Source organism: Sorex fumeus, unplaced genomic scaffold, assembly GCF_029834395.1.
Source record: "Sorex fumeus unplaced genomic scaffold, SorFum_2.1 ptg000018l, whole genome shotgun sequence".
Lineage (NCBI taxonomy): Eukaryota > Metazoa > Chordata > Mammalia > Eulipotyphla > Soricidae > Sorex > Sorex fumeus.
In genome coordinates, this window is record NW_026606075.1 from 177,639 (window position 1) to 321,817 (window position 144,179).

At 39.0% G+C, this 144,179-nt stretch overlaps 1 pseudogene; it reads right to left on the reverse strand.

Moving 5' to 3' along the window:
• Window positions 1-9,759: 9,759 nt before the first annotated feature.
• On the reverse strand, window positions 9,760-9,960 carry LOC130021901 (uncharacterized; annotated as a pseudogene).
• Window positions 9,961-144,179: the final 134,219 nt, after the last annotated feature.

Consider the following 144,179-nt stretch of genomic DNA (forward strand, 5'->3'; position numbering starts at 1 on the left):
TGACCTATGTTTCTACTGTGCTTATGGTACTTAGAATCTGATAGTCAAATCTTAAATCTAGGTTTGATCATTTTTGTGTTTTTATATGAAGGTAGTTTCTTAAAATACCACTTAATTAAGTGTTTTGTCTCTATTGTGTGGCTGAAGTTAATATTATACTGTTTGTTGTGCTATTTATCAAGATATGAATGAATAGTAATATATTTGGTACAATTTACAAAAAAAATTGAAGAAAGAAAACTGTAGAAGTTATAATAGACAAGTTCCAATAATAAGTTTAAATGCCCTTTCCAGTAAATTTATTGAAAAGGATTTTTAATTAGCACACTACAGCTTTCTATTATAAATTAATTTGTTTTAGAACTTAATTTATTATTTTCTGTATATTTAATTATTTACAATTTACATTTAGGGGCTGGAGCAATAGCACAGCGGTAGGGCGTTTGCCTTGCACGCAGCCAACATGGCCGACCCGAGTTCGATTCCTCCGCCCCTCTCGGAGAGCCCGGCAAGCTACCAAGAGTATCTCGCCCGCACGGCAGAGCCTGGCAAGCTCCCCGTGACGTATTTGATATGCCAAACACAGTAACAACAAAGTCTCCAATGGAGACGTTACTGGGCCCGCTCGAGCAAATCGACGAACAACGGGAGGGCCTTTACCTTTTTTACCTTACAATTTACATTCAACCTTTAATTTTAGAATTCTCATAAAAGTCCTATTTTATTTTGTTCTTAATCTTCACCATTCATACCTATCTAGTGGTATTCATTCATTGAATAAAGAGAAAAACAAATAGGTGGCTTAATTTGTCTATAAGTAAACCATTTAATTTTATTAGAAACACAGTAAAGGCTAAAATGTATTTTCTATCTAGATCTCATAAAAAATATCATTACCACAATCCCAATACATGTTTGTTTTTTTCAAAACTTTCCTGCTTACAACTTTTAGCATCATAATGTACTTTAAAAAATAACTAATGGATAGTATATATATGCATATGTCTGTATATATGCTTTCTCTATATTTATATAAATATACATAACCACACCCAGCAGTGCTAAGGGGTAAGTCCTGACTGTGCTCTGGGAATCAATTGTTACTGGAGATTGAACTGAGGTCTCCCTTGGGAAAAGTGTGTGGTCATTTTATTTATATCTCTATTTATATATTAGGTATCTCTTCTCTGGCCCCACTTATATATGTATTAAAGACATTTTAAAAATTGAATCTTGGATTCATTGTAATCTTTATATTATGAAATGAAAATATGGGAACACATTAAATGTTCATCTGAAACATTTTATTTCTTTTTTATTTTTTTAAATAAGTTTAAAAAAATGCGCCATAACTTGTGATTCTCAGGACTTTCTCCTGGCTCTGCACTCAGATTAGGGGACCATATGGGATACTGGTGATCAAACCTGAGTTGGCAGTGTACAAGGCAAATTACTTACCTACTATAATATCTCTCCAGCCACAAACATTTTATTTTTTATAAATAACATACAAGTCAAATTCCTTTTAAGCCATTATATAACATTTTGGGACTGAGAGCTGTTCATTGTGACCAAGTGAAACATCAAATTTCTTTTGTTAATCATCAAATTTCTTTAAAAAGCAGGACACTTTAATGTAGTTTTTAGCAGCAGCTTCTTAAAAGCCTGTTAAGCATTGAAAAGCAAATTCGTTATTTTAAAATGGTATTTATTCAGAATAACTGAATTTAAAGCCATTTACCTACAATTTTACATATAATTATTCATAAAAAATGGCTGTTTAATGCAAGATAGAATTCTTAGTTAGATACAGCTATAGAACATTCTATTTTAAGATTAAACTAGAATTTTAAAAAAACAAACATTGGTCCTTGACTATTGTTATTGACAATAGGACCATCACTCTTGCTAACTTCACAACTATCAGTTAATAGATATTTACTAAGTTCTGACTATGTATACTAGAAAATAAGGATATGGTTTCTATATTTCTATAAAGCACAATATTTTGAAAATACTCATACTTAAGGAAATTCAGTAATGCATATCTAAGTGCTAAATTAAGTTCAAACTGAATTCAGAGAATGGAAAACAGAGGCTTTCATATTTAGAATTGTCAAAAAGTTGGATTGGATTGGATTATGGAGGGAGAACCTGTGCTGAATCTGACAGAGAGAGAGTGAGCGAGCGAGAGAAAACAAGAGAGAGAGAAAGAGAGAGAGAAAGAGAGAGAAAGAGGGAGGGAGGGAGGGAGGGAGGGAGGGACAGAGAGCATATAGTATTACTAAAGTAAGGAAAAGTGTAGAATTTAGATGAGATCAATCAGTGTTTATATTGGGCTAATATAAATGATTTTTGAGACGATTAGTCCAGTACTAAATTAGACTAAATGGTATGTGAGGTGAATCAAATATTCTGTTAAAGACTTTTGATTTATTTTTCTTCCCAGAATAGAGATTATTCATTGGAAACATGGTGAATTCATTGATCATTTTTGACATGTATCATCACTCTAGTTCAGAATATGACTGAAACTATGATGTGACTAGTATATGGCATTTATTTGGGTGATTTAGTCTCATATATTCAAGTAAAACACAAAATTTCAATGAGCAAAGTTGAATAATTACAAAAGCATGAGATTTGTATTTCATGCTTAATCATACAAAATATTATTATTATCATTCACTTTTCATTTATAGTCTTAAAATGCATCATCAAAAGAAATCATTCACTAGAACTATGCATTTCAGTTTACGAATTATAAAATCATGGGCACCTATTTTTATAACCCTTGTAGGAAAGTAATTGATAAACTATTAAAATTTTAAAAATTCATTTTTCATTTTTTATACAAAGTCTCCTGGTAAAGAATAAAGGAAAAGTCAACAAGAGAGGGAGAAGAATATCACTCGGTGAAGAGAAAATGAAGCTTGGTGCTTTCATAGAAGAAAGGAGATTCAAACTATAGCTTTCTCTTGGCAATAAGAAGCTGCTGATCACCACTCACTGCTCAGTGTTGTTTGAAGTCGATAACGAGGCAGAATAAAGCTGATGTGGAGCCTTTCCTTTGAGCTGCTAATGGAAATGAGCATGACTTCATGGCACAGTGAACTGGCAACTGAGCTGTACCACTGAGAACTTGTTGGTTTTCTACAAATCTGTTTTCAGCTCAGCAAAACCTTTGACTGTGTGAAGCAATCCATTGAAGATGAGAGAATCAGGATGGTCATGAGGGCCTGTGCTGCTTAATCTTGGAGAAACTTGTATATTCTTCCAAAGGGAGATGTAAAAAATACCCCCAGAAACTCTTTGAAAGTCCTCATACTTATTAGCATAATTAAAATATAAATTGATCTCCAGGCCTTTGGCCACTTACACTTGGTTCTCTGTGAAATAAAGTCTGGTATTCTATTTTCAATGTTAGGTTCATTTGGAGAAGCTTTAAGCTTGGCAAGCATATCAATATTTACAAATAACATATACTCAAGACAACTGATACGTGATATCACATTATATATTATGTATAATATATATGAACATATCAAGTAACTGTAGGCAAAGAATACAACTTTTTGTTAGGAATATTTATATACCAAAGCATTATATTATGTATCCACTAAGGATAGTTTTAGTCCACAATGTGACCAAATAGGCAAACAGGAACTGAAATATAAGTCTTCCATTTGGGATAGCCCAATGGTTAGCGGCATGTGCCTGTTATGTGCAGGGACCCACATTCAATCCTTGGATCCATGTGGCCACTCTACCTGCAAGTGGCACTGCTGGACATAAGCATTGGGCTAGCCGCCACTCAGGCTGGTTCCTGCCAGGAGGGACACCTAGTTCCCTGAGCACTGTCTGAGAAGCCTCCTGCTACCTCCAAAAACAAAGAAACCTCCAATTTAATCTTCTAAATGTAAGCTTCCCTGGAGCAATGGCTTATAAAACATCATTTATTAAATCATTTTCAGATGTATGCACATAAGTGTTCAAAGAAAACAAAGGGAGTACATTGCACATATCAGTACTGAGCTAGTGTTTTTGTAGAAATTATTATTTTTTAAATGAGGATTGATTGTTTTTAAAAAAAATCCCTGTTTGTCTCTTGTCATGCTATATGCCTTAGGTAGGTGTACTATTTATGAAATTACAAGACAATAAAACCTTGTATTCCATGTTATTCCCTAAAATTCCACATGCTCACATCAATTTTTAGGCATTTAGCACCATTGCATCATATGCATAGAAAAAATAATAATGATTTAAAGAATGAAGACAACAATAATGATTAAAGAAAGTTACTGGACATTTCTTCTCACTTTTTTAACAAAATATTCAAAGAATCAAAATATAATCCCTGAACAGTTCTGAATGGCTGGAGCAACAGTGATCTCAGAGAGAAGTTGCTGGAATCTTCTGGGAAAGGCAGGAAAGCATATAAATAGCACCCGGTGTGCCTAAAAGAACTGTTATTTTTCAAAGGGGTGGAAGCTCTGATCTCAAACTTGGACAGCACAGCACAGCCAGGCTCTTCCCCCAGAGAGCTGCAGATCAAAATATTGCCAGGGCTTGAGGATGCTGGGGAGGAGATAAACCCTGGCCAGAGCAGGTGCCAAGGCAGGCACAGGTAGCCAAGGAATTAAGACTGTGGAGGGAAATGCCCCATTCCCTGTCATTGGAGATATCTAAGGCCATTGGATATTTTTATGGATGCTAGCAAAGCCATTGTCCAAGGTGGGGACAGAAAATGAGCTGGTAATCCCTAAAACTAGACTATTGTTATTCAGATCTTGGGGTGTGTTACTTTGCAGCTTCTGGGAACTGGCGGAGCTCTGCTTCCAGCATTTCCCTCAGAGAGGCTCTTCTGCATCTGGCCTCAGGTTTTATTTTTTGATTTTTTAAATTTATTTTTATTGAATCACTGTGAGATAGACCCCGACAAAGCTGTTCATGACTGGACTTCAGTCATACAGTGTGCCAACACCCATCCCTCCACTAGTGTACATTTTCCAAAACCAGTGTCCCCAGGTTCCCTTCGATCATCCCCACCAACATTCACTGCCTGCCTCTATGGCAGGTGCTTCCCTCTCTTACACTCTCTGTCTCTGTCTCTGTCTCTGTCTCTGTCTCTGTCTCTCTCTCTCTCTCTCTCTCTCTCTCTCTCTCTCTCTCTCTCTCATTTTGGCCTCAGGTTTTAAAGAGCACCTGTACTAATTTACCTGAGACTAGGGCTGGGATTATGTTTTCCAACTCTAGTCAGAGACTCCAGGCTTGGGTGCAGCTTATATGGAAGGCATTTTTAAAATATCAATTGATTTCCATTTTAGTTTAAGTAGGATGGTTGTGATAGTATTCAAGTCTATGGTTTGTTTTATATGGTTGTTTGTGGAGCACAACTGGCTTACTCCTGACTCTGCTAAGGCATCCTCCTAGTGGGACCAAGGGACTCTCTAAAGAGGCAGGGATCAAACCCAGGTCAGCTACAAGCAAGGAAGCTCCTTCCCTGCTGTACTCTCTCTCTAGCCCATGTTTATAGTTTGATATACAAAGCTACTGCACCTTATCACCATCAAAGTGCTCACAACTCTCCACGACTGTCACCAAGTTACTCAATTGTGGCATTTAGGGGAAAACAGCACGGACCTTTTTTTTTCAAATGCTCCATAACATGCCACTGAGTGGTCCATACTATTGGATGTGGAAATTGTTATCACTGTTTGCACCACTATTAAGAGCATCTCCTGACCACAGTCCAAAATTAAAGGTCCTAAAGTGCTCTCCTCTGGTTGGCTCCCTGCTTTGAAAGTTGGATAGCAAAACCTACAGATCAGGATATAACTGATAATTAGAAGTAGCCAGTAAAGCCCAGAATGCAGACAGCTCAGTCCTAGGTCACATTCAGGATCTTTGCAGTAACCTCTCCACGCTCTGCTACCTTTGCCTAGAACTACAATCCACCAAACAGGGACAGAAATGTTGGCATAGAGAATAATAAGCACTATAAATATCCTTGGCTCTATCTTACAGCCTACAATTCTATACTAGTCTACACAGCAAGTCAGGGAAAGAGAGTCACTCAACTCAACACAAATAATGTCTGCAGAATTAAACAAAATGAACAAGTAAGTCACAAGTGATGGAATACAACAGAAACTTGGGAGGAAGCTAATTTGTACTCAAACTGGGTATGCATTTGAAGAAAAATTTAAAATAATAGATAAATAATAGAAAGAACAACTTTAAATAAAATAGAAAAGCTATGGACAAACAAGGGGTAAGGGAGCTACTACAGGGTAAGGTGAGCTGCTTGTCTTGAAAATGGTTGATCCTGGTTGAATCCCCATCACTGCTTATGGTCCCCAGAGCCCCCCCAGAAGTCAGCAGAAGTCCCTGAGCTCACCAAGTGTAGCCCCAAATGTAGCCCCTCCCCACCAAAAGCAAAATACGGATTTATATAAGGGTAGAAAAGTTATTGAAAATCTTCAAGTAGAAGAAAAAGCACTAGACTATGTTAGTTGGAAAATTTGGAAATGGTATATGAAATCCAGAGGAGCAGCACATAGAAGAAGTGTAAAATGAAAAATGTGTAAGAGCCCCATGACACATTGAGACAAACAGTATATCCGTTACCTCAGTCTGGAAAAAGAAGCATAAAAGGGGTGGAAATCCTGCTTGAATAAATGATAGTTGAGGAAATCCCTGATTTTGGAAACGAACTAAACATGCAAATGTGAAAGAGCCAGAGTCTCAGACAAACAAAAATCAAACAAACAGGCGTGAGACATATTACAAATAAAAATTTGAAGAGCAAAGATAAGAGCAAAATATTACAAGCTCATAGATAAACAAATGTCATACAGAGGAACCCATTATACAGTCTATAGACTTGCCCACAGAGACCATACATGGCACAAAAGAATGGTTTGGATAGTTCAGCATCCAAAAGAAAGAGGATTTATGCTTTTAACTTAATTTTAATTGATCAATTAATTTGGTTTGGGGGCACACCCAGTGATGATCAGGGATTACTGCTGGCTCTTGACACAGGGATCACTCCCCATAGACTTGGGCGACCATATGTGGTGCCAGGATGTAATATGGGTTGGCCGCATACAAGGCAAACACCTTACCCATTGTACTATTTCCCCAGCTCTAAGGAGAGGGCTTGCAGGCAAGACTACTCTGTCTTAACAGGTTATCATTAGTGGTAAGGAATAATGAAATATTTTTAGATAAACAAAAATTAAGTAATTGATTACCATCACATGAGCCTTGAAGAAATACCAAAGGGGCTCATAAATTGAAAAGCAATTTCTCCTAAAGCATCAAAACTATAAACCATGGGGGCAGATGGGAAGAAAGAATAAAATTGTGGCTAATTAAAATAAATATATGATCCAATCACCGATGGAAGAAATAAAATTTAAACGCTAATTAGAAGGTGATTGATTACATTCATCACAGTATTGCCATACATCACACTATTGCTTCAATACAGAAAACCCAATATGTGATGTATGGATGATTACATGCATCACACTATAGCCCCAATATGAAAATCTTTATGTATTGTAAACTCTACAACTATTTAAAATACAAAGTTAAATATAAAAATAAAAGTGTTAGCCTAATTAATGTTTTTTATAAGATTCCAAGACAAGCTATTGAGGAATAAAAGTAGCAAAATCTTATGTGAGATGCGATCTATTTTTATAAAATAGAACACAAACATATCTCTGAAATTTTATTCATATTTTAAAGGGTCAAATGTCTTGAAAGCATGCTTATAAGTATTCACCCCTCTATCTTTTAAATCTCCTGCCCCCATGCCAGGTTGTCTTTGCCGGGGCCCATCGAAGAGGCCAGCAGTATTATATTATTATTATAGCCAGCAGTAATCCCTGATAATCACTGGGTGTGCACCCAAACCAAATTGCTTTCCATTTTTATAGTTTTGAGCCACACCCTGTGGTGTTCAGGAATTACTCCTTATTTTACACTCCCTCCCTGCCCCAAGCAGAACCCCAGCATCCAAAAACCTCCACAAGCCAGCCACAGTCATGCTCAAGGCCACTCTCCACACGCTCAGATGAGCTTCATGTATGAAGGAACTGATAGAGGAACCCAGGTATGCGGGACCTGTCACTGAGATCTCCAAGCCTGCTAGGATAGGAGCTGGGCCTCCTTCACCCAGATCCCCAATAGCTTGGCAGTCACACCCACAAACTTCCCCTGGCGCCATGTAATCTCATCAATGGCCAAGATCCAGAGACTATAAAACAACAAAAGCCTCTGTCCCCCTTGGAGAGCCCAGCAAGCTACTGAGAGTATCTCGCCCACAAGGCAGAGCCTGGCAAGCTCCCTGTGTCCTATTCAATATGCCAAAAATAGTAACAATAACGGGTCTCATGCTCCCGACCCTGAAAGAGTTCACAATATGCCCTTGGGCTACACTATCACATGTATCACATGACAGGGATGAATGGAGACATTACTGGCACCCGCTCGAGCAAATCGATGAACAATGGGAGGACAAGTGATATAAGTGACAAGTGATATTATAAATGAATATGTGGATACAAATAGAAATAAGGCATTTATTTTATTTCTATGACATGCAATTTCTCTTTACACTCAATACCACTTTCAACACTCCCTCCTTTACTTCCCCCAAACACAGAATAATTTTGTTTTTTTGTTTAGTTTTGGGCCACACTCTGTAGTGTTCAGGAATTACTCCTGATTTTGCACTCAAAATACACCAGGTAATGGTTAGGAGACAGTGTGTAGTACATGTGTGAACTTCTTGGCCATATGTAAGGACCATGTGTGGACCTCCTGGGCCATAATTAAAGCAAGAGTCTTGCCAGCTGTTACCTCCCCCAACCCCCCCCCCCCCCAGCACAGAAGATTTGAATGTGTTAATATTTAATGATTTATATTTCTGTGTTTACTGATGTGATGAATAGGAAAGGAATATTCAATAAAAGTTTAAATATTTCATGACCACTATCTCCTAGTTCATGCAGGCAAAGGGCTCTAGGCATAAATGTTGTTAGAAATATTGCTTTAGGGCACTTAGGTTTTTGTCTTTTAAGAAAGCCCTCTCTTGCCCCCATGCCTGGCTGTCCTCACTGGGGTCCCTTGGAGGGGGGCGGGTTGAGTTTCCCTCCCCACCCCGAGTAGAGCCCCCGCAGCCGAAGACCTCCAGAACCATCCATAGCCATGCTGAGACCACTCTCCACACATCCGGACAAGCCTCATGCATGAAGGAACTGGCAGAGGAACCCAGGCATGCGGTCCTGGGGCTGAGATCTCCAAGCCTACTTGGATTGGGACTGGGCCTTCTCCAAGCAGATCCCCCATCTTCCAGTAGGTAGGCGTTACACCCACCAGCTGCCACTGGCGCCAGGTGGTTCCATCAATGGCCAAGACCCAGAGACTATAAAACCCAGCTCCCAGCTCCGGGAAGCCCATGGCATCATTCGCAGCCACGCAACATCTTGTTATCTAGTTTTTACTTTGGAGAACCTGGCAGGCTTACGAAACTATCCTGCCCACACAGCAGAGTCTGGCAAACTTCCCGTGTTGCACTCAATATGCCAAATACCAGTAACAATGACAGGTCTCATTCTCCTAGCCTTGAAAGAGCATTGAATATGGCGCTTTTAAAATCTCAGGGCTAGGAAGAAGGAGACGTTACTGGTGCCCTGCTTGAGGCAATCGACGATTCATGATTGTGATCATGAAGAAAGTCCTGAGACTGCATCTTCTCGCTGTTCCAAGGGAAGAGAAGAGTGGTCAACAGTGGTAAAAAGCAGATGCAAAAGCAACACCTACAAGCAGCTTCACCCTTGGGAGAGCATATTCTGGCTGCTCATGGTGTCAGGTGTTCAAACGACGCAGAGAAACTTTCTACTAGCAAGCTATAGAAATGACTCCTGAAAGTATAGTCTTTGGCACATGGTTTTTAATAAGAATTTTGTTTCTGTAAAGATTGAAAATAAAAACTTTTATCATAACAGTTTTCATACTAGTAATAACATTTCATTTTATTTTTATTCATCACCAAGACACACAATTTACCAAATACAATGTAGACCAAAGAATAATAAAAACTTAGAAGACATCCTGAGCAAAAAAACAGGACAAATTAGTACATGTTTACTTAAAACACAGATCTCTTAAGGAAGTTAATGTTCTAGATAAAGTTGTAGTTACAAAATAATTATCTCCTAGCAAAATGTATACTCAAAATCATCCTCTGAATGCTTACAAAACAATTTATGTTCTGAATTTTTTTTGTAGTTTCTTAAAAAATATTAAGCAATGTCTTTATTTCAGTTAGTTGACAATTATTATTACTGTACAGGCGTCAGAATTTAAAACACTGAGTTATGAAAACTGCACATTAAAATACAAACCTAATAAAGATTTCAATGTGTTCCATTTTTAATCTGGTTTGAGGTATAGAACAATAAGATTATAGTTATTTTATATAATCTACCTCAGATTTTGACTAAAGTAAAATTAATGCAAGTTTTAGAGTAATTTAATCAAATCACCCAAAGAAAATTGCAGAGAACATTTTAAAAATCCCTGATTTTATGGAAGGTAAATTATCATATTTAAAATAAAAGTAAAATGCTTCTAGCAGTGACATAAATAGTAGAAATAAAATAGGGCTCTATGATTATGGAATAATTATATAATATTAATAATAAGATTAGTGAAGGAACTAGTTGATTTAGCATTGCATTTTAAGACTTTAATATGACTGCTTTAGTGAGAATATTTCAAAGTTTAGAATAGTAGAGGTAAATACGTGTTTTTTATAGCACAGTGGAAGGGCATTTGCCTTGCACACAGCCAGCCCAGCAGAGCCAGTTTCGGTTCCTCTGGCCCTCTTGGAGAGCCCTGCAAGCTACCGAGAATATCTCGCCTCCGTGGCAAAAGCCTGTCAAGCTACCGATGACATATTTAATATGCCAAACACAGTAACAACAAGTCTCACAATGGAGACGTTACTGGGCCTGCTGGAGCAAATCGATGAACAATGGGAGGACCATGCTACCATGCATTATTACGTTTAGAAAATTGTTGCTGTTTTCCTTCTTCAGTGAATCAAATTCAATTTGAATATTTGTTGAATTTTCTGTCTCATATTACTTTTTTTTTATCACTATGAGAGAAGTATAATTTCTCAGTTCTTTGAGTGGGGTATCAGGTACTGGGTCACTTGACTTAGCTACTCTAAGTCATTATTCGATATGTATATTCGATATGCCAAAACAGTAACTACAACTAGTCTCATTCACCTGACCCTGAAGGCTTCACCAACATGGCAGCACTGAGAAGGATGAGAAAGGAGAGGCCGACAAAATCTCAAGGCCGACCTAGGCTGCCACAGCGAAGGAAGACAAAAATGATCGTCTGTACTTTCAATGCACGTACGCTAGCATCAGATGCATCCATCGAGGACCTGATGGTACAAGCGGGAATGATCAAGTACGACATCATTGGTCTGACCGAGACAAAAAGGCACGAATCTCACCATGCCGTTTTCGACACTGGAGAAGAATTGTTCCTCGGAACATGCGATAAAAGAGGTGTTGGAGGCATCGGTGTCCTTGTCAACACAAACTTGGCCAAGAGCATTGATTCATTCGAATGCCTAACAACCCGAATCGGACGTTTGCATTTGAATAGATGTGGCTCACTGCCTGCAGTTTCTATCTTCGTTGTCTACGCACCAACATCTCATTATGATGAAAGAGAAATTGAGAAATTCTACATGGAGCTAGAGAAGTTCTATAAAGAAGACCACACCTTCTACAAGATCATTGTGGGTGATTTTAATGCCAAGATAGGACCGAGAAGATCAGCTGAAGAACTTCACATCGGGACCCATGGCCTAGAATGGAACGAACAGGGTGAGAGACTGTCTGAGTTCATCATATCGACCAAGACCATTCATGGTAACTCACAGTTCCAGAAGGCAGAATCTAAATGATGGACATGGGAGTCTCCCGGTGGACGATTCCACAACGAAAAAGACCACATCATATTCAATCGATGGTTTTGCCTGACTGATGTCGCTGTTGTCCCAAAATTTCGAACGGGATCGGATCACCGTCTCCTTCGTGCAAAATTCTACTTCACAGAGTGAGGAGAAAGGGCTGCAAAGTTCAAAAAGAGAACTCCCAGAATGACCACCAACTGGGAACTCTTTGGTACTATGGCGGCAACATGGGAAGATGCCATTGTTGACAACATTGACGAGGAATACGATTGACTGGTTCAGCACCTCCATGAATGTGCGAGGAATGTCAAGAGAGAGATAGCCACAAAAAATCGCCTATCTTTGAAAACTCTTTTGCTAATTCGCCAGCGTGGTTTGGCGCATGCCTCAGGCAACCGCAAGCTAACGTCCGAGCTCGCAAAGCAGTGCAGAGATGCGATCAAGGAAGACCTCAAAGGGAGAAGAGCAGAAGTACTGGTAGATGCGGCAGAAGCCGGGAAAAGTATTCGTAACACCCGCCTGTCCTTCGCCAACTATAAGACCAAGATGACTGCCCTCCGACGTCCTGATGGATCCATCACATCCTCCAGAACGGCAATGGAGAAGATTATCCATGACTTCTACTCAAATCTCTTCGATAGCCATGTCCACTTGCCGACATACCAAATTCCACAGGATGGATGTGTTGTTCCCAAAGTTCTCCCTTCTGAAATCCGACACGCCATTTCATCGGTAAAGAAACAAACAGCACCTGGCCCAGACAAGGTCACACCTGAACACCTGAAGAACCTGCCATCAGTACTCATCAATACGCTGGCTCGGCTCTTCACTCGCTACCTGTCTGAATGCAAGGTTCCGTCCCAATGGAAAACCAGCAGGACTGTACTACTGTTCAAGAAGGGAGACATCCATGACATTGGCAACTATCGCCTGATCTGCCTATTGTCTGTCACCTACAAGCTGTTCACTCGAGTCATCCTAAATAGGATTGGCAGAACACTAGATGAAGGACAACCATGCGAGCAAGCCGGGTTCCGCAAAGGATTCAGCACCATCGACCATATCCACACGATAACCAAGCTCATTGAGGTTTCTCGGGAGTTCAAGATGCCGCTCTGTTTAACGTTCATTGATTTAAAGAAGACCTTTGATTCTGTTGAGACGGAAGCAGTCATTGAAGCCCTAGCCAATCAGGGCATTCAAGCCCAATACTTCAGGATCCTCCGTGAGCTGTATTGCAGATTTACTACCAGGATCTCACCATTCTACAAAGAAGTGATCGTTGATGTCAAGAGAGGGGTGCGGCAGGGTGAAACCATTTCACCAAAACTCTTCAGTGCCACCCTTGAGAACATCATGCGATGACTGGAATGGGAAGGAATGGGAGTGAAGATAGATGGTCGGCAACTACGCCACCTCCGCTTTGCTGATTACTTTGTTTTAATAACACCAAACATCAGCCAAGCGGCACAAATGCTGGCCGACTTTGACAGTGAGTGTGGAAAGGTAGGACTACAGCTGAATCTTACGAAGACAATGTTTATGAGAAACAGCCTTTTTCCTGACGCCCCATTCGCTCTCAATGGAACGACCATCTCCGAATGCAACAGCTATGTGTACCTAGGTCGAGAGTTCAACATGACAAATGACCTGGCACCCGAGCTGCGCTGGAGGAAGAGAGCGGCTTGGAACGTCTTCAGGAACGTCGAAGAAATAGCTAAGAGGACGAAGAACCTCCGGCTCCGGGCACATCTCTTTGATTCCACTGTTCTTCCTGCATTAACATATGCCTCAGAGACCTGGGCCCTACGCAATCAAGATGAGAACGCTATTCAGGTCTCCCAAAGAAGAATAGAAAGAGCTATGCTTGGAATATCACGTTTCACTCAAATGAGAGAACGAATCCGGAGTTCTGACATCCGTCGACGATCAAGGATCAGGGACGCTGTATCATTTGCCAAGGTGTCAAAAATCAGATGGGCTAGTCACATAATGGGATTTAAAGGCGACCGTTGGACTAGAGCTGTTACTGACTGGATTCCACGGGATGTCAAAAGACTGCGCGTGGCCGCCCACCTACCAGATGGTCAGACTTCTTCGTGAAGATCATGAACGATCGGTTTGAGGCCCTTCATATTCCCGGAGCGAAGAGATGCCATTGGGCTACACTAGCACGCGACAGGGACAAATGGAGACGTTACTGGCGCCCGCTCGAGCAAATCGATGACTAACGGGAAGTTAAGTGTGATTAAGTGATTAAGTCATCCTCGGTCCTGCCATCTTTTGAATGAAAGGTTTTTTTGTGTGTGGCCTCCAGTTTTCTTAATGGACACTTGAGCTTGCATTTGCTCTGCTAGCCTGTGAAAACTGGGTTTCAGGAAACTAGTAGCAGAAACAGAAGATTTTCTATTACTGAATGTTAGAGAAGAAGGGAGCCCCCTTTATTCCCCTAGGTTCTTCTCAGCTGGTCTGAATTAACATTAGAACAGCATCAAATAGATTAGCAGGAGAAGAGATCAATTTAATTGTGTATGCATTGGGAATCTACAAGGAATTAAGAGGCTTCTTTTGAGTGTGGAGAATAGACAGGCATCCTGAAATAAGAAATTGAGTAGCCTTGGGTTTCAAGGACAGAGGGAGCAGACTTATAATGAGAAAATGGTGAGCCATACTAAGAAAACCAAGACTACAGATTGTATTAATCTACCCCGTGCATTGAGACAAGCTCCATGAAAATCCCTTAATAAGGGGTTTAGCTAACATCTGTGAGAGTGACACATGTACAAGGTGTGGGGAACACCTGCAGATGGCATGAGGGTCTGCACAACTTCCCCAGAGCTGATATGCACTGCTCTCCATCTGGTGGCCCCTGTGTTTTACACTGAATAATAAACCAGCAAGGAGAAACGTGAGGACAGACATCCTGTAATTCAATACTTTCCCTGCTATTAAACTGGGTTCTCAGATAGAAAGTGTTTCAGATAAGATAAAACTCTAATTCTGCCTACTAAACACAGGGGTGCACATGTCTTTTTGAAATAGTGTTTTGGGGCTCCTGGGATAGATGCTGGAAGTGGAATTGCTAGGATCAAAAATTCAATTCTTGAATGTTTGAGAAGTGTTTTTCAAAATGATTGGACTATTCAGCATTCCAATTCATGGTGGGTAAAGTTTCTTTTTTTATACCAATAACATCCTTAAACTGTGTTGGCCGTCTCTACCAATAGCTCCTAGAGTATAATACAAATCCTTTGCACCTCTAATTATCTTCTGTTTATTATTTTTGATGTTCCCCCTAACAACAATTTCCTACAATTTTTATGAATAATCTCAGTGGACAATTTTTGTTGAGATTCTTACTTAGAATCTATTCTTACTTAGAATCTATTCTTAGATTTGGTCTTAGAATTGATGTTCTAAGTAAGCAATTAAATGAGTCTTCATGTAGTCTGATTAAATATATTAGAGAATTAAGGAATGTAAAGTTTATAGTTTTTTATAGTAAAAATGGAAATTGCTCAAGTTTTCTAGTAAAATCAATATGGTAAAATATCTTGGTTCCTAAGAAAATTTATAAATATTACTTCATCAATGTACCTAAACTTTACAGTCCAGATCTGATTTATATTTTCTAATTTATCTTATTAATAGTCACACTGATGCTTTATCAATGTTATTAGTGTGTTGCTGTTGGCCAGTCAGAAATAGTATATATTTATTAACGTTCTATAAATTCTACATGTCAAAGTTACAATTTTGTCAAAGATTCTCAATGTCTACTATTATTTTTCTCAAAGAGCTTCGTGTATGAAATAATTTATCTACAGTATTCCTCTATGCCATACATATAGTACTCACTAACTTGAAAATGAATCATGCATGAAAAACTGGGTCCTCAAAACTTAATTTTCTTTTGTTTTTTTCCAAACAAAAACAGAAGACTCAGATAGCATCAACCACTTCAGTAAATCCTCAGGCAATAAATTCTATAGTATCATTGTGAGATATGACAATTATCACAAATTCTCTTTTATTGATTTTTTTACCATTCCCTTTGTTGTTTTGTTATAACAAGCAGTAGGATGTAAATATCTTTGTGTCTGCTGAGAGGGCAAGCTCCAGGAATTGTGGGGGTGGTGGGACATTGGTGGAAGGGAAGATATCACTGGAGGTAGAACTGGTGTTGGAATATTGAGTGATTGAAACAGCTGTATTATTAGCAACCTCATAAGCCATGGTGTTTAAATAAAAATATCAAAACAAAAAGTAATTTTTGCTAATTTGTATATCCAACTTAAATATATTTTTGGGTTTGCTGTTTAAATATGCTCAGGAGCTATAGTCATAAGATTATTAGCTGAAAAAATTATTCTGTAATGTAAGATTTATCTTTTGCTTCTTTACAAATAATGGAGTAAAAGGACAGTTTAATTAACTTCAAATTTATTGACCTACTTATATTCTTTACCCTTTGTCTCACTTAAAAATAATGACTTTTAAAAGAGAACGATGTTCTGAGTTTGTGTTTTTGTTTCTATTTTTACTTCTGTTCTCATAGGTTAATCAGCATATGCGGAACATTATAAAGGATATCTATTAGCTTTAATGAGCCTTAAAATACTATTATATATACTAAAATAAGAAATAGAATGTATGATTATGCATGAAATTCATTTAAGAATATTTATGGTTTTGACTATTTCAGCCTAGATTAATACATTAGTGAATTCCTGATTGAGCAGTTTTATCTTTTTTCCATGTGATATTAAAGTCTCTATATGAGGGTTTAGTATATGGAAGACCAATTAAAATGAACAAAAGGGGCACCAGCTGACATTATGACCATAGACTACATTGTAGAAAATAGAAACTATTATTTTAGTTCATCTAATTAGATTCAAACAGAGAAAACTATAGTTTTGCAAAGTCATTGAAGGGCCTGCAGTTATGTCTCTGAATGACCAAAAAAAAACTTTCTTGAACAAGGTCACAAAACTAGTGCTTATGGTGACATTTTGTCTTTTATAAGTAACAATAAACAGGATGGAAGGTGGAACCATAGTAGATCAGGCAGGCCATTTGCCTCTCTTGAGACAGACATGGGGTTCGATCTTGGAAACCCCCTGTGGTGGTCCCCAGAGCCAGCCAGGTATGATCCCTGAGCTCAAAGCTGGAAGTAAACACAACAAACAAAAAAAAATTAAAACTCAAGATACGGCCATGGAAACTATTACATCTAAGAACACATTGTTCCAGTTTCCATCTGCTGCTAGAAATCACAACTTCCAACTAGACCCATTGGAACTAGACCCAGTGAATTCAGAACTGAATTAAAAAGTGCGTAAAACAGTAAGTTGTTCTCCTAAGGACAGTTTTCCCTATCGTGTGTTTTCCCCCAGAGCCTAAGAACACGTTGAACTCAGAAATCACTTACTTAAATTTTGCAGAGATGGAATGCTCCTCATGGGATCAGCCTACCAGAAATTTAACTGGTCACTGGTCTGGTGTATAACTGAAATTACCTAACAAATATGTTTCCATGTTCTTTCACTTATGACCATGGAGAGAAGAGGTTTGTCTGCCATTTCAGAATACTAGTGCATAAATAAATCTGTCTTGCCCAACCTTTTGTTTCATGTCTTTCCCCCAAAAGCCTGGAAAAGAAAAGGCTCGTGTAGCCTGCACATTTAGTCTGAAGCCTCTCTTAAATTTCCTGACAGAGGTAACTAGTTGACAGTGATCATTTTACCATCTACTAGTCTGCTACCTGCTCTTTTCAGAAAAAGTTTACTGCTGTTAAAAAGGAATCAAGTATAAAACAGAGACTAGGATACGCAAGTCCCTGTGATTGTTTAGCATAAGTGAACTGTTTTTTGTTGTTATGGACTGAAATAAACTGTCTATTTTTAAGAAATGCTTATATTGTAAATATGTCATTCATGCTTCTTCAAACATCAGCCTTGCAAATGAGCTTGGAAATGTTCTATATTTAAACCTAAAAAAAAATCTCATGACAAAGTGATACTAACTATAGAGCTTACAATGTTTTATGTCATTTAGAGAGAAAAATATAAAGCTGTCCCCGAGTTCCTGTGGTAATTAGTGCCTCTTTTATGATAGCATAAAATGCTCTAATGGTAATGTTGTGGGAAGTCATTTGGTTTTTTTATAACTGCTGAAATTACTTCGCATGTTGCCACCAAAAATAGAGAGATATATAGGTGTGTCAAGCATGTAGGGCACAGCAGTTCATGACTGCCTGAACTCAGTTTTCTTCCGAGGCTTCTGTTAAAGGTCTGATTTTGTTTCATCCTTCATGCTAAGAGAAGATCATGATGTTATTTCAACACATTTTACAAAGGTGAAAAGAAAGTGTCTGAAGCAAAGAAAGTCCATGTGGAGAAACGAGGAAGAAAACTTATATAAGTTTTATTATTTTATTTTACTTCACTTTTATTTACCTCTGAGGAAACATGAAACAATGGTTCTAAATTCAATGATTGAAATCATGCTTTTAAGTTTCATAGAAGTAAGATCACTTTTAGTGATATTTCTATATAATTGCAAATAAGACAAATGCCAGGTTAAAGGATGAAAAAAAAGAGAAAAAATAGAAGAAATGGGAATGAATATCATCTGCCATAAGCTTTGTCAGAGACATTGTTTTGTTAGATATATTGATGGTATTTCTCCTCTGTTTCAATTCACTATTAATTTATGAATCACTGCTCATTTTCTTTCTTTGCTTTTTTTCAGTGTTCTAATTTTGCTTTCAAAGTTTCCATCCTTACAAAACACTTCATAAAACTCTTTATAATAATTATTATGAAATGACTACTAGATACTATTTATTTATTCCTATTGACATTGAATAGTTAATGTATCTGTGATCATACTTTTTAATAGTATGTGCTTGCAGAACTACACCAAAAATTGGATTTTTCAATGACATTTCTAATAGAAAATATACAAGTGGGGTTAAACCCAGTTGCATCACATAATGATGTCAAGTTCCCAGTCTGTTTCTGGGAGTACAATGCATTCTGGAAGTTTATTAATAGAGACTAAAGCAATAATACAATGGCTAGGATGTGTGCCTTTACTGTGGCCAATCTTGTTTCAATCCCCAGTACCACAGTGATCCACAATTGTTCTAGGACTAATCTCAAATGCAGAGTTAGGAGTAAAACCTAGGTATCAACGGTGTAGTCCCTCCTCCCACCAAAAGAGAGGCTTATAAAAAAAATCCCATGTTTATTCAATTTGTATTAAGTAGAGAAGGTAATTCTGTTTCAGAATAAAAGTCTAAAATTTACTGCAGTCTGAATTTATGTTCATGACAGTAAGTTCATAGAAATATGAATGGATTTTAAAAGGTGAAATATTTTTCTAGCTTATGGAAGACAATTTCGATTGTTCATCTCATCATTTTCATTTCATGCTGGCAGGAGAGCAACAGTAGCAAGCTTAATTCAGAATTACTGGAGAACCATGTCACTATGTTCTGGAGAAGAAACAATGATCCACCTCTAGTCACAGACATTTCACAGTCAGTATATTACTTCCTATTTTCCTCATCTCTCTTCTGCCCTGGTGTTCCCAGAAACTAGAAAAGTCATCATGAAACAGAGGAAAATTTCTAACTTCTTGTATATTTTTTTCATAAATGAGAAATTGTTATGTTTTGTTGTTTTGGTTTGGGGCCACACCTTGGGTTGTTCAGGGCTTGCTCCTGGCTCTGTGCTCAGGGATCACTTGGCAGGCTTCAGAGTCCATTGAGGGTGCCAAAGATCCAATCTGGGCTCCAATGTGCCAGGCAAACTACCCACTGTATGATCACCCCGGTTCTGTGAAGTAGACTTTTAGACTACTAAACACAACAATATCCTCCTGCTGTTCATTTATTTGCTCGAGCGAGCCCAGTAATGTCTTCATTGTGAGACTTCTTGTTACTGTGATTGGCATATTAAATATGTTCTGGGTAGATTGCCAGGCTTTGCCGTGAGGGCAAGATACTCTCGGTAGCTTGCTGGACTCTCCAAGAGGGGTGGAGAAAACAAACCCAGCTCGGCCAGGTTGGCTGCGTGCAAGGTAAATGCCCTACTGCTGTGCTATTGCTCCAGCACTAGAGTACTAAATTTCTAATATTACAGTGCCTACTTATTATTGCAAAAACTGCCTTATCCTGATATCATTGTCATGTATTATGGGCATATAGTACCTATTAAATGATAATAAATCATTATGATAGTTTGTGAGCTTATGGAAAATAAAGTAAAATTATTATTTTATTGATAATAACCCTTATTAAGATAAAATTGGGCTGGAGCGATAGCACAGTGGGAGGGCGTTTGCCTTGCATGTAGCCAATATGACCGACCTGAGTTCAATTCCTCTGCCCCTCTTGGAGATCCCGGCAAGCTACCGAGATTATCTGGCTCCACGACAAAGCCTGGCAAGCTCCCCGTGATGTATTCGATATGCCAAACAACAGTAAAAAGTGTCACAATGGAGACATTACTGAGCCCGCTTGAGCAAATCAATGAACAAAGGGAGGATTGTAACCCAGTCTTAAGATAAAATTATGGTGTTATAGGAGAATACGTCTCACGGTACCACGGTATCATGGTATCATGGTCCATCATATAGGAGAATATGATGAACTTTAATTATTTATTAGGTTATTTTGCTTCATTGTGTGGTGCCTTGTGATGACAATAGTGAAAAATTTAATTATTGTGCATCTACACAATAACATATGCAGTGATATAATTGTAATGTTCTGATAAAAGACTTAAATAGATAATAAAATATAATTTATATAAATAAAGGGGAACAAGTGGAAAAATATATAGAACAATGAAACAATTGTGAAATTTTATATATCTTCTTTTGATAGAATTCTATAGTACCAGTGAATGTAGTATATATATATTAGTTTATTACTAGCAAAATCAAATAGATTAATACTAATAATATCTTCTAAATAGGTGAATCAAAGTCACTGATATGTTAAATCACTCAAATAATGAAGAAGCTGAGCAATGAATAGAATATTTTCAAGGTTAAAATTACCAATCAAGGTATGACTATTCAATTCGCTGTAAATTTGAGGGAGGATTCAGAAAATGACTGCACAGACTCCTATAATTGGATCATCACTTATTGATGAGTAAACTTAAAGTAGTCAGTTGGCAAGTATAACCTCAACTCTTTCAGATGAACTTCCAAAGTACGCACAACACAGTAGTGATTTAAATACTTTCTAGTTGAGAGTGTTAAGAAATATGCCTGTATTTCACATTTCAAAATGTATTGTTGTTAGGGCAATGTGATGTACTTTGGCAGTGAAAATAAACTAGTTTTACTAAAAATGCTCACAATTATCTTGAGATTGCTCTTTAGCACAGAGCCAGTAGCTTTGTATCATTTTATAGAGGATACCTGTTTTTAGATCTTTCTGAAAATTCTAAATGTATAATGCTTCTAGTCATTCTGACTGAAATGTTTTTATGAGAATCACTTAATCACTTAAGTGATTCTCATCACTTAACTTCCTGTTAGTTGTCGATTTGCACAAGCGGGCGCCAGTAACGTATCCATATGTCCCTGTCGCGTGTTAGTGTAGCCCAATGGCATCTGTTCGCTCCAAGAACATGAAGAGCCTCAAACCGATCGTTCATGATCTTGATGAAGAAGTCTGACCATCTGGTAGGTGGGTGGCCACGCGGTCTTTTGACATCCCGAGGAATCCAGTCGGTAAGAGCTCAAGTCCAGTGGTCGTCTTTAAATCTCATTACGTGACCAGCCCATCTGATTTTTGACACCTTGGCAAACGAGAGAGCGTGCCTGATTCTTGATCATCGACGGATATCGGAACTCTGGATTCTTTCTCTCATTTGAGTGAAACGTGATATTCCGAGCATAGCACTTTCAATACTTCTTTGAGAGACCTGAATAGCATTCTCATCCTGTTTGCATAGGGCCCAGGTCTCTGAGGCATATGTTAATGCAGGAAGAACAATGGAATCAAAGAGATGTGCCCGGAGCCGGAGGTTCTTCGTCCTCTTAGCTATTTCTTCGACGTTCCTGAAGACGTTCCAAGCCGCTCTCTTCCTCCAGCGCAGCTCGGGTGCCAGGTCATTTGTCATGTTGAACTCTCGACCTAGGTACACATAGCTATTGCATTCAGAGGTGGTGGTTCTGTTGAGAGTGAATGGGGCGTCAGGAACGAGGCTGTTTCTCATAAAAATTGTCTTCGTAAGATTCAGCTGTAGTCCTACCTTTCCACACTCACGGTCAAAGTCGGCCAGCATTTGTGCCGCTTGGCTGATGTTTGGTGTTATTAAAACAATGTCATCAGCAAAACGGAGGTGGTATAGTTGCCGACCATCTATCTTCACTCCCATTCCTTCCCATTCCAGTCGTCGCATGAAGTTCTCGAGGGTGGCACTGAAGAGTTTCGGTGAAATGGTATCACCCTGCCGCACCCCTCTCTTGACATCCATGATCACTTCTTTGTAGAACGGTGAGATCCTGGTAGAGAATCCGCAAGACAGCTCACAGAGGATCCTGATATATTGGGCTTGAATGCCCTGATTGGCTAGGGCTTCAATGACCGCTTCCGTCTCAACAGAATCAAAGGCCTTCTTGAAATCAATGAACGTTAAACAGAGCGGCATCTTGAACTCCCGAGAAACCTCAATGAGCTTGGTTATCGTGTGGATATGGTCGCTGGTGCTGAATCCTTTGTGGAACCTGGCTTGCTCGCATGGTTGTCCTTCATCTAGTGTTCTGCCAATCCTATTTAGGATGATTTGAGTGAACAACTTGTAGATGACTGACAATAGGCAGATCGGGCGATAGTTGCCAATGTCATGGATGTCTCCCTTCTTGAACAGTAGTACGGTCCTGCTGGTTTTCCACTGGGACGGAACCTTGCATTCAGACAGGTAGCAAGTGAAGAGCCAAGCCAGCGTATTGATGAATACTGACGGCAGGTTCTTCAGGTGTTCAGGTCTGACCTTGTCTGGGCCGGGTGCTGTTTGTTTCTTTACCGATGAAATGGCGTGTCGGATTTCAGAAGGGAGAACTTTGGGAACGACATATCCATCCTGTGGAATTTGGTATGTCGGCAAGTGGACATGGCTATCGAAAAGATTTGAGTAGAAGTCATGGATAATCTTCTCCATTGCCGTTCTGGAGGATGTGATGGATCCATCAGGACGTCGGAGGGCAGTCATCTTGGTCTTATAGTTGGCGAAGGACAGGCGGGCGTTACGAATACTTTTCCCGGCTTCTGCCGCATCTACCAGTACTTCTGCCCTTCTCTCTTTGAGGTCTTCCTTGATCGCATCTCTGCACTGCTTTGCGAGCTCGGACGTTAGCTTGCGGTTGCCTGAGGCATGCGCCAAACCACGCTGGCGAATTAGCTCAAGAGTTTTCAAAGATAGGTGATTTTTTGTGGCTATCTCTCTCTTGGCATTCCTCGCACATTCATGGAGGTGTTGAACCAGTCAATCGTATTCCTCGTCAATGTTGTCAACAATGGCATCTTCCCATGTTGCCGCAATAGTACCAAAGAGTTCCCAGTTGGTGGTCATTCTGGGAGTTCTCTTTTTGAACTTTGCAGCCCTTTCTCCCCACTCTGTGAAATAGAATTTTGCACGAAGGAGACAGTGCTCTGATCCCGTTCGAAATTTTGGGACAACAGTGACATCGGTCAGGGAAAACCATTGATTGAATATGATGTGGTTCTTTCATTGTGGAATCGTTCACCAGGAGACTCCCATGTCCAATGTTTAGATTCTGCCTTCTGGAACTGTGAGTTACCATGGATGGTCTTGGTCGACATGATGAACTCAGACAGTCTCTCACCCTGTTCATTCCATTCTAGGCCATGGGTCCCGATGTGAAGTTCTTCAGCTGATCTTCTCAGTCCTATCTTGGCATTAAAATCACCCACGATGATCTTGTAGAAGGTGTGGTCTTCTTTATAGAACTTCTCTAGCTCCATGTAGAACTTCTCGATTTCTCTTTCATCATAGTGAGATGTTGGTGCATAGACAATGAAGATAGAAACTGAAGGCAGTGAGCCACATCTATTGAAATGTAAACGTCCGATTCGGGTTGTTAGGCATTCAAATGAATCAATGCTCTTGGCCAATTTTGTATTGACAAGGACACCTACGCCTCTGACACCTCTTTTATCGCATGTTCGAAGGAATAATTCTTCTCCAGTGTCGAAAACGGCGTGGAGAGATTTGTGCCTTCTTGTCTCAGTCAGACCAATGATGTCGTACTTGATCTTTCGTGCTTGTACCATCAGGTCCTCGATGGATGCATCTGATGCTAGCGTACGTGCATTGAAAGTACAGACGATCATTTTTGTCTTCCTTCGTTGTGGCAGCCTAGGTCGGCCTTGAGATTTTGTCGGCCTCTCCTTTCTCATCCTTCTCAGTGCTGCCATGTCGGTGAAGCCTTCAGGGTCAGGTGAATGAGACCAGTTGTAGTTACTGGTTTTGGCATATCGAATACAGAATGGATAGGTTGCCAGGCTCTTCCGTGCGGGCGGAATACTCTCGGTAGCTTGCCAGTCTTTCCGAGAGGGATAGAGGCTTTTTGGGCAACCTCTAATCACCCTTGTAGGTGTTACCATATTTGAATCCTATCAAATAGGGTACGACAATTCCGGAAGATGGGTATTTAGTGTCTTATGACGTGTCGCGCGGCCGCAAAGCCACCGCACGGGTCCAGCAAGCGTCTTGGAGTGTGGCGATGGCTGGGTAGTGGAAGTATTGTCGATAGTGGAAGTCTCCCAGTGGGGAATTTATCTGGGTAGGGTGGGTCTCCTGTGCGCAATTCGATTCCTGGGTGGTTGATGGAAGCAGACAGGGCAGGGTAGGGTGAGGCTCCTGATTAGAATCCCTTTGTCACCTGTGGTTGGTGGGAGCAAGCAGAGAAGCTCTGTCCCTGGGTCCGCCGAGCCTGGAGTCCAAGGTCTCAGAGAGTTCCACTTATCTTGTTCTGTGGGTCTTCAGTCGTGCGTGAGTCTCGGCCGGAGCTGCCACGCGGGTCCGGAAAGCGTCCTGGAGTGTGGTGATGGCTGGGTAGTGGAAGTAGTGTCGATTTATTCGAATAAAATAATTTATGAGAATAAAATACTAAAATTGAAAATGTATATATTGATTAGTTTACTATTGCAAATATTATTTTTTTCTTGATTGTGGATTGGATGATCAATTTAAACTTTGTCTTGGCTGAGACTGGCCACTTTGGAATATGGGTTGGTCTGATATTTTTGTTTTTTATTTTTTAATTCTAAAATGGAGGTAAAATGAATAGCAATAATTGGGAATATATTATTTTCATGGAGGAAAGCATAATAAAGACAGAGAACATTTGAAATTGTGTGTTGTTTTTTAAATCTTTTGCTTGACACAGCACCAATCTGTGTATTTTCCATATTACTAGGTGAAAGCAAGTCATATATTAAAATCAATGTCAAAACAATAGAGATATTGTTCTGTATTACAGAATGTCCCATAGAATTTTGATATCAAATTTTAGTATCAGAATGAAATGAAATGACCGTGAAAAGAATATATTTCATTTTAAATGCTAATATCACACAAAATGGAAGACTTTAGGTGGATTAAGAATAAACACCTGAAAGTTGGTTTTTTATTTTGTTTTAATTTTTATTTATTTATTTACTTATTTATTTATTTATTTGCGTTGGGCCATTCTCAGTGGTGTTCAGGCCTTATTCCTGGCTTTATACTTAGATTTCACTCCTGGCAGGGTTCAGGGGACCTTATGAGGCACTTGGGATAGAAAGTGGGATGGCCACATGCAAGGCAAGCACCTTACCCACTGTTCTACCGGTCTGGCCCTGAAGACCTGAAGTAAAGGTAAAAATGCAAAGGATAGTACATACACGGGACAGATAGATTGCTCCATAGCTGGAAGCCTGCCTCATGTGCAAAGGAGAGAAGGCGGCTGGGATAGAGAAGGAAATGCTAAGAAAGAGATGGCTGGAGGAATCGGTCGGGATGGGAGATGTGTGCAGAAAGTGGATAAAGGACCAAACATGATAACCTCGCAGTCTGTATTACAAACCATAATGCCCAAAAGTAGAGAGAGATTATGGCAAATCATGTCTGCCATGGAGGCTGGGGGAGTGTGGGAAAGGGATGGTACACCGGGGAAATTGGTGGTGGGGAATGTGCACTGGTGGAGCGATGGGTGTTTGATCATTGTGTGATTGTAACCCAAACATGAAAGGTTATAATTATCTCATGGTGATTCAAAATAAATGCAAAGTTAATAGAAGAAAATCTAGTACACTTCCAGGACTCTGAAAGAGTTGAAAACTGCAAAAGCACAAGTCAAAATAAGAAAAAAAAATCCTATTATATGTATGTCAAAATGGATTTATTTTTTAATGTAAACAATCAAAAAGGAAAAAATATGCAACATATATAACATAAAATATACTGAAAAATGAATACATGGAACATGAGAAATTTCTTAAAAGTGCTTCTAATACAGATACATTTATGAGGAATTAAAAGAATTTTCAGGAGAATGAAGCAAATTTTTTCAAGCACAAAAATGGGAAATTGTAGAATTATTAATAATTATAAATATGAAAATTTAAACAAGAGTAAGACTTCACTTCAGAACCATTAAATTTGTGGCATGCCAGAAAAAGGAATGGAAATGTGTCTAAGTAACTGACATATCTAATTCTAGAGTAATTTAAAATTAAGGTTTGATCAGTGAGGGCTTAGAGTGAACTTTTGTTATATATTTTCAGTTAAGCTAGATATAAAGAGTTTAAATATTGATATATTATTAAAATTTTTAAAAATTTGTATGGTTTAGTGAATTTTTAGCAGCTTTAAGTTTCAAAATTCAGGGTCATTGTCACTTTTAAATCAGATTTTAAAATAGCTTTTTCAAACTCTATCATATTCTACATGAGAACAGAAAGTAAAGATAGGAACTCCCAGTATTGCAGCCTCCTTTCAGATATCTACAAGGAATAATGGGTATTCATTAGTCCAATGGGAATCTCTGGAGGTTCCCAAACAGAAAATTTAGTTCATCTTCTATTAAAATCTGATTATGCAATGTCTTTTACTCTGCTCAATATTTTCACATACTTCAATGTCTACATTTAGAAAACATAATTGCTAACTCTGTTCTATATCTCTGAGGAAGTTGTTGGCAGAAAATAAATTGGTTTGAAATTGCTTTTGAAAGAGTGTTTATATTCTTACATTCATTGATATGAGCTTTGGAATATTATTTTTGGAATTTGTTGTAAAATAGAAGAGCAAGATAATGTCATAATCTGTATGCCCTTTCATAAAAGGTAAGAATTTTCTGTATCAAATAGAATAATTTGGTTTAAGCCCTTAATTTAGAAACAGGTTTCTTTTGAATACCCATAGCAGAAACTCTATCATCAGTGAAGAAGACTTTGTCTTTGATAGCAAGGAAAATTAAAAGGGGATTTAATTATAAAAGAGGTTGGTTGATGACATAGACATAACTATTTAGTATGTTGCCAATAAACATTGATTATAGGTAACATATATGAAGTAATAACAAAGTGAGTGGCATACTTAGCTGTTTTGTATTGTGTATGAATTTCATATTCATTAGATTACTATCCTGATGTGTGTAGTCTAGTATGGGATAAAAAAATAGATTTTATGTCAGTCTAATTTTCAGGAAACCACAGAACTTGTGCTATGCTGTGGCTGATGATTTAATCAGTCTGGACTGAAGCTGATGAATTTCTTACTCTGCAATTGTCACCTGTAAAGGTACAAATGTAAGTTTGTGAATTATCAAATTATCAAAGATCACATTGGCAAGGGTAGCCTTAGCCTTAATGTGAATCTATAATTATGACTACTACAACTTCTTTCCCTTTACCTCCTTTTTTCATTGAATACCATGAATTGCAAAGTTATTCCTGTTTGAGTTTCAGGCATACAGTGTTTAAGCACCAGTCCCTCACCAGTGCCTACTTCCTATCCCCACTGTTGCCACTTTCCTCCCCACCCACCCGCTACCTGGCTCTGGGCAGGCGTCTTTTTCTTCCCCTTGCGAAGGTCCTGTGGTATACCTATAGGGTATCATTCACATCACTTTATTTTTTTTTCTTTTTTTTATTAGTGAAAAACCATGAGGTACAGTTATAGGCTTACAAATTTTGTGCTTCAGTTTCAGTTATACAATGATCAAGTCCCCATCCCTCCACCAGTGCCCGTCATCCATCCCCATGGGTCCCAGCATCCCCCCCACCCTCATCCCCCCCCCCCCCCCCGTCCCATCCTGCCTCTGTGGCAGGGTATTCCCCCTTGTTCTCTCTCTCTTCTTTTGGGTACTGTGTTTTGCAAGAGAGGCTTTGAGTGGCAATCATGTTTGGTCTATCGACTACTTTTAGCATGCTTCTCCCACCCTGGGAGGGCCCTCACAACACCCTTCATTTGGTACTCTCTTCTCTATCTGAGCTTCCTTTTCACCTAGAGCCTGTGGCTGGCCTTCCATTCATGGAGCAAAATTCCTGGTACTAATCTCAGCCATTCCTGTGTGTCACTCTCCCTTTTTGTTGCTTTATGTTCCCCAGATGAATGCAATCTTTCTGTGTCTATCCCGCTCTTTCTGACTCATTTCGCTTAACATGATACTTTCCATGTAGTACCACTTGTATGTAAATTTCATAACTTCATCTTTTCTAACAGCTACATAGTACTCCATTGTGTAAATGTACCAAAGTTTCTTTAACCAGTCATCTGTTCTCGGGCACTCAGGTTTTTTCCAGATTCTGGCTATTGTAAAGAGTGCTGCAATGAACAAACAATTGCAGATGTCACTTCGACTATACCTTTTTGCCTCTCTGGGATATATTCCCAGGAGTGCTATAGCTGGGTCAAATGGCAGATCAAATTCTAATTTTTTGAGAGTTGTCCATACTGTTTTCCAAAAGGGTTGGACCAGCCGGCATTCCCACCAGCAGTGAAGGAGGGTCCCTTTCTCGCCACATCCTCTCCTATCTCCTCCCTCCTACTTTAGGGGCAAGCTTCCTACTGTAGATGAGTTCTCTTGCTTTCCATTTCTATTGTCTTGGACATTAGTTATTCCCCTTCTATGTTTCTTTATATCTCACATATGAGTGAGATCATTCTGTCTGTCCCTCACCCTCTGGCTCATATCACTCAGAATAATACTCTCCAGATCGATCCATGTGTCAGCAAATTGCATGACTTCACTTTCCTTACTGAAAAGTTGTACTGTGTTTTATATGGCATAGTTTCTTTACCCAGTCATCTGTTCTTGGGCACTTGATTTGCACTACTCACAATAGCCCAAATCTAAAAATACTCCTACTTTTTGTTAAATACTTTCTGGAGGTCTTCCTTCAAGAGGTAGCCAGAAGGCCCTGGGTTGCCAATTCTTGACTGACCCTGTGAGTATCTGTATTCAGCTAGAGGATATGGTGATGTGAGGGTCTCTGCAGTTTGGGGCCATCTTTCTTGACTATTTAGGTGACCTCGGACAGAACCAGCAGTGCTTGTGGGTCTTCAGTGCTATATCCAGTGATGCTTAGAGAACAATGTGGTGCTAGGGATGAACCCAGAGTTTGTCCTTATTATCTCTTTGGCTCCTTTAGTGCTTTTTTTTTTAAAGATATGGGGTTGGAAAGGTCATACAGTGCGTAGGCACTAGGGTACTTGCCTTGCATGTAGCAGACCCCTATTCGATCCTGGGTACCCCATATGAATCCTGAGAACAGAGCCAGCAGTGACCTCTGAGGATCACCAGGTATCACTGTATCACTGTCATCCTGTTGTTCATCGATTTCCTGTAACAGGCAACAGTAATGTCTCCTTCGTCCTAGCCCTGAGATTTTAGAAAGTACCACATTTGAGGCTCTTTCAGGGTCAGGGGAATGAGACCCATCATTGTTACTGGGTTTTGGCATATTGAATACGCCATGGGGAGTTCGCCAGACTCTGCTGTATGGGCAGGATACTCTCAGTAGCCTGCCAGGTTCTCCAAGAGTAAGAACTAGATAATAAGAGGTCGTGTGGCTGCAAATGCAGCCGTGCACTTCTGGGAGCTGGGTTTTATAGTGTCTGGGTCTTGGCCATTGGTAGGATGACACGGTGCCAGAGGCAGTTGGTAGGTGTAACGCCTACCTACTGGAAGATGGGTTGTCTGTGTGGAGGAGCCCCAGTCCTGATCTGAGCAGGCTTGGAGATCTCAGCCCCTGGTCCCTCATATCCACATGAGGATCACCAGATATGGTCCAAAAATAATGTATGTGAGTAGTATTATAATATAAAATTATGAAAATCATAACACTTGCTATTTTATTGCTAAGAAGAATTTTAGATGTTAAGATTTAGTCATATTTTCATGCTTAAAAGAGAATCATTATAGTCTAAAATTCTAAGGGTCTAGCGTGATCTATAGAATTTAAGTACACAGGCCTGACTGACTTGTAACCTACGTTCGATTCTCGATACAGCATGTTTCCTTAAGCCACAATGCTAGGTGTTCCCTAAAGAAGGTCACCCAGATATGGCCCTGGGGATCCTCACACTGCCCAGGAGCTTCCCCCCAAAGAAAAAAAACTACACTGTTAGAGGCCACTGGCAGTTTAATATAAGTTTAATTATTAGCAGTTTAGTAAGGTGGTTATATTTAGCTGTTTATTTTGTTTTTAAAATTTTAGGGTCTTTGTATTCCCCCAAATATATAGTTGCTTCATATTACTGTCCTTGATATGCATCTGATGTTAGATACTACAATGTATTATTTCTTTATACTTGCTTATACTTGCTGCACCCATTTTTCATTAAATGAAAGTTGCAGTATATCTCATGATTTATATTTCAATTGGTAATGCATTTTGTGGATGAAAAATTGTGCAATTGAAGGTTACAGTTTCACCATTTTAAGAAATTCAGTCATATGATAAATTAATCTGATGTCACTGCTATTATTTATGTCACACTAGATAATCATGTGTTTTATTGTTTTATATTTAAACATAAAAGCTGCTAAATTAACCCTATAATAAATGCAGTTTTTATTTAAATTTGTTGCAGAGTGTGTTGCTCTTATCTATTAGGTGAAAATTCAAAATCATTATTTAAATGCAGTAATTTGCAAATTTAAGTTAATTGACTGCATCGCTTTTATTAAAGCTACATTCATTTGCAATGATTCTGACTTGATTATAGATATTACAATTGAGTTACAGTTGTGTAAATGTAACTTTATTTTTATGTATTATCTAAATCTTGAATTCATGCATTCCAAGTAAAGATGTTCAAAAACCTTAATCTAGTAAAATTCTAATCATGTCCTATATAGGGCTTCTTAAACATTTTTCACAAACACCCCTTTTGACCAGAGAAATTCTTATACGACCCCAGGTATAGAGATATAAAAAGATAGATATATAAATCAAAGAGTGATAATGAATCATGAGGAAGTATGTTTTAGAATTAAATTGTAAAGGTTGGAGTTGTGACACAGTTTCAGAAGTGAGGACGTACTCAGAGTCAGGATGGATGGCCACCCCCCATGTCCCCATGCTACAGAAGCCCTGACAGCCATACCCATGTTCCATGGACATCACCCTGTAAGCTCATCTATAGCTTTGCTTCAGAGATTCATAAATAAATCTTGTAAGAGATCAACTAGCCACAAAAACTTTTTGGACACTCTTTCCAGGCTGAGAACTTCAGGGAGTTTCTCAGGAGGGAGTTAGCCCCACAGCCTCAGGAGCATCAGCCATGCCCAAAAGCTGCTGCTCTACCTCTGGCCAGACTGCCCAGATATGTTGGACTTCCTAGAGAGACATCTCCAAACTCTACAACACTGACACTCCAGTAACAGCACAGCAGATTGGATAGGATGGAATGTAGAAGCAAACCAATCTTGACTAACAGAAACATTAACTCCCTGAAGACTTGATTTGCAATAACAGCTTTGTTAAACCCTCAGACAGGAACTTAATCTCCTCATGGTAAGATGCAACAATTTTCACAAATTTTGTTCTACAATTTCTTTTAATCATTCAGTTAGCCATTTTGCAGTAATAAGCAGTATAAAATAAATGATTGTGGCACTGCTACAGTGATACGCCTAAGTGGTGCTGGGAAAAGAGGTAATGGTGGATAAAAGATGATAGTGGTGGTGGGAGTGGTGTTGGAATATTGAATGCCTGTAACAAATCATCATGCGGAGCTTTGTAAAATACAGTGTTTAAATAAAATGAGAATAACAAAAAGAAGGTAAGGCATAGAGTTTATGTGGATTTTTTTTGTATTTCAATATTGTGCAATACTCAATTTCATTAATAACAACTAAATAGCAGGAATATCTTCCAAGACTTCTAAGTACTTAAAATTAATTATCTAAATACTGCATGTGTATTGTGATAAGAAATACTACAATTATGCGTATGCCATTTATTTAGGCTGTTATCTGTTCCACAGTTAGTTGAAAGAACTTTGTTTGTATTGACTTTATATCTTCTCAAGAGCTCCATGAATCTGAGAAAAAAAAATGGAGATTTCTATGAACATGATAAGTCTAGACATGTAAATGCTGTATTGGACCAACAAAAAAAAATTCTGGCCCTAGTGGAAGTTATGTGTTGATTGAGGGAAAGGTAACTAAATAGATAAAATGCCTTACCTGCTCTGCTATTGCTCCAACCCTTTGGTTCACCATAAACCATATACCATTATGGGAGTATAGTTTCACACTTCTGAATTTATATAAGCTAAGTATTACTACTGGGCAGGAGAGATAGCACAGCGGGTAGGGCGTTTGCCTTGCACGCAGCCAACATGGCCGACCCGAGTTCGATTCCTCTGCCCCTCTCAGAGAGCCCGGCAAGCTACCAAGAGTATCTCGCCCACACGGCATAGCCTGGCAAGCTCCCCATGACGTATTCGATATGCCAAATACAGTAACAACATGTCTCACGATGGAGACGTTACTGGGCCCGCTTGAGCAAATCAATGAACAACGGGAGGACCATGACGTGATGTGTGTAAACTCACACAACTTGGGGGGCACGGCACCCACACGGCGGCGGCTCTATCTCTCCCACCACCCGCGTTCGGTAGTCTCACCCTTCTACCACCCCGGAGAGGTCGATGGCGATGGTCAGGCGGAGGAAGGAACGAGGGCCAGGCTGGTAGGTATTAGTCGTAGTTTATTCTGATTCTCTCCTCATCTCTCCTTCTGTCTCTCCTTCTCTCTCTCTGCTCCCATCTCTCTCTGTTTCTCCTCATCTCTCCTGTCTCTGCTCCCATGCTACTTCATTCTCCTTCCCCAACCCCCTTCATCCTCCTCTTCCTTCTGATCCTCTCTGAACTTCTGCTTCTTCCTTCTGCCCCTCTCTGAACTCTCTTCTTCCTTCTCCTGCCCCTCTCTGAACTCTCTTCTTCCTTCTCCTGCCCCTGTCTCACTCCTACAGTACAGTTAAATCCTCTCTCCTGAGGAATTGGGGGAACAATTACACATAGGTGTGGTCACAATCAATAGGGGTGGAGATGAACAGGGGTAGAAATCTTAGCCTCAGGGAAGACCGCTCCTAGGACAGATCCTTCCTTAGCAGGAGGACCCACCCTAGAGCAGAATTCCATGGGCGTGCCTCTCCTCTCCTTGTCCAACAAGCATATAAAATATTATATAAATCATTTTGTATGGATACAGATATATGTATCCATACAAAATGATTTTTTTGTATGGATACAGATATATGGGGCTGGAGCGATAGCACAGCGGGTAGGGCGTTCGCCTTACAAGCGGCCAACATGGCCGACCCGAGTTCGATTCCTCCGCCCCTCTCGGAGAGCCCGGCAAGCTACCGAGAGTATTCGATATGCCAGACACAGTAACAACAAAGTCTCCAATGGAGACGTTACTGGGCCTGCTCGAGCAAATCGACGATCAACGGGAGGGCCTTTACCTTTTACCTTTATAGATACAGTAAGAAATATCTTAAACTTATAGAATTGCTCTCCTAGGGCCATCTTGATCTCAGACTACGGTGCTCAGGCCAGATAGTCTTTCCCACCCCTAGCAGGATCCTAGTCTTGTCGTTACCTTTGGATCATGACAGCATTTGTCTATGATCAAACTCTTAACTTATAGTTAAGAATCGTGGCACTTTGGCCTGGCCCATTTCGCTGCCAGGGTAGCTCACTGCTTGCCCTGGGTCCATTCAGTCCCTCGTCGGGACCCTGCTTTTGGGGTGTTAGGAACTATGGGCAACTGAGGCTTAAGTCGAGAAAGATGATGCCCGGGAGTGAATAATATTCAAGGCCAATCAAATCCTAAATTACAAAGCATAATGTTAACGGTCTTCCTGTATCTATACAAAAAGGATATTACTTTAAAGTAAACTGTTCATAAGGCATAAGGAGAGGAGAAAGGCAATATTTCACTCATACATATAAAATCATAGATTTCTGGGAAACTGATCTTACAAATTAACAAAGTCTGATTAAGGGGAAAGCTGATTAACTGGGTAGGAAGGAGAGCATAGGAAAGACTGTTTACATGTTTACATGTAAACACAATGGAAGTGGAAGTGCCTCTGGAGCACTGTGGTGGGTGTAACCAGATAAAACCTAAGCTTCTTGAAGGACAAAGCAATGTTACCCAACAGTGATGTGTGATCACAACATCAAAACGAACCCTTTGATCCATTCTACCCATCTCTTGCTTTTCCCTTCAATAACCAACATATTTTACAGAGCCTAATATTTGTATTCATTTATTTTTTAACTGAATAACCGCGAGAACATCACGGTCCTCCCGTGAGAACAGTTACAAAGCTTTCAGGTTTAAGTATAGGTCATACAATGATCAAACACCTATCCCTTCAACAGTGCACATGTTCCACCACCAAGAACCCAAGTATACTCCCAATCCCACCCCTCCCCATGGCTGTGTGGCAGATTATTTCCACTTTACTCTCTCTGCTTTGATTACATTCAATGTTTTGACAGAAGACCCACCATTATTATTCGGAATTTCCCCCCAACAATCAGACCTGCCTAAAAGGCATCATTAGATAATTTGTTTTCTAATGCTGATAATGAAGAACATATGATGTCTTTGTCATTCTTTGTCATCAAATACCAAGATGTCACTTATGATACATTCTATTAGGCAGAAGGGGTTATATCAATATCTTGAAAGAACTTCTGGCCTAACTGGACTTTTTTTCTAAACTTGTAATTTAGAGATGTTAGCTTCTAAAACATATATATCCTCTATTTCTATGTTTCACTTCTTTTATTTCTACTGATAACTTCCAACCAAAGACATGCAAACATGTAGAAGTAAAGACATTGGGTTTAGGCTACAATGGAATCAAAGCACCCTGGAGAACCAATGTGTCATATGTTACAGAGCAATGTTTGGGATTTGAGTTTTCATTTGGTGATTTGGTGGAAGGGTGATAGAAGTAATATATGCTTCTCAGAAAATGGTCACTGCCAGGAAACATTGCAATCCTATTGTTTGATGAAGATGCACTAGAAATTTATTTAGTCACAAGAGTCAATAGCTAGGTTATTTTTTTAAGGGGTGGTGCAGTGATTTTGATTTTGTTTGTATGTAGTAAAACTATGCAGTAGATTTGTTTTTTGTTTATTTTGTAATTTGATCATATCTTATTAAATTTGTTGAAAGTGTTATATTTGAAACAGTTTAACTCAGAAAATAAATGACCTAAGATCAGATTCTGAATGCCCAGGACTATTCTCTCTCTTTCTCTCTTCTCTCTCTCTCTCTCTCTCTCTTACACTCTCTCTCATCTCTCACATTTCTTAGAGATTTCTAAACAAGAAAAATGAGTCTGCTTATTACTGACATATAAAATTTTGATAAAATACGTAAATTATATGCAGAATCTAAATATATGGCACTCCATGAATATACAGAAGAAAGGCTATTCAGCATAAATATTACATTTTAATATAATCACTTAATCACTTAATCCCCGTTATTCATCGATTTATTCGAGCGGGTGCCAGTAACGTCTCCATTCATCCCGGTTGCGTGCTAGCGTAGCCCAATGGTATCTGTTCGTTTTAGGAACATGTAGAGCCTCAAACCGATCATTTAGGGTCTTGACAAAGAAGTCTGACCATCTTATAGGTGGGCGTCCACGTGATCTTTTGATGTCTCGTGGAATCCAATCAGTAATGGCTCTAGTCCAGCGGTTGTCTGTAAACCTCATTACGTGTCCAGCCCATCTGATTTTTGATGTCTTGGCAAATGAGACAGCGTCCCTGATTCTTGAGCGTTGACCAAGATCAGAACTCCGGATTCTATCTCTCATTTGAGTGAATCGTGATATTCCAAGCATAGTTCTTTCGATTCCTCTTTGAGAGACCCGAATAGCGTTCTCATCCTGTTTTCGTAGGGTCCAGGTCTCTGAGGCATATGTTAATGCAGGAAGAATAGTGGAATCAAAGAGATGTGCTCGTAGCTGGAGGTTCTTTGTCCTTTTAGTTATTTCTTCAATGCTCTTGAAGGCATTCCAAGCCGCTCTCTTCCTCCTGCGCAACTCAGGTGCCAGGTCATTCATCATGTTGATTTCTCGACCTAGGTATATATAACTGTTGCATTCAGAGATGGTGGTTCCGTTGAGAGCGAATGGAGCGTCAGGAACAAGGCTGTTTCTCATAAACATTGTCTTCGTAAGATTCAGCTGTAGTCCTACCTTTCCACACTCACGGTCAAAGTCCGCCAGCATTTGTGCCGCTTGGTTGATGTTTGGTGTTATTAGAACAATGTCATCAGCAAAGCGGAGGTGGTGTAGTTGCCGACCATCTATCTTCACTCCCATGTTTTCCCATTCTAGTCGTCGCATGATGTTCTCGAGGGTGGCACTGAAGAGTTTTGGTGAAATGGTATCATCCTGCCGAACCCCTCTCTTGATATGGATGATTACTTCTTTGTAGAATGGTGAGATCTTGGTAGTGAATCCGCAATAGAGCTCATGAAGGATCCTGATGTATTGAGTTTGTATGCCCTGATTGGCTAGGGCTTCCATGACTGCTTCCGTCTCAACAGAATCAAAGGCCTTCTTTAAATCAATGAACGTTAGACAGAGCGGCATCTTGAACTCCCGAGATACCTCAATGAGCTTGGTTATTGTGTGGATATGGTCAATGGTACTGAATCCTTTTCGGAATCCAGCTTGTTCACATGGTTGTCCTTCATGTAGTGTTCTGCTAATCCTATTCAGGATGACTCGAGTGAATAGTTTGTAGATGACAGACAATAGGCAGATTGGGCGATAGTTGCCAATGTCGTGGATGTCTCCTTTCTTGTATAGTAGTACAGTCTTGCTGGTTTTCCATTGGGATGGAACCTTGCATTCAGACAGGTAGCGTGTGAAGAGTCGAGCCAATGTATTGATGAGTACTGATGGTAAGTTCTTCAGGTGTTCAGGTCTGATCTTGTCTGGGCCAGGTGCTTTTTGTTTCTTTACCGACGAGATGGCATGTTGGATTTCGGAAGGGAGAACATTGGGAACGACATATCCATCATGTGGTATGTGGTATGTGGGCAAGTGGATGTGGCTATTAATGAGATCTGAGTAGAAGTCATGAATAATCTTCTCCATTGCCCTTCTGGAAGATGTGATAGATCCATCATGATGTCGGAGGGCAGTCATCTTGGTTTTGTAGTTGGTGAAGGACAGGCGGGCATTACGAATGTTTTTTCCAGCTTCTGCTGCATCTACTAGTACTGCTGCTCTCCTGTTTTTGAGGTCATCCTTGATGGCTTTTCTGCACTGTTTTGCCAGTTCGGACGTTTGCTTGTGGTTGCCTGAGGCACGTGCCAAGCCACGTTGGCGAATAAGTTCAAGAGTGTTCGAAGAAAGACGGTTTTTTGTGGTTATCTCTCTCTTGGCATTCCTTGCACAATCATGGAGGTGCTGAATCATTCGATCATATTCCTCATCAATGTTGTCAATGACGGCATCTTCCCATGTTGTCGCAACAGAGCCAAAGAGTTCCCAGTTGGTGGTTGTTCTGGGAGTCCTCTTCTTAAACCTTGCATTCTTTTCTCCTCGTTCTGTGAGGTAGAATTTTGCACGAAGAAGACGGTGGTCTGATCCCGTTTGGAATTTTGGGACAACAGCAACATCGGTTAGGCAAAACCGCCGATTGAATATGATGTGGTCTATTTCATTGTGGAACCGTCCATCGGGAGACTCCCATGTCCAACGTTTAGATTCAGCCTTTTGGAATTGTGAGTTACCATGGAAGGTTTTGGTTGACATGATGAACTCAGACAGTCTGTCACCCTGTTCGTTCCATTCCAGGCCATGGGTTCCGATGTGGAGTTCATCGACTGATCTTCTTGGTCCTATCTTGGCATTAAAATCACCAACAATGATCTTGTAGAAGGTGTGATCTTCTTTATAGAATTTCTCCAGCTCCATGTAGAATTTCTCAGTTTCTTTTTCACCATAACTGGATGTTGGTGCATAGACAACAAAGATAGAAACTGCCGGTAGTGAGCCACATTTATTCAAGTGTAATCGTCCAATTCGGGTTGTTAGGCATTCAAATGAATCAATGCTTGTGACTAAGTTTGTGTTGACAAGGATACCGACACCACCAACGCATCTTTTATCACATGTTCCAAGGAACAGTTCTTCTCCAGTGTCGAAAACAGCATGATGGGATTGATGTCTTCTTGTTTCGGTCAGACCAATGATGTCGTACTTGATCTTTCGTGCTTGTACCATAAGGTCTTCAATGGATGCAGCAGATGCCAGCGTACGAGCATTAAAAGTACAGACAATCATTTTTGTTTTTCTGCGTTTTGGCAGCCTATGTCTGCCTTGGTGTTTTATCAGCTTCTCCTTCCATATCCTTCTCGACTCTGCATATTCAGGGTTAGGGAAATGAGATCCATTTATTACTGGATTTGGCATATCAATTTGGTCTATTTGGCATAGACCACGGATAGCTTGCCAGGCTCTGCCGTGTGGGTTGGATATTAATTTAGAGAAAATTAAATAAATAGTCGCGCGGCGAGCTTGTTGTTATAATCTCTGGATCCTGGCCTTTGTTGGGGTTACACGGCAGTTGGAGGGTGTAACTGTCTAGCTACTGACAGGTCCAGTCCCAAACCGTGCAGGCTTAGAGATCTCAGCCCCGGGTCCCACACACCTGGGTTCCTCTGCTAGTTCTGTTATGTCTGAGGCTTATCCAAGTGTGTGGAGAGTGGCTGAGATTTATTATATATTATATTTTAATATAATCCTAAATAAAATTTAACTTTGCAGACATTTTAATAAAATGCTATTTTTATTGGTCAAGAAATAATATCTAGTAATAAAATTCCTTATATCTTAGAAATATATGTCATAGTACGCTATTTAGGAGCCAACAAAAGTTAGTTACCCTTTTTTAAAATTTTTATTAGTGAAACACCATGAGGTACAGTTGTAGACTTACAAATTTTTGTGCTTAGGTTTCAGTTATACAATGATTGCATACTCATTCCTCCACCAGTGACCATTCTCCACCACCACTGATTCCAGTATCTCTCCCATCCCCCATGCCCCCCATCCCATATTGCCTCTGTGGCAGGGCATTTCCTTTTGTTCTCTCTCTCTTTTTGGGTGATATGGTTTGCAAAAGAGGCATTGAGTGGCAATCATATTCGGTCTATAAACTACTTTCTGCGTGCAACTCCCATCCTGGTAGGATCCTCCCAACACCCTTTATTTGGTGCCCCTTCTCTATCTGAGCTGCATTTTCCCCTAGCGTGTGCGGGCTGGCCTCCAAGCCATGGAGTAAACCTCCTGGTACCTATCTCGCTATTCTTGGATGTTAGTCTCCTATTTTGTTACATTATGTTACCCAGATGCTAAGTGAAATGAGTCAGAAAGAAAGGGACAGACATAGAAAGATTACTTACATCTGGGTAATTATCTTTTAATAAGGAAATTGCAATGTCATTTTAATCTTACATACTACTTAATTGCAAAAAATATTTAATGTAAAATACATTTTGTATTATTGACATTTGATGAGTGATGTCTTTTAGTTCAGAGTTTTTGTAAATAATTAGTTACAGAGATTCAAATGATCAAGAAATATTGATCACTTGATCACTTGACTTCCTGTTAATCGTCGATTAGCTCGAGCAGGCACCAGTAACGTCTCCATTTGTCCCTGTCACGTGCTAGTGTAGCCCAATGGCATCTCTTCGCTCCGGGAATATGAAGGGCCTCAAACCGATCGTTCATGATCTTCACGAAGAAGTCTGACCATCTGGTAGGTGGGCGGCCACGCGGTCTTTTGACATCCCGTGGAATCCAGTCAGTAACAGCTCTAGTCCAGCAGTCATCTCTAAATCTCATTACGTGACCAGCCCATCTGATTTTTGACACCTTGGCAAATGAGACAGCTTCCCTTATTCTTGATCGTTGACAGAGGTCAGAACTCCGGATTCTTTCTCTCATTTGAGTGAAATGTGATACTCTAAGCATAGCTCTTTCAATTCTTGTTTGAGAGACCCGAATAGCGAATAGTGTTCTCATCCTGTTTGCATAGGGCCCAGGTCTCTGAGGCATATGTTAATGCAGGAACAACAGTGGAGTCAAAGAGATGTGCCCAGAACCAGAGGTTCTTTGTCCTCTTAGCTATATGTTCAATGCTCTTGAAGGCGTTCCAAGCCGCTCTCTTCCTCCTGCGTAGCTCAGGTGCCAGATCATTCGTCATGTTGACCTCTTGACCTAGGTACACTTAACTGTTGCATTCTGAGATAGTCGTTCCATTGAGAGTGAATGGAGCATCAGGAACGAAGCTGTTTCTCATAAACATTGTCTTCGTAAGATTCAGCTGAGGTCCGACCTTTCCACACTCATGGTCGAAGTCAGTTAGCATTTGTGCTGCTTGGCAAATGTTTGGTGTTATTCGAACAATGTCATCAGCAAAGCAAAGGTGGTGTAGTTGCTGACCATCTATCTTCACTCCCATTCCTTCCCATTTCAGTCATCACATTATGTTCTCGAGGGTGGCACTGAAGAGTTTCGGTGAAATGGTATCACCCTGCCGAACCCCTCTCTTGACATCCATGATTACTTCTTTGTAGAATGGTGAGATCCTGGTAGTGAATCCGTAATACAGCTCACAGAGGATCCTGATGTATTGAGTTTGAATGTTCTGATTGACTAGGGCTTCAATGACCACTTCCGTCTCAACAGAATCTAATATTAATATATTTTTATCAAAAGCAGTATTTTTTCCTGTTTTATTTAGGTCTTTCTCTAAATCTATTCTTTTCTACCTCAGCTTCCTTAAAATGAAGTTTATTTTTTAAGCAATTTGGGTTTGAAAACATTGAGAAAATACTAGAAATTTTTGCATAATTCACATTTTTCTTTTACTAATATCTTAATTAGAACATTTTACATTTATAATGATCAAATCTAGTATTCTAGGGTTGATTATTTATTCATACTTACTGAAAACATTTAGTGTATTTTATCTCTTCCAGGGTGCCATACAGGATACATATTATCTATTTTTCAGTTTAGTTCTTTAAGCTTTTATTGACTCTGACATTTTCTGAGTGTCTTGCAAAACATTTTTGAATGATCTTGGTAGTTTTGAATAGTGTATTTATTGGTTGTAACATTTGTTTGCTTTTTTTCTGATGAATTGAGGTTGGATTTTGGTATGGGGAAACCATGGATGTAAACGGATATTTCTATTATGCCATATTATTTATGCATTGCTAATATAATTTGCCATGACTGATGTTAGCCTTAATTACCTATCTAAGGTAATTACCTATCTTTAGGTTTGTTCACAATAAATTAACTCCCATCCCTTCCTTTGTATGCATCAAAATGAGCTATTTGGAATAAAAGTAGTATGCTTATGCTCATCCCAGTTTGAATAATAAAAGGAAATTATATTCCCTCTTTGTGCTTCCCTCCTCGGCCTTGGTTGCCGGGGATGCAGCGGCCGCCCGCTCCACCGCTGCAGCCGCCTCTTAAGCACTGGACCAGTCGGAGGGGAGGGGGGTGAGACCCCCGCCCCAGCCCTGGCAAGCAGGAAGCAGCGACACCTGGATCGCCACCAACGCGACTTCTCGCTCTCCCAAATCTAACTGCGAGCCCCTTCCTTCCCCTCTCGCCCCTGGCCCCGGTGACCATTAAGGGCAGGCGGCTCGCACTCTAAAAGAGGTGTCGGAGGCGTCAGTGTCCTTGTCAACACAAACTTGTCCATGAGCATTGATTCATTCGAATGCCTAACAACCCGAATCGGACTTTTACATTTGAATAGATGTGGCTCACTGCCGGCAGTTTCTATCTTCGTTGTCTACGCACCAACATCTGATTATAATGAAAGAGAAATTGAGAAGTTCTACATGGAGCTGGAGAAGTTCTATAAAGAAGACCACACCTTCTACAAGATCATTGTGGGTGATTTTAATGCCAAGATAGGACCGAGAAGATCAGCTGAAGAACTTCACATTGGGACCCATGGCCTAGAATGGAACGAACAGGTGAGAGACTGTTTGAGTTCATCATGTCGACCAAGACCATCCATGGTAACTCACAGTTCCAGAAGGCAGAATCTAAACGTTGGACATGGGAGTCTCCTGGTGAACGATTCCACAACGAAATAACCACATTATATTCAATCAACGGTTTTGCCTGACCGATGTCGCTGTTGTCCCAAAATTCCAAACGGGATCGGACCACAGTCTTCTTGGTGCAAAATTCTACTTCACAGAGTGGGGAGAAAGGGCTGCAAAGTTCAAAAAGAGAACTCCCAGAATGACCACCAACTGGGAGCTCTTTGGCACTATTGTGGCAACATGGGAAGATAACATTGTTGACAACATTGACGACGAATACAATCGACTGGTACAGCACCTCCACGAATGTGCGAGGAACGCCAAGAGAGAGATGGCCACAAAAAAAACGCCTGTCTTTGAAAACTCTTGAGCTTATTCACCAGCGTGGTTTGGCGCATGCCTCAGGCAACCACAAGCTAACGTCCAAGCTTGCAAAGCAGTGCAGAGATGCGATCAAGGAAGACCTCAAAGAGAGAAGAGCAGAAGTGCTGGTAGATGCAGCAGAAGCTGGGAAAAGTATTCGTAAAGCCCACCTGTCCTTCGCCTACTACAAGACCAAGATGACTGCTCCCGGATGTCCTGATGGATCCATCACATCCTCCAGAACTGAGAGGTACTTAGCAAAGAATTATAAGTGATCTCAGATGTCATCTTGATAGAGTTAAGCCATAGCATTGTGCCTTGGAAAAATTTGAGAAAAGAGTGGAGATGTGGGAACTTTTACTGATTATTAATTAGCCAGTCCAATATGTGAAAATGCATGCTATTATTTTGATAACTTTATTTCAAGCATAGCTTTGTCTTCAGGTATCAACCTAGTCCTTCAAAGAACTTTACACAAGTGTGAAATCCTTTCTGTTCCATGATACTCTGTGAGTGTTTTAATCTTTTTGTATTTGTGTTTTCCTAGAAATCAGAACTGTAAGATGTCTCTTGGTTAATTTCTAATACGAAGTGAACTTTTGCCCTGTGAATTATGTTGTAAGAACTTTAGTTGGGAGTATCTCTAAAGCCTTTCAAATTCCTATAGAACTGATATAATGCTTTTGAAATGGTACTGTCGAGTATTTTTGTCATGTTAAATGAGATGATTGGTAATGAGTGTCAAAACCTGGAAGATCATGTTGTACTAAGTTCAGTAAAATAAGAGTTTAAACTTGTGGGATGACTATTGGAAATATAGATGTGAGTCTTAAATCAGAAAGTAATAGATGGAGATATCAGAGGGAAAAAGGAAAGGAATCCTGTTAAGTTGATTTTTTAAATGAATGAAAGTTACAGAATGTATGTAAAAGGAATGTGCAGAAGGTTTGAGGTTTGCTTAAGAAAAGGAACTGACCAAATTGTTTTGTTGTAATAGACTCTTTAAATCATATGCAGAATTGTTTTAGTACCTTTTTGGTGGGCTGAAGCAATAGCACTGGGCTGGAGCAATAGCGCAGTGGTAGGGCGTTTGCCTTGCATGTAGCCAACGTGGCCGACCTGAGTTCGATTCCTCCGCCCCTCTTGGAGAGCCCAGCAAGCTACCGAGAGTATCTCGCCCCTACAGCAAAGCCTGGCAAGCTCCCTGTGATGTATTCGATATGCCAAACACAGTAACAAGAAGTCTCACAATGGAGATGTTACTGGGCCCACTTGAGCAAATCAATGAATAACGGGAGGACCATGGACTGTGGACCTTTTTGGTAAGATCTATGGAAAGATGATGGGTGGATTTTCCGGACTCCTGTTACAGTGCTCTTAGATAATTGAAATTTTCCAAAGTTGCAGGAAATCAAGGGTTTTGACATGGGATTGAAAACATGTTAAACGGTATGCTTTAACTCTACAGATTTTTGCTTCTCTGACTAGGACCCACAGGAAACAGGTGTATTGCATCTCATTGTGAGTAAAGTGAGAGGCTTGCTTTTCTCTTCCTTTGTACCTTCAGTATGTTTTTGATGCTTCATGGCACTATGTTGGTTTGCATAAATCCAGATAAGTCTTTCCTCTCTGCAATAGGGTCTACCCCTCATGCAGACAGTAAAAACCAGCTATGGGACCCGAAACCCCTCTTCCAGAGAAACAGTCAGGGGATCTGTCTAAATGACAGGAGCAGGTATTTAACAGGTACTGTCAGATTCTAATTCTATTTAACAGGTACTGTCAGATTCTAATTCTACAGAGGTGATTGAATAAATGTATCCCAGTCTTGATCTAAAAGGTACCCCCTTTTGGAAAAATTTAGATAAAACTTGGTTTACTGTCTGTAGGTAAATAGCCTAATCTATAAAGGAACTCAATGTTGTACATGCTGTCACTAGTCTGATCCGAGCATTGGAAGCCAGAATTTTACTAGGGTGAGGCTCATCTCAAAAGTACAGAATTAATTGCTTTCCCCCAGCCTGTGAATTGGCCAAAGTGTCAAGAAAGGACATTTAAACTGGTTAAATTAGAATGGATTAATATTTAGTTCTAAAGTACTGTACTTTCTTTACTGCATCTCATTTTTTGTGAACAGTCATTTGGAGAGAACAAGGATATTAACAGCTCTTAATTTTGGTTGCATCATGGGATTAACACCAGAGAATATTTCCTCTAAGCCAGAATGTTCTGCAGAAGAGGAACAATGGACATTGGAGGTTTCCAAAAGGAAGTTGATGGATTTACCCAACAAGGAAAGTTGCTAACTCCTGGACCAATGCAATGGAATATTATTAAAGGGTTATGTTTTAACGCTAGTGAGAACCATCTTCCGTGGGAAGGGATTGAAAAGGAAGTAAGGCAGATGTAACTCAGAGCTGTGCTTTCTGTGCCATTAATGAACCTAGTGGAAATCTTGAGCCTACTTTCCTAACGCCTGTTCAGCATCAAGGAACTTAGAGAAGAATCGGCAGCTTGACCTTATGCAAATGATCAAATGTTCATATGTTCAAGGTATAAATATCTGTTGGTTCTTATTGATAGCTTCAGTGTATGGGTAGAAGCTTTTCCAATCTGTACTGAGAAAGCCAGAGAATGGCTTGGTGTTTCTGTGACCAGTAGAAAAATCTGGACACAGCAAGTCAGTTTTCTATCAACCAAAACTGTGAATAGAGTTATTCCTTTCCATTATTTTAATGATAGATATGGGTATGGCATTATGTTGCTTTGATTTCTGTTGCTTTAATTCTTGTTTTATTAAGACAGCAAACAACTCTGTCCTTACTGGGTCAGGAAGGACCTTCTACTCCTCCAGGGTCTAACCATTTCAAAGTGATATCCCTCAGTCTAATGATCTGATCTTTTCTTTCAGATAACTTCAGGGACCCAACCAATTCATTGCCTGGGACCCATTATAAACTAAGGTAGCATGAGATTTCCCCCCTTGCACAGGCAGGGTCTGCACCCCTCTGTCAGCATGAAGCAGCTTCAGAAGATCGACCACTGACCATTTTTCCTTTAAAGATTTAAGGTGGTGAAATCTCTAGGGGGGGATATGATGTAGGCAGGTAGATAGGGAGAGGCCCTTTGCAATGAAACAAAGTTTCATGGAAGAAGAATTCTAGGAATGACCCACCTTGTGCATACAGAAAACAAAGACCTGATAAGACCATCTGCAGACCCTGAGGATATAGGCCTTCTCTCCACGAAGTTCCTCTTTTTGGGCCTCCCAGGTAACCTACTTAGCAACGGACTTTTACCTGGGAAGAGGCCCCATGTGGGGGCAGGCTGGAGAAACCCTATAAAGGCCACCTTGAACAAAGGAAGGGTGCACATATGCTGCCTGAGCCCATGTGCTGCTTGCACCCACGTGGCCGAGCACATGTGGGCTGAGCACATGTGTCACCCGCATCTCTCCTCTAGAGATGTGTACTTTCATGCTTTTGTGTCTAATGCTAGGATGTGTGTAGGGGCTCTCTCTTTCCGTCCTTGGAGAAGCCTGTGTTCTCTCTTGAATACTTTCTCTCTCTCTCTCTCTCTCTCTCTCTCTCTCTGCCCCCTTCCACACCTTAAAAATCCTCCAAATAAAATCTATTTGTTTCACTGCTTGTCTACTCCTGAAATTCCTTTCTGCGAGGCGAGACAAGAACCCAATAACCCTGAGTCCTGGGTGGCAGAGGTGGTTGGGGAGAAAGTGACTGTCTTTCTCCTCCCCACTTCACATAAGTCACCTGTGGGGCCCACCTACATCACCTTCTCTATCTGAGCTCCCTTTTCCCCTAGTATGTGTGACTGGCCTCCAAGCCATGGAGCAAAACTCCTGGTACTAATCTAGGCCATTCTTGGGTGTTAGTCTCCTATTTTGTTATTTTATGGTCTCCAGATGAATGCACTCTTTCTATGTGTATCCCTTTCTTTCTGAGACATTTGGCTTAGCATGATACTTTCCATGTAGTAGCAATCATATGTAAATTTTATGACTTCATCTTTTCTAACAGTTACATAGTACTCCATTGTGTAGATGTACCAAAGTTTCTTTAACTAGTCATCTGTTCTTGGCACTCAGGTTTTTTTCCAGATTCTGGCTATTGTAAATAGTGCTGCAATGAACAAACAAGCGCAGAAGATGTTACTTCCACTATACTTTTTGCCTCTCTGGTGTAGGATAACACTGTTCTGTCCTTTCTGCATAGCCTCAGGAATAGTTTATAGTTGATAGTGTATTGATAGTTTATTGGACTTAGGAAAAGAGAAATACACCTTAGGAGGTATTTTTTTTACCCTTGCATAGTCAGGAAAGGCTTTAGAATACCCCCAGGAAGTGCTTTCTTATGTTGATTTGGCAACCTGACTGGGTGGCATGTCAGCCCAGACTGAGAGGGAGTTGGAGAGAGCTGAAGTGAGAGAGAGAGAGCAGGCTGCAAGATGGAGCTCAGAGGGACTAGCAAGGAGAACACATGCTTAAGAGAACCTAGGCCTTCCATAACATAAATTTCTCTCTGGGATAAACTTCCTTGTAATAAACTGCTATTAAGACCAACCAGCCGGGCTCTTGTCTCTTCCTTTGTCTGTCTTTGGCCAACAGCTGTCCAGATCCAGGCTACACACAGTGGCTCTAGGGCACCGAACTCAGGCAGTGAGATAGAGCCGTCCAGAGAGCCCATGAACACACAACCTTCTGCGTGCATAGTGTTTTACACTCTGGGATAACATGGAAACCAAAGAAACAATCTGAAAGATCAATGAAACCAAGAGCTGGTTCTTCGAGAAAATAAATAAAATAGATAAACACCTAGGAACATGGACAAAGACACAAAGAGAGAGAAATCTAATAAATCGAATGAGAAATAAAAATGGGGATATCACAACAGAAACCAAAGAAATTCAAAAGATCATTGTTGGGGTGGATGTAGAGTCCCCTGGCCCTGGGAGGTGTGGAGAGACCAGACAGACACAATTCCTGCAGGAGTACAAACGGGGTTTATTTAGACCAGCTTACTGGGGCTCCACAGCATACCCCAGAGAGGACAGTGGCTGAGAGCCCCGAGCTTCTTCAAAGTGGTCTTATATAGGCCTTCATTGACCATCATAACAAAGCCCGCACATTCCATAGCTTATAGATTTGAAAGTCAGCAGTTACATACATCAATTGTCAGCACAAGCAAGGTTATAGCCGGAATCATTAAGCCTTAGGTAATCTCCCCGGACCATCCACATTTTGAGTTATCCATTACCCAAGACATCTGCAGGGGTCTTTGCTGAGACAATACATTCCAGGAATGGGCAATTTCCCCCAACTACCCACATCCTGAGTTATCCTTTACCCAAGTCTGCAGGGGTTTTTGCTGAGACAATACATTGCAGGAACGGTAAATACACCTGAATCCTGCCATACTTGGTTTAGAAAGAAGTTATGCCCTGTTCACATTCCAAGTCCCCCCCACCCAGTTGAAGAGCAGCCAAGCAGTTTTACAGAAAGCAATGTTGCAAGTTAGCTGAAGCACGCAAAAATTTGATGCCCTAATATGGATTCTTTCATTACCCACTCTTTTAATGAGCATCTCTAATCCTAGAGATCGTGGGGAGATCAGGGCCTTATTCAAGGACCCGTGGTTAAGAGTGGCTTTCCTCAGTGGGTGACAGAGCTTGATACTGCTGCTTTAGAACCAGGAGTTGAACAGAATTGACGCGTTCTCTAACAAAATTCACCAACTGATTCACGATGTAGGGTCCCAGGGTCATCATGATTAGAAGGATCAAGAGGGGGCCAGTCAAGGTCGAGAAGAGAGCAGCTAGCCTTGGGGACTGATAGAACCATGACTTAAACCAGCCTTCCCTAGCTTCCCTTTCTTTTCGGCGCTGCTCAAGGCCCTCCCGGAGCTTGGCTGTGGAGTCTCAGACCACCCCTATGCGATCGGCATAGAGAAGCAGCATTTTTCTCGCAACACCACACAAAATTCCCCATTCTTCATTGCCTTAGGAGGGGGCTTTCCCTGTCTACCTTCCCACATCCTATTCCCCCCTAGAGATTTTACCATCTTAAATCTTTAAGGAGAAAATGGTCAGTGGTCCATCTTCTGAAGCTGCTTCATGCTGACAGAGGGGCGCAGATCCTACCTGTGCAAGGGGGGAAATCTCATGCTACTTTAGTTTATAATGGGCCCCAAGCAATGAAGTGGTTGGGTTCCTGAAGTTATCTGGAAGGAAAGATCACTTCACTTATACTGAGGGATATTACTTTGAAATGGTTAGACCCTGGAGGAGTAGAAATTCCTTTTTGACCCAGTGGAAACAGAGTTGTTAGCTGTCTTACAGATAAAAGTTAAAGCAACCGAAACCAAAGCAACATCGGCCAATTCACACATTTACCCAATTACCTCTGTAGAATTAAAATCTGATTCTTACAAGAAACAAGTTACAGAAACACGGTTTTCTCTCCACCTTCATTTTAAAACTTTGCCAGCTAGCTTAACAAACCTGGCTTGTTCTTTTGCTTAAACACAGCAAGATTAGAGAACTCTCCATTTGGAATACCCCATTATTTACTGCAAAGTCCTGGGGATTGGCTAAAGACAGGAGACACACCAATTGTGGCATTAATCTTATCGGGCACATCAGAGCTACCCAGGCCTGGCCAGAAGATGTCCCATGATGAACTGGATGGATGGCCTCGAGCCTTTAGGTTGAGCTGGATGTAGCTTTGGGCCTCATTTTCCACAGAGATGTCCTGGCAGAAAGGAGTCCATCCCATCCCTTCTTCAGGGGTGGGAGAAATCCTGGTTTTCAGGTTTTTCCTTGACACTGAGAGTAGGCCCAGACTGAGTTAGTCATTGCAGAGTCCTAGATTCCTCATTCTCTACAGCAGTGATGATTTCCAGTCTTTTCTTGAGCTGGCCTGCCTTTAGGGTTGCCTTGAGGTTTGTAGGGTACTTGAAACAGTACCTGTTAAGTCCCTGCTCCTGTCATTTAGACAGATCCCCTGACTGTTTCCCTGGAAGAGGGCTTTGGGGTCCTATGGCTGGATTTTCCTGTCTGCATGAGGGGTAGACCCTATTACAGAGAGGAAAGACTTTTCTGGATTTATGCAAACCAACTTAGTGACATGAAGCATCAAAAACATCTGAAGGTACAAAAGAAGAGAAAAGTAAGCTTTTCACCTTACTCACAGTGAAGTGTAATATACCCATTTGCTGTGGGTCCTAGTCAAAAGAAACTTAAATCTGTAGCGATAAAGGATATAATTTAGCAGCACTTTTAAACCTTGACTTCCCATTTGACATCATGTTTAAACCTTGACTTCCCACTTAACATCATGTTTAAACCTTGACTTCCCATTTTCTAAGAGCACTGTACCAGGAGTCTGGACAATCTGTCCAATATCTTTTCCATAAGAGCTTACCAAAAAGGCAATAGAACAATTCTGCAGGTGTAATTTAAAGAGTTTCTTATAACAATACAGTTTAATCAGTTCCTTTTCTTAAAACAACCTCAAACCTTCTACACATTCCTTTACATTCATTCTGTAACTTTCATTCATTTAAAAATCAACTTCACTGTAACAGAATTCCTTTCCTTTTCCCCTCTGATATATCCATCCATTATCTTTCTGACTTAAGACACACATCTATATTCCCAATAGTCATCCCACAAGTTTAAACTCTTACTTTACTGAACTTAGCACAACATGATCTTGCAAGTTTAGACACTAGTTACCAATCATCTCATTTAACATGACAAAACTACTCTGCAGTGCTATTTCGAAGGCATTAGATCAGTTCTATAGATATTCAATAAGCCTTTAAAATGCTCACAATTAAAGCTCTTACAAGGTATATTCACTGGGCAAAAGGTAACTTTACATTAGAAATTAACCAGGAGATATCTTAAAATTCTGATTTCCAGGAAAACACATATACAAAAAGATTAAAACACTCATAGATTATCATGAAACAGAAAGCATTTCACACTTAGGTACAAAGTTCTCAGGTCAGGACTAGGTTGATACCTGGAGACAAATCTTGGCATGAAATAAAATTATCAAAATAATAGCATGTACTTTCAAGCACTAGACAGGCTGATTAACAACATAGTAAAATTTCCCACATTTTCTATGCAATTCTCCATTCTTATTTCACACTAACACCAAGGTGCAACGCTATGGCTTCAAATTTTCAGGCTGATATCTGAGACTAATTCAATACAACTTATTGCTAAGTAGCCCTAGAAATTTTAGTTACCAAGAGTCTCAGAGATCAGATAGAGCACTGGTAGAACAAATTTTTCAACCAATTTTATAACTCGAGAAGCTCATGTTTAAACCAAACCATTACTTTTTGAATCTGTTTTCATGTGTCATAGTTATTTTAACTCCTTCTAGGTCAAATATTCTAATCCAATGCAGATACAAATATGTACATTAACATAACAGCATAAGACCTATAAACAATCAATTTTTATAAAACATGATAAAACCTTCTTTGGCTTAAGTTCAATAGTTCTTGTACCTTAGTTATTTAAAATCATGAGCTTTCTACACCAGATACTTTTAACAATTCCACGAAAATACAAACATGCTTTCAGAAACGAAAAAAGCCCCTAGGATTTTTTACCAAACTTTGATATTAGCAGAAGAAAATATTTGAATTGCTGTGTGAACCCAAAAAGGATGGCAGCAATCTATCTTTCCCACCGCCCATGTTCAGTAGTTTCCCCCACTCCAGGGAGGTGGATGGCGATGGGCAGGAAAAGGAAGGAAACCTTATGGCCAGGCTGCTTGATCTTAGTTGCAGTTTATTCTAATCCTCTCTCCATTCACTCTCGTATCTCTTCTGCCTCTCCTAGCCCATTCTTATAGTCTCATTATATCCCATAAAATAAACTCAGTTCTCTCAAGCATGTTTTCCCCTGATCTCTCAGACCTCCTAGTAGAGAGCAGTCTCCTCATGGTACCTCTAATGGGGCAATACAGTGATGTCATCAAAAGGAGAAAGAACATTGAGGCAGCAAAACATACATTGCTTCTTTATGTCTGCAGGCCAATAATTTTGGCCTCACCTTTTACAAGCTGCAGGCACTTGGATTAGCACATCAAAGACCAGTCTGCTAGAGCTTGGAATCTACATCTCAAAGATCAGGCCTGGCTAGCATCTGAGATCTGCTCTGTGAGATAAGGGAAGCTGCCTCTAACAGCAAGGTTTCTGTGAGATAAGGGGAGCTGCCTCTTGCAGTATACTGAAATTATTTATTGAAGGCAGTTTGAAAGGGAAAAATGTTTAGCCTCATCCAAACTAGTCAGGACATTCTTCTAGGACAGATTCTCACTTAGCAGATCGACTCACAATTTAATCATTACTCGAGCAATGTTCTTCTATCAAGAAATTTAGATTGAGAATTCTGCTTTCTCTGTAGGCTCAACCTTCTGATAAGGCTTAACCCTTGTCTACCAGGTTCCAAAAACAACTGCATTTTTTAAATCACTGGGTTGCATATCACTAACTTCTCTAGAATTTCTACTCCTGGTTTCAGCCTGGTCCCAACACTCGAGTGTTCCACATAGACAGACAGACACAGACAGACAGACAGACAGACAAACAAGACAATAAACTGACTAAAACACCACACGTACATGTGCACACATCTGTAGTTGATCAATCAATCTGACCCTTCAAAAAATGTCAGGGAGAAACTGATGGACTGAGAAAGGAAGGGACAGTCCCCAGGGCGAAGAAACCTTATCGGCTGATTGGGAACTCTGCTCCCCGTTTCCCAGCCTGACCAGCCAGTCTCCCGCTTGTTAAAAATGGGTCAAGAAAGCGCTTTTGTTGATATAAGCCGGCAAAATAAACTATGACAAAGATGCAAAGATGTTACCATATTTTGGCCAAGAGTAATTCTGAAGGCAGGGAGCTAGTATCTTCTTATGAGACATGAGGATAGGCTTCTTTATTTCTGATGTCCAACAGTTAATCATAAGATCTTGCATTTTCCTGCCTCCTCTGCTTTGATACTCTCCTATTTCTTTTATTACCTGCAAAGATCTGACTGCAAAATGATCTGGTAATGCAAACTGCCATTCACTGGCTATCTTTCCCCACTATACTCAGGCACATGGTGTTACAGAGGTCAACAAGATCTCCTTATCTAAAACTACCTAGTTGGAAGCTCTTCTGATATTTTCCTAATTGCAAGCAATAAACTATGAAAAAGGAGGGATCCTTGTCAAAACTTCTCCCCAGGTCTATCACTTTGGCCTTTCCTAAGGGGACTCTAAGCCCCCCTCCCCTCCCCCCTCCCATGAATTGACCTTTATTCAGAGGCTCATCTCCACCTGGGTGGGCCTGGCATTGGACAGACTCACAGCTGTGTGCCCGAGCCAAACCTGGTGCTGTGGTCTTAAAACTCTGCTCCTTAAAAAAAGTTCTGCCTTTCTTAGCTTTCTACTTTTCCCACTTTTTGCTGGCTTGCAGCTTCTCTCAGTTTACCCCCCCCCCCCTTTTTTGTGCCATATGTCTGAACTGCCTTCATTAGCATTTCAATTGACCTCTAGCTGATCTTCTGGTTACACTGGGTGGGGAAAAGGATTTTCTGCCTGGAAATTGATCTGCCTTAGTTTCCCAGAGTCTTCTCACTAGTGGGCTTTCCTCCTGTCCCTCCCATAGTGGGCGGTGACGCAAAACAGACAAAGGAGGGGTGCCTCTTTGCAGAGACCATTCAGATGCTTGCCTGGCTGGTGGAGAACTTAGCCTTAGTGGTTCAGCATTGTGACTTGCCACCGGCAGCTATGCCAGTGCCACCATTGACCATATGTTCTCCATGGAGCTGCAGGCAGCCCACTCGAGCTCCGTGACTTTAGAGGGACTTTAAGAGTGCCAGGTTGTGGAGCTACAAAATCACGCCCCATAGGAGGACCTATCAGGGTGCTCATACACACATGCATTCACACAGAAGTTATCACATTCCTCCCCCAGTCCCCCTAGAGATTTTCAAGGCAGCATACCTTCACAGCAGATCTTCCACAGATTACCTCCTTTATCCAAGCCACAAGGTTTGGAGAGAAGGAACCTCATGGGGGCCAATCCACACCAAAGGAAGGCCATTCTGATGAACAATAAGTGTACGACTTACCTTTCTTGATCATCAAGCCCAGATCCTGAGCTTTCCTGTGGATCTCAGAGAAGTGATCAATTCTGACCCATATGAAACAATCTTAATAAACAGAATTAGGAGAAAGATAATAAATACACACACTATGGACACACTCACAGATCGCACTCCTGCACTTGCTCGGACTGGTCTACACTCACATGGGTGCACAAGCACAAGGCCCTTTGGAGAGGAAAGGAGAATAAAGAAGTAATAGGCTGATGATTCCTTCTTTGGCACACCAGATGTAGCCTCTCCGAGGCTACCACAAAAGAGGCCTCCAGGCGTCCCTGGTCCTCACCCACCACCGGGGCTTCCCCCAGGGCTGCAGCCAGTGTCTATTCCGGACATGTCTGTCAGACACAAGGCTCACACACAGTGCCACTGATCGGGTAGTAAAGAGAAACCGGAGAAACAAAGAAGGAGAAAGAGGCGCCTTAACTTACCCCACGGCTCAATCCTGTGTCCCTGGGGCAGGGTCCTTGGAAATCTCGGTGGAACCTCCAAATGTTGGGGTGCAGAGTCCCCTGGCCCTGGGAGGCATGGAGAGACCAGACAGACACAATTCCTGCAGGAGTACAAACGGGGTTTACTTAGACCAGCTTACTGGGGCTCCACAGCATACCCCAGAGAGGACAGTGGCTGAGAGCCCCGAGCGTCTTCAAAGTGGTCTTATATAGGCCTTCATTGACCATCATAACAAAGCCCACACATTCCATAGCTTATCGATTCGAAAGTCAGCAGCTACATACATCGATTGTCAGCACAAGCAAGGTTATAGCCGGAATCATTAAGCCTTAGGTAATCTCCCCGGACCATCCACATTTTGAGTTATCCATTACCCAAGACATCTGCAGGGGTCTTTGCTGAGACAATACAATCCAGGAATGGGCAATTTCCCCCAACTACCCGCATCCTGAGTTATCCTATACCCAAGTCTGCAGGGGTTTTTGCTGAGACAATACATTGCAGGAACGGTAAATACACCTGAATCCTGCCATACTTGGTTTAGAAAGAAGTTATGCCCTGTTCACATTCCAAGTCCCCCCACACCCCAGGTGAAGAGCAGCCAAGTAGTTTTACAGAAAGCAATGTTGCAAGTTAGCTGAAGCACGCAAAAATTTGATGCCCTAATATGGATTCTTTCAATCATCAGAGACTACTTTGAAAGACTGTATGCCACGAAATAAGAGAACCTAGAAGAAATGGATACATTCCTGGATTCTTATAATCTCCCAAACTGAATTAAGGAGATATAGAGTACCTAAATAGACATATTGACATCAAGGAAATTGAAACTGCAATCAAAAATCTTCCCAAAATATATCATTTTTAAAGTTCCATTAAGCTATAAAAGTTTATTTATATCATTTTCAAGAACAATCTAGAGTACACATGTAATGCAAAGTCGTTTTAGTTGGTTGCTTACCTCTTCAAATATACTAAAAGTTATAATTCTGGCTTTTTCCCTCTGGAAAGAAAGTTGGCAACTGCTTCGGAGCTTTATGGAAAGCCAGGTATGAGCCCGTCATGATGGGGCAACTGAAACCACATGGGAATGGGGGCATTACCGGCTCATCCTTCATGCCCTACCAAGGTCACGAGTTGCCCCCCACAAGCGGCTCTCTGGCACGGCCATGGCTCCAGAGCACAGAAACCAATCTCATAATTATCTGACTCTAAGCAGAAATACTTCCAGGCTTCAAAAGTAAAATATCAGAAATCCAAAATTGTGCAGCCGCAATTGCGGCCGTGCAACATCTTTTGATTCTTGTGACCAGCTGTAGAAAACAAATTATTTCACAATGCCTTTTCAGCATGTCTGCTTTGGCGGTGTAAACTCTAAATAATAATGGTGCATCTTTTGTCGAAACAATGAATTTAATCAAAGTAGATAGAGTGTTAACTAGAATTCATTTGCCTCACAGGCATTGGGAGGGCTGGGAGGGGGGTTTGTTGGGGTTCATCATGGTGAAAAATAAGTATTGGTAAAGGGAAATGTGTTTGATATTTGCATGACCAAGACTTAAACCTGAAAGATTTGTAACTTTTCACACAGTGATTCAATAAATAAATAAATTAATTAAAAAAAATAAAAGTTATAATTCTGCTGTTGGAAGCCTAGTATGACAATCCCCTATTCTCTTTATGTCACTATGCCACGTTTGGAATATCACTAATCATCTGTACTTTTCTGTTTTACAATATATTTCTTCATTTAATTTACCTGACATGGAATAACACATTTAAAATTATTTTATAAGAATTTAATGAGAGCATGTATGTATTTTAAGCATTTAATACTAGAATAAAACAAGAAGAAAATATGAGTAAGTTCAAAACCTTATCTCACACTATAAATACTAACTTTCTTCTTTTTGAGTTAAGGGTTTATGTATGAATTAGAGACTCAACACTGGGTGACTTTCTAAATAGAAAGATCAATTAACAGAATACTGATAGTTTCAGGAGATCTTGACTTTATTCTGCACTTCACAATTGAAATATCCATGACTGTTTGCCTTCATTTTTCAAGTGTTATTTGAGGCTAGAATTAATAGACTATCATTGATTTCTTTTTTCTGAACTGTGAAGTTTAAACTACTTTAAAAAAGAAATACAATTTTTGGTACAATATAAAGCAGTTATAAATTGCAAGCTAAATTTCCATTACCATTATTATTTAACGTTTGTATTTGTGGGTGTGAAAAAGATCCTACCTTCAAATAAGAAATAATTTAATAACAAAGCATGTCTGACTGGTGAAAAATGTTTTGGATATACAATGTGCTTCTACCTTGTTGCAGAATTCACATGCATGTAATCAATGTGATTTAAAAAATTCTCATAAAAATTCTTTGTATCATGGTTTCCCTGCATATTTTACTGACTTTCTAAAGATAAAACTTTTGCTCGAAATGATGAATTAAATAGCAATGGAAATGGTAGTCTAATTAAATTAATCACTTAATTACTTTATTTGTTGCAACTGGATTTTTATTCATTCCTTTTGCATGCCCAACTGGTTTAGTAGCTTTTTATGGAATAGGTTGTTTGAACTAATTAACTGGGGAGTCAAATCATTAAACCAATGCTGGATGGAGATGTGAAGTAAATATCACTTCTTAAAGAATTTAATTGTCAATTAGTCCATTTTATGAAAGTCTTAACTAATTCCCACTGACTTCTTCACCTGTTTTGCATCTTTGGGGCCATTCTACATGAGATGATTGAATAACTTAGGAATGACTTATTCTCCAAGAGTTGCTCTCTTCATTTCTTATGTCTTTTGTTACATATTTTATTTTTAAATTTTATTAAATTTTATTATTAATCTGACCCCTGGCATCACTTGTGCCTCAGCACCACTGAAAGTGACTTTTGAGAAAGAACAGGAGTGAGACTAGTGCATTGCTACTGGGATGACCCATACCTACCCCCCCGAAAATAAAAACACGATAGCACAGTGGGTAGGGCGTTCGCCTTACAAGCGGCCAACATGGCCGACCCGAGTTCGATTCCTCCGCCCCTCTCGGAGAGCCCGGCAAGCTACCGAGAGTATTCGATATGCCAGACACAGTAACAACAAAGTCTCCAATGGAGACGTTACTGGGCCTGCTCGAGCAAATCGACGATCAACGGGAGGGCCTTTACCTTTACCTTACCTTTACTTTTTTAAATTGAATCACCGTGAGATACAATTACAAAGCTTATATGTTTGAGTTTCAATCATACATTGATCAAACTCCCATCTGACCACCAGTGCATATTTTCCACCACCAATGTCCCCAGTATGCACCCCCTTTCCAACCATTCTCCCGCCTCCATGGCAAACAATTTCCCCCAGATTCTCTCTCTAATTTGGGGTGGCACTATGGTTTGCAATACAGATACTGAGGGATTATGACGTTTGATCCTTTATCTTTCAGTACACGTCTTCCATCCTGAGCGATTCCTTCAACCATCATTGTCTTAGTGATACCTTCTCTATTCCAAATACCTTCTCTCCCATCTCATAAGATAGGCTTCCAGCTATGGGGCAATATTCCTGGTCCTTTTGTCTACTGTCCTTGGGTGTTAGTCTCATATTTTATTTTATATCCCACAAATGAGTAGAGTCCTTCTGTGTCTGTAACTCTCTTTCTGTCTCATATCACTTAGCATGATACTCTCCAAATCCATCCACTTATAAGCCAATTTCACAATTTTATCTTTTCTAATAGCTGCATAGAATTCCATTGTGTAGATGTACCAAAGTTTCTTTAACCAGTTGTCTGTTCTTGGGCACACGGGTTGTTTCCAGATTCTGGCTATTGTGAACAGTTTTGCAATGAACATACTGATATCATTTCTACTGTGCTTTTTTTTTCTACTGTGCTTTTTTGCAACCTTGGGGTATATTCCCAGAAATTGTACTGAGGAATCATATTGAAGACCAGGCTCGGGAAAAGCCAGTTTTTAAGCCCAGAGCTCCTGGGGACAGGAACCCAGATGGACTGCACCAGTAGCAGCCAATTTCCAAATAGTACTTTTCAAACTTCTATTTCCTGATAATGTGAGTTTTCATGAAGTTGCAATAAATAATAAAGATTCCATACTCCATTTGCCCAAATTCCCTCACAAAAGCATATTCTGTAAATGGAATCTTTATTATTTTTCACAACATTCAAGGTAGTAGGGTGTTTGCCTTGCACGCGGCCTACCTGGGTGACCTGGGTTTGATTCCTCTGCCCCTCTCGGAGAGCCCAGCAAGCCACAGAGAGTATCTCGCCTGCATGACAAAGCCTGGCAAGCTACGTGTGACGTATTCAACATGCCAAACACAGTAACAACAAGTCTCACAATGGAGACATTCCTGGGCCCACTTGAACAAATTGAGGAACAACGGGAGGACAGTGCTGCAGTGCAGTGCTAGGTCAAAATAAACTAAGTCAATTTTGTCAAAATCAATATTTAGTTTTCAGTAGATCTTGAATGTAATTATACACAGTGTTAATTAATTTATTAATTGTACACCCTCCATTTACTGTAGTTGATCAGGGGCCATATTGCTCACACATTTTCAACTGTAGTGCATAGTTCCGAGGTCACATATTAGGTTCTAGTGTTTGCACACCGAGTGGACATGCGCTCTGAGGCTTGCATTCCTTTATCTGTGGCTTTTAAACATGTGGTTAATAGGGATGTTACTCTTAGTTGAGACACAGGATATAGCTATTGTGTGCAACTAAAGTTTCTGTAGTACTCTCACACATGTTTGCAGGAAGTTACACTTATTGGTCGTGGGATTCAAACATGTTTTTTTTGCATTCAAACATGTTTCTTGCTGGAGGTTAGATCTCGAAGGGAAGCTTAAATGAACTTGGCTATTGTGCAGCTTCCAATCACATCAGCACCAGAGTTTATAGATAGCATCACGTTTGAACTCCAACAGCAGATATGCATGACTGTTGCATGTGGGACACCAGGAATTTTACCTCATGTATACCAGGAATTTAAACTCCTGCATGCAAGGTAGTCTGCATGGCAGAGCCTGGCAAGCTACCCTTGGAGTATTTGATATCCCAAAAACAGTAACACATGACGGTCCTCAGTCCCCTGACCCTGAAAGAGCCCCCAGTAGACCATCGAGACAGGGATGAATAAGACATTACTGGCATTTTACTAGACGTTAGCGGGTAGGGTGTTCGCCTTCCAAGCGGCCAACATGGCCGACCCGAGTTCGATTCCTCCGCCCCTCTCGGAGAGCCCGGCAAGCTACCGAGAGTATTCGATATGCCAGACACAGTAACAACAAAGTCTCCAATGGAGACGTTACTGGGCCCGCTCGAGCAAATCGACGATCAACGGGAGGGCCTTTACTAGCACACAACAGGGATCAATGAGATGTTACTGGCACCCACTCTAGCAAATTGATGAACAATGGCATGACAGTGATACAGTGATGCAAGGTAGTACTTGACTCTCATGTCCAATTTCTCTGGCCTGCTTTGTAGTTTCTCTTTCACATGTGTAATCTTGATGAAAACTAGTGACTAGGTCCATATCTCTGACCATTAACATTCTCTCAGGCACTTTGCTCTCCTCTTATTATTTCCTGTTCTTTTCCTTTCCTGATATACTTCCCAGAGTTGAAAAGAAAATGTAAATTAGTGGATCTAGAACATGGATTCCATAAAAATAAAACAAAATGTTTAACCTTTGTCTCATACCAAATATAAATGAACTTTATTCCACATGGATAATAGATCACAATTATATTTATTTTAATTGTTTGAGATACAGTCAGAGGTCCTTGGTTTTAATTTTGGCTCTGTGCTCAGGGGTCAATCATGGTGGTGCTTGGGGCACTATAAGTGGTGCCAGTGATCAAACCTGGATTAGTCACATGCAGGCAAGCAAGCACTCTACTCTCTGTACTATCACTCAACCCCCACAATTTGATTTAGACTATTAGTTTGTAGAAGAGAAAACGGTGTAATTTTATCTTTCATTTCCTAATTTAAATCTGGAATACTAGATATAGAAGGTAAAAAAATTTAGAATACAAAAATTTTAAAATACTGTAAGAAATTAAGCAAGAGATGTTCATAAATAGCGAATATAGAAACTACAAACCAAAAGAGATAAGATTAAGAAGCCATAAAGGAACTGACTATTATGAATGACTACATAATCCCAAATATTTTATTCAAATTTTGTAGTAAATTAGCACTGAGAATGAAGGGGCCCAAGTTTGATCTCTGCTATCAAATATTCACCAAAGCACCACTGGGAGAAATCCCCTGAGCACAGAGTTGGGAGTAGCCCCTGAATACTGCCTGTGTGGACAAGAAACAAGAAGGAAACAAAACAAAAAATAACAATCTATAGATGCCAAGTATGCATTACTACAGATCAAATCTTTCTCAATTACAGAGCATGTATTTCTCAGGGTTTGAGAGATAGTACAGGGTTAAGGTTTTTGCCTTGCATGTTACCTACCTAGCCTAGCATATAGTCCTCTGAACAATGCCAGAAGTTATCCCTGAGCATAGAACAGTAGTAAACTCTTCACTTTTCCTGTTTTGGCCCCAATCTCTCTCTCTCTTCTCTCTCTCTCTCTCTCTCTCTCTCTCTCTATATATATATATATATATATATTTTTTTTTTTTTTTCCTCCTATGGCAACCACAAATTTGGATTTCTAATCTAAAAGCATTTGTTTTAATTAGTTTAGTTGTATTTTTTTGTGTGTCTAAATACAAAATATAAAATACTAACATGAGTGAGATCCTATGATATTTATTTCATGCAACTTGGTCTGCTCAGATCCAACCAAGTATTTGCAATGATCATGATCACGATCATCATGTTGTTCGTCGATTGCCTCGAGCAGGCCCCAGTAGCGTCTCCTTCATCCTAGCCCTGAGATTCTAAAAAGTGCCACATTCGAGGCTCTTTCAGGGTTAGGAGAATGAGACCCATCATTGTTACTGATATTTGGCATATTGGGTATGCCATGGGCAGTTTGCCAGACTCTGCCGTGTGGACAGGTTACATTCGGTAGCCTGCCAGGTTGTCCAAAGCAAGAATGAGATAATAAGATGTCTTGTGGCTGCAAATGCGGCTGCGCGCTTCCGGGAGCTGAGTTTTATAGTCTCTGGGTCTTGGCCCTTGATGGGATTACATGGCGCTGGGCGGCGGGAGGGGGGCAGAGGGGGAGATTAGTGGGTGTGACCCCTGCCCACTGGAAGATGGAGGATCTGGGTGGAGGAATTTGCAAATGACAGAATTTTATCTTTTAAGTGCTGAGTAGTTGGGAGTAGGCAGTTTTGGTAGTAGGCATTTTTTTCTCTTGGAGAGCGTGGCAAGCTACTGAGAGTAGTATCATACCTACATGGCAGAGCCTGGCAAGCTACCCGTGATGTATTCGATATGCCAAAAACAGTACAGTAATGGGAGGGTCCTCCCAGGATGGGAGATGCGTGCTGAAAGCAGACTATAGACCGAACATGATTGCCACTCAATGCAAACCACAGCACCCAAAAGGAGAGAGAGAAAACAAAGGGAAATGCCCTGCCACAGAGGCAGGGTGGGGTGGGTCGAATGGGGGGTGGGAGAGATACTGGGATCAGTGGTGGTGGAAAATGGGTACTGGTGGAGGGATGGGTACTAGATCATTGTATAATTGAAACCTAAGCACAATAATTTGTAAGTCTACAACTGTACCTCATGGTTTTTCACTAATAAAAATTAATAATAATAATAATAATAATAATAATAATAATAATAATGGGCCTCATTCCCATGATCCTGAATGAGCCCCTAGTGCGGCAGTATTGGGAAGGATAAGTAAGGAGAGGCTGGTAAAATCTCATGCTCTTTGTGCTCCTGGAGCGAGCAGACGTCATTGGGCTACACTCGACAGGGATGAATGTAGATGTTACTGGCATCTGTTCAAGGAAATCAATGAACAATAGGATGACAGTGATACAGTGAAATGCTGAGTAGTAAGAATGTTGCTATATTTTGATTGTTGGTCATCTGTATGTTTTCTTTGAGAGAGCATCTGTTCATCTCCTCTCCCTATTTTTAATGGGTTTTCCAATCTCTAGGATGTCTTTTTATCTTCATTTCTTTCACAGTACATAATATTTTTAGTTTTACTTCACTTTTGCATTTATTTTCTTTGCCAATGGGTTTATAGCATTGATGACTCCTCTGTGGTCATTACTGTAGAGAGCCCTGCTTATGTTTTCCTCAATGTATTCTATAGATAATTGTGATATTGAGTTCCTTGATGTACTTTAAATTAACATTTGTGGAGACTATGAGAGTAGCATCTAATTTTATATTTTTCCCTGTGGTTATCCAGTTTTTCCAACACAATTTGAGAAAGGGATCCTCCATCTCCTATTTCTCCATCTAACCTTTTATCTTACATTTTCAACCACACTATATTAGGTTTACTATTTTTTGATAGCTTGGTAGTATAATTTATGGTCTGGAATTGCAATGAATTGCATCTCTTCTCTCAATGTTGCTTTGACCAGTCTAGGAGTTTTATGGGTCTATACAAATTTTAGAAATATTTATTCTATGCCCTTGAAGAACGCCATGAAATCTTAAATGGGATTGTATTGTTTTTATAAATTACTACGGGTAATTTATTTTAACAATGTTGATTTCATCAATTTCTTGAACAAGGAATATGTCTCTATTCTCTTGCATTCTCTTTTATTTCATAAGTTATTTGTAGTCTTTACTAAATACGTATTATACTTTAGTTGTTAAATTGATTCTGATATATTTGAGTTTTTTGACATGATCTTAAAAGTATTTTTAAATCATTTTTATTGAATTACTATAAGATATAGTTACAAGGCTTTCATGATTGAGTTTCAGTGATACAATGAAAGAACACTAACCCTTCACCAGTATGCATTTTATACCACCAATGTTCCCAGTATGCCTCCCACCATCCCCTTCCCATACCCTGCCTCTGTGGCAGGCACTTTCTTTCTTACTCTCTATCTACTATTGGGCATAGGGGTTTGCAGTACAGATATTGGGAGGCCATCATATTTAGTCCTTTATCTATTTTTAGCACACATCTCTCATCCTGAGCAATCTCTCCAACCATCATTGACTTAGCGGTCCCTTCTCCATCACAGCTGTCTTTTGCCTCAGCACAAGAGGCAAGCTTCAAAACCAAAGAGCAATCCTCCTACTCCTTGTGTCTACTTTCCTCGGGTATTAGTCTAATATTATATTATTTTATATTCCACAAATGAGTGCAGTCATTAAATGTCTGTCCCTCTTTTTCTGTCTCATTTCACTTAGCATGATACTCTCCATGTCAATCCACATATAAGGAAATTTCATGACTTTTATCTTTTCTAACAGATGCATAGTATTTCATTGTGTATATGTACCGAAGTTTCTTTTTCAAGTTGTCTGTTCTTGGGCAGTCAGGTTGTTTCCAGATTCTGGCTATTCTTTATTTTGACCAATAAACACACAAGTGAAGATGTTATGTTATTGTTTGGTCAGTGATGTGCCATCCTTAAAGATGCCTTTAGCTTCAATATCATGGAGGGTTCTGCCTAGAGTTTCCCCCATGTACCTTATGGATTCAGGTATGATATTAAGGTCTCTAATCCATTTTGATCTAATTTTTGTGCTTGGTTTTATACAGAGGTCTGAGTTCATTCTTTTGCAAGTAGCTGTCCAGCTTTCCAAGCACCACTTGTTGAAGAGAGTTTCCTTGCTCCACTTCACATTTATTGCTCCTTTATAAAAGATTAAGTGATCAAATTCTTGAGAAACTGTGTCAGAATATTCAACTCTATTCCATTGATCTGAGGGTCTGTCTCTATTCCAATACCATGTTGTTTTAATTACTTCTACTTTATATTACAATTTGAAGTTGGGGGAAGTTGGTGCCACCCATCTCCTTTTTCCCAGGATTGCTTTACCTAATTCATGGGGTTTGTTCTTTCATATGAATTTTAGAAGTGTTATGACTATTTCTTGAAAAATGTTATGGATATCCATGTAGGAACTACATTAAATCTGTATTAGGCCTTGGGGAGTATTGCTATTTTGACAATGTTAATCCTCCCAATACACGATCAGGAAAATATCTCCATTTCCTAATGTCTTCTTTCATTTCTTAAAGTAGTGTTTTGTAGTTTTCCTTGTATAGGTCCTTCACCTCTTTAGTTAAGCTGATTCCAGGGTACTTAATTTTCCGAGTCACTATTTTGAACGGTATTTTTAAAAAATATCTCTTTCTTCTTGAGAGAACAAAATGGAAAGCCCTGCCACAGAGGCGGGGTGGGGTGTGGGGTAATTAGGTGGGGGTGGTGGGAGGGATACAGGGATCATTGGTGGTGGAGAATGGGCACTGGTTGAGGGATGGGTACTCGATCATTATATGACTGAAATGCAAGCACGAAAGTTTGTATGTAACTACATCATGGTGATTCAATAATAAAAATAAATAAATAAATAAATAAAATGGCCTTTTGTTCTCTTATCATTACTTGTATATAGGGAAATTATGAACCTTTGGATACTGATTTTTTAACCTGCGACTTTCTTCACAAATCTATTGTTTCTAGGAGTTTTTCTGTAGAGCCTTAGGATTTTTTAAGTACAGTATAGCACAGTCGGTAGGGCATTTGCCTTGCATGCAGCCAACCTGGGTTCGATTCCTCCATCCCTCTCAAAGAGCCCAGCAAGCTACAGGGAGTATTCTGCCCTCACGGTAGAGCCTGGCAAGCTACCCTGGGCGTATTCGATATGCCAAAAACAGTAACAACAAGTTTTACTGTGGGAATGTTACTGGTGCCAGCTCGGCCAAATAGATGAACAATGGGAGGAGAGTGCTACAGTACTATAGTGTCTTGTCATCTACAAATAGTGATAGCTTAACTTCTTCCATTTCTATCTGGATTCCCTTGATATCTTTTACTTGCCTAACTGTTATGGCAAGTACAACCAGTACTATTGTGAATAGAAGTGGTGAGAGTGGGCAACCGTGTGTTTTATCTGATCTTAGTGGGAAGGCTTAGTTTTTCCTCATTGAGAATGATACTTGCTATTGGTTTGTCATAGATGGCTTTGACTATATTGAGAAAAGTTCCTTAAGCTCCCATTTGTTGGGAGTTTTTTTCATAAATGGATGCTGGATATTGTCAAATGCCTTCTCTGCATCTATTCATATGATATAATCTTTCCTTTTATTGATATGGTGTATTTAGTTGATTGTCTTGTGAGTATTGAACTATCCTTTCATTCCCTAGTAGATGAATCCTATTTAGTTGTGTTGTATGATCTTTTTGATGAGTCATTGGATTCTATTTGCTGCTATTTTGTTGAAGATCTTCGCATCTGTATTCATCAGGGATATTGGCCTGTAATTTTCTTTCTTTGTGGTGTCTCTGTTGGCTTTTGCTATTACGGTGATATTTGCCTCACTGAAGCTGTTTGGAAGTGTTTCTGAGTCTTCAATTTCCTGGAAAAGCTTAAACAGAATTGGGAATAGGTCCCTTTTACAGGTTAGGAAGAAATCACTACTGAATCCATCTGGGCTAGGGCTTTTGCTTTTCAGGAGGCTTTTGATTAATATTTTAATTTTGTTGATAGTGATAGGTCTGTTTAGGTATTCCAAGACTTCTTGCGTCAGTTTTGGGAGATTATAGGTGTCCAGGATTTTATCCATTTCTTTGAGGTTCTCTTGTTTCATGTCATAAATATTCTCAGAGTAATCTCTGATAATTCTTTGAATTTCAGTTGTTTCGGTTGTGATGTTCCCTTCATTTCTGATTCTGTTTATTTGTGGTCTCTCTGTCTCTCTGTCTCTCTATCTCTCCCTCTCTCTTTTTGTGTGTCTTACTAGTCATTTATCAATATTGTTTATTTTCTCAAAGAATCATCTTTTGGTTTCATTGATCTTTTGGATTGTTTATATGGTTTCTGTGTCATTAATTTCTGCTAGTTTTATTATTTCCTTCCTCCTGTGTGGTTTGGACTTCTTTTGTTGGTCATTTTCCAAGATCTTAAACTGTTAGGTTAAGTTACTTATGTGGGCTTGCTTTTCCTTTCTTAGAAATGCTTGCCTATCTATAAGCTTTCCTTTAACACTGCTTTTGCCATGCCCCATAAGTTCTGGTAACTCTTGTCTACATTCCCATTTGTTTCCAGGAGTCTTTTTAGTCCCTCTTTGATTTTCCCTCTAATCCATTGGCTGTTCAGCAGTAAGCTATTCAATTTACATGTGGTTGGTTTGAATTTCTGTTTCTGTGTATGATTCACTTCTCTTTTCAGTATGTCATGGTCTGAAGAGATCATTGATATAATTTCTGGAGGTATATTTTGTGGACCATCATGTGATCTATCTTGGAGAATGTCCCATGCACATTTGAGAAGAATATGTATTCAATTTTTTGAAGATATTTCATGTCCTATATTATGGGGTTTAGAATATATATATATTTCCTAACCCCCTTTCTTTTATTTATTCCCTCAGATAAAGTATGTCCTTACTGACCTTGAGTTTGGCTAATCTGTCAAGAGGTGATAAAGTGGTGTTGAAATCTCCAACTACTATTATTATATTGCTACCAGTGCTTTCCTTCAGGTCTATGAGTAGTTGTTTTAAGTAATTTTCTGGTCCCTCATTAGGTGTGTACAAATTTTGGAGTGTGAATCATTCCTGATTTACAGATCCTTTGAACAATAAGAGATGAACTCCACTGTCTCTTGTAAACTTCTTCTGTCTGAAGTTTCTATGTTACTTGATGGTAGAATGACCACCTCAGCTTTTTTGAGAGAGTTGTTTTCTTGCAGAATTGTTTTTGTCCTTTGGCTTTGAGTCCATATTTTCTCTGACTGTTCAGATGTGATTCTTGCAGGCAGTAGAATGTTGTGTTCAATTTTTGGACCCATTTTCTCACTCTGTGTCTTTTAATTGGTGTGATTAGCCCATTGACACTGAGAGAGATTATTGTTATGGGGTTTGTCCCAAGTTTCTGTAGGAGTTTTGTGTGTTTGGAGGGCTTGCCTAATCTTAAAGAAGCCCATAAATGGATAGATTTTTTTAAAAAAAGAAAACATGTTTTTTATTTATCCTTAAGATGCATGACACATATTTGTATATTAACTTAATTTTTCAGTGACATCTCAGACAGGCTTTGCTATCAAGATGATGTTGATTTCACAGGAACTGTCCAGTAGGATTTCAGATTCCTCCACTTTCTGGAAGAGCTCAATAATGGATACAGGTCCTCTATGAAGGTTTAGAAGAAATCACGAGTGATCTCTCTGATTCTAGGCTTTTGTTTTTGGGAAGATATTGATTACTGTTTTCACTTCTCCAATAGTAGAAGGCTTCTTCAAATATTGTATGTCTTAACACAGTCTTGTGGTTTTCAGATACTAGAAATTTATCCATTTACTCCAAATTCTCCAATTTAGTGGAATTAAGTTTTCTATATAAGTCTAGCATGATCTTGTATATTTCTGAGGCTTCTAATATAGTTCTCCCTTTCTTTTCTATCTGATTTATTAGTTTTTTTACTATCTGAGTTTGGGTTACCTTCTAAACCCATTCAAAAACTAGATTTTTGGTTCATTGATCCTTTGTACTTTTAAAATTTCTTTATAATTGATTTCTATTCTTATTATTTCCCTCTATGTTAGATTCCCTTTGTTGTTCTTTAAAAATTTTTTGAAATATGAGGTTAAGTTTGTTTAAAATATTTGTTATTTATTTAAAATTATTTTTCTGTTCTCATTTCCTAATTAACACCTGTATTTTACTTCTTAGTACATTTTTTTGTGTGTTCCAATAGTGCTGGTAACCTGTGCTTTTGTTCATACTTGTATCCAGGCATCTTTTTGTATCTTTGATCCACTGGTTTGATTTAGCGGTCACAAAAGTCATTTATAAGATTTTTCTTTGTTGATTGCATGTTTTTGCCAATTTTAGTTGTACATATTTGCATATATATAATTTTTTATTTCTGAACTCTATTATTTTAATTAAATTATGTGTCTCTTTTTATAACAATATCATCTTGCTTTCAATTATTATGCATGTAGTCTTTGAAATTGGAGAATGTGGTAATGCTTACATCTTTACTAATTCTTTGGATCGAATATTTTTTTAAAAGTTAAAAATGTACCAGAATCTTTTTTTTTTCCCTTTATTTTATTTTATTTTTTTTAAAGTTGTAGATTTACAATTTTTTGTGCTTTGGTTTCAATTATACAATGATCAGATACCCATCCCTCCACCAGTGCCCATTTTCCACCACCATGGATAATATCCCTCCCACCCCCATCCCCCCATCCCCCCTGTCTCTGTGGCAGGGCAATCCCCTGTGTTCCCTCTCTCCTTTTGGGTGTTGTGGTCTGCAAAAGAGGCATTGAGTGGCAAACATGTTCAGTCCATAGTCTACTTTCGACATGCATCTCCCCTCCTGGGAGGATCCTCCAAACATCCTTTATTTGGTGCTCCCTTCTCTATCTGAACAGCCCTTTCCTCTAGGATACCCGGCTGGCCTCTAAGTTATGGAGTAATCCTCCTGGTGCTGATCTCAGCTATTCTTGGGTATTAATCTCATACTTTGTTACTTTATATCCCCCAGATGAATGCAATCTTTCTATGTCTATCCCTCTCTTTCTGACTCATTTCGCTTAGCATGATACTTTCCATATTGTACCACTTGTATGTAAATTTCATGACTTCATCTTTTCTAAGAGCTACATAGTACTCCATTGTGTAGATGTACCAAAGTTTCTTTAACCAGTCATCTGTTCTTGGGCATTCAGGTTTCTTCCAGTTTCTGGCTATTGTAAAGAGTGCTGCAATGAACAAACAAGTGCAGATGTCACTTCGACTATACATTTTTGCCTCTCTGGGATATATTCCCAGGAGTGGTATTGCTGGGTCAAATGGGAGCTCAATTTCTAATTTTTTTGAGAATCGTCCATACTGTTTTCCAGAAGGGCGGAACCAGTGGACATTCCCACCAACAGTGAAGGAGTGTCCCTTTCTCGCCACATCCACGCCAGCATCGGTTGCTTTTGTTCTTTTGAATGTGGGCCAGTCTCTGAGGTGTGAGATGGTATCTCATTGTGGTTTTGATCTGCATCTCCCTGATGATTAATGATGTAGAGCATTTTCTCATGTGCTTTTTTGCCATTTGGATTTCTTCTTTGAGAAAGTTTCTGTTCATTTCATTGCCCCATTTTTGGATGGGGTTGGATGTTTTCTTCTTGTGGAGTTTAACCAGTATTTTGTATATCCTGGATATCAACCCCTTGTCAGATGTGTATTCGGTGAATATCCTTTCCCATTCTGTAGACTGTCTTTGTATTTTGGTCACTGTTTCTTTGGAGGTGCAGAAGCTTCTTAGTTTAAGATAGTCCCATTTATCTACCTCTGTTTTCACTTGCTCGGCCAGTGGCGTGGCATCTTTGAAGATACCATTAGCTTCAATGTCATGGAGGGTTTTGCCAACTTTATCTTCAATGTACCTTATGGTTTCTGGTCTGATGTTGAGGTCTTTAATACATTTTGATCTTACTTTTGTACATGGTGTTAGGCAGAGTTCTGAGCCTATTTTTTTGCATGTAGCCGTCCAGTGATGCCAACACAATTTATTAAAGAGGCTTTCCTTACTCCACTTCACATTACTTACACCTTTATCAAAGATTAGATGAGCATATGATTGAGGAGAGATGTCAGTGTATTCAACCCTGTTCCATTGGTCTGCAGTTCTGCCTTTGTTCCAGTACCATGCTGTTTTAATTATTACTGCTTTGTAGTACAGTTTGAAGTTCGGGAGGTTGATTCCTCCCATTTTCTTTTTCCCAAGAATTGCTTTAGCTATTCGTGGGGGCTTATTGTTCCATATAAATTTCAAGAATGTTTGCTCCATTTCTTTGAAGAATGTCATGGGTATCCTTATAGGGATTGCATTGAATTTATACAGTGCTTTCGGTAGTATTGCCATTTTGACAATGTTAAGTCTCCCGACCCATGAGCAGGGGATATCTTTCCATTTCCTCATGTCCTCTTTTATTTCCTGAAGTAGCGTTTTGTAGTTTTCTTTGTACAGGTCCTTTACTTCCTTAGTTAAGCTGATTCCTAGGTACTTGATTTTCTGGGACACAATTGTGAATGGGATTGTTTTTTTCATGTTGCTTTCTTCTCTCTCACTGTTTGCGTATAGGAAAGCCATGGACTTTTGGGTATTGATTTTATAACCTGCAACTTTACTATACGAGTCTATTGTTTCTAGGAGTTTTTTGGTGGAAGTTATTGGGTTCTCTAAGTAGAGTATCATATCATCTGCGAATAGTGAGAGCTTGATTTCTTCCTTTCCTACCTGAATGCCCTTAATATCTTTTTCCTGCCTAATCGCTATTGCAAGTACTTCCAGTACTATATTGAACAGCAGTGGAGAGAGTGGGCATCCCTGTCTCGTCCCTGATCTTAGAGGGAAGGCTCTCAGTTTTTCCCCATTGAGGATGATGCTTGCTGTAGGCTTGTGGTAGATGGCTTTAATTATGTTGAGGAAGGTCCCCTCTATACCCATTTTGGCTAGGGTTTTCATCATAAAGGGGTGCTGGATCTTATCAAATGCTTTCTCTGCATCTATTGATATGATCATATGCTTTTTATCTTTTCTTTTGTTGATATGGTGGATTATGTTGATTGATTTCCGAATGTTAAACCATCCTTGCATCCCTGGGATGAATCCTACTTGGTCATGGTGTATGATCTTTTTAATGAGTAGTTGGATTCTATTTGCTAGTAGTTTGTTGAGGATCTTTGCATCTGTGTTCATCAGGGATATCGGCCTGTAATTCTCTTTCTTTGTGGTATCTCTGTCTGCTTTTGGTATCAGTGTGATATTTGCTTCGTAGAAACTGTTTGGAAGTGTTTTTGATATTTCAATTTCGTGGAAAAGCTTAAAGAGGATTGGGAGTAAGTCCTCTTTAAAGGTTTGGAAGAATTCACTAGTGAATCCATCCGGGCCAGGACTTTTGTGCTTGGGGAGAATGTACCAGAATCTTATAACTGAGACAATTACCTTTTATCTATTTCTAGCAGGCAAGACCATGCTTTTGTTGTTGTTAATAATGGAAGATGCTCTCGATTGCACAGATGATCAAAGAATTTTTTAATTTTTCTTTTGTTAATGCGATGGGGGAAGACTGTGGAGGGGGTTGTTTGCTTACTATTATAAAGGTGTTGAGGGTAATCTTGCTTTGGGTGCATGGAGCTCCACATTGTTATCCATTCTTGTTAGGGTGCCTCTCTGACTCAGCTATCTGCCTGCACATATCCTGACAGACGCTGGAGGAAGAATGTGGTGTAGGTTGAGCTTTCCTTTCCCACTCTGGGATTCTGGCTGTTGTGAACACCTCAGAAAGCCAAAATCTCCACTCCAGGCTTTTCTTGGGTCAAATGTATAGGTTCTCTACCCTGCTACCTCTCTCCTGCTCTGCTGTCTCCATCCTTTCTCTTACCCACCTCTATCACACATATGTGAGGATGGATCCAATTTACCCTTCAAAGTATAATCTGTGTTGGTCTCTGACATGGAAAGATTCTTCACCCTCACCCTTTGTTGTGTGAATCATTCAGGTGTTCCATTTTTTGGTCAATGAACATTTTTTTTTTACCCTGAGGGAAAGCAAAGCAAGATATGCTCTATGTTGCTCACATGTTGACAAATTCCCTAACACTGAAAACATGTCAGAAAAAAAATGTAAAGGTTAGTAGTATAAAAATTTGGCTTGGCAAATATATATATTAAGGAATAAAACTATAGTTATGAAATTATATATTATTGTAAATTAATAATGAATAACTAGGAAATTAATTATAGGCTGGAAAAATGTTTAAAGCACACATAAGAGACAAATAAAACATAAGAAAATAATGTAGTGAAGAAAATAAATATCCTCACCAAAAAATACACAAAACTTGAAGCCAGAGAGAGGATATAATGCACTTGCCTTGTGCATGACTCTGGTTCAATCCTGATACTGCATGTAGTCCCCTCCGCCCTGCCAAAAGTGATTTCTGAGCAAAGAACTGAGTATTTCCTGGACCCAGCCAGGTGTATCTTCAAAATGAAACCAAGTAAAACAGAAATGTAAAAGTTTCAGACAATTAGCCTACAAGGAAAGTTTAAAAGATTAATTTTGAATATATAACAATATTTAATCTCATTATCTAGGAAGTAAAAATATTTTTTCTATCCCATTTTGCAAAATGGCAAGAAAAGAATGCTCATATTAAATATTTGATGCATTTTAGTGTACAAAATTGATCAAGATATAAAACACTCTAACACTTAAAAAATTTATCAATCAGCCCAATATTTTTCGCAATCAATATCACCATCTTTATATTTAAAATTTGCACATTAAAGTCAGAAAATGTTTTTATGTGATGACAATAAAACTCTGCACAAGAAAAATTGTTTGTTTATTTAAAAATAAACTTATATATTGGTAAAATAAGCAGAATTATTAATAAGCTTTGATATAAAAATATAGCACTATTAAAAATTCAATAGAGTAGGTATAATAATATATTATAGGAAAAATTTTCTAATTCACTAACAAATATGGTTCATAAAAATTCATATAACCTGATTCCAGCTTTAAACAAGTTAGTGGGCATAAAATTATAGTTATTTCATAAATGCTTACATGCAATAACATTAGATTTATGTATAGCTATTTGTGGGATAACATTGGCTTTCTTTTTCACCTCCACAGAGAGCATAGGTTATTGATTTACTCTAACCACAGTGCTCCTGAAGTACACTCAATTCCATCAGGCACTGCCAATGCTCTGTGTTTATCACTAACCTCTTCCTGGTGCTTCTCCTCCTCTGCTAATCACTTTATCTCCAAGTTAGACCCTCTGACCTGTAAAGTAAAATTCTTCTGAGGACTCTGGATTTTGTATATCTAAGTGAAATATAACTTTTCCCCCCCTTTTATGTCTTTTGCATAATTTATTTTAGAGCAATGCCCTTTTTGTATAGACACAGGACGACAGGTAAATGGGAAGCTAATTGACTCTGAATAATGTTTATTCCTGGACATCCATCATATTTACTTGATTTAAGCTTCAGTTGTCCTTAGTTCCTAACACCCCAAAACAGGGGTCCATCTGAGGTACAAGGATGGACCCAGGGCAAGACGTCAGCTACCATAAAAGGCTAAGCACCATAAAATGTATAATAAGTTAAGGGCACGTCATGGAACAAACTCTGTCATGACCCAAAAAGAAGGAACTGAATAAGGACCCTGCTGGGGTTAGGAAAGGCTAACCTGACCTGAGGACTGTGATCTGGAATATAAAACAAGGTGTCCATTGGAAGAGCCAACATTTAAATTTAATGTATCTCTTTCTGTGTTCAGATAAAATGACTACAAATATTATTAAGAAGTAAATTTAAAATGACTGGTTACATAGATACTGACTAAGAAAGGGGAAAGGAATGTCTTAGATGGAATTGCATTCTTAGGAGGATCTCCTTGCAGGATTTTAGAGTGCTCAACACGTAAGATGAAATTTTGTCCTTAAGTAACTCATAGAACTTCTTCTAAAGAAAGGGTTTTACATCTGTTCATTGTTTATGATAAGGTCCAATCAAACCTCTGTGTAATTGCTACCACCAACCCTTCATGATTTCTCTGTAACTAATGCTATGAGACTTGAATATATGATTACCAACCAGCCTAGTGGCCCACATTCCCTTCTTTGTTCAGCAAGAAGGGGTGAGTGGATGATGATCATCCATGAACGTATCCAAGGGACCCTCAGGTCACCATGATGGGCCAGTGATCACCCTACCACCCAGAAACAGTAACAGCTGGACATATTTATGAAAATACATATCTAGTTTTGAATATAGTTATAGAATATATTGTCACATTGCCTTTTTGAGGAGGAGAATAACTATACAAAAGGAAAAATGCCTTCACTTTAATCTTTTTCAGTCCATTATTAATTAAATTGAAATTTAATTAAATTGAAATTTTAGGAGTTACATGATTAAAAGTATTTAAGTGTAATCCTAGGAAATAAGGAAAACCTTATGCATAATTTTACCAACTTCTAAATCTTAATATCTATAAAAGATTTAGGAATATATTTTAAAAAAACCACACACATGCAATGGGAGAGGCATATTTAAAGTGAAAGATAAAAAAATATGAGTACAAATCACAAACTGGAGTTGGAAAGGATGTGAACTTATATCTACTATGCTATTTTACTTTGGAACACCATTTTGTGGATGAAACATTTTCTGATACATGAAAACTTAATACACAATTAGATTTTCATTTTAGTGTTTATCTTGCCTATAATATCTTTCCCTGAAGGCCACAAAACACTTCACTTCAGAGTCATGAATAAAAATGATAAATGCAAGATATTAAAACTCCAAGAGACAAGTTTCTACATTATTGACTCTAATCAAAGAAAAATTATTCTTTTGTCAGTTTACCAGGTAGCCTTGAATTTAGAAATAGGCTTTAGCAGACTTAATAATGTCAACACATTTCAGGTTGCCTCCTCATAAAGGAAAAATTACCATGAAACTCTTAAATAAAAGAAACTAAGCAGATGCATAACTTTAATCTAAGAAAATGCCTAATTAAAAAGTGTATTTAGTAACTTATTTTTATTGGTACAATCATCGCCTTTAAAAATCATATTTTGCTATCACCTGCTGCCTTCTTGTTCCCTAGGAAAATCTTATTCCCTGCAAAAACTACAGCTTAATGAGACATTCTTATGTAACAAAAGATGTTCTTAAAAGAAAATTAGAGTACTGGCTCCTACATGAAATTGCAGGTTATTTCACCCAATCACCTAGTAATATAATATGGAAAATTGAAGAAATATTTTGTAGAAGTAAACACACTCGCTCTTCTTTATGCATACTAATTATTCAGAAATATATTAAAAAATAAGTAACTAACTTTTTAGACATGCCTGGGTAGTAATAAATAAGATAATTGTAAGCATGAAGATCATACCCCAGGCAAAATATGGTTTATCAGCTTTTTAAATTTTATTTTACATTTTTTATATTTGCAAGCACTAATAAAATTAAGTAGAAAGTGTTAGGATGGTTTTAAGATTAAAATCTCCTCTTATACATGCTGGAAACTACATAAAGCCTTAGGACACTCCTTTGTCCCAATCAACAATTCACTGACTATTACTATTTATAAATAGTTCATGAATACAAAATATTATGAAGAGAATATATAAAAAGGAAAATGTAGTATGTCTATTTAAAAGAGAGTATATTTAACAAATAATTTCTGTTCTATTATGTGTTATAACAGATAACATAAATAACAAATATTCATTGAACAAAATTCTATGTGTTTAAGGAATCATTATTCCTTTATATTATTAACTTTATGTTTATAATTTGGAGGTTTTTATCCTTACTAATATTTATTGAGTAAGATTGACATGGGTAAAAAAATGTTGTGAGTAAAAAGGTCTTACAAATTACATTAATCTATGTACTTTATTATGTAAGAATTCATTATTTGCTAAGTATTCTGTAACTATTCTAATCACACAACACTTAGATTCATGAGGAATTATCTTTCTTTTTGGTACTGTTTTTGTTTGTGTGTTTGTCTTTGTTTTGAGGCCAGCTCTTTTGCTCAGGCATTATTCCTAGATCCATACTAAGGGTCACTCCTGGGAGGACTTGGGGAGACCATCTGGGGTGCCAGGGATCAAAACCACATGTAAGGCAAGCGCCCTATCCGCTGTAATATCTCTCTGGTTCCAGAAATTGTCTTTTTTAGGAAAAATGAATGTTTTGTCACAGTAGCAGTGATTAAAAAGAAGAGCTAAAGAAGCTATAAAGGATGCCCAGAACTCAATTGTCAGCCAGTCTCCTATAAACTAAAATGATTATTTGAAAGAGACATTGGTGGATTATATTAATAAAAACATACAGCCTCACCTATAGCCAAAGTATAAAGGAAAAATCATCAATAAATGAAGAAAAGATAACAATATATTCTTATAAACGTTAAGTTGTAAGAAAATTTAAAAAGTTATTGGTTAAATGCAATTATTAACTGAGACAATCATAATTCTTACTAATTAAAGACATAATTCCTATGGAGTATACTTAGTGATCAAATTTTGAAAGAGGGAAAATCTCCATTAGGTAACAGAAATGCCTCTACCAACAATTTATTATCCAGTTAGCCCTGTCTCCCTAGGGTAGCACAGCTCAATGAGAAGTTCTGACTACCAAATTGCCATTTGTCAGACTGAAAAAAATCACTATACATTACAATGTTCTTCATCAGAAAGCAATTTGGCTTGAGTAGAATGTGTGTAGAGTACAACATACATAGTTGCTGAAATGGACTGAAAATAGAATCAGATTACAAATAGATGGGACAACATGAGTGTATTTCAAAATCATGCTGAGTAAAAGAAGCCAGATGCAAGAATTCTTGATGTATGGATCTATTTATATTAAACTCTAGAAAATGTCATCTAATTTTTATTGCTATGATGTAGCATAATTGCCGACTTTGGCTCAATGTGAGGGAATGACTGGGAAATAACTCAAGAACACAATTTTGCAAAAGATTATTTTATATTTTAATGGTGTGGGTGGTTAGTTGTTTACATTTGTCAGTTATCCAAATTTTCTCATTTAAGATGACTATCTTTTACTGTATTTAGAATAAAAATTTTAAAAAGTACCTAAAGTTATTCATCTAAGATAGTACTATTTGTAAACTTTCTCTGTTTTTAAGCCCTTTCCCCTATTTTGAAATTTATTCTTTATATAGATCTATAAAAAAATATTTGGAGGGCCCCACTGTAGGCCCTCCAAAAAAAAAAAAAAAACCTAGTAGGGTAAAAAATTGCAACTTATAGCAGTAGTCTCATTAGGCTATCTTTAACGTTCCTGGGAGAAAATCTACAAGCAAGAAGCAAATCAAATGACAGATTTAAATTACTCAAACACAGAAATTGGCCGGAAAAATATTGTCCCTTAAAAATTTTAAATTTGAAAGAGAAACAGGCTTTCCCAGATAAGCAAAGCCAAGCAGTTGTTATCGTTAGTGATTACTTGCAAAAAGTGTTACGTAAATAAAATGATCACTTGATCACTTGATCACTTGACTTCCCGTTAATCATCGATTTGCTCGAGCGGGCGCCAGTAATGTCCCCATTTGTCCCTGTCTCGTGCTAGTGTAGCCCAATGGCGTCTGTTCATTCTAGGAAAACAAAGAGCCTCAAACCGATCATTCAGGATCTTGATGAAGAAGTCTGACCATCTGCTAGGTGGGCAGCCACTTGGTCTTTTGACATCCCGTGGAATCTAGTCAGTAACAGCTCTAGTCCAGCTGTCGTCTCTAAATCTCATTACGTGACCAGCCCATCTGATTTTTGATGCCTTGGCAAAAGAGACAGCGTCCCTGATTCTTGATCGTTGATAGAGGTCGGAACTCCGGATCTTTTTCTCTTTTGAGTGAAACGTGATATTCCATGCATAGCTCTTTCAATTCTTTGGGAAACCGGAATAGTATTCTTATCCTGTTTGTGTAGGGCCCAGGTCTCCGAGGCGTATGTTAATGCAGGAAGAACAGTGGAACCAAAGAGATATGCCTGCAGCTGGAGGTTCTTTGTCCTCTTAGCTATTTCTTCGATGCCCTTGAAGGCATTCCAAGCCGCTCTCTTCCTCCTGCGCAGCTCGGGTGCCAGGTCATTTGTCATGTTGACTTCTCGACCTAGGTACGCATAGCTGTTGCATTCGGAGATGGTCGTTCGTTGAGAGTGAATGGAGAGTCAGCAAAGAGGCTGTTTCTCATAAACATTGTCTTCATAAGATTCAGCTGTAGACCTACCTTTCCACACTCACGGTCAAAGTCGGCCAGCATTTGTGCCGCTTGGCTGATGTTTGGTGTTATTAAAACAATGTCATCAGCAAAGCGGAGGTGGTGTAGTTGCCGACCATCTATCTTCACTCCCATTCCTTCCTATTCCAGTCATCACGTGATGTTCTTGAGGTGGCACTGAAGAGTTTTGGTGAAATGGTATCACCCTGCAGAACCCCTCTCTTGACATCAATGATTACTTCTTTGTAGAATGGTGAAATCCTGGTAGTGAATCCGTAATACAGCTCACGGAGGATCTTGATGTATTGAGTTTGAATGCCCTGATTGGCTAGGGCTTCAGTGTCCGCTTCCGTCTCAACAGAATCAAAGGCCTTCTTTAAATCAATGAACATTAGACAGAGCGGCATTTTGAACTCCCGAGAAACCTCAATGAGCTTGGTTATCGTGTGGATATGGTCGATGATGCTGAATCCTTTGCGGAACCGGCGTGCTTGCATGGTTGTCCTTCATCTACTGTTCTGCCAATCCTATTCAGGATGATTCGAGTGAACAACTTGTAGATGACAGACAATAGGCAGATCGGGCGATAGTTGTCAATGTCATGGATGTCTCCCTTCTTGTACAGTAGTATAGTCCTGCTGGTTTTCCATTGGGACGGAATCTTGCATTCAGACAGGTAGCGGGTGAAGAGTCGAGCCAGCATATTGATGAGTACTGACGGCAGGTTCTTCAGGTCTTCAGGTGTGACCTTGTCTGGGCAGGCTGCTGTTCGTTTCTTTACTGACGAAATGGTGTGTCGGATTTCGAAGGGAGAACATTGGGAAGGACATTTCCATCCTATGGAATTTGGTATGTCAGCAGGTGGACATGGCTATCGAAGAGATTTGAGTAGAAGTCATGGATAATCTTCTCCGTTGCCTTTCTGGAAGATGTGATAGATCCATCAGGATGTTAGAGGGCAGTCATCTTGGTCTTGTAGTTGGTGAAGGACAGGTGGGCGTTACGAATACTTTTCCCGGTTTCTGCCTCATCTACCAGCACTTCTGCTCTTCTCTCTTTGAGGTCTTCCTTGATTGTATCTCTGCACTGCTTTGCGAGCTCAGACGTTTACTTGCGGTTGCCTGAGGCATGTTCCAAACCACTTTGGCAAATAAGTTCAAGAGTTTTCGAAGACAGGCGTTTTTTTTTTGTGGCTATCTCTCTCTTGGCATTCCTCGCACAATCATGGAGGTGCTGAACCATTTGATCATATTCCTTGTCAATGTTGTCAACAATGGCATCTTCCCATGTTGCCACAATAGTGCCAAAGAGCTCCCAGTTGGTGGTCGTTCTGGGAGTTCTCTTTTTAAACTTTGCAGCCCGTTCTCCCCACTTTGTGAAGTAGAATTTTGCACGAAGGAGACGGTGGTCTGATCCCATTTGGAATTTTGGGACAACAGCAACATCTGTCAGGCAAAACCATCGATTGAATATGATGTAGTCTATTTCATTGTGGAATCGTCCACCAGGAGACTCCCATGTCCAACGTTTAGATTAGGCCTTCTGAAACTGTGAGATGGTCTTAGTCGACATGATGAACTTAGACAGTCTCTCACCTTGTTCGTTCCATTCTAGGCCATGGGTCCCGATGTGAAGTTCTTCGACTGATCTTCTCGGTCCTATCTTGGCATTAAAATCATCCACAATGATCTTGTAGAAGGTGTGGTCTTCTTTTTTCTTCTCCACTACCTCCACTACCCAGATGCTGCCACACTCCAGGATGCTTTCTGGACCTGCGCGGCTGCTCAGGCTGAGACTCACGCACAACTAAAGCCCCACAGAACAAGATAAATAAAAACGAAAGATTATGAAAAATGTTCGTATGGCAGCAGGTAGGTATGAAGGGCCTCAATGACAATAGAATTCCTGAGAAGTAAAATACAACTATCCCTAAGGCTGTCAAGACTCATCTTGTGGACACAGGAAGTAACTAAACAAAAAAATTGTACCTGAGCCACGCAGAGACCAGAGCAGGCTGGATACCCTTCCAAGGGAAGCTCCTCCTACCTTTAACAAAGGTCAAGAAAAGGAATTTCAAAGGAGACCATCAGTTAATCCTAACTCTACCCCTCTACCCCCATGGTTCCACCCTAGCAATGAACACTTGCAGAAAACGTAGTGTGGAGTAGCTTGGGGAAAATCCTCTAAAAGCCACTTGAACAAAGGAAGGACATGTACATGCTGCTTGAGCCCATTTGCTACTTGTGTCCATGTGTTCTGGCTAGTGCATGTGCTGCTGGAGCATATGTGTTGCTCATATCTCCTCTTTTGAGATGTGTCCATTCATGCTTGTGTATATATTATGTGTGCTGCAGCTCTCACCATCTTTGGAGAAGCTCATATTCTCTCTTGAGGACATTACTTTCTCTCTCTCTCTTCTTCCTATTCCTCAAGAACCTCTCAATAAAATCTATTTTGTTTCACTACTTGTCTTCTCCTGAAATTCTTTACTGTGAGAAAAACAAGGACCCAACAAGCCTGATCAAGGCCTAGGAGTGACTTTTTTTCCCTGGTGGAGAAAAATTGCATGTTAGGTGTGACTTGATGGCTACCTATGGGGATGGTGGGACCCAGGTCCTGCCATGCAGGGGCTCATCTTAGACTCCATCAGTCCTAGACTTCCCAGCTGGTCCCAGGGTGGAAAAAGTGGATGGGGAGAAAGTAACCGTCTCTCTCCTCTCAGCTTCATATAAGTCACCCAGGGATCCACTGGCTTCACTAATGAAGTGATGAATTGATAGCACTTTAAAAAATGAATAAATTGCAGGAACAAGACCTAATCTCTGAATAATCACCTTTCATGACAAATGGGCTTAACTCATTAAAAGTTAAAAAGTATCAGGATGAATTAAAAACAAAGTGCAACTCTATGCTCCTTATAGTCCCTAATATAAGCTATACAAACAAATGCAATGCAAAAGTATGAGGTAGAAAAAATTCCTTCAAATCTTGAAAAATTTAAAATATAAATTGTGAAAATAGTGAAAGGCTATAAAATGAATGCATTCAACCCTCTTTATACCTGTGACTGTCCCTGGTCCACAAACTGAAAATTGAAAATCACTTTAAGGTACCATGAATATTTTCTGAATTCTAAGCGGGATTACAGAAAGATAAGTACAATTTTCTTTGGAGCAATGATAATTGAGAATACTCCTAACTGGGGGAAGGAATTAAACATTCAAACACTAGAGATTCAAAGAGAAGGTTCCATAAAATATAAACTCAGGCAAACTCCAAGATGTTTTTAAAAAGGCATTAAAAATAATAGTCTTATAATTATGATAAAAAAGATCCACAGACACCTATGTTTCTATGTTTATTGCAATGCTACTTACAATAGTCGAGATTTGGAAACAACCCAAATGAAACTTAAACCAGCCAATCAAGAACCACCTAATCAATGACAGTTAATCTGACTAATAAAACTCAACCATCCCCTTCAGTAGCCTGGCAGTAACAAACCTGCTTTATAAACTAGTATATCTCTCTTGATTTCATTCCCTTTTTCCCAGAAGGTTTTTTTTTAATTGAGTTTAGCCCCTGAAAGCTTCTTTTTCTGCTAAGTTAGCCCTTACCTGGGGCTGGAGCGAGAGCACAGCGGGTAGGGCATTTGCCTTGCACGATGCCGGCCTGGCCGACCCAAGTTCGATTCCTCCACCCCTCTCGGAGAACTTGTCAAGCTACCGAGAGTATCTCTCCCACACGGCAAAGCCTGGCAGGCAAACTACCCGTGATGTATTCCATATGCCAAACACAGTAATAAGTGTCACAATGGAGACATTACTGGGTCCTCTTGAGTAAATCGTAGAACAATGGGAGGACAGTACTACAGTGTTACAGCCCTTTCCTAACATGTGAAGTAAATGAGGCCTTTAAGATTTACTCAGTTGATTCTGCACCTCCAAAGAAACAGTGACCAAAATACAAAGACAGTCTACAGAATGGGAAAGGATATTCGCCGAATACACATCTGACAAGGGGTTGATATCCAGGATATACAAAATACTGGTTAAACTCCACGAGAAGAAAACATCCAACCCCATCTAAAAATGGGGCAATGAAATGAACAGAAACTTTCTCAAAGAAGAAATCCGAATGGCAAAAAAGCACATGAGAAAATGCTGTACATCATTAATCATCAGGGAGATGCAGATCAAAACCACAATGAGATACCATCTCACACCTCAGAGACTGGCCCACATTCAAAAGAACAAAAGCAACCGATGCTGGCGCAGATGTGGCCAGAAAGGGACACTCCTTCACTGTTGGTGGGAATGTCGACTGGTTCAGCCCTTCTGGAAAACAGTATGGACGATTCTCAAAAAATTAGAAATTGAGCTCCCATTTGACCCAGCAATACCACTCCTGGGAATATATCCCAGAGAGGCAAAAATGTATAGTCGAAGTGACATCTGCACTTGTTTGTTCATTGCAGCACTATTTACAATAGCCAGAAACTGGAAGAAACCTGAATGCCCAAGAACAGATGACTGGTTAAAGAAACTTTGGTACATCTACACAATGGAGTACTATGTAGCTATTAGAAAAGATGAAGTCATGAAATTTACATACAAGTGGTACAACATGGAAAGTATCATGCTAAGCGAAATGAGTCAGAAAGAGAGGGATAGACATAGAAAGATTGCATTCATCTGGGGGACATAAAGTAACAAAATATGAGATTAATACCTAAGAATAGCTGAGATCAGCACCAGGAGGATTACTCCATAGCTTAGTGGCCAGTCGGGCATTCTAGAGGAAAGGGCAGTTCAGATAGAGAAGGGAACACCAAATAAAGGGTGTTTGGAGGATCCTCCCAGGAGGGGAGATGCATGTCGAAAGTGGACTATGGACTGAACATGTTTGCCACTCAATGCCTCTTTTGCAGACCACCACACCCAAAAGGAGAGAGAGAACACAGGGGATTGCCCTGCCACAGAGGCAGGGGGATGGAGGGATGGGGGTGGGGGGGATATTATCCATGGTGGTGGAAAATGGGCACTGGTGGAGGGATGGGTATCTGATCATTGTATAATCAAACCCAAGCACAAAAAATTGTAAATCTACAACTGTACCTCATGGTGTTTCACTAATAAAAAAAGAAAAAGAAAAAAAAAGATTTACTCAGTTGAGTTGATTCAGTTAAATTTTGTTCAGTAAATTCACAAACTAACCCATATCTCAGGAAGAATACAGATAATAAAAACAAATCCAATTAAATGTTAAGAGAAATATATATATATACATATATATACTTTTACTTTACTTTTACTTACATATATATATATATATGTCCCCTACCTCAATGTTGCCTCTAGGTAATTAAAATGTTCTACTTTTCTTTACTTTAAAACTTTTATTAAACAGTCAAATGCAAATGTGTCATTAAACAGACACAAATGCAAATAGACCTCCAGATAACAAAAGGTCAAAGGCAAAAGAGCCCAGTACCAGAAATTAAAACTGAATTTACCAAGGGGGGAATGGGGATGGGGGTGAGTGGCTACGGGGCTGGGAGGGGCCCAGGACACAGTGGTAGAGGGAATTAGACACTCTGGTGGAGGATGAGGTGGTGTGGAAACACTGTACTCAGGAAACCCTATCATTAACTGTACTGTAAAGACAGAGCTTCAAATAAAAAGGCATAAAACAAATAGAAAATAAATACTACCTCTCCAAGCTATTTTACAATGAGTCATTAGAAACAAACTGTCTCTTTCAATCACTTCCTCCCCCTCACCCCTGTATCTTTATCTAATTATAATGTATATCTGCATCTTTATTTAACTATCATTTGTGTATTGATTACTCTATCACCTATTATATATGAGAGAAAACAAAAGAGCAAATTATCTCTGGAAGACCAAATGGATAAATTAACCTCAACTAGTGATTTTTTTTTGCGGGGGGTTATATTTAAGAACAAAAAAACACCACAAACTCTGAAGTCTAGAGCCTTTTATACACCAGGCATGTGTTCCACCTTCTGAGTGACTTCCTGGCTGAGAGCTGAGCTATAGTGCTCAAAGGCAGAACATAGTCAGATTTGTTGTTTGTTTTGGGTGGGACGGCATTCCAAGCAGGCTCAGGAGGTTTGGGATACCCTTCAGCAACTCTTTTTCTTTTGGGGGATGGGGATGGGGAGGGCCCAAACCCAGTGATGCTCAGAGCATATTCCTGTATCTAGCTCAGGGCTCATTCCAGGAAGGTCTGAGGGACCATATGGGACACTGGGGAGGACTGATCCCTGGTTGGCCCTATGAGAGGCAAGTACTCTTACTCCCTGTGCTATTGCTCTAGCCCTTCCTCTAGCAATTCTTGACCAATCTGGATAGTGTTTTAATGAGAGGGTACACTGCCACTCAGATCCTGTCGTTACCTAGGACTTCCTGGTGGTCCAATGGGTCTCCAGGGCTACACCCAGTGATGCTTGAAGGACCACGTGGATTGACCACATGTAAGGCACAGTCTTTACCGTACTACTTTCCTAGTTCTTTGATGCTTAGATTTTGTTTTTGGAGCTATTCTGTCGCTTTATTCCTTTTTGTTATTGAATACATTTGGCCAGCATGGTAATTAAAGTGTAAGTCCATTGCATTATCTTGGTTTCTTTTTTATGCATTTAATTGACTTTTTATTTTTTTGTGTTTTGTATTCAACATGGGCTGGAGCAATAGCACAGAGGGTAGGGCATTTGCCTTTCACACCCAGGTTTGATTCCTCCGCCCCTCTGGGAGAGCCAGGCAAACTGCTGAGAGTATCCCACCCACATGACAGAGCCTGCAAGATTCCTGTGGTATATTCAATATGCCAAAAACAGTAACAACAAGTCTCACAATGGAGACATTCCTGGTGTCCGCTCAAACAAATCGATGAACAACGGGAAGACAGTGCTACAGTATTCAACATAATTCTAACTACATTTTATTCTCATTTTTAGGTTTTTATTACATTTTTCTTCTGTTGATTTTGTTTTAAGATTGTCTCGAGGGCCAGAAAGATAGTATAGGAGATAACATACTCACATTGTTTCTAGCCAACCATGGTTCAAATCTCCACCACTAGTTGTGGAACCCCAAGAATCAAGCTGGGAGTAAGCCCTAAGCACTGTCAGATGTGGTTAACAAGCCCAAAGCTAAATGTTTCCTAAGGTTTATCTGTAAAGTTAAGTATTTGTGGCCTATTAATTAATCTTACATTTATTTTAGTTGGACATAATTTTATTCTTCTGACCCAAGCCTTACCCCAAATATTTCATTTTTGTGCCTTATAATCTTGTGGTCAATGCTGCTTTCTGTTTTATAAGAAATCCTTTGCATTTCTTGCAAAAATAACATGATGGCAATAAATTGTTTAATTTTTTTTGTTTTCCTGTAAAACTGTCCTTCTACTACAAAATACAGTCTGCCAACAGAGTGCTTTTTTGGTTAAAGTAATTTTCTTTCAGACCTTTGAACATCTCGGATTCCACCGGATGTCCAAAGACCGCATGGCCGCCCACCTACCAGATGGTCAGACTTCTTCATCAAGACCGTAAACGATCAGTTTCAGGCTCTTCGTGTTCCTAGAATGAACAGACGCCATTGGGCTACACTAGCACGCGACAGGGACAAATGGAGACGTTACTGGCACCCGCTCAAGCAAATCGACGATTAACAGAAAGTCAAGTGATCAAGTGATCAAGTGAACAATAATTATTGATAAAATATAAGTCAAAATGTAGCATATTTAAAGATAGGGCAACATTCTTTGAAACGGAAGTAACTGCTTTTATTTTCAAAGAATAATAAATTTAAAGGAATTCAGAAGCATTTTCCCACAGTTTTTTTTCTGATACAGAATGTAGAAACTATTAGAATCAATAGCTGTTGGTGGTAGTGATGTGAGAGCAGTGTCTCATGACTGATTGTAGGTTAGTAGAAAGATGTCATGGTGGATATGGGATAGTCTGCAAAACACCAAATAACTACATTGAGAGGATAGATACCATCAGCCACTGATACTTCTTTGAGTGCTAGGAATATTAAACAGTTTCTCATGGCAGCATACCTGTCTCTTGACTGGAATAGGACTGACCACCTACCATGTGTCACCTGGGTCACACAGCTGGTGTAACCTGGCACCCAAACTGTGCAGAATAAAGAGAGCGGCTTTAAACATCTCATTTCATTGCTTTCTGTTCAGTATATTTTCTGTGGAAAATTTCATGGAAAATTTTATGGGTGGATCCATTATGTATATTTTTGTTCTGGGTGTCTATTTCTTTGTGGAATCATCCACTGGGAGACTCCCATGTCCAACGTTTAGATTCGGCCTTCTGGAACCTTGAGTTACCATGGATAGTCTTGGTCAACATGATGAACTCAGACAGTCTCTCACACTGTTTGTTCCATTCTAGGCCTTGGTTCCCTATGTGAAGTTCTTCAGCTGATCTTCTCAGTCCTATCCTGGCATTAAAATCACCCACAATGATCTTGTAGAAGGTGTGGTCTTCCTTATAGAACTTCTCTGGCTCCATGTAGAACTTCTCAATTTCTCCTTCATCATTATTGGATGTTGGTGCATAGACAACGAAGATAGAAACTGCCAGCAGTGAGCCACATCTATTCAAATGTAAACATCTGATTCGGGTTGTTAGGCAATCAAAAGAATCAATGCTCATGGCCAAGTTCATGTTGACAAGGACACCAATGCCTCCGACACCTCTTTTATCACATGTTCCGAGGAACAATTCTTCTCCAGTGTCAAAAATGGCGTGATGAGATTGGTGTCTTCTTTTCTCGGTCAGACCAATGATGTTGTACTTGATCTTTCGTGCTTGTACCATCAGGTCCTCGATGGATGCATCTGATGCTAGCGTACGTGCATTGAAAGTACAGACGATCATTTTTGTCTTCCTTCGTTGTGGCAGCCTAGTTCGGCCTTGAGATTTTATCGGCCTCTTCTTTCTCATCCTTCTCAATACTGCCATATTGGTGACGCCTTCAGGGTCATGGGAATGAGACCCATTGTAGTCACTGGTTTTGGCATATCGAATACACAATGGATAGCTTGTGAGGCTCTGCCATGTGGGTGGAATACTCTCAGTAGCTTGCGAGGCTCTCCAAGAGGGATAGAGGCTTTTGGGGCTGCCTCTAATCACCCTTGTAGGTGCTCCCATTGTTCAAACCGTATTTGAACCCTACCAAATATGGTACGGCAATTCTGGAAGATGGATATTTAGTGTCTTATAATGTGTCGTGGGTCCAGAAAGCATCCTGGAGCATGGCGGCGGCTGGGTATTGGAGGTAGTGGAAGTAGTGGAGGTCTGCAGGTGAGGTATTTTTCTGGTACCGGTAGGGGTAGGGTGGGTCTTCTGTGCGCAATCCATCCCTGGGGCTCTGGTGGTTGGTGGAAGCAGACAGGTCAGGGTAGGGTGGGGCTCCTAATTTTAATCCCTTTGTCACCTGTGGTTGGTGGGAGCAAGACAAGAATCTCTGTCCCTGGATCCGTTGAGCCTGGAGTCCAAGGTCTCAGATTTCTGCTTATCTTGTTCTGTGGGGATTCAATCATGTGTGAGTCTCAGCCAGAGCATCTGGAAAGCGTCCTGGAGCATGGCGGCGGCTGGGTAGTGGAGGTAGTGGAGGAAATATAATTATTGTTACTCATGTTATTTAAATTTAGTTAAATTTCTAGATACCAGGAAACACTAAATTTTGAACCATCATAGCAATACAAAACTAAAAGCCTAGGAAATTTTCATAATAGATGATTTTCTAAGAGGTGAGTCCTTTGAGAACCTGTCTTTGGACCATGCTCAGGGGTCATTTGTCACATATTAAAAATAAGAATAAGAATAAGAATAAGAGATATTAAGAATAAGAGATCATTTCATGGCATCACACACTTTCTGTTTTATTTATGTTATTTGGAGTGAGTCTTTTGAAAATCTAGCAATGATAAAAAGATAATAAATCTTTGTAACAAGCTATAAAAATCTGTCACTAAATATAAATAAAGCATATGTATTGCAGCTCTGAAATATTTTCTCTTGTCTCTGCTACAAAGATCTCATTTTGTGACCGCTATGAAAAATGCAAAATTATGTTCTTTATGTGACTCAAGGAAACAATCACGTGGCACTTTGAGACTACTGAAGAATTCATAAGAAATTCCTAGAGATGAGCTCTGATAAAGGGTCTAGCTAGAAATGGGTGCAAAAAGACCTCCATTTTGAGCAGTGTTAAGACAAGTCACTCTGGGGTACCAGGGGAAAAACAGTAGGTAGTTCATAACAAAGTGTGCATTTGTAAAGATCCTCACAAAACCCTCACACTCCCTAATTGTGTCATTTAGAAAAATTCTAAAACCTAAAATCAAACTAAAGCTCTTATTCTCATGTGCCTTTTCTGAGGGTTGAAAAGGTCAGCTCTATTATTCCTCAAAGTACTTTAGCGCCTAGAAATTCCATGATAATAAGAATATGGTTGGATTCTTCTAGCCCAATTTATTGTGAAATAAAAAAAAAAAAATCCCAGTCAACTAATGCCTGTAAAAAAACACCTGTGACTATATATATGAATTTGTTTTACTTGTTAGAAAACAAATAATGAAGGCTTTTTTGTTTTGATTTTTTGGGCCACACCAGCAGGACTCCAGAACTATCCCTAGCTCTGTGCTCAGGGATCATACCTGGCAATATTGAAGAACCGTACAGGGTGCCAGGGATTGGACCTGTGTTGGCACATGCAAGTTGATCCCCTACCAGCTGTAGTATCATTCTGGCCTTCAATAAAGCATTGGTATTTTTTAATTAAAAATATATATAAGTTATTTGCTTTCTGCTTAAACTAAAAATGCATCAATATGAGTTTTACCATGACTTAATATAACTGTAATGGTCATTAAACATTTTCTTTGTTGAATATAAAACGTTTATATTATTGGCAGATTTTCATTTTAGAGTGATGGTGCAAACTCTCCCAATGTTATTTTAGAGCTAAAATCCAACATTTAAAATTGGTTTCTTTTAATAAAAAGTGTGTGAAATCTTTAATCGAGCTAAAATGCATTTTAAAATAATACAATTGAGGCACAGTGGTCTTTATGTTCTTGTTAGTGGCGTGGAAAGTTACTGCCCACATCAACACCAGCCCAACACTGGTGCCATTTCTAGGTCACCATCTTCTCCTCACCTGCTAACCTCTATTCTACATTCAGAATTCAGGGAATTGTCATTTGATGTTGTCTACTCCTTTGCTTTTGGTTTTATATATCACATATATCTTCTGGAATTGTCGTACCATACTTGATAGGGTTCAAATATGGTAACACCTACAAGGGTGATTAGAGATCGCCCCAAACGCCTCTATCCCTCTCGGAAAGACTGGCAAGCTACCAAGAGTATTCCGCCCGCACGGAAGAGTCTGGCAAGCTATCCGCTGTGTATTTGATATGCCAAAACCAGTAACTACAACTGGTCTCATTCACCTGACCCTGAAGGCTTCACCGACATGGCAGCACTGAGAAGGATGAGAAAGGAGAGGCCGACAAAATCTCAAGGCCGACCTAGGCTGCCACAACGAAGGAAGACAAAAATGATCGTCTGTACTTTCAATGCACGTACGCTAGCATCAGATGCATCCATCGAGGACCTGATGGTACAAGCGCGAATGATCAAGTACAACATCATTGGTCTGACTGAGACAAGAAGGCACGAATCTCACCATGCCACTTTCGACACTGGAGAAGAATTGTTCCTCGGAACATGCGATAAAAGAGGTGTTGGAGGCATCGGTGTCCTTGTCAACACAAACTTGGCCAAGAGCATTGATTCATTCGAATGCCTAACAACCCGAATCGGACGTTTACATTTGAATAGATGTGGCTCACTGCCTGCAGTTTCTATCTTCGTTGTCTACGCACCAACATCTCATTATGATGAAAGAGAAATCGAGAAGTTCTACATGGAGCTAGAGAAGTTCTATAAAGAAGACCACACCTTCTACAAGATCATTGTGGGTGATTTTAATGCCAAGATAGGACCGAGAAGATCAGCTGAAGAACTTCACATCGGGACCCATGGCCTAGAATGGAATGAACAGGGTGAGAGACTGTCTGAGTTCATCATGTCGACCAAGACCATTCATGGTAACTCACAGTTCCAGAAGGCAGAATCTAAACGATGGACATGGGAGTCTCCCGGCAGACGATTCCACAACGAAATAGACCACATCATATTCAATTGACGGTTTTGCCTGACTGATGTCGCTGTTGTCCCAAAATTTTGAACGGGATCGGACCACCGTCTCCTTCGTGCAAAATTCTACTTCACAGAGCGGGGAGAAAGGGCTGCAAAGTTCAAAAAGAGAACTCCCAGAATGACCACCAACTGGGAACTCTTTGGTACTATTGTGGCAACATGGGAAGATGCCATTGTTGACAACATTGACGAGGAATACGATCGACTGGTTCAGCACCTCCATGAATGTGCGAGGAACGCCAAGAGAGAGATAGCCACAAAAAGTCGCCTATCTTCGAAAACTCTTGAGCTAATTCGCCAGCGTGGTTTGGCGCATGCCTCAGGCAACCGCAAGCTAATGTCCGAGCTTGCAAAGCAGTGCAGAGATTCGATCAAGGAAGACCTCAAAGAGAGAAGAGCAGAAGTACTGGTAGATGCTGCAGAAGCCAGGAAAAGTATTCGTAACGCCCGCCTGTCCTTCGCCAACTATAAGACCAAGATGACTGCCCTCCGACGTCCTGATGGATCCATCACATCCTCCAGAACGGCAATGGAGAAGATTATCCATGACTTCTACTCAAATCTCTTCGATAGCCATGTCCACTTGCCGACATACCAAATTCCACAGGATGGGTATGTCGTTCCCAATGTTCTCCCTTCCGAAATCCGACACGCCATTTCGTCGGTAAAGAAACAAACAGCACCCGGCCCAGACAAGGTCAGACCTGAACACCTGAAGAACCTGCCATCAGTACTCATCAATACACTGGCTCGGCTCTTCACTCGCTACCTGTCTGAATGCAAGGTTCCGTCCCAATGGAAAACCAGCAGGACCGTACTACTGTTCAAAAAGGGAGACATCCATGACATTGGCAACTATCGCCCGATCTGCCTATTGTCAGTCATCTACACGTTGTTCACTCGAGTCATCCTGAATAGGATTAGCAGAACACTAGATGAAGGACAACCATGCGAGCAAGCAGGGTTCCGCAAAGGATTCAGCACCATCGACCATATCCACATGATAACCAAGCTCATTGAGGTTTCTCGGGAGTTCAAGATGCCGCTCTGCTTAATGTTCATTGATTTAAAGAAGGCCTTTGATTCTGTTGAGACGGAAGCGGTCATTGAAGCCCTAGCCAATCAGGGCATTCAAGCCCAGTACATCAGGATCCTCCGTGAGCTGTATTGCGGATTCACTACCAGGATCTCACCATTCTACAAAGAAGTGATCGTTGATGTCAAGAGAGGGGTGCAGCAGGGTGATACCATTTCACCGAAACTCTTCAGTGCCACCCTCGAGAACATCATGCGACGACTGGAATGGGAAGGAATGGGAGTGAAGATAGATGGTCGGCAACTACACCACCTCCGCTTTGCTGATGACATTGTTTTAATAACACCAAACATCAGCCAAGCGGCACAAATGCTGGCCGACTTTGACCGTGAGTGTGGAAAGGTAGGACTACAGCTGAATCTTACGAAGACAATGTTTATGAGAAACAGCCTTGTTCCTGACGCCCCATTCGCTCTCAATGGAACGACCATCTCCGAATGCAACAGCTATGTGTACCTAGGTCGAGAAGTCAACATGACAAATGACCTGGCACCCGAGCTGCGCAGGAGGAAGAGAGCGGCTTGGAACGCCTTCAAGAACATCGAAGAAATAGCTAAGAGGACGAAGAACCTCCGGCTCCGGGCACATCTCTTTGATTCCACTGTTCTTCCTGCATTAACATATGCCTCAGAGACCTGGACCCTATGCAAACAGGATGAGAACGCTATTCAGGTCTCCCAAAGAAGAATAGAAAGAGCTATGCTTGGAATATCATGTTTCACTCAAATGAGAGAACGAATCCGGAGTTCTGACATCCGTCGACGATCAAGGATCAGGGACGCTGTCTCATTTGCCAAGGTGTCGAAAATCAGATGGGCTGGTCACGTAATGAGATTTAAAGACGACCGTTGGACTAGAGCTGTTACTGATTGGATTCCACGGGATGTCAAGAGACTGCGTGGCCGCCCACCTACCAGATGGTCAGACTTCTTCGTCAAGATCATGAAAGATCGGTTTGAGGCCCTTCATGTTCCCGGAGCGAACAGATGCCATTGGGCTACACTAGCACGCGACAGGGACAAATGGAGACGTTACTGGTGCCCGCTCGAGCAAATCGATGACTAACGGGAAGTTAAGTGATTAAGTGATCACATATGAATCAGATCATCAAGTATTTTTGCTTCTCCTACTGACTAATTTGACTCAAAAAAAACCCTTTACAGATTCATCTATGTTGAGGTAAGAATCAAAATGCCTTTTCTAATTATATCCCATTGTGTATATATACCACAACTTCTATAGACACTTACATGTTTCTGAGCCCTTAAGTTGTTTCCATACTTTGTCCATTTTAATTGTAATAAGCATTAATGTTCATATTATTTTAATATTTTTATATTGAGATAGATACCAAGATTTGAAATCGTTGGCTTACATGAAAGTTATATAGTTTATATTTTGAGAAATCTCCATACCCTATTCAATAGAAGTTGAAACAATTTTCATGAACCTTCTGTTTTCACAAATCCATTAACTCTATCATTTTTGGTCATTTTACTATAGGCCATTTCACTAATGTGAGATGGTATCTCATTATTGTTCTAACTTTCATTTCCCTGATAATAAGTTTTGATAAACACTTTTTCTAACACCTACTAATATCCATATGTATTCTTTATATGTACATCTCTTGCTCGTTTTGATGGGACTTTATTTATTTTATTTTTTTGAGCATTATGAATATTTTATAAACATGTATCTTGGATACTAAAACTTTATGGAATGTATGAAGTTCAAATATATTTTCTAATTCAATAGGATGTCTCTAAGTTTTTAGTGTGGGGGGTGGGCAGTGGGTAGTTATACCTAGAAGTTCTCAGGCCTTACTCCTGGCTCTACTCTAAGGGATGTCCTGGTGGTGGTTGAACCATATGGAGTACTTGAAATCGAACCCAGGTTCTGGCATATGCAAGGCAAGTGCCCTACCCTCTGTATTATCACTCCAGATCAGATATCTTTTTAGTTTTATTCCTAATTTTTTTCACTTTATAAAATTGCTTTATTTTTTATATTTTTTATAGCTTATTGTTTTTGTTATTTTTGCCAATGGAGTTGACACATATATCATGGAGAGCTTTGTCTATGTTTTCCTGAGATGTTGTATGGATTCTGGTCTAATATCAAGATCTCTAATATATTTTTAATTAAGTTCTGTGCATCATGGGAGATAGGGTCCCAGATTCTTTTTTTCTCTAAGTGGTTATCCAGGTTTTCTAACATGGTTTGTTGAACAGACTTTCCTCCATTTAATGCCCTTAACTCACTTGTCTAACTTTTCATTAAGTAGCAATTTACACACCTGTGGGTATATTTATAGCCTCTCAGGTCTATTCCACTAATCTGAATTTCAGCTTTTATTCCAGGGCTGGAGCGATAGCACAGCGGTAGGGCGTTTGCCTTACAAGCGGCCAACATGGCCGACCCGAGTTCGATTCCTCCGCCCCTCTCGGAGAGCCCGGCAAGCTACCAAGAGTATTCGATATGCCAGACACAGTAACAACAAAGACTCCAATGGAGATGTTACTGGACCCGCTCGAGCAAATCGACGATCAACGGGAGGGCCTTTACCTTTACCTTTATTCCAGTACCAAGTAGTTCTGATCACTAGATCCTTGTAGTCTAATTGGAAGTCAAGGGATTGCTTGCTTTTTAACATGTTTTCCTTAGATTTCTTAGCTCTTTGGGGAGCTTTATGATGCCATACAGTTTTGGCAGTGTTTGTTCTAAGTCCTTGAACAATGCCATTGGAGTTTTGCTAAGGAAATACTAACTCTGTAGAAGGCTTTTCATTCTAGATTTTGATAATGTTGATTCAGGAGAGTAGGATATCTTTCAATTTCTTTTGTCCTTATGTTTCTTATTTTATTTTTAAATGTATATCTTTTAACATCTTTAAGTTGATTCCTAGTGATATTTTGAACTCCACTTTAAGAAGTTAATTGGAGTTTATTCTTGATTCATTTCACATCTAATTTGTTGTTTGTAATTTTTATCATGTAGAGGTTTTTTTTCCTCGATTTTCTTCTATAAATCTCTTAGGGTCTCTTTATTTGTTTCATCTTATTTACTCATTTTCCTATTATATACTTATCCTCCATATCACAGCTGTTAATTTCAACTTCTTTTGCACTGCTATTTTTTCTTGGGGTGTGTTCACATCTGGTGGTTCCCAGAGCTTCCTCCTGGCTCTGTGCTCAGGGATCGCTCCTAGCAATGCTTGGAAATTATGAAAGTTGTGCCGTGCTATAGGCTGTGCAGGGATTATACCAGGATCTGCTACAAGCAGGGCATTCTCAAACCCCTTGCCTGCTTTTGAGTTTGGATACTAAGTTATTACCTAAGCTGCCTTACTTTTTATCTCTTTCAATCCTACTTAAATGAGTTATTTAATTCTTTCATGAACTCCTCATCAAGTTTGTTCATGGTTTCTTCCATTTATTTCTTCATATCTCTTCATGTTATTGCAAGAAAAACTGTTTTATAGTTTCCCCCAAGCAGTTTACAACATTCTTACATACAAGGGGTATTCCTGGGATTTTTTTCCCATCCTTCTATGCAGGTAAATTCCCTTATTATTATTTTTTCACTGTTCCTAGTACACTTTGCTATCAAGGAGTGTAGCTCTGAATGCTAATTGGTTCAAGCAGAAATCTGAATCTTTCCTGTGACATCAATTTCTTTCTTTCCCTTTCTCTCTCTTTCCCTTTCTTCTTTCTTTCTTTCTTTCTTTCTTTCTTTCTTTCTTTCTTTCTTCTTCTTTCCCCTCCCTCCCTCCCTCCCTCCCTCCCATCCTCCTTCCCTTCCTTCCTTCTTTCCTTCCTTCCTTCCCTCCTTCCTCCTTTTCTTCCTTTCTTCCCTCCTTCCATACCCAGTGGGTTCTATATGCACAGTTCACTTCTGGCAGTGCTCAAGGGACCATATGCAATGCCTGGCTTCAAACCACAGTTGTAAGTATGCAAAGGCAATTGACTAAAACACTCTTAGGCTACTCAGCTGGTTCTTCTGGCTTCTGGTTTGCACTGTGTTTACGGTCTCTAGTGTCCTATAGCTATTGCAGCTCCGTGGTAGAGCCAGACTATCCTGTGCTTCAGAGATCACTGTTGATGGGGCCGGGCACTTGATATTGTGTCACTGCACAGCCAACCTGAATGCCAGCTGAGTATTGTAATGAAAAATATCCAGTCTCTGTGGTTTACTAAGCTGATCTTCAGTTATTCTGTATTTTCCATTTGTAAGTTTTAGACTGTGCAGAGGCAAGGAAGAAGTAGGCTGCCAGAAGCATAGAGCAGCTGACATATTTTGAATAAAAAAGTTTTACTTTTATCCTATGAATATACATATTCCTCTAAATATTTACAAGGAGATAGTATATAATTTTTGATATCAAACATATTTCCCCACCTCCGCTTGATCCCTGACTGGTATGGCCTCCTTAGCTTTGCTAGGCATAGCCCTAGAGGCTCTGAGCAATGCGCGTTGAGGCCTGGAAGTCCTGAGGACCCTTGGGATTCTTGGTAATTCCTGGCATGAACATCTTCGTCCTCAGATCCCAAGGCCATTGTTTGGTTTTATTTTGTGTGCACCCATCTGGGCTCAGGAATAGGCCTTTTTAACTTTGATTATGTCCCCCTCCCCCATGGTCAAATATTTCTGAGGCCCCTGGAAATCCAGAACATTGCTTGGAAATCCCCTCCTCCTCCTGCCTGCAAAATAAACTTCTTATTGCTTAAAAAATCACCTCAGTCACCTCAGTATCCCTCAACATCACCTCATACTTCAGAACTGCCATGCAGGATGGGTGCTCTGTTCCATCAGGGGGGAAACTCCACTTTTTGCCCATACTTTGCTACCAGGAAGAATTCCATGTTCCCCAAGACAGGGTTAAGGACCCCTCCCCCACCCACACTCCCACATATCTGCCACGAGGATACAGCCATGAAAGGGTCAACGGCTGAGACAGAAACCCACAGACACCAGGGGGATATGATGGAGATGGTGGAGATGGTAGCGGTGGTAGAGTTTTGATACCTTCTCATCACGCGGTAGCAGCAAGAATGGCCATAGCCGAGATATAGGAACTCTCAGCCTAGCTGGATCACTATCTGATAGCCTCAGTCCCCCACCCCAAACTCCCAGAGTACTGTGCTGGCAGCCCTCCAATTCAAATCTTCATTCTCTTGTCTCCATAGTGTGAATTCACACAGGGCCTGAGCACCTCTTAGAAGGTCCAAGAGATAAAGAGAAAAGGAAAAGTAGGCTTAGCTCTCCAGATGGCAACTCTGAGGTAGCTACAACACTAAAACACTGAGAAGAAAACAGCGGACAATGGGCCACTGGAAGCCACCAGTAAATAAAATGCAAGTAGCAAAGCACAAGCGGAGAAAATAAGGGAAAGCTAGTGACATAGTATCAAACCGCAAATACATTTACTCTAATAGGAAAATGGCAAGGAATTATAAAGGAATCACAAAGGTGAGTAGTCCAAGCTGTAATGTTTTTTAATGCCAGGACTCATAAATTAATGTAAAATAATGCAGTATTTTCTGCATTTGGACAAAGATTATGCAACTGCTACAGTTCAGCTACATATCATGATTGGTGAAATAAAATTGGTTACATGTAAATATGTCCAAGAAATGCCAAAGGATTACAGACACTGGTCATGTCTGTATACAAATAAAAAATGAACCCTAGTACTTAGATGTTTAATGATTTTATGCTTCTCTTAATAAATATGTTATGTTCAGTTCAATACAATAATGTACACATAAACTCTATCATTAATAATAGTATTATAAATCACAGTAACTAAAATAGAAATCAATGTATTCAATTATATATCCTGTGTACTAACTAATTTCTATATATTAGTTAATTCTGATCCAGTATTCTGTCTATGATATGTCATGCACTCATTATAAATTCTTTACTGCTTTTATCTTGCAATTTCAATTATTGTATAAACATTTTTATTTATTTAATATTATTTTTATAAACACAATTACAGTATTAAAACAAAAATATAGTATTTTCTGATAATCAAACAGATATTTTCAGAAAACAACAAGATTAGGCTAAAATTTAGAGTTAATTATTTTGAAATTGTCAGTGTGATATATTTAATATAAGTATCTTCCTTTTAGTGTCTTACATATCCTCCTTTTAATATATAAGCATATTTTTATTTGTAATTGCTCTTCCAAGATGTAAATTCTCTGAGTACACATATATCTTATTTGTTTTCTGCATTTGCAGGAGTGTAGAGCAATGTATGATACAGTTTCTAAAACTATTTGTGTAAAATATAAATTAATCACAAATATAACTCATTCTCTAGAATAAAAAAATGTAAACAATAGAATTTATAGGAGTTTGATTTTCTTCTTCCTCCCCTCCTCCCTCCCCCAGAAAAGCTCACACTTGTCCATTTGACTTGCATCCTGATGCTTGTGCTTTTGTGTTACTATTTGCAGACAAATCACAGATAAATAATAAATCAATTTTCCCACGTATCCAGGGTGTAGAGTTTTTCACTGGAGTAACAGTTTGATTGTAAGTCCATGCCAGGAATTAAATGTATTTCTCTGATAGCTTTGAATGCAGGAGTCAAAGTAAAATCTGTTGTTTCTTAAATATATAGCACCCTTTGGTAGATCTATAAAGTTATACTTAGTAGTTTAATATCTTAATCTGTCTAGTTTGCTTTTTAGATTTATCTCAGTAATGATTTTTTTGTTTTGTTTTTGGGTCACACCTGGTGATGCACAGGGGTTACTCCTGGCTCTGCACTCAAGAGTTACTCTTGGCGGCGCTCAGGGGACCATATGGGATGCTGTGAATCGAACCCAGGTCGGCCATGTGCAAGCAAACGCCCTACCTGCTGTGCTATCTCTCCAGCCCCAGTAATGATTTTTTTGAAGTACCTCTAATTTCCTAAAAGATGATGCGGTTTGGCTTATAGCTTTATGATGTCTACATTTATTGCTATCATCACTCGGATTACATATAATTATTTCATAAATTCCAACTCCAACATTGATATAAAGCCTTTATGCATGACATGGTAATAGAAAAAATGATAATTTAATTTTTCTCAAAATTTCAATTATGACCTCAATAAAACTTTTAAATTTTGGAAAGTTCAGAAATATATATATATATATATATATGCATATATATATAAAGAGTTTGTCAGTAAATATATTTTAAACTAATCCTGATATAAAAATTAGTAATAATATTACTGCACAAAAGAATGGATTTCTGGACTGGAAAGATAGTACAACAGATTACATGCTCGCCTTGTCTGTGACTATCTGGTTCTATCCCAGGCACAGAAAAGGTAGCCTGAACACTGCCACATGCGATTCCTAAGTGCAGAGCCTGAATGTAAGTCCTGAAACTAACTGGGTGGCCTGAACTTCCATTCTTCAATAACAACTACACCAACAACAAAATCCAGTTAATTACTTAAATTGACATAGATACTAAGAGCATTATTTTTTTCTTTTGAAAATAAAATGGTAGGAATGGAGTGATAGTGTTTCGGGCAGGGCATTTACCTTGCATGCTGTTGACTTGGGTTTGATCCCCAGAACCAAATAAATAAGATTCCTTTGGTTTATTATGGGAGTCTCACTAGGAGTGACACCTGAGCGCACAGCTCTGAGCACTACTGTATCTGGTCCCCAAGAAAAAATAAAACAAAACGTAAATAACAATAATATGCTGTTTTGATTTAGAAATGAAAATAATTTGTTTTCATCAACATTTTAATTAGAATATTGCCATTTGCCGATGAGTGATGATCTAAAAAAAAGGCATCTACTGAACTTGAGAATCTCATTTCCTAGATAAATGGTTTAGTCCAGGCCTTGTGTGAGGTCCTGGATTTGATCCCAGCAGTGTGTGGCCAGCCCCTCACCTCCATGCCCAAACCACATTGTGAGACTATCTTCACCCTCAAACACCCAGCATGCTGGTGTAATTCCAGAGCACCAATACCACCACAATGCCTGTTTACAAAGAACTTCAGAGAGGTCACTCAGTATATCACACGCTTTGACAATAAGAAGATACCTGGAGCAAAGGGGTCATGGGGGCTGGATAACACAGGGAAGAGAAGACAAATGTATGTCAAAAGATATATTTGTACTTTTGTAGTGAATTTAATCACTTGATCACTTGACTTCCTGTTAATCGTCAATTTGCTCGAGCAGGCGCCAGTAACATCTCCATTTGTCCCTGTCGAGTGCTAGTGTAGCCCAATGGCGTCTGTGAATTTAATAGTGCAGACAAGTTGGTTTTTTTCACAGTGAGAAAAAATCATTCCTTTCAGAAATGCAATATAATTTCTCAATCTTTTATGCACTTACTCAACAGTAAAAATGAGTCTACACAGGTAAGAAACTATTTGAATTAAATGTATTAGTTGGCTTTATTATATTCCAAACAATTTTCTTCCTTTCATTTGCATCCTCTGGTAGTACATTTGTAAATCCAAACACAACTTATAAAAGGAGTGGTACTATAGTTATATATTTAATTTGCTTACACAGATAATTGCCTGCAATCAAAATATTTTAATTAAAACATGCTTTAATTTTCTCTTTAAACCGTGAACCACACATAGTAGGACTTGTCTTGAAAGTCCTCGACCCTGACCTTAGCACAGTATATGGTCCCCTGAAACTTGCCGAAAATGAATCCTGAGAATAGTCAGGAGTAAAAAGAAAAACAGCAAAATATGTGACCAATGTTGTTTAGAGAATATGGAAACTTAATTTATGTACTTGTTTCTATTGATTTTAGAGAGTTTGCCTGAAATTTTCCTACAGTCTACTAAAAAGACAAAGTAATAATGGATGGTACTTTCTAGTCTCATTTAATCACAACTGACATGATATATATATATGCATATATATAACCATAATCATTAAAAGTGTAAAGTTTTACTTTGGTGTGAATGTTTTTGATGGTGTTGGGGTCCCAGGTGACTTATGTGAAGTGGAAAGAGAGAAACAGCTACTTTCTACTGATCTACATCTGCCACTTGGGAACCTATTGGGAAATTTGGGACTGATAAATTCTGATCCGAGCCCCCTCACTGAATGGATCTCACACACCACAAGCTCCAATAGCTGGCCATGAAGCTGGATCTAACGTCCACTGGTTCTTCACAGCATGAAGTTAATTCCCACAACTTGATTTCTCAGGAAGCCATGGACTCAGGCTGGAGCAAGGAATTGCTCTTTGCAGTTAAAGGAAAGTCAGTAGTTAACTTTACCCAGGTCTGTTGGGTAATTGCTTTTCTCTCAGAAAGAATTTCAGGAGGAAATGGGGAGTTAAATTAAAAAAAATAAACAACAACAAAAAAAACCCCTTTCATTTGGAAGTTTTGAGGAAGGGGAGGAAGGAAGAGGAAGAGAGAGTATTTGTCAAGAAACATCAAGAAAGAACAGTCTTTTTGAAAGGTGGAGAGAGCCCCACACATTCCAGCATTAATGTGAGCATGAAGGACACATCTCCAGAGGGGACATGCGGGCAACACTCATACTCCGCACCACCTGTGCTTAGCAGCAACACAAGGCACACGCAGCAAGTGGACTAGGGCAGCATGTTCAGGAGATTCCTTTTTTCAAATTGGCTTTCATAGGGTCTCTCCCGGGTTAGCCCAGCTGTCGCTTTCTACCTCAGAAAGAGTGTTGCTGGGGTGTTTGCCAAGAGGGTAGAGTTGGGATTAACTGAGAGTAGAGTTGGGATTAATTAATTAATTCTTCGAATTTCTTTCCCTAGCCTTTGTTCCTGGAAGCTTCTCTTGCCAGGGTACCCAGACTCATCTAGGTCTGTGCTGGAGCCAGGAAAAGGTCTTATTAGGCTTCAGTTGACTGTGCTCACAAAATGGGCTTTTACAGCCTCGGGGCTATTGGTTTTGTAACTTCCTAAAAGAAAATTGCCATGGGGGCCAGGGGTGATAAATTTTCCATCTATCTGCCTGCTGACTCTGAACTTCAACAGAGCTTTGCAACATTTCTTCCAAAGTATGGAAATCTTAAAATACTACATTACTGTCATTCAGATCTTGTCTTATACATATGCTTGGTGTTGCTACTTCTTTTTCCTATCCATTTCTTTCTTGCTTCATCATGTAATTCATAATGTATTTACTTGTATCACTGTATCACTGTAATCCCGTTGTTTATCAATTTCCTTGAGCAAGCACCAGTAACGTTTCCATTCATCCTAGTCCTGAGATTTTTGCAAATGCCACATTGGAGGCTCTTTCAGGGTTAGGGGAATGAGACCTATCATTGTTACTGGGTTTTGGCATACTGAATATGCCACAGGGAGCTTGCCAGACTCTACCATAAGGGCAGGATACTCTCGGTAGCCTGCCAGGTTCTCCAAGAGTGAGAACTAGACAATAAGAGGTTGCGCGGTCCGGGAGCTTGGTTTTATACTCTCTGGCTCTTGCCCGTTGATGGTATTACATGGCGCTGGTGGCAGTTGGTGGGTGTAACTGTCTAGCTACTGGAAGATAGGGGATCTGGGTGAAGGAGGCCCAGTCCTGATCCGAGTAGGCTTGGAGATCTCAGCCCCTGGTCCCACACACCTGGGTTCCTCTGCCAGTTCCTTCATTTGTGAGGCTCATCTGAGCATGTGAAGAGTGGTCTTAAGCATGACTGTGGTTGGTTCCGGAGGTCTTCAGCTGCCAGGGCTCTGCTCAGGGCAGGGAGGGAAACTCAACCTGATCCCCTCCAAGGGGCCCCGGTGAGGACAGCCTGGCACAGGGGCAGGAGACTCTGCGCTGTTCTCTTCTGGGAGCTTGGTTTTATAGTCTCTGGCTCTTGGCCATTGATAGAATTACATGGCAGGGCCGGGGGCAGTTGGTGGGCTTAAGGTCTAGCTACTAGAAGATGGAGAATCTGGGTGGAGGAGGCCCAGAACACATTAATAGGAGATAGTTGGATTATTAAACTGTTATGAAATTGAAAATTACTATTGGTTCTATTTATGTATGAGGTATAAAATGCAGTGTTAATTTACTGAATAAATCTCTATTAACAGAAAACATTAAAAACATTGATATTTGTAGTTAAGTAGCTTAGAATCATTATTCATCCCAGGGGCTAATATAAATTGCCTAAGGGTTGATTCATTCACAGTGAGTAAAGACTAGATTTGCAATGTGAGTGGCCTGAAGTATTTTAGGATTGCTTATTTCACATAGAAAGGACATTTGTAAGAAAATTGGAGAGTAAATATAATTATTTTTATACCACTAATTATGTAGATGGACCTTTTCTTGTATTACTTTTCTGTGAATAAATGATTCAAATTAAGAAAAACAAGTGTTAGTATTTCGTATCTTTAGTTTGTCCTCTGGGTAATAATAATTAGAGATTTGTTTTGCTGCTTTGGTTTATTTTGTTTTCCCTTTTCCAATTACTTAAATTGTAGGTTGATATTTTCATTTTATACTTTCCTTCTTTTGCAATTTAAGCATCTAATATTGTTTTTTTTTCTCTTGCAATATTTTTGCTATTTTTCACCAATTAAGATTTTAACTTTTATTAAAATAAATATATTTAAATTCACCCCAAAATGTACTTTTTTACCTGTTTGACGAACATATAAGTTTCTTAATATATATGTATCAATGAATTTCAAGACATTTAAAAATAATTTATTAATTTTCTTATTCATAAATTACAACTAAATTTTGTCAAAGTAGTAAAGAATACACAATAAGGGAAGGACAGTTTCTTTAGTAAAGAGTGTTGGGAAAAATGGAGTCACATGCAAAAGTGTGGTACTGGATATAACAATATTATACCTATCTTTCATAAAATTGAAATGAATAAAAGGCTTTAAGGTAAGACCTGAAATTGCAAGACTGACACATGAAAATATAGGTAGAAAGTTTCTCAACATATTCCTGGTGATGATTATTTGACACTGAAACCAAAAGTTAAGGCAAAATAAGCAAAATAACAATATAGAGCTACAAAGTAGAACTATATAGAACTACAAAGATTCTTCATATTAATGGAAGTTATTGGTAACATTTGGCCTGGAGCGATAGCACAGAGGTAGGGCATTTGCCTTACAAGCCGGCCAACATGGCTGACCCGAGTTCGATTCCTCTGCCCCTCTCGGAGAGCCCGGCAAGCTGCCGAGAGTATCTCGCCCGCACGCAGAGCCTGGCAAGCTCCCCGTGACGTATTCAATATGCCAAACACAGTAACAAGTCTCATGATGGAGATGTTACTGGGCCCGCTCGAGCAAATCGATGAACAACGGGAGGACTGTGTCCACCGTGTCCGTGTCCATTGGTAACATTTAAAAGCAATGTCTGAATAAGAGAAAATGTTTCAAGCCATATGTGTGATAAGAGTTTAATTTCTCAAATATATTTACCTACTATAAGTATTAGAAATTTTAATTAAAGCTTAGGCAGAAAATATGAGCAGGAATTTTCCCAAATCAGAACATTTGTACTGCCAATAGCTATATAAAAATGCTAAATATCATCAGTCATCAAGAAAATGCAAATCATTTCATGAGACATCACCTAATTAATGTTAGAATGACTATTACCTACCATCATAAAAATAAAAAGCAAGTATTGATGAGAATGTGGAAAAAGTGGTGCCTGGACACAATTGGTGGGGATGAAACTTTCATAGTTTTTATGGGGAACAGGATGGTGGTTCCTAAATAAATGCTCAAAAGCAGAACTATGGTTGATTCAGCAATTCCTCTTCTGGATATTTATTTAAGGCAAACAAATAATCCACTTGAAAAGATTAATGCACCACTATTTTCTGCACTATTACTTACAACAACCCCATTTTGGGGACAACCTTAGTGTCTATCATGCATGTTATGAATATGTAAAGTAAATGTGTCATGTTTAAACAGTATAAGATTTAGTGGAATCTTAATTAAAGATAGGTTATAGACAAATGTAATACAGAAGTGCTTCTATTAGTAGAGTAGACTATACCATGTAGATGTGTTTAATTACTTGTATAACATTAATACAATTATGAAATTTCCTGATGCTGCAGAGAACGTACAGTTGTATTTAAGCAATACATGACTATATACAAATATACAAACAGTGATACAGTATTTAGCCACAAAAAATATATTGTCTTTTGTGAAAACATGCATAAACTTTGAGGGCTTTATGCTCAGCGAAAATAGACAAAGATAAGTATATTATCAAAGACAAAGACAAAGATAAGTATATTCACTGTTATATGGAATCTAAATTAAGACAAAACATTTAAAGACAATCCACACATATAGATAAAAAATAATCTGACGATTGCTGCAGATGAGACTGTGGTGGTGGGACAAGATGACAAAGGAGGCAAAAAGGTTTCAAACTTCCGAATTTAAAATAAAGTTTTGTGCATGTTATATAAAACATGCTGGCTATAGCCAACAATGTAACTGATGTTTCAAACTTTCTTTCTTTATTTTTTTGTGGGGACCACTTCTGGCAGTGCTTAGGAATCACTCCTGGAAGTGCTTGGGGTCAATATGAGATGCCAGGCATTGAACCCAGGTCAATTGAATGCAAGGTAAGTTCCTATTTACTGCACTATTGCTCTGACCCTATATTGTAAAGTTTGTAAGAGAGTAAAGCTTATGAGTTCTCATCGCAAAGAGAATTAAAGATATGTGTAGATTGTTGACGAGACCAGGCGCGTTCAGGGTTGTTGGGCTGGAACCATAGCACTGCAGGTAAGGCGTTTGCCTTGCATGTGGCCGACCCGATTGGCCCAGGTTCAATTCCTCCACCTCTCTCGGAGAGTCCAGCAACTACTGAGAGTATCTCGCCTGCACAGCAAAGCCTGGCAAGCTACCAGTGACGTATTTGATATGCCAAACACAGTAACGACAAGTCTCACGATGGAGACGTTACTGGGCCCACTCGAGCAAAACAATGAACAACGGGAGGACAGTGCTACAGTGCAGTAGATTGTTGACTTATTCCATTTTTTATGTGGAACCATTTAATCACTATGTTGAATATTTCAGATGAATACATGTAAATTATGTCTCAATTGAAAAAAATATATTATGTTATTTACATTGTATTAAGAATTTTGAGGTATGCTCTGTGATCCAAAATAAGATATAGTTTTGAAAATATTTTGTGCAATGAAGAGAAAGTATACTATGTTGGTTTTACTTATATGACTGCCAATTAGGTCTAGTAGGATGCTAGTGTTTCAGAAAATATATATTAATTCAAGTTTCACCTCTAGGAAGCTGCCACTCATATCCTTTCAATATGAAAAAATATCTTAGAGAAGCTGAAAATCATCATTTGCTTTAATATGCGCAGAAAACCAAACTTAGAAAGAGTGAATATTTTAAGATAATTTAATCTAGGAGAGACTGATATCAACACTGCTTAAACTAAGTCGTTGAAGAATTTTTAAGAGCTGAGACAGAAAAATAAAACCCATCTATATGTGTTAGTTGATTATATTCGATTAATAATAACCCTTTTTTGCTTGTTTGGCAGCTACACCTAGCAATATTCGGGGTTTATTCCTGACTCAGTGCTCAGAGATCATTCATAGTGGTGCTTAGGGAACCATATAGTGGAGTCAGAAATCAAGCACAGGCATGCTATTGTGCAAGACAGGCGTCTTAATGATGTACTCTTTCTCCAGTCTCTCAAATAATCATAATTATATAATATATGCTGTGTGTGTTCATGGTTTACTCTATCAAGGATCACTTCTGACCAACTCATGGGACAATAAAGAGTATTGTGGACTAAACGAGGGTTGGCCCCATGCAAGGTAGGTATACTGCTCACTAGACTGTCCCTCAGGACCCAATAATAGTATTTACTTTTACGCCATATTTATGATGAAGTAGTACAAAAAACTGGAATATGATCTAAATGTAAATAATCTAAATTGGACTTTTAACCTGCTCAGACTTTGGGAGCCAGATATCAGATAAGTGGATCATGAAAATGTGTTATATACACACAATGGAATACTACACAGCTGTTAGGAATGTCGAAATCATGTGATTCATGGCAATATGGATGGAGGTGGTAGACATCATGTTGAAAGAAGGATAAACACATGATATATAATTCATATGTGGTATTTAGAAAATTGGATGAGGGTATGCAATGTTTTAAATGAAGGATTCCCTGATCAATCTTGACCCCAGAGTATTGGGAGGGGAAAGTAAGAAAGAGTGGAGGGGAGGGAAAGAAGAGACAGATGAGAAACAACAAGACCAGGTTTGAGGATTGATAGCGTCAAATATCCCAACTATGGTCAGCAACATTGAAGTCAAGAGACCCAAACTAACAACCAAACTTAAAAAGGTGCCTGTCAGGAGGGCAGTGTGGGTTGGGGGGATGTCTAAAAATCTACTATAAACAACTTTGTATATCTTAGTGTTTAATAAAAAAATGTGTAAAAAATGATTTCATTCAAAGGGACATTTTCAGGTCTTTGTGATAGATATAGTGAGTTGAGATATAGTGAGTTTGAGGATTTTAGAAAATTTACACCTCAATACAACAGAAAAAATAATTGTAGTTTCTGTAGCACCAGATCTAAGAAAGGAAAGTCAGTAGCCTAAAACTGTTATTAAGAGGACAATGGAGGGCCTGGAGCGATAACACAGTGGGTAGGGCATTTGCCTTGCATGCGGCCTACCAGGGGTTCGATTCCCAGCATACCATATGGTCCCTCAAGCACTGCCAGGAGTAATTCCTCAGTGCAGAACCAGAAGTAACCCATGAGCATCGCTGATTGTGACCCCAAAAGAAAAAAAAAAGAAGAGGAAGACAATGGAAAGTTTCATGATCCATAGAGGAAAGTTAAGTTCTTAATACACATCCATCAGTGATGTCATGACACAAGACCTTCCATGACATAATGAATATACAAGTATACAAACAACATGGTAACTGTGTGTAGACTCTGGGAGCCTGCACAAGATTATTTTTCTTTTTTCCTGTTAAGTGAAAATAAGCAAAATTTTGAATTAATAAAAGCAGTATGTCCACTCACGTCTTGATTCATGCCTGCTAAATGTATTGTTTTGTACAAAGTGTTCCTGAGATGACAACCATGATTTAAAAAAAACCAACAAAAGGAAACAAGTACTTAGTGGGGCAGTTTCTTTGCCAGCTGACTTTGTTCTTTACTCTGTAAACTCGGAGAAACAGCTCTGTATTGGTTTTCTTTATTATCAGCATCAAAACAAAAATGAAAGTTGGAGAAGCCGCAATTTTAACTCTTTGGTCTTATGAGATAGCTAGAGTTTAAACCAGAGGTTCTCAAACATTAGTCTGATTGCCCCCTTTGCAGAAGAAAAATTACTCAGCACTCCTCAAAAAATCCACCGTATTTGAGTGAACAAATAGAATCACCCCTCCAATTACGTCCAAAGCTCTTATGATCCTTTTAGGCCCTTTTTCCCCTTTGGTGTGTGATCACCATTCCTTCCATCTTTCAGCTGGATTTTTGTTTTGTTGTATGATCAGAGGTTCCATACTGAAACTTGAAAGAAAAGAGCCTTTTGCAAGTTTTGCCTCAAGTCAGTAGATATTAGTGCAATTTTGTTATATGGTGCAGTGTACTTAAACACAACAATTTAGAAGTTCTATAGCAATTTAAAAAAAATAGATTATTTTTAAATAACCAGTTAAACCAAATTGTCTTGTGAGAACACAGTAAATATTGTACAAATGATTTCCAATTGTTTTTGTGAACAACTTTATAAAAGTGTAGCTTTTGTTTCTCATTTAAAATATAATCATAGTTAATATCTTGTCTGGATTCTTCATTTTTAAAGACTAGGTCTCCAAAGCCCTTCGAGGAGTGATACTTGGGCAGAGAGCTGGGAACTTCTGGGTGTGGCTCCAAAGTGAATGAATGAGAACTTTTTAAAACTTAAAAATGAAATATATTTTGTATGGATTTATTTAAATTTTAAATTAGGATAAGAAGTATAAGCATAATATAAAGCAGTGCTGGCTGTGAACTCACACTCTCCCAAATCCAAAACAATACAAATTTATCATCTTTTCCAATTGTGAATCCAAAATATACTCAATAGGATTTTAATCTTTGTGAACTTTTTTTATCATTCAGTTTTCCAATATGTGCTTTAATGTCAAGATCATCCTTAAGTGTTCTTTAATACTGAGTTTTTTAAAGCTGTTCTTTAAAGCTGAGTTTTCATTCAGTTTTTGGGAGATTGATAGTTCTGTAAATATATATTAAGCCACCTCATGCAACTTTTCTCTTAAGACTCCTGTGAACTTACTGACGTTCTGTCTGCCGATGCTTTTGTTTATGACAGTGAAGTGTTGAGGTTTATTATGTTTCTTTCGATGTGTGGTTGTCTCACTTTAATTATCTTAATAAATGACGTGCATTTTGATTTTTCATCCTGTACACAAATATAAGTATGTACATATATATGCAAATGTGTGCCATGTATATGTTTGCATATATATACTATAGCTCTCACTGTATCACTATCCTCCTGTTGTTCATCTATTTGCTTGAGCGGGCACCAGTAACGTCTCCATTGTGAGATTGTTTTTACTGTTTTTGGCATATCAAATATTCCACAGGGAGCTTGCCAGGCTCTGCTATGCAGGCGGGGTACTCTTGCTGGCTGGGCTCTCCAAGAGGGATGGAGAAATCGAACACGGGTTGGCCATGTGCAAGGCAAATGCCCTGCTTGCCATTCTACTGCCCTAGTTCCATATATAAATACATAAGCATATATATATGTAGTATATTTTTGTGTCATTGTCCTCAGTCTTTTGATTATTTTCCAATCATGTATTATATTTCTTTTAGTTTGAGGTCTGTTCTATCTATTTAAGTATATTTGCATTTTTTTTTCTGAGTAGCTCTTATCACTTCTTTAAATCTGAGTGTGAATGTAGAATTGGAGATCATTTTATTTGGTACCTTGATTTATTTGGTACCTCATTTTCTTCTGGCCCATAAAGTTTCTCTGATGAGAAATCTCATGACTGTCTCTTGATGATTCATTGCTATTTCTCTTTATGCTCTGAATATATTATCTTTGATATTGGGAGTTTTAAATATATCTTGATGTGTGAGTGTGTATGTTTGGATTTGTCTTATTTGGAAATTAGGACTTCCTTCATTTGAATGTTGTTTTCTCCAACTTGAAGGAGGTCTCAGATGTTATTTCTTGAAGTATAATTTCTGATACTTCCGTCACACTTTCTGAAATTCTTATTTTGTTATGTTGTTCTTGATGTTCCATAAATATTTTGTCTTCATTTCAATGTTTAATTTTCACTTTATCTTTGGATATTTTTCACTACCATCTCTTTGAGTTCAGCAATTCTACCATTCACATATTCTATTCTTCTTTTGAATCCTTTATTTTATTCTTTAGCTTGACTGTTTTATGCTATAGTTCTATAACTTGTGTTTATATTTTGTCATTTTTTCTCTTGTTTACATTTCTTTTTCACTGATAACTAATTTTAATAAGAATCTGTATGATTGCTTATTTGAAATATTTAATGCATATATACATATTATATATAATATTTTATCCAGGGTTTTTTCTTGATCTATCTGGCGATAGTTTTTTTTCCATCTTCTTTATGTTTGATGCTTTATACTAACTACCATGAAATAGAGCACATTTTTTCCTTCCCAGTATCAGTGGTAATAGTCTTGTGATAAAATTGCAGGTTTGCAAGGTATTGACCTAAGATGTTGGCAGTGAATGTGCAGCTTTCTGTTATGTAGACTGAATCTTCTTGAACATATGAAGGCAATGGAAAGTCAGGAACTGATTGGCTTTAGTGACTCAAGGACTTTGCCAAGTGACGACTGATAAGACCGGAAGTGAAGAGTTTGACTCTATAGACTGCCTGTAGCACAAGTTTCTCTGGGTACTGCTATTATGAATTAAAGAGGAGAACTTGACTTTCAACTTCAGAAAAGAATTTACTATGTACTCTGCCTTTACATGTTCTCAGGGTGCATTCTAGCTCTAAAATCAGTTTTACAGGCAAACTTCCTGGTGAGTTTTCATTTAAAAAAGATTACAGAGGACTGTGTTCCAAGTCACAGGCAGGCTGTAATGGCAACCATAATAAGTATGGTTTGGGTGGAACTGGCAGTCTCTGTTCTCTATTGTATGAGGGGTAGGCATTTCATAGTTTCTGGGGTTTTGTTAAAAAGGCAACCTAGATTATTGTTCTTGTTTACCTCGATGTCTCTCCATCAACACCTGAGAGTTCCCTCAGGCTTATGTTTTCTAACAATAAAAGATACACCTTCCGTCTGACTATCACTGTCACTGTCCTCCCATTGTTCATCGATTTGCTTGAGGGGGCCCAGTAACATCTCCATTGGAGACTTTGTTGTTACTGTGTTTGGCATATCGAATACATGGGTAGCTTGCCAGGCTCTACCGTGCGGGCAAGATACTCTCGGTAGCTTGCCTGGCTCTCCGAGAGGGGCAGAGGAATCAAACTCGGGTCGGCCATGTTGGCTGCGTGCAAGGCAAACGCCCTGCCATTGCGCTATTGCTTCAGCCCAGGGACTGGAACGATAGCACAGTGGTAGTGTGTTTGCCTTGCGCACAGCCAGCCTGACTGAGCCAGGTTCAATTTCTCTGCCCCTCTCGGAGAACCTGGCAAGCTACTGATAGTATTCAATATGCCAAACACAGTAACAAGAAGTCTCCATCTGACTGATCTATCAGAATTCTAAAGTCAACTATTTTGGACCCAATTTTAACTCTTTTGACAGATCTTCATCTTTTTCACTAAAAAAATTTTCCCACAATTTTCAAATTTTTCTTGTACTGCATCTCATCTCCAGATATTTTGCTTTTTTTCAAAGGAAGTGATTAAAATATGCAATATCTGCTGAAAGTAGACTATAGACCAAACATGATTGCCACTCAATGCCTCTTTTTCAAACCACAACACCCAAAAGGAGAGAGAGAACAAAAGGGAATACCCTGCTACAGAGGCAGGGTGGGACGGGGGGATTGGGGGGGGTGGGACCCGTGGTGGTGGATAATGGGCACTGGTGGAGGGATGGGTGTTTGATCATTGTACAATTGAAACCCAAGCACAAAAATTTGTAACTCTACAACTGTACCTCATGGTGTTTCACTAACAAAACTTTTAAAAAAATGTAAATGATGGAGAATGGGCACTGGTGGATGGGGATGGGTTCTGGATCATTATATAACTGGAACCCAAGCACAAAAGTTTGTAACTCTACAATTGTACCTCATGGTGTTTCACTAATAAAAATTTAAAAAATAAATCAATAAAAATTAAAAATATGCAAGATTTTCCCTTTATATGGGGAAAACCTTTTATTGGATCTGACTTAGTTATTATCAATAGGAAAAAAATGACCATCTAAAAGACTTGTAAAATTGACCAGTCATTTAGTAGAGACATCTGTGCCTTGTGGATCGTCTCAATTGGTGTTTTATGTCCGTCTTTTCTTTCCCTTTCCCTGAAGCCTTATAACTGAACACTATAGAAAAATTTCTTTTAACATTGTTTTTTTTACTATTTTGTTTCATTTTATTTCTACTCAATTTTCTACTTGCTAATGAGTTACAAGATTACTAATATTTCCTCCAGTAAATTTGTAGTCTAAGGGAAAGAAATAGCAGGATGTAGATGTAACTTTCCAACTTGGAGACTCTTTGTTACAATGGAATATATTTTCAGATACTGACTTTTGATCTTATAAGCAGCATGTGGATATCTATAGTTCTTTGATATGACCAGTAATTTTGGTTCGGACAATCTTGATTTTCTTCTGATTTTATCTAAGAAAACGTCTTTTACATTACGCGTTTCCTCCTCACTAGTGTATCTGATAAGAGTTGAAGTCTCACTTGCTCTCATCAGATGTTTATGAATCTCAATCCTGAGATTTGCCTTCTAAATAAAATTCTGTAGCTAGACTTGCCTGAGTACCACATAGCTCCAGAAATATGTGAAAGATATGTGTGTGTTGGGGTAGGTAGGTGGTGGAATAAAGGCAGACATTGAGGGTTCCTTTTTTTTTCTCTTTTTGGATTTTTTTTTGGGGGGGGTGTCACACCCAGCGATTCTCAAGGGTTGCTTCTGGCTCTGCACTCAGGAATCATTCCTGGCAGTGCTCGGAGGACTGTATGGGATGCTGGGAATTGAACCTGGGTTGGCTGTGTGCAAGGCAAATGCCCTACCCACTGTGCTATCACTCCGGCCCCGATATTGAGGATTCTATCTGTTCCATTGTGTTTGCGTATTTTACTTGGGTATTATATGGAAGTAATTAACATAACAATTTAACTCATATTTTTTACTTTGAAAAAGTATTATGATTAGTGATATAGATGTATTGGTGGACATCCATGGAAGTTTGCTAATTATTAAATTGGGTCAGTCTATATAGTGTAGTTATTTATACATAGTTTCTTTGGGGCCACAGCTGGTGATATAGAGGGTTTACTTCTGGTGCTGCACTTAAAAAACTATTCCTGTCAGGAGTCAGTGGACCATATGTGGTTCCAGGGATAGAACCCAGGTCAGTTCATGAAAGGCATGAGGCCTATCAACCCTATCTCTCCAGCCTGAGGAATTATAAAATATTTCATAGTGAAGCCAAATACTTTATATTTTCTTGCATACAGATGCATTTTAATAAAATTATATTTTATCTCACCCCCTGGGTTTCTTTATTTTAAATACTGAATTTAAGAAGAGAGGACAATTTAGGATATACAATGACCTGGAAAAAGCTCCCTAAAATGCTACGTATCACACCTGTGCCATCTTGGTTTAGATAATCTCAAAAGTTGCTCTTCAACTTACTCTGTAAGTATTATAGAGTACTGAACATATGGAGAGCTCTGTGATTGTTGCTTGTTATTAGGAATCATAAATTTAAATGTAATATCTGCCTTCAATAGGTTTACCACCTAAAGTAAATTGAGAAAAGAAAAAGAAGAAAAGTCAGAATCTTTAGACTCTGAGAGAAAAGGAGATGGTGGAAAACTACATTTAAAAATGTGGTGAGTGGTCACTACTCTGAACTTGAATAAAATGGAGACTCTCATTTTGTGACTTGTGGTCAAGTAAAGTTTCCTGAATTCAACTACTCTTTGAGCCCATTGGGAACATATTCTATTTAGGATAGATGCCACATTATTGACCTAATGAACTATCATTGGAAGTTATACACAAACAATAAACAAAAATAAAACAATGAACAAAACAATGATATGAAAATTGGCCTATCATTATCTCCAGTATCAATATGGTTCAAATAAAATTTAAATAATAGCTTTTGAAGTCTCAGAAGCTTAGATTTGAATATTGTGCCTTTTATTACTTAATTTAGTTCTGTTAAGTTTCTTCAAACAACCTTTTTTTTTTCCTTTTTTTTGAGTCACACTTAGTAATGCTCAGGGGTTATTCCTGGCTCTGCAATCAGAAATTACTTCTGGCAGTACTTGGGGGACCATATGGGATGCTGGGGATCGAACTCAGGCAGGCTGCGTGCAAGGCAAATGCCCTACCTGCTGTACTATCACTCCAGCCCCCTCAAACACCTATGTGTCATGTTAGAAGATACATATATCTACATTTGTATAATTACTCTTATCTTTAAAGGTAATGTGTATTTAGCATGTAGCCATTGAGCAAGTACTTATTGTTTCCCTGATGGATATCATCATATTTTTTTTCTTTTTGTTAGTTATTTATCTATAATACCTGCATTAATTTATTTGTTCAAGGTTATATTTTCCCCTAACAAATAGATACAATAGAGAATGCATTTACTTCGAATTATGATATATTAAATTAATTTGTATTTATATCTTGCAAAAAAGAATTTTGAAATATGAAAATTGAAAAGAAAGGACACAGGGGCTGGTTAAAGTATGTAATCAAATATTACATAAGTTTCTGCCTCAGTAAAACAAATAAATATGTGAAGGTGACAGTAGAATATTTAAACTTAAATGATAAATCTGACTAAACAATGAATATTTATTTAAAAACAATCTGCTATTTAGGGTTATGTTGATGAGAGATGAAAACCACATTAAAGTTACATTTATAGTCATATTTTATTAGAAATTTATTTGCTCATATTATGGAAAAACTTGGAATTACTTAAGTTATATTAAATGAGCAATTACTGCTTAATGCCAAACTGCTTTGGTCCATTTTACCAGCTAAACTGCTTTTCCCAAACACCCAGTAAGTGAAATATGAATTGTCAATGCGTACAAATGGGCATCTGTAACCAAGATACTGAAACTCACTTCTTTAAATATCATTTTCAAAGGGTGACGTCATCATCTTCAATTTTAACAGACTTAATTCTAATCAGCAATAATATTGAAGCTGTACTTCAAAGTGGCTCTGTTTTATAATTAAGAGCTTTACTTTAAAGGAAGGCTTGCTTTTCACATTTTCTTTATTTTCATTTTGTTTTCTTTTGTGGAGGGTTAATTTCAGTTTAAAAATAGTGAAAGTATTGTTACAGTTCAGTTTATAGGGTGTGTGGGAGTGAGGAGCTGGAGACTGGATATAGGGTTCCTGCATGCAAATCATGTGCCCAGACACTTTCAGCTCTGTGCCCAGCTCTTGTCACTATATTTTTTTGTACCAAGAATATCTGTTCACAATGTTACTTCTAGCCTTTCTGGAAAACAATATGGACAGTCCTTCAAAAACTAGAAATTAGGCTTCCATAGGACCCCAATACATTCCTCTCGGAATATATTCTGAGGATGAAAAAAAGCACAGTAGAAATTACATACGTACCTATATGTTCATTGAAGCACTGTTCACAATAGACAAAATCTGGAAACAACCCAAGTGCCCTAGAACAGATGATTGCTTAAAGAAATTTTGGTACATCTACACAGTGGAATACTATGCAGCTGTTAGGAGGGATGAAGTCATGCACTTTGCTTATCAATGGATAGACATGGAGAGTATCATGCTAAGTGAAATAGTCAGAAAGAGAGGGACAGATATAGAAGGACTGGACTCATTTGTGGAGTATAAAATAACATAACATGAGGCTCACACTGGGCTGGAGCAATAGCACAGTGGGTAGGGTGTTTGCCTTGCATGCAGCCGACATGGCCAACCCGAGTTTGATGCCTCTACCCCTCTTGAAGAGCACGGCAAGCTACCGAGAGAATCTTGCCCACATGGCAAAGCCTGGCAAGATACCCATGACATATTCGATATGCCAAACACAGTAACAAGTCTCACAATGTTACTGGGCCTGTTTGACCAAATCGATGAGCAATGGGACAACAGTGACAGTGATAGCGAGGCTCACACCTATGGACAGTAGATTCACAGGCCAGAAAGATTGCTCCATAGCTGAAAACCTGCCTCATGTGCAGAGGGGAGAAGCAGTTGGAATAGAGAAGGGATCACTAAGAAAATGATGGCTGGAGGAATCAGTCGGGATGGGAAATGTGTGTTGAAAGTAGATAATGCACCACGTATGATAACCTCTCAGTATCTGTACTGCAATTCATAATGCCCAAAAGTAGAGAGAGAGTATGGAGATTGCTGTCTGCCATGGAGGCAGGGTAGGGTGGGAAAGGGGCGGTTATACTGGGCATATTGTGGGGAAATGTGCACTGGTGGAGGGATGGGTGTTTGATAATTGTGTGATTGTAACCCAAACATAAAAGTTTGTAACTATCTGATGGTGATTCAATAAATTTAAAAAAAGTAAAAGAAAAAGAAAAAAAGAAGCTGCAGTCAAAAGTCAAATATTTTCAACTCACGTAGCCAGATACTGTTGTCACCAGCATCAAGATCTTGTCTCCTAATAAGAAAATGGCTACCTTCTATTATGCTGTCTTTTCCTGGAAACTTTAAATTAAAATGAAAAGTATGTCTGCTTCTCAGAAAGAAAGAAAGAAAGAAAGAAAGAAAGAAAGAAAGAAAGAAAGAAAGAAAGAAAGAAAGAAAGAAAGAAAAGAAAGAAAGAAAATTTAAAAATATGGGTCCTGAGTGATAGTACAGCAGGTAGGGCCCTTGCATTGCACTTGGCCCACACGGCTTAAATTCCCTGGCATCCCATATGGACCACAGAGCCCACCAGGAGTGATTTCGGAGCACAGAGCCAGGAGCGAGTCCTGAACACTGATGAATGTGCCCCCCCCAAATAAATAAAAAAAAAACTCCACAAAGAAATTTTTTTACAAAAGCTTTAAATATTTCAAAAGAACCAGAATTTTTAGATGTTTTAGTAGTAAAAGTAGCTTGATAAGCTGACTAATGAGCAAATCATCTTTCGTCCACCTTTTTCTTTTTTCTTTTCACAAAGTTGTTCACAATAATGGATTAAATTCAATATTTCGACACCAGTCCAAACCACCATTATTTTGAATGTTCCTGTCACCACTCAAACCTGCCAAAAAGAAAGATGCTAGATAATTTACTTTGTATTGCTTGTTATGTATTTCATAATACGTTGTACAGCCACAAGAGGAGCTGCGCACTCCTAGAATTCTAAAATTTTAGATAATTAGGGTCTAGAGAAATATTTTCAGTGAGCTGCTCAGTTCCAAGATTCTTTAGTGTATCTCTGGATCATCGCCATTAAGGAGCTTAAATAGCAACTGGAGGCAGTTTGTGAGCATGACCTCCAGGGTCCCCTAGAGATGGGGAGATAAGAAGAACGGACCTATTCCTTATCTCTTGATGTTTACTGTCACTGAACCCATGTACCTGGGCTTCTCCCTGGGTTCTGGAAGCTTGTGACTGCTGTCACTGTGGGGAGCATGCTCAGCAGTGCCCAGGACTGGTTGCTGGTGATTGAACCTAGCTCTGCTGTTTCCACGCAAGTGCCCTACCTTCAATATTATCTCTCTGGCCCCCAACTTCTTTATTAATACCAACTTACTTTAATCTACTAACTTCAGCTTCAACCGGGGTTTAGCTAAAAGTGAAAATTCATAAAGTAAAGTAAAAGTAAAGGCCCTCCCGTTGATCATCGATTTGCTCGAGCGGGCCCAGTAACGTCTCCATTGGAGACTTTGTTGTTACTGTGTCTGGCATATCGAATACTCTCGGTAGCTTGCCGGGCTCTCCGAGAGGGGTGGAGGAATCGAACTCGGGTCGGCCATGTTGGCTGCGTGCAAGGCAGACGCCCTACCCGCTGTGCTATCGCTCCAGCCCCTATGGAATTTTACAATTCATTATAGCCATGCTATTTAAAATTGTTAGTTACAGGTTAGAACTGATCAGAATGTTGTATTCTACAAGCATGAAATGTGGTACTTTCTTATTAAAATTGTATTTTTTTCTCAATAGTAAGGCATTCGTGTCATCTGGATATATTCACTTATGTTAAATTGCTATAAACAGGTTTCACAAGTAAAATATTCCACAGAATTAGTGATAATGATACATATTTGAATTCTATATTATTTACTATATTTAGAGAGAATACACATAGACAGTAATGTAAAACATATACAATACTGTCACTGTCACTGTCCTCCCGTTGTTCATCAATTTGCTCTAGCGGACCCAGTAACGACTCCATTGTGACAATTGTTACTATGTTTGGCATACCGAATACATCATGGGTAGCTTGCCAGGCTTTGCCGTGTGGGTGAGATACTCTCGGTAGCCTGCCAGGCTCTCCGAGAGGGGCTGAGGAATCGAACGTGGGTTGGCCTGATCGGCCGCGTGCAAGGCAAATGCCCTACCTGCTAGGCTATCACTCCACCCCACCTTAAGACTACAACTAGAATTTATAATTTAGTAAGAAAATCACTTCTAAGCACCTATAAAATTAATACTATAATCAAGATAGTATTTTCATCTTTTATTTCAATAAAAACTCCCATGCAAAGCCTTTTTTATGTAGACCTATTTGTTGATTTTTGCTTTCGTTGTCTTTCCCTCTAGAATCAAATCACTGTAAACATGTCAGAGGAGAGCTTTCCTTATATTTTCCTCAATGTATTTTATTGATTCTGGTTTAATCCTAAACTATTTAATGTACTTTGAATTGATTTTTGTTTGTGGTGTAAAATGTTGATTTAATTTCTTCTTTTTCTTTCTTTTTTTTGTTGGTATTTGGCTCTCCAGTTTTTTAGCACCATCTGTTAAAGAAATTCTTTGTTTCACTTCATACACTCCAATTTCCTTGTCATAGATAAACTATTAGTAAATATTAAGTTTGTCTCTGGGCTCTCAATTCTATACCATTGTCTTTGAGTCTATATTTGTTCCAGTTCCACATAATTTTAAGTAGTATAGCTTTATAGTATAATTTAAAATCAAGGAGTGCAATAACTCACTTTTTTGTTTCTTAGAGTTGTTTTTACTATTTGGAGTTAATTATAACTTATTGAATTGGGAAAATATTTTCACACAATACATCAACTAATTAATAATTTTCTATGTATATATATGTCACACACAAAACTCAGCAATAAAAATCAGCAATCCCATCAAAATGTGTGGAGAGGAGGAGAACAGACTTTTCACTGAAGAAGACATATAGATGACCATTAGGCATAAGAACCTGTATTCATTGTCACTTACTATCAGGGTAATCACAACATCAACAATATATCATCGTTGTATATTAGTAAGAATGACATATATAAAAAGACAGAAAACAACTAGTGCTAGTGGGATATACTAGAAAACGTACCTTTATTCATTGTTGATGGTAATGTCTGAGTCAGTGTTTATGGAAAGTGATGTAACAATTACTCAAGAAGTAAGCATAAAGCTTCTATGTGACCTAATGATGTCACTTATTGGCATCTACCCCAAATAAAAATGCATGAATTGGAAAAAACTAACACATGCTTGAACGAATATGAAAACATGCTTTCATTTCACTGTAAAGCCAGGGTATGGCAACAAGCCAATGATAGGTAAATAGATTTGGAAGTTGTAGTATACATATTCCATGGCATACTATACAGATAAAAGATGTAATTTTGCAGTTCACTATAACATGGATGGAACTGTTATTATCATGTTAAGTTATATATGTTAGAGGGAGAAAAATAAATGTCAGGAAATCTCACTCATCTGCGGTATTAAGAGAGATAGAACAAGTAATAGAGAGTATTAGATAATGACATTATCAAACCAAATATCAAGTAGAGTGGGAGAATGGAGAGGAAATGAGGGCTGAGCTAGAGGTGAAGCTGAGGCAAAGGGGACTGATGGCACCTCAGTGGTGGGATACAGTATGTCTGTACATGAGTAAATTTGTACATCATTACCAAATACCTGGCAGTATTATAACCACCTTATATAATCTAAACTCTATTAAACTTAACATTACCAAGAAGTCTGTTCTTCATTTTACTTTGAGTGCCAGGAAACCAATGATTGCCTTTTAGTTATTATACATAATTGCATATTTTTTAGCATCTTAAATAAGTAGCATTGTTTTTAAAAGTTTGAGTATGGGCTGGAGTGATAGCACAGCGGGTAGGGCATTTGCCTTACAACTGGCCAACCTGGGTTCAATTTCCAGCATCCCATATGATCCCCCAAGCACCGTGAGGAGTAATTCCTGAGCGTATGAGGCAAGAGTAACTCTTGTGCATCGCCCGGTGTGGCCCAAAAAGAAAAAAAAAAAAGTTTGAGTATGGTTACTCTTAGAAAGCCAATTTTTTTTTTTTTTTTGCATTTTGGGTCACACCCGGTGATGCACAGGGGTTACTCCTGGCTCTGCACTCAGGAGTTACTCCTGGTGGTGCTCAGGGGACCATATGGGATGCTGGGAATCAACCCGGGTTGGCCGTGTGCAAGGCAAATACCCTACCCGCTGTGCTATCTCTCCAGCCCCAGAAAGCCAATTTTTATAGTTACTCACAGCTAAGTTTCGTTTTTACACTTACAAATATATCAAACAGCATTCTATTATGCAGATACATTATAACTACATTAAAAAAACTTCTGGATTCTTTACTTTTCTCCTTTCTTAATCCTCTGTTATTGCTTTCTCTATTTTTTCCCCTGCTTCTATTTTTCTGACTATAAATAAAACTAATGTGAACATTTACATAACAATTTTTCTTGAATATTATCTAGAAATTTTAAATATGGGAAGAAAAATGTGACAAAATCTAGAATAAAAAGGCTATATGAAAGCTTTAATATACTATTTTAAGCTATTTACAGACTACACCAAATAATTGGAAAGGTTAATGCAAGCATGAATAATGTCATCGAATAACTTGAAATTTATAGACTAATCTATAAGTGCAGAAAAACTCACTTTGTATGCATGTTTTGATTTACGTAAACCTATATTGCTTTGAGATTTCACCTTAATTCTTCTCTTGTTGTGTCCATAGATTCTGATTGTTTTCAATTTCATTGGTTTCAAGGAAACCTTTTATTTATTCCTCGATTTCCTCTTTTATACAATTATTTAACAATATGTTTCCAGTTCCAATTTCTAAAATTTGACCCAGATTTTTTATGATTAATCTACCTTTGTGACACTGAAAATATACTTGACACTATTTTATCATTTTGTGACTTTATGGATATTTGTGCTGTGTCACAGCATGTGATCTATGTAAGAAATCATTCCATGTGCAGTGGAGAAGAATGTCTATTTGTATTTGCAAGGGTTGAGTGTTCTGTGCATGTCTAACAGTCTTATTTCTTCCAAATTTTCATTTATAAACTTATTTTTAAATTAATCTTTATTGAATCACAGTGAGATACACAGTTACAAAACTGTTCATGATTGGGTTTCATTTAAACAATGTTCCAACACCCATCTCTCCACCTTGTACATTTCTCACCACCAATGTCCCCAGTTTCCCTCCTGTCACTCCTTCCCCTCAGCTTGTCTTTATGGCAGGCACTTCCTTCTGTCTCTCTGTCTTTCTGTCTCTCTCTGTCTCTCTCTTTCTATCTCTCTCTCTCTCCCTTTCTCTCTCCTTTTTGTCATTGTAGTTTGCAATACAGATACTGAGAGGTTTTACTCATTCCTTTACCTATTTTAAGCACACAGTTTTTTTTTTTTTTGGTCTGTGTATCTTTTTTCAACTTTTATTTTTAATTGAATCACAGTAAGGTAAATGATTATAAATCTGTTTATGATTGGATTATAGTCATACAATGTTCCAACAACCATCCTTCTACAGTGTAATTTCCTAGCACTAATGTCCCCAGTTTCCCTCCAAGTTCCCCAAGTCCCTCCCACTCCAGTCTGCCTATAAGCAGGCACCTCTCTTCTCTCTCCCTCTTTCTCCATATCTCTCTTTCTTTATATATTTTATTTTAAGCATTATGGTTTGCAATACAGATGTTGAATAGTTATTATGTATATCCCTTTACCTACTTTCAACACTCAGTTATTGTCCAGAATCATCATTTCAACTATTGTTGTCATACTGGACCCTCCTCTATTTTAACTACTCTACCCTGCAAACATTTTTGGTAATTTTCAACCACTGACCAGTCCTTCTGGCCCCTGTTCTTCCTGACCATAGATACTAGTATCATACTACTTTTATATTCCACAAATTAATGCAACCATTCTATATCTGTCCCTTTCCTTCTGACTCATTTCATTCAGCATCATACTCTCCATGTTCATTCATTTATAAGAAAATTTTATTACTTCATTTTTACTAACAGCTGTGTAGTATTCCATTGTTTAGATGTACCAGAGTTTCTTTATCCATACGTCTGTTCTGAGACATTTAGTTTCTTTCCAGCTACTGGCTATTGTAAATAGTGCTGCAATGAACACAGAAGTGCAGATGGTGTTTCTGTTATGTGTTTTTGAATCCCCGGGGAGATATTCCCAGAAGTGGTATTGCTGTGTCAAATGGGAGTTCAATTTTTAGTTTTTTTGAGGAATGTCCATATTGTTTTACAAAAGGGCTGGACCAGTCAGCATTCCCAGGAGCAGTGAATAAGAGGTCTTTCTCCAGCATCCGTGCCAGCACTGGCTGTTCTTGTTCATTTGGATCCGTTCCAGTCTCTGTGGTGTGAAATGATATCTCATTGTTGTTTTGATTTGCATCTCCTTGATTGTAGAGAATTTGTTGTATAAAGTTTTATCATGTGTCTTTTGGTCATTCAAATTTCTTTCATGGAGAAGTTTCTGTTCATTTCTTCTCCCCATTTTTTGATGGGATTGGATTTTTTTCTTTAACAGTCCTACCAATGTCTTGCATATCTTTATCTTTAATATTAACTACATATCAGATGTGTGTTGGGTGAGTAGTTTTTCCCATTCCAAGGGCTGTCTTTGTATCTTGTCACTGCTCCTTTTGAGGTTCAGAAGTCTTCCTATTTGTTAATCTTTGCTTCTGTTTGCTTGGCCAGTGGTTTTCATCTTTGAAGATGCCTTTAAATTTAATTTGGAGGGTTTTTCCTATATTTTGTTTCATATACCTTATGGATTCAGGTCTGATGTTGAGGTCTTTAATCCATTTTGATATGATGTTTGAAAGCACAGAGTTCTTATCCAGTATGATCTCAATTGTGAGGTATTAAAATCATTTAGAACTTTCTTTGTTGATCCTTTGTTGATGACTTCTATTTTGTTGTTATTGTTGTTGATGATCTGTATGGTTGATCTATTCACTGACAAGAGTGGGGTATTAAAGTCTTCAACTTTTCTTGTATTGCTACTGATGTACCTCCTCAGACTGACTGGCAGTTGCTTTATAAACTTTGCTGTTGTTTCATTTAGTCTAAGGTGAGAGTTAAGACATTTTGATCTACAGATTTCTATAGAATAAATATCCTTTCTCTTATAGTTTTATTCAGCTTGAATGCTGATGCAAATGTGGCCATTCCTGTTCATTTTTTACAGTTATTCTGTATGGTTGTTTTTCAAGCTTTCACTTTAAGTCTGCTTATTGTGAGAGTTCAAATGTGTCTCTTAACAACAGAAGTTTAAGTTGTGCTTTATATTTTATCTAACCACTCTGTGACTTTTTAGATGAAAATTTACAACGTTAGCAGGAGTTCTTTGCATGGAAGAATCTGTTGTCATATACTTATAAACAGTTTAGTTGTATATGACACTAAATCTTTGCTTTATGTTGTATTTTCTTGGACCAGCTCAGCAATGCTCAGAGATTACTCCTGGCTCTGTGTTCAGGGGCCATTTATGTTGGGGTTAGAGGGACTATAATCCACCTCCTGATCTTTTTCTTTCTCTATGAGACCATTAAGTATTCCATCCAGAACTAGTTTAGATGTTATAAATGCCTTAGACTCATTATTTTGAGGATGCTTTTACTCTCCTCAATCTTGATTGATGATCTGACTGGAGGATCTTGGCTAGTGGTTCTTTTCATTTGATGTGATGCATATGCATACATATTTCACTCTTTTCTTTCATATATTTTCATTAGACAACTATGCTGTAAATATTATATTCTTTCCATTATATATTAATCTTTCTTTTGTTCCTGCTATTTAAAGAATCTATCTGTATTAGATTCTTGATACTTTGATCACAGCATATCCTGGTATTGTTCTGTTTGGATATATTCCGATTGCAACTATTTGGACTTCTTGGATAATTATTCCCTTCTGTTTATTCAGATTGGGGAATCTTGTCTGTTATTTCTTTTTTTTCAAACTCCTGAAAGACTCAGTTTATTGGTACCTGCTGGGGATGGGGAGAAAGGTCAGGTTGGAATTACTTTTGTACTTAAAAGAACGATGATGATTGAAAGAAAAATTGCCAGAGTGCTTGTTATCTTTTTATAGTGTTTCCACCATATCCTCTTAAGAATTTTTGTTTTCTGGGATTCTTTGGCCTTATGTTGTTTCCTGTCCACGAGGCTTAGTATCCTTTCTTCAAATCTGAGAGATAAACTAGCTGGACAGAGTATTCTTGGTGAGGTATTCATTTCGTTGAGGTTTTATACCTTTTCCCTCCATCCTGTTCTGGATCTCAGAGATGCATTTGCTAGGTCTGCTGTGCATCTTAAGGGCTTTCCTAACAACGAAGTCTCCAATGGAGATGTTACTGGGCCCGCTCGAGCAAATCGATGAACAACGGGAGGACAGTGACAGTGACAGTGATCTTGCTGCATTGAATATTCTGACTCTTTGGCTTTTGTCATCTTTAGTATAATGTGTCTTGGAATTCTCTTAGCTGAGTTTTATTTTCTCTGGGATCTTTTGGTCCTTGATCTTGGTATCTATAATTCTCAACTTTGGAACTTATTATTGATGATTTCTTTGATTATTTTTTTAAAAATCATATTTGCCTTCCTGTTCTTCAGGGACAGCTGATTCTTCTATTGCTCTTGAAGTCATCCCATAGTTCTCTGGTAAGCTCTTCATTTCTTTCCAGACCTCCACCTTCTGCTGTTTCCTACCAGTTTCCTCCTCCTCAGCTTGGAGGTCTTCAATTTTTGGCTCAGCTTGTTATTCTGCTTTTCAAAGCTTCTACTGACCTTTTTTTAATAAAAAAAATATCGCCTACCATGTTCTTCATTTCTGTCATTTCTGCTTGAAGTTTTCTCATTCGGCTCATATTTCCTTGTGCTTTGTTAACTATCTGTGCCATCGTTTGTGTTCATTAAGCACCATTGCCTCAGTGTTACTCAAGTCATTGGTGGCGGATTTACTGAGCAGGCTGGAGTTTGTCTCCAGTGATACTGCTTTTGCAGATTGAACTCTGGGAGCTCCTGTGTATTCTTCGCTGGTTTTCTAGTGTTTCTGCTGGGTTGGGGTTTAGTTTTGATAGTCAGTTCCTTGGAAGATGCTGAGGCATTCGACTGGGGCTTGATCTTTTCCTTCTCTGTCTTTGCTGAAGAGCAGAAAGTCTAACTGTGAGCAATGGGTACTTTGCTGAGTGATCTGTCATGTGGCCACATCTGTTGGGGCTGTTGGTACAGGACAGGAAGGGAAGGGGCTCAGCCAGAGACTAGCTCCCCTGGAATGGGAGCAGCAAGCAGGTCAGCCTTTTGACTTTTCTTTTGTTCATTATTCTCTGAAATATGGTAGGAAGTGTATGGTTCTTTTTTTTTCTGTTTTGACTTTTTGGATCACTCCCGGCAATGCTCAGGGGTTCCTCCTGGCTCTGCACTCAGGAATTACTCCTGGCAGTGCTCAGGGGACCATATGGGATGCTGGGAATCAAACCTGGGTCGGCCACGTGCAGGGCAAACGCCCTCCCCACTGTACTACCGCTCCAGCCCTGGTTCTTTTTCTTTTAATCTCTCCCCCTCCTTTTTTGGGGGGCGGGGGGCATACTCGGTAATGCTTAGGGGCTCCTCCTGGTTCTGCGCTCAGGAATTACTCCTGGTGGTGCTGAGGGACCATACGGGATGCCGGGGGGTATCAAACCCAGGTTGTCCGCATTCAAGGCAGATGCGCTGCCCGGTGTCCTATTGCTCTGGCCCCGCATGGTTCTTTTTCTTCTTCTTAAAATTGTTTTGGTTTTGAGGCCATACCCAGGGGTGCTCCAGGTTTACTCTGCTCAGCGGTCACTCCTGGTGGTGCTTAGCCCATAGACTGTGCCAGAGCTCAGACCCATGTCCATGTAACAGGCAGCACCTTCCCGCCGTGACCTTTGTCTGGCCCTAGAAAGCACGCTCGAGTTTTCTGCCTTCAACTGTGGAATATAGGATTTAGCCCTTACTCTAACCGCAAAATCCCATTCCCCACATCTTTTCCTTTTCTTCGGTCTCCTCTTTATTTAATGACAATTTTTTTATGGTTTATATTCCCCCCCACCGTTATATTATTTACTGATTGTAAGTGGGAAAACTGTTTCTTCTTGAGATAATATCAAGACTATTCAACAAATATCTTTTCATTCCCAATTATGTGGAGTAAGCATTCTCTGCGTTATTTATAGATAGCAAATAGAACAAATACATTCACATATGCATAGTTAGTTTTCTCCATAGAAAGGGGATTTTTATGATTGCTTAATGATGAAAATAATGTTTCTCATTTCAGAATGAACAGAAATATCCAAAAATTTCAGAAACTGTGTTTTTGGAGAAGATTCAAGTTTGTTGCATATTTTTAAAATTTTAATCATGTAGCACTGTAGCACTGTCCTCCCATTGTTCATCGATTTGCTGCAACAGACACCATTAACATTTCCATTGTGAGACTTGTTGTTACTGTTTTTGGCATATGTAATACGCCATGGGGAGCTTGCCAGGCTCTGCCATACGGGCGAGATACACTTGGTAGCTTGCTGGTCTCTCTGAGAGGGACAGAGGAATCGAACCTGGTTTGGCCACATGCAAGGCAAACGCCCTACCCACTGTGCTATCACTCCAAAATTTTTATTTATTTATTTTTTTTACATTTTCTTTTTTTTTTTTAGACTTATAAATTTTTGTGCTTGGGTTTCAGTTATACAATGATAAAGTACCCATCCCTCCACCAGTGCCCATCCTCCCCCACCATGGGTCCTAGCATCCCTCCCACCTCCCATCCCCCCCGTCCCACCCTGCCGCTGTGGCAGGGCATTCCCTCTTGTTCTCTCTCTCTTCTTTTGGGTACTGTGTTTTGCAAGAGAGGCATTGAGTGACAATCATGTTTGGTCTATAGACTACTTTTAGCATGTTTCTCCCACCCTGGGAGGGTCTTCACAACACCCTTTATTTGGTGCTCTCTTCTCTATCTGAGTTTCCTTTTCACCTAGCACATGTGGCTGGCCTTCAAGTCATGGAGCAAAATTCCTGGTACTAATTTCAGCCATTCCTGGGTGTTAGTCTCCCGTTTTGTTGCTTTATGTTCCCCAGATGAATGCAATCTTTCTGTGTCTAGCCTGCTCTTTCTGACTCATTTCACTTAACATGATACTTTCCATGTAGTACCACTTGTATGTAAATTTCATAACTTCATCTTTTCTAACAGTTACATAGTACTCCATTGTGTAAATGTAACAAAGTTTCTTTAACCAGTAATCTGTTCTCGGGCACTCAGGTTTTTTCCAGATTCTGGCTATTGTAAAGAGTGCTGCAATGAACAAAGAATTGCAGATGTCACTTCGACTATACCTTTTTGCCTATCTGGGATATATTCCCAGGAGTGCAATAGCTGGGTCAAATGGGAGATTAAATTCTAATTTTTTGAGAATCGTCCATACTGTTTTCCAAAAGGGTTGGACCAGTCAGCATTCCCACCAGCAGTGATGGAGGGTCCCTTTATCGCCACATCCACGCCAGCACCTGTTGCTTTTGTTCTTGTAGATGTGGGCCAGTCTCTGTGGTGTGAAATGATATCTCATTGTTGTTTTGATCTGCATATCTCTGATGATTAGTGATGTAGAGCATTTTCTCATGTGCCTTTTTGCCATTCGGATTTCTTCTTTGCGAAAGTTTCTGTTCATTTCCTTGCCCCATTTTTTGATGGGGTTGGGTGATTTCTTCTTGTGTTGTTTAACCAGTAACTTGTATATCCTTGATATCAACCCCTTGTCGGATGTGTATTTGGTGAATATTCTTTCCCATTCTGTAGGCTGTCTTTGTATTTTGGTCACTTTTTCTTTTGAGGTGCAGAAGCTTCTTAGTTTAAGATAGTCCCATTTGTCTATCTCTGTTTTCACTTGCTCGGCCAGTGGCGTGAAATCTTTGAAGATACCATTAACTTCAATATCATGGAGAGTTTTGCCAACTTTGTCTTAAATAAACATTATGGATTCCGGTCTGATGTTGAGGTCATAAATCCATTTCGATCTTACTTTGGTGCATGGCGTTAGGCAGAGATCTGAGCCCACTTTTTTGCATGTAGCCGTCCAGTTTTGCCAGCACAGTTTTTAAAGAGGCTTTCCCTGCTCCATTTCACTTTTCTTGCCCCCTTATCGAAGATTAGATGATTATATGTTTGTGAGGAGATGTCAGTATGTTCAACTCTGTTCCATTGGTCTGCAGCTCTGCCTTTGTTCCAGTACCATGCTGTTTTGATTATTACTGCTTTGTAGTAGAGCTTGAAGTTAGGTAGATTGATTCCTTCCATTTTCTTTTTCCCAAGAATTGCTTTAGCTATTCGTGGGGGCTTATGTTCCATATAAATTTCAGGAGTGTTTGCTCCATTTCTTTGAAGAATGTCATGGGTATCCTTATAGGGATCACATTGAATTTGTACAGTGCCTTGGGAAGTATTGCCATTTTGACAATGTTGATTCTCCCCATCCATGAACAGGGGATATTTTTCCATTTCCTCGTGTCCTCTTTTATTTCCTGAAGTAGCGTTTTGTAGTTTCTTTGTACAGATCCTTTACTTCCTTAGTTAAGGTGATTCCAAAGGTACATGATTTTCTGGGTTACAATTGTCAATGGAATTGTTTTCTTCATGTCACTTTCTTCTCTTTCACTATTTGCATATAGGAAAGCCATGGACTTTTGGGTATTGATTTTACAGCCTGCAAATTTACTATCCAAGCCTATTGTTTCTAGGAGTTTCTTGGTAGAGGTTTTAGGGTTCTCTAAGTATAATATCATATCATCTGCGAATAGTGAGAGCTTGATTTCTTCCTTTCCTACCTGGATGCCCTTAATATCTTTTTCTTGCCTAATTGCTATTGCAAGTACTTCCAGTACTATATTGAACAGCAGTGGAGATATTGGGCATCCTTGTCTCGTCCCTGACCTTAGGGGGAAGGCTCTCAGTTTTTCCGCATTGAGGATGATGTTTGCTGTAGGTTTGTGGTAGATGGCTTTAACTATATTGAGGAAAGTCCCCTCTATCCCCATTTTGGCAAAGGTTTTCATCATGAATGGTTGCTGGATCTTGTCAAATGCTTTCTCTGCATCTATTGATATGATCATATGATTTTTATCTTTTCTTTTGTTGATATGATGGATTATGTTGATTGATTTCCGAATGTTAAACCATCCTTGCATCCCTGGGATGTATCCCACTTGGTCATGATGTATGATCTTTTTGATGAGTTGTTGAATTCTATTGGCCTGTATTTTGTTGAGAATCTTCGCATCCGTGTTCATCAGGGATATTGGCCTCTAGTTTTCTTTTCTTGTGGTGTCTTTGTTTCCTTTTGGTATTAGAGAGATATGGGCTTCATAGAAACTCTTTGGGAGAGTTTCCGTTTTTTTCAATTTCCTGGAAAAGCTTGAGAAGAATTGGCAATAGGTCCTCTTTAAATGTTTGGAAAAATTCGCTAGTAAATCCATCTGGACCTGGGCTTTTGTTTTTGGGAAGACTTTTGATTACAGTTTCAATTTCCTTGATGTGAATAGGTCTATTCAGGTACTCTATATCTTCTTGATTCAGCTTTGGGAGATGATAGGAATCCAGGAATTTATCCATTTCTTCTAGTTTCTCTTGTTTCATGGCATACAGACTTTCAAAGTAGTCTCTGATGATCTCTTGAATTTCTTTAGTTTCTGTTGTGATAGCCCCATTCTTATTTCTGATACGATTTATTAAGGCTCTCTCTCTGTTTCTTTGTGAGTGTTGCTAGTGGTTTATCCATCTTATTTATTTTCTCGAAGAACCAGCTCTTGGTTTCATTGATCTTTCGGATTGTTTCTTTGTTTTCCATATCGTTGATTTCTACTCTAAATTTTATGATCTCTTTCCTTCTACCTGATTTAGGCTCTTTCTGTTGATCCTTTTCTAAGGTATTGAGCTGTGAGGTCAAGTTGTTTATATGCATCGTTTCTACAGTCCTAAGATATGCTTGCAGAGCTATAAATTTTCCCCTTAATACAGCTTTCGCTGCATCCCATAAGTTCTGGTAGTTTGTGTCTTCATTCTCATTTGTTTCCAGGTATCTTTTGATTTCGTCCTTGACTTCGTTCCTGACCCACTCATTGTTCAGCATCGAGTTGTTTAATTTCCAGGTGTTTGATTTGGTTCTCCGTGTCAGTGTGTGATTCACTTCTATCTTCAGTGCATCATGGTCTGAAAAGATGGCTGATCCTATTTCTATCTTCCTGATTCTGTTGAGGTATGTTTTGTGTCCTAGCACATGGTCTATTTTGGAAAATGTTCCGTGCGCACTGGAGAAGAATGTGTATTCTTTCTTTTTGGAGTGTAAAGCCCTGTATAGGTCTATAAGCCCTTTCTCTTCTATTTCTTCTTTCAAAGCCAATAATTCCTTGCTGGGTTTTGTTATTGTTGATCTATCCTGAGTTGATAACTCGATGTTGAAGTCTCCAAGTACTATTGTGTTGGTAGCGATGTCCTCCTTAAAATCTGTTAGCAGTTGTTTTAAATATTTGGCTGTTCCCTCATTAGGTGTGTATACATTTAAGAGTGTGATTTCTTCCTGCTGTATCCCTTGATGAAGAGAAAATAGCCTTCACTGTCCCTTCTAATCTTTTTCAACGTGAAATTAATGTTGTCGGATACTAGTATGGCCACCCCAGCTTTTTTGAAGGAGCTGTTTGCTTGCAGGATTGTTTTCCATCCTTTGACTTTGAGTCTGCATTTGTTCTGGCTGTTGAGATGAGTTTCTTGTAGGCAGCAGAATGTTGGGTTCTGTCTCTGTATCCATTTTGCCAGTCTGTGTCTCTTAAATGGTGAATTTAGACCATTGACATTGAGAGAGAGTATGGTTATGGGGTTTTGTGTCATCCTTCTGTGCGGCTGTGTTGTGGTTGTAGGGTTTGTCTTGTTTTATAGTAGCCCCTTTAGCCCTAGCTTTAGGTTTGGTTTTGAGTCTATGAAGTTCCTGAGCTGCTGTTTATCTAGAAAATAGTGTACTGTTCCTTCGATTTTGAGGGAGAGTTTAGCCGGATAGAGTATTCTTGGTGAAACATTCATTTCAGTGAGTTTTTTGACTATATCTCGCCACTGCCTTCGGGCTTGGAGGGTTTCCTCTGATAGGTCTGCTGTGAATCTAAGGGGTGCTCCTTTGTATGTGATTTCCTTCTTTGCCCTTGCTGCTTGCAGTATTGTATCTCTATCGGCAGCATCGATCATTCTAACTATGATATGTCTTGGAGTGTTTTTGTTGGGGTCTCTTTTAGCTGGCACCCTTCGGGCTTCTTGAACCTGAATGGCTGCATTGTGGAGCTCTGGGAATTTTTCAGCAATGATTTGTTTTACGGTGTTTTTGTCGTTGGGATTGTTTCCCTGAGTTTCAGGTAGTCCCATGATTCTAATGTTGTTCCTCTTGGAATCATCTGCTAGGACTCTGATTCTCTGTAGAGCTATTTTCAGGTCCCTTGCCACTCTTTGTTGTTGCGTGTTGGCTTGGTGCAGCTGATCTTCCAGCTCACTGATTCTCTCTTCAGCTGTGGTCATTCTATTTTTAAGATAAGAAACTTCGTTTCTGATTTCATCTATGGAATCTTTTAATCGTGACATTTCTGCTCTCATTTCTTCGCGTAATTTGTCGATTTTTTCTGCGGTGTTACTGGCTGTCTGTCTGACTGTTTCATTGAGTTGATTGAACATCTTCATGACTTCATATCTGAATTCTATGTCAGAGAGGTCCCTTAGGTGAGCTGTATCGACAGAATGTTCTGGATTGTTTTTGTTGTCCTCCACTTGTGGTGGGGATTTTCTTTGTTTCTTCATATTGCTTAGTAGGTTGGGGACTAAATTCCTTGGGAACTAGTTTCCTTAGAATGGGTAAACAACCTGCGGTTGCATTAGTGGCCACTGGCTGGAAAATAGGCCATGCCCACTTCTGAAGCCATGACCACTTCTGAAGAGGCCACGCCTCTACGGGAACCTGGGTTTGAGATGAGATGGGCGCCGTGTGAGGAGTGAAGAGGGGAGGGCAGATGCTCACGGCTGCTTTTCTCCAGTCGTCTGCCGGAAGCTTGTCTGTTATTTCTTAAAGTAACTGTTCTTATGTCTTCCTCTTTCCTTTTATTCTGGAATGCCTATGATTCTGAGTTTGTTCCTTCTAGTAATGTTAATATCTCTCATGTTCTCTTTGTTTTGTCTCATTTTCTTCCCCTTTGTTCACCCAAGCAGTGTTCAGGAAATCCAGCGATTCCACCAGAGATTCTTGACCAACCACATAGGTGGTTGAGTGCCAGGATTCAAGAATGCAATGCTGCTGAGTCTCTGGAATACTGGTGTTACCAAGACCATCCAGTAGTGGTCCAGATGCCAGGATACAGATGCCTTAGGGCTTTACTAAATGCTCAGGACATCATGTGGTGCCATGAATTAAACTCCTGCTTAATGCTAACACATGCTAACCTGTTGTTCATCTTATTTTCCTGACACCTTATTTTATTTCTTATTCACTTTTCTTTATTGATGTGTCTGTGTACCTATCTTTGAGGTCAGTGATTTGATTTTCAACTTCATCCATTTTGCTCATGAGACTTGGTTTTCTTTCCTCAGCTCCTTTATTTCATTTGTATGAGGTCTTTTCTTGTCCCCTGTCAAGCTGTCTTTAAGTTTATTTATTCTTTGTTCAAATACCCTTTTCATATCATTCAGCATCAATAGGATAATTTTTTATAAAATCTTGTTCAAGCATATTTAAAAGGTTAATTTTTGTTAGGGGCATTTCTGGGATTTTATTACCCTCTCTTGATACAGTGTTTTTCATTTTTCTATTGTTCCTGGTGTTCAGTGTTTGGATGATGAGGCTTGTTGCTCACTTCTGCAGAACTTGTCTCAAAGGGGTGTGGTTTGACTTGCTCTCACAGGAGACTTGGTGGCCTAGAATGATGCTCCCTCAACAGCTTCATACAGGGTTGGCCTAGAGCTCTGGTTTGTATTGGATTGGGCAGGCATCCGTGGCACTAGGGCTATGCTCTGTAGGTTGCTGTGTATTGGGCTGTACCAGGGAGTAGGAATTCATTCCATGACTAGTGCTGGACTGGGTGGGCATCAGTGGTGCTGAGGCATGTTTTCTCAGTGACTGTGTGCATATTGAGTCCTCTGTAGGATGGTTATCCACTCACATTATCTTCTCCTATTTTCCTATGAGTGCTGTCATGGTGCTCTATGTTTTTTTTTTTTTTTTTGGTCAACACTTTGATAATAACAGACATTGTAATCTCTCACTAACACAAAACTTTAAAAAATGTCTACTTTACCGGGTGTTTAAATCTCAGTGCAAAGAGCGAAAAGGAGTAGTTAGGCAGAATAAGAAAGAAAGCATACGTTAATGAGCTGGTTATAGCTGAATCTGAAACTATAGCCAACTGAAGGATTATTCAGAATGTTTCAAGAATTATTGTATAGAACAATTGTACATCAGAGGAGTGTTATATTCAATGGAATAAAGACCCACTATGTTATCTTTGGGGACAGAATGAGTGAGAAAGAATGAACTGATTTCATTTTTATATCTAAGACAATGGGCTGGAGCACAGCAGGTAGGGCATTTGCCTTGCACGCGGCTGTTACGGCACACCCTAGTTTGATTCCTCCACGCCTCTCGGAGAGCTGGGCAAACTATTGAGAGTATCTCACCCGCAAGGCAAAGTGTGGCAAGCTACCGGTGATGTATTCGATATGCCAAATGCAGTAACAAGTCTCACAATGTTACTGGGCCTGCTCGAGCAAATCGATGAACAACGGGAGGACAGTGACAGTGATGTAAGATAATATATTTTATATGACAAAAGACCTAGTTTCAGCTCTTTAAGCTAGGTTATTTCATATCAGATCACTTCTGTTACAAACTATTTTAAAATGGAAATTATACTGAACTATATTCCCTTGAGTAGGGATTTTGTAGACAAAGAAGATCTGCGTTTTTCATGGTTGGCGGGAGGTCTATCATTTTACCTCCCCTTACGCTTAATAGATATTTTAAAGAAAAATTGTTATACTTTAATGTTCAATAGTCTGACAAGATTTTATGGTCAGGGAATAGTAATTTCCTCAACAAAATTTGGATCCTCAATATCTCTTGGATTTATGCCAAATGTCAGTGATTCACATGTACTTTATTGTAAGATTGCTTATTTTATCTATATGATACAACAAAAATGAAGAATGCAGTTTATGAACGAAGATAAAAGCTTAGCACAGGTAATAGTTTTTCTAAGATTACTCACTCCTGTTTTATTTATTTAAAAAATTCACCACCAAAAACTGAATTTTTCACCTGAGTTATAACAGTGGAAGCTAAACTAAGGTATTTACATAATTTATTATCAGTTTTGTGAGGAGATAGATCTATATTCACAAATTCTATGGTCACAAATTTGAGTCCATTTAGTATTTAGTCTTTTTATCCTCTGGGTTATATAATAGAAATAGTAATGTTTTGTAAAAGGTTTTGTAATAGGGTTGCCTATTACAAATAAATTTATTATTTTGATTAGCTTCCTTTTTTATTTTAAATTGGTTGTCTCTGGCTATTTGAGTTATGTTAAAAGCGCATTGAAAATATGATTTCTTTAGAGTTTTGTAGTATATTTTAGAGTTGAAACTACCAACTGGATAATGTAGAGTTGTATGATACATCATTAACTTCCATAGCTGGTAAGTGTATAGTGGCTAAAATAAAAATACCTCATCCTAGGTGAAACAAACACCTTTAACAATGCAGTATCATCTTATTCAGCCTAAACTACCAAAATGACTCCCAGTGTTTCTGAACACTGTGAGTCCTCATTGTTAATGGGTACTTTTTGCCCCTTGGTGATGTTACACTTGATTTATTGTGTCAGATGTATTTTCTATCAACTCATGACTATTTTGAATGTCATCTTTGTATCTAACAATTTAAATTGCTCAATGAGAGAAAATGTGCGTGAGATATAATTTGCATAAAATTATAAAATATGTGGGCCATCAACTTCTCATTTCAGAACAATTGGACAGCAGTTCCTGAGAGTGAGTGAAACAATACTTTTAAAAGTCCTTCATATCATTCTAATTGTCACTGTCCTGTCCTCCCGTTGTTCATCGATTTGCTCGAGCGAGCCTAGTAATGTCTCCATTGGAGACTTTGTTGTTACTGTGTTTGGCATATCAAATACATCACGGGTAGCTTGCCAGGCTCTCCCGTGTGGGCAAGATACTCTCAGTAGCTTGCCTGGCTCTCCGAGAGGGGTGGAAGAATCGAACTCGGGTCAGCCATGTCGGCTGCATGCAAGGCAAATGCCCTAGCACCGTGTCATTCTAATTAATACCACATTTTGAACCAAAATTGATCTTTGATTTAAAATTGTGTCTGAGTAATGTCATTAATGTATGATTTCAATTGTTTCCTACATAAAATGTGTTTTACTCCCTAATATTTCGGTATGTAACTTTGTCTGGAGACAAAGTAATAGCAGAATTAGTTAAAACGAGGTATTGCTCTTGAGGGTGGATCCCAAGTATTGTTAGTATCCTTGCAAAGTAGGTAAATGTGTACAGAGCCAAATATACTGGGAGATAAGAACACCTGGCAAACACTGAAGGCAGAGCTCAGCAGAAGTTAAAGAACACTGAAGATTTTTAGTCAGAAAGCAGTAAGAAAATAGAAGATATATGAAAAGATTTTTCCCTAGGAGTCTTTTAATGGAATTATAATCTTAAATTTGAGTCTCCTAAACTGTGAGACAATACAAACCAACTGTAACTCTGGATATCTTGTTATAACAACCCTTGAAATTTATACAGTTAAATATGAAAGAAATAATTTTATTTGTATTTTTTTCTCCCAATGATTCAGTACAATGATAGTGCTGAATATAATGACTGGCTACAGCTTATTTACTTACTTTTTTATGACTTAGAGGACACTATTTTCTCTCATCTTACATTTTTTTGTTAAAGTTCCTTCAGTACAACAATGAATTATCTTAATTTCTTCACTAAAATATCATTAATTTTTCACATACAGTACAAGAAACCCATAATTATCTGAGATGACACCCATCCTCTCCAGTTTATTTAAACACTGTGGTTTACAAAATTATTTATGATGATTTTTATAGGCATTGAATACTTCAACTTCAATCTTACAACCTCTGTCATCTTCCCCTTACCCCCCTCAATTTCCCAACCACCTGTCAAACCTGCCCGCACAGCAGACCCACAGCAATTTATTTCATATTCTCTGGTACCACTAAATGACTAATGTAATGATCAAAAAATACATCAGTAAAAGAAAATCTGTGAAAATTGTATCTCATTATGGGGGTGTTGTGTCCTTTGTGTGATGGTTTACTAAGTTGTTGTTGCAAAGTAATTCTGCTATGTTAACGCTTTGGTTTGTCGAGTTTAATTGACTTCTACATTATTCCTTCCAATCTGGTGTGCTCATATTGGGATGTTACTATTGTAGAATTTGAGTAATTTGTGCAGCCATGAATTCACCCATGCATTTCAGAAAATCCAAAATATTTAACTGGGCAATCCAACTGCAGCTATTGGGGCATGATTGTGGCTGCTGAGGTTTTAATAGGGTGGGAACATAACCCAACTCTCTCCCATGATTGCCCCAGTGAAAAATCTTTCTTTTAAGCAATCTTTTTAAAACATATAATTTACTGAATCAAGAAATACATTTGAAGTACATTGTATGGTCAGATGTTACTACCCCTACTTTATACTTCCTATGAATACATATTCAAGACAATTCAGGCTGATGTCCAGGAATATATTTTGAATGCCCCATTCTAATACTTGTTATGTTAGAATGATTTTAATTCTTGTGTTATTACTGTTGAGAAAAAAAAGCTTTTCCACTATTGGTATAGTACATAAAAAAGAAAAAATTATCTATATGTAAATATACATGTATATTTCTACTAAAGAAAATTTTAATCAATTCAAGTCTGCAGATAAGCTGTGGGAGAGTAAGAGAAATGGAACAGCGGGTAGGGTGCTTGCCTTCACACTGCCAGTCCAGGTTTGTCCTCAATGTCCCCTATTTTCCCCTGAGTTCCACCAGAAATGATTACTGGGAACAGAGCCAGTGTGGCCCCAAAACTAAAACCAAATAAAGGAGTGGAGGGAGAAAAGCAATAAAACAGCAGCAAGATTAACTCGTCAACATCAGGATTCAACAACAGATGGTGAGTTTTTGCTACAGACTAGAGTTGAGGCCAATGATCAGACACAGTCCATGCCCCATGATTGTACCTCAGAACAAGGCCTGGCAGATTATCACTGCCTATCCCTGTCCCCATCCTAAACCTTCCATGCTCACCCCAGAAGCAGAGAAGGTCTCTGGAATTACTGCCTGTGAGCAAAGTGCTTGTGATCAATTCTGTGGAACATGGAGGACAGATGTTGTAAGACAGAGCAGATGTTTGCAGGCTCTGTCTGCCAAGCTTAGATGATAAGGTACTCCCTATCCACCAATTAGACTCTCCGTATAGATGCACAGAAACCTCTGGGCATTTCTGATGTGAAATCTATCCTCCCCCCACCACCAAGAGCAAACAAATCTTTGCCTTGTGCAAGCCTGAATTCTCTGTTCACTGCTGCCCACATCATTCAAAACTTGTGTGAAAGACCCCTTGGGATGAGAGTACATTAGGAAGCTCAGAAGACCTGATCAAACTCAGCACACCTGTCCCATAACAGCAGGAACTGTGTGTCCCCAGACATCTTCAGATCTGCCTGAATGTACATTCAGCCATATAGGAGCATTGGTGAATTAGCCCACCTGACAGAAACAAAGACCTGCTATAGCTTTGTGCAACAGAACTACCCAACAGATTCACACATTGGCTTGCTATAAACATTGGGACATCGGTTTGATCTTTTTGTTGTACCTAATGACATTGCAGAGATTCTGCACAGCTGGATAAAAGTGTCAGCTACTTTTCAAAACCTAATATTTCCTCTATGCTTTTAATATTCAAAATATTAGGGGATGGGGTGTTAAAGTTTTCCCTTTTTTGCTTTAACAATTTATAGAATTTAACAGATATACTGTTTTATGTGGCCTCACATTAAAAGTTTCGAGAACATACACATGGTTTATAACTTACTGCACACCTTCCTTTGCCACCAAGTATTTAAAAAATGTGCCACCTTTTAACCTTTACTTTTTTTAAGTTGAAAGTGATATTTTTTCTATATATATGATGAAACTCATATCTACTGCAGTGAATGTAATCTCATATCAACATTATTTTTTTTCCCTCCGTTGTTTGTTGATTTGCTCGAGCGGGCCCAGTAACGTCTCCATTGGAGACTTTGTTGTTACTGTTCTTTGGCATATCGAATACGTCACGGGGAGTTTGCCAGGCTCTGCCGTGCGGGCAAAATACTCTTGGTAACTTCCGGGATCTCCGAGAGGGGCGGAGGAATCGAACTCGGGTCCGCCATGTTGGCTGTGTGCAAGGCAAACGCCCTACTGCTGTGCTATCGCTCTAGCCAACATTATTAGATTTTAAAATCACTCTATGCAAATATCACTTGCATTTTGTCACTTGTCAGATTTATAGTACCTATTTTTTCTTTAACTTTTAGCATTAAATAAAAATAAAATTGGGAGCACTGAAAAAAAAAGTGTGGAGTTTTGCCTTTGCATCTGAAATTTTTACAGGAAAGTCAACATCTGTAAGTAACTATGAAGATTAGATCCTTGAATTGGGTACAGGTGATCTCAACCCCCAGTTTCTGAGTTGTGCTTTGACTTCTGATATCTGTTGCCAGATATCAGCAACTTTGAAGCCTAATGAGGTCCAGGCTATATAGACCTTGGTGCTAGGTAGACCTTGGTGCTATTGTGGTATTTAGTGCACAGGGAACCCCAAATCAGCAGAAATTGAGGCATAAGCAAGCTATGAGCCACAGAGACCAGCTCAATTTTGCAAATACGAGCATATAGTCTTTTTCGAGTTCTGTTAATCCTTGAATTATTGTTTTTCACTTTACATAGCACCAGGAAGGCATAACAAGAAAGCACAGTAACAGTTGCCTCAATGGATGGGGACAAAAGTCTAGAAAAATCTTTAAATGCATCATAGCTATTTAACTGTCCAAGGAAGATTTCTAAGCAATGTAGAAGTTTGTTTATGTAGTAATGATTAATTGGATTATTTGGGATTAACAGGCATATATAGGCTCTGCAACTCCCTGAAGCTTAACAGTCATTCTACTCCAGAGCAAATTAAATAAATAAATAAATAAAAATGAAACATTTTCTAGGATAGATCACATGGTGGGACACAAAAATAACATCTGTAAAAACCATGAAAATAAACATCTCATCAAATATCTTTCCTTATCATAGTTTTTTGAAGAAAAAAAATTGATCACAAGAAGAAAACGAGAAAAAGCTTAAATAACTGAAAATTAGGGACTGAAGCACTTTCAGAGAATAAGGTATTTTCTTTGTAAGCTCCCAACCCAAGTTAGATCACCAAGATCTCATAGGGTCCCGTGATCACATTCAAGAGAACTAGAAGTCAGTGCTCAGCACTGCTGGGTGTGGCCTAAAGCAAAACAAACAAGAAAAACCCTGGAAACTAATATATGTGTGTATACATATATATATATATATATATATATATATATATATTTGCGTTGGGCTGGAGCGATAGCACAGCTGTAGGGCGTTTGCCTTACAAGCCGCAAACACGGCTGACCCGAGTTCGATTCCTCCGCCCCTCTCGGAGAGCCCGGCAAGCTACCAAGAGTATCTCGCCTGCACGGCAGGGCCTGGCAAGCTCCCCATGACGTACTCGATATGCCAGACACAGTAACAACATGTCTCACGATGGAGACGTTACTGGGCCCGCTTGAGCAAATCAATCAACAACAGGAGGACCGTGACCATGACCGTGATATTTGCCTTGCACACGGCCAATGTGGGTTCGATTCCTCCATTCCTCTAGGAGAGCCTGGCAAGCTAACTAGAGTATCCCGCCTTCACTGCAGTCTAGCAAGCTACCCGTGACATATTTGATATGCCAAAAACAGTAGCAACAAGTCTCACAATGAAGATGTTACTGATGCCCGCTCGAGAGAATTGATGAACAGCAGGATGAACAACAACATTCACATATATATACATATATGTATATATGTGCTACATATATGTACATATACATATATGTATGTATATATGTATATATGTATACATATATATATTTGCCTTGCACACATATACACACACATGTATGGACAAAGAGGAAATAAAAGAATTAAAGGATTACTAAAAACTGAAGATACGAGTCTCTAAGAGCAGGCACAAGATAAGGGTATTCACTTTCTTCACGAGTACTTAACATAGAATTGGAATCCCTGGGAAAAACAATTAGGCGATAAAATTAATTTAATAGGATTCAAACTGAAAAATGTTAGACAAATAGCTAATTGTAGATGATACAATAATAAGCATAGAAAACATTAATGGTTCAACTAAAAGGATTTTTAGGGAAAAAGACTAAAATAACAGTCTACAAAAATCAAAACACATGAATCTGCTGCAACTTCTGTATGCAATCAAAGAACCGGACAAAAAATAATTTTAAAAACATTGTAAACATGTATAAAAACATCAAGTACCAAAGAATCGGTAATGATGTGAAAGATTCATAAATCAAAAGCTATGTCAGTATTAGAAAATATGAGGACACAAGAAATTAAAATATATATTTTATGCTTTTGGATTAAAATAAGTAATATTGCTAAAATGATTATCTTAGCTAAAGCATTATATAGATTAAATGGAAACCCAAATAAAAGTTTTATGTACATAGAAAATACTAATAAAACTTGTAATTTACTGTAATGCATTTTAAAAAAAATTTTAACTGAATCACTGTGAGAACAGTTACAAAGCTTTCAGGTTTAAGTCTCGGTCATACAATGATCAAACACCCATCCCTTCACCATTGCACATTTTCCACCACCTAAACCCCGATATACTTCCCATCCCAACCCCCCCTCCCCACCAGTGTAGCAGATGATTTCCACTTTACTCTCTTTACTTTTATTACATTCAATTTTTCGATGAATTATTATTGGAAATTATTATTATTTGGAAATTTCCCCCAACATTCAGACATGGCAAGAAGGTATCACTAGATAATTTGTTTTCTATTGCTGATAATGAAGAGCATATGATGTCTCACGGCTGCTGCACAATTTTGGATTTCTGATATTTTAGTGTTTAAATCTGGAGGAATTTCTGCCAGAAGACACTGGTTTCTGAGATTGGTTTGAGTGGCTCTGGGATCATGACCATTCAGGAGCCAGAGGAGCCATTCTTGGGTGGCAACTCAAGACCTCGTCTGGGCGGGGAGAAGAGCCAGTTCCAGCCCCCATCCCACAAGGCCCCACATGTCTAATCAATGCAGCCGAGAACCTCTCAGTCCAATAGGCTCTGAGAGTTGGCGTTCAACATGCCACAGAGGGGAAGAAGGCAGAAAGGACGATGCCCTTCCCCCCACCCTGGGTGGCAAGGGGTCCTAGCTAAATTACCAGTCCAGAAACATGAGCCACCGTGAGATACAGTTATAAAGCTTCCATGTTTGATATTCAGCTATACAATAATGAATCAATCATCCCTCCACCAGTGCAAGCTTTCCAACACCAACATCCCCATTATTTCCTCCATTTCCTTTTCAGTTCTTACCCTGTCTCTATGACACACAATTGTTCTGATTCTCTCTCTATAGTTTTGGGCATTATATTTTGCTTAGATAATCCCACCACCACTCGAGCCTGCCTTCTAGGGGCAGACTCTAGATCATCGATTTTCCATTGCTCACTTTGTATATTGGGAAAGGTTTTACATGGCTGTGTGGTTTTGATAAATAGTCCTGGAACCCAGATACTGGAGCCATGCTTGTCGAAGCTCACAGTCACTGGGATTCCATCTGGAGAAGGCAGGGAGACTGCACCTGCTCCATCTGGGGCACCCTGATAATATTGACTCGGTTTGGGGCCCAGAGAATTCTCCATTGTTGTGATGCCTGCCAGGGTTATTCACGGCTGAGTGTGGCAAAATGGCCACTATAATGCATTTTGACAAAAAACCATATTAAGTGTCATAATATTCCCTGGTGTTAAGCTACACTAAGCTATATATTATAACTGTAATAAACACAATACTGTGATTGATAAATACAAGCAGATTTTCAAATCAATGTTAGAGACCTGAGAGCCAAAGAGAAACCTTCAGAATTACATACAGTTATTCCATGACAAAGATGCTCCATGCATGAAGTGGTGCAAATAAATGGCTCGTCAAAATATGGAGCTTGAATAAACATCAGGGAGATGCAAGTCAAAACAAAGAGATATCATCCCATACCACAGAGACTGGTACACAGCAAAAAGAACAAAAACAATCAATGCTGGCTTGGATGCAGTAAGAAAGTTAATCTATTCATTGTTGTTAGGAATGCTAACTGATCCAGCCTTTTTGGAAAACAATGTGGCATTCCTCAAAAAAGCTAGAAATTTTAGTGCCATACTGTTTTAATTATTACTGCTTTGTAGTAAAGTTTGAAGTCAGGGAGATTGATTCCTCCCATTTACTTTTCCTCAAGAATTGCTTTAGCTATTCGTGGGGGCTTATTGTTTTATATGAATTTCAGGAGTGATTGCTCCATTTCTTTTAAAAATGTCATGGGTTCATTATAGGTATCACATTGAATTTGTACAATGCTGTAGGAAGTATTGTCATTTTGAAAATGTTAATTCTCCCAATCCACGAGCAGGGGATATCTTTCCATTTCCTCGTGTCCTCTTTTATTTCCCGAAGTAGCATTTTGTAGTTTTCTTTGTACAGGTCCTTTACTTCCTTAGTTAAGCTAATTCCTAGGTAGTTGATTTTCTGTAGCACAATTGTGAACGGGATTGTTTTTTTCATGTCACTTTCTTCTCTCTCACTATTTGTGTATAGGAAAGCCATGGATTTTTGGGTATTGATTTTATAGCATGCAACTTGACTATACAAGTCTATCGTTTCTAGGAGCTTCTTGGTAGAGTTTATAGGGTTCTCTAAGTATAGTATCATATCATCTGCGAGTAGAGAGAGATTGATTTCTTCCTTTATTACTTGGATGCTCTTAATATCTTTTTCTCACCTAATCGCTATTGCAAGTACTTCCAGTATTATATTGAACAGCAGTGGAGAGAGTGGACATCCTTGTCTCGTCCCTGATCTTAGGGGGAAGGCTCTCAGTTTTTTTTTCTATTGAGGATGTTCCTCGCTGTAGGCTTGTGGCAT